At 43.7% G+C, this 124814-nt stretch overlaps 4 protein-coding genes across 4 annotated transcripts; 2 read left to right on the plus strand and 2 right to left on the minus strand.

Moving 5' to 3' along the window:
• Positions 1-17430: 17430 nt before the first annotated feature.
• Positions 17431-20858, minus strand: fbxo4 (F-box protein 4). Its single transcript, XM_036527196.1, has 7 exons — positions 20420-20858; positions 19416-19642; positions 19071-19291; positions 18436-18511; positions 18113-18285; positions 17684-17871; positions 17431-17535 (listed from the first exon to the last, which is right to left on the minus strand). Exons 1-7 carry the CDS (start codon positions 20561-20563, stop codon positions 17452-17454), a joined length of 1113 nt encoding a protein of 370 aa, XP_036383089.1. The 5' UTR covers positions 20564-20858; the 3' UTR covers positions 17431-17451.
• A 724-nt stretch (positions 20859-21582) lies between these two features.
• Positions 21583-28005, minus strand: c4h5orf51 (chromosome 4 C5orf51 homolog). Its single transcript, XM_036527611.1, has 6 exons — positions 27906-28005; positions 26192-26301; positions 23849-23995; positions 23205-23336; positions 22210-22324; positions 21583-22058 (listed from the first exon to the last, which is right to left on the minus strand). Exons 1-6 carry the CDS (start codon positions 27997-27999, stop codon positions 21823-21825), a joined length of 834 nt encoding a protein of 277 aa, XP_036383504.1. The 5' UTR covers positions 28000-28005; the 3' UTR covers positions 21583-21822.
• A 1647-nt stretch (positions 28006-29652) lies between these two features.
• Positions 29653-92668, plus strand: oxct1a (3-oxoacid CoA transferase 1a). The gene is made up of 17 exons (XM_036527849.1): positions 29653-29848; positions 37012-37120; positions 37909-37999; positions 44297-44432; positions 46141-46290; positions 47760-47866; positions 48986-49046; positions 63102-63209; positions 64588-64702; positions 65287-65381; positions 66532-66580; positions 67220-67292; positions 70933-71008; positions 83212-83301; positions 84167-84247; positions 91585-91686; positions 92158-92668. Exons 1-17 carry the CDS (start codon positions 29750-29752, stop codon positions 92191-92193), a joined length of 1578 nt encoding a protein of 525 aa, XP_036383742.1. The 5' UTR covers positions 29653-29749; the 3' UTR covers positions 92194-92668.
• A 1972-nt stretch (positions 92669-94640) lies between these two features.
• plcxd3 (phosphatidylinositol-specific phospholipase C, X domain containing 3) lies at positions 94641-116582 on the plus strand. Its single transcript, XM_036527862.1, has 3 exons — positions 94641-94799; positions 112344-113052; positions 116426-116582. The coding sequence occupies exons 1-3, from the start codon at positions 94697-94699 to the stop codon at positions 116580-116582; spliced, it is 969 nt and encodes a 322-aa protein (XP_036383755.1). The 5' UTR covers positions 94641-94696.
• Positions 116583-124814: the final 8232 nt, after the last annotated feature.

The raw sequence follows: 124814 nt of genomic DNA on the forward strand, positions 1-124814 counted from the left end.
TGGAAAATTGAAGTATGCTGAACTCTATGTCATCATTGAACTAAAACAATTGTTTACAAAAAGAAATCTGTCCTCTTTAATAAAGTCAAATCAAAGTCACACTGTGATATGCAGTAATGTATGTAGATTTACATTTTCTCTCTCCTTCATCTCATCTGGGATAAACAATAATATCAACTAACAATATCTGACATTGTCATTATCATTGTTTTTTTCCACAAGAGGTAGTGGCTAACCAATCTGCATGTGTCGGCAAGATGAACGTTAACAGGGGTCAGATCTGTTTGCTGGCCAGGCGCCACCTCAGAACCAGGCTCCCAGCATGCACCTCTGCTGTAAATCTTCTGCCTGTCAAGCAGATGGAATTGCTCTGCCCGTATGGAGCCCAGCAGACGTTATATTTACACCTCTCTTCTCAGTTTCATAGCTTTGAAGGGCACTGCTTGCTGTGATCTACGATACACAATTCAGCCTGTCGCATAGCTCATCCACTTGAAGAATTGTTGAAGTGGAAGTATTTACCAATAAACCCCTCATGGTATTAGTGCTCCAGACAGCCTGTAAAGAACGCATGCACACACACACACACACACACACACACACACACACACACACACACACACACACATACAAATGAACAAACAAGCAAAAAAAACTGAAGAACATAAGAAGAGAAAGTACACAAGAATGAGGAACCAAGTGCTGCAAAGCTGAACTGAACTAACGGTGGAACGCAAGTGGCTAAGGCCATCTGTTCAGCAAATAAATTATGTAATATTGTACCCTGCAAACTTCTCAAGGGATAGAGGGCTATTGGTTGGATGTATTGGGCACACAATCCACCTTAATCCACCTATATATTTTTTTCTTCAGGTTTATTGTTTTGTTTGGTTCTTAAAGGGGACTCTCATCCTTTGGGATTGCAGCAGAGGTCAAACTCCTTTTAAGTCTTTGCTTTTGTATGACAGTGTTTTACATTGTACTGCATGACCAGTCAATTTTCAGGACACCTATCCACCAGGCACTCTCTGGAGGACAACTATAACTTTCTGCAAGCACAAAAACTCATGTCTGCGCGAAGCATCCGTCACTGGTAATGGGGATCTGATAAGTTTGTGATTTACGATGTTCCACCTCATACTTCCAATATGACTCCATGACCTCAGCCTTATGTGAACCCCAGAACAACACCTTGCTATACTGTGTCTCTTACTGTGTGTGTGTACTGGGGTCTTTTGGTCATACAGTAGTTGCAAGAGAAGAGAATTTGATGAGATTCCAATGGAGTGCTCATTGTAGTGCTCAATGTAATAATTCAGCTACAGTTCCTAACAAAAGTCTGTTCTTGACATTAGGCGTGAAAACAAAACTTTTAGTCTTAGTAGACATTACTTTATTATGAAAGATATTGTCTTTACTTTTCAGAAAATTTTCTCATCTCAATCATAAGTCCTAAAGTTATTATTGTCACATTGCTCTAGTCTAAAAACTAGTGGAACAACAATGCTTTAGGTAACTCTAGGTATCTTCTGGAAAAACATACTTATGTGTATGTTCTCAAGGAGGTTTGTAGACTTTACACATCTATAAACTTTCTTGATATATCTAATGACTGAGCTTTTTTTCTTTCTTTTTTTTTGCGTGGGATATTAAAACCATAAATCTCCAAACAGGAAAAAAGTCATGTTAGGAAGGCATGTTAGCAGCTCTGACTGGTTAACACAGTGCTCTGTTGTTGTTCTACAGCCCTTGCACTCAGCATATGGAGTGCTGTGTACACCAAGAGCTCAGTAAATTACCCTGAGAGCCCTTTAGTGAGGTGCAGTGGGCATTGGCTAATTGTCCCTCCGAAAGTTCTGATTGGATACTCATGCTAACCCAGGAAACATGGCTGGTCAGAAAAAAAGGACAATTGAACAGCTCACCCTACATTACCCCTCCTCCCCCGCCTCTTTACATGCAGATTCAGACAAAAAGGAACCTGACAAATAATTGAATGTAACACGGGAACAATATTCAATATGCTTTGCCTATGTGGCCACCATCCAACTCTGCCCCATGCTACAGAACTGAGAGTCTTGTCTTTTAGAATGATTTACATAGTGGTGTTGGACCAACATTCCATTAATAACAATTATTAAAATAAGTATTGTTTTCTGTTGATGTTCTTATTATTCTTATTGGTTTTGTAGAATATAGCATTTGGAATGGTGCAAAGCTCAATCTGGTGGCTTGTTACAGAAGCCTTCACTGTGTGGGCACTGATCACCACTTTGTACCAGTGTGTCCTTTTGGATTCTGAAGATGAATGTCTTGAGGCAGGGCAGCAGGTGTGGTGGGGATGGCTGTGATAATTTTCTCTCCACAATCATTATGAGATTGTCACAGAAAAACAAATGAGGGTGATTTTGCATTCAAGTCCACCTTTGTTTTTTCCAGCTCGTCCAAATAAGAGGAGACATAGCACCTCCCAGAGGCTGGGGAGGGAATGGTCTGCTTGTATTTTGTGTCATGTGTAAATGTTTATTATGTACTTTGATTACTGCAAGTTTCGAGGGGAGATGCATGTGGGCAGAGGTGCCTTTCTTGGCTTGGTTGGTGGGGGGGGGAGGTCCCCTCTAAACCAGAACTGCCCCCAAACCAAAACTGTAGAATGAGAGTGGTCATTAGTGGTCCAAGATCGCACAGGACATTTATGCAAACTGTTTCTTCTGCAAGAGCAGCAAGTTTTATGAGGTTGGACCACCTTCAAATAATCTCTCCATTCTGTGATTTTGACTGTTTTCCAGATTAAATACTGCTGTTTGACAGGGGAACCAATTGGAAGAGCGCAACTTGCCGTAAGAAAACATCAAAGGATGTCATCTGGTAAATTCTAATCCATTGAGAAAAAAATATACTATTGAAACAAACAGTAACCCACAGTTGACATCATGTTGTTCATTTTGTAAGGGTTCAGGCAGAGAGCACAGTCATTTACCACTGATGTCAGCAGACAGGCCTCAAATGTATTTAGAGCCCATTGAGAGGAGCCTCCACAGCCTGCGGGTATTGGTCAGACAAAGCCATATGTACGATTCACCCTGGTTATAGACAGATAATGCTGTTTGCGTTACTCCAGGTGGTATTTTGGATGAGCGGAGCTGTGTGAGGGGTCAGTGGGGGGTCATGTGTGGGAAGGAAGAGACAGACCACAGATGTCTTTAGCGCTGAACTTTCTCCACCCGTGCATTACTTTTCCTTTTCACTTCCCTCTCTTCCCATCCCTTGTTTTGTTTATCTCTACTCATCTCATACTCTCTCTCCTTCCCTCCTTCTTTTCCTTTGTTCAGGAAAACTGTTGTACTTGCACCAGCTATTCCAAGTGTCTGCCAAAAAATATGATTTTCTGTCATTGTTTTTTGGTCCACCTTATCGTAGAAACTGGTCTTATACATTGCTTTGTTGTGTTTACTAATTCCACTGGGAATACTTTTATGTACTGGTATCTCTCTCACAAACGCACATAGTCTGTTACTTATAATGCCACTAAAGCTGTCTGGGCTCCTGTAGATGGACGTTACAGTAAACTGTAGAAAACCACCTTTTTTTTTTGTTTTTGAGAATTTCAAGGAGCGAGTCAGGAGGTCAGGTTTTCAGATCGTGTGATGACATCACAAAGTCTTCAAAGATTCTATGTTAGCCAAAACATGAAACAATTGTTCAACCTCTGAACACCCCTCCACCTTGGTGACTTGGGGAAGTGTTCAGAAGTTTGAACAATTGTTTAATATTTTTGGTTTCATATATATTCTAGACACCACCTGCTTGTGCAGCTTTGTAAAGTCACCTGTCTTCCAACAAAGCACACCAAGTTCAACACATCAACCAGAGAGGAAAAATGCAGTAGATTTTATAAGCACAAGAGAAAACAGTGAGCTGTGGTGATTACCCATCATCAGAGGAGTAAAACACAGACACACACAGCTCTCAATGCACTGCACAGCTCAGCAAGAGCTGGAGAAATTACTTACCTACAGAGCACTAATGGCAGTAACCTGCTGAACAAATGAGCTGCAATTTATTGCTATAGGAAGTATTTACAATTTCATTGCTATATAAAGGTGTTGAGATTGAGTTAATATTAATCTGGTGCAATGATATGTATATGGCTAATTTTGTCACTGAATTCAAACTACTTATTATATTTACTGTAATTCACTGCCGCATGAACACAAACCGCAAATCTATTTGGTGTCAAAGGTGCAGAATTTTCTCGAGCTCCTGCAGCCATCGGCGTAACAATCTAAAAGAGGCGCTGTGATAATGATGCTGTTTAGATAACCTCCACTGTTGCAAAGGCATAGTCCATCCTCTGATCTGTGATACAATAATGGCATACCTCCACAGTGCCCCTCACCTTCTCTGCTGAGGTGATTTACACATTGTTTGCTCTGTTTACACATTGATTATTCTATTAGATCCGAGAAATTGTGTTTATTGCTGTCAGTACAAGAATGCCACCTCTGTCACTGGCAGAGTTATAGTAGTATTGCCTCCTGCCTCTGCAGCTGGTGTGTCAGCTTTGGACACAGAGGGCATTTACACCTAGAGGGCATTTCATATCACTGTTACTACAGCATAGTACCACCTTTTGTTGTCTGGCACCATTCACGAGCACAGAAAAACACTAGACTCTCCGCTTATGGAGCACCTGGTCCTTTGGTTATTTATTTTTCCTTTCAGGAGGTGTGCATTGTATTTACTTCACAGGGGTAATTGGTCTGCAGCTGATGTGATGTACTTTTTGGAACATACCCAAAAAAAATTATGTTAAAGGGCTTTTATGTACATTCTTAACAAATATGACCATCATTTGTAATGACACAAATATCTGATGGATGTCAAAACCCATCTAAAATTCTAATTCAGAATGAAGTGCTTGGTTTGTCACCAAACGTATATGGAGTAAATGGCCCTTGCAAAACAGTTTGTATGACCGACCAAAAACCTACCTTCAGTTTTACTTCTGTGTCATTTAATTCTGTAACCTGCTGAAGTTTAAAAGTAATGATGATGGGTGTCACTTAAAAAAAAACAGTACAGATTAGTTGTAGCTGCTGCTCAGTCATGACTTCATACATGGAATATAAGGTAACATGTGAATGCATTGGTTACATATGTGTGCCGGGTGTGTGGAAGATATAGCTTTGTAATTGTGGGTATTTGTAAGCTGGTGGGCCTTGATACGGTTATGTGTGGAAACAAAGAAAGCATAGGAATATTCCTCAAAGTCAGAGGAAGTGTATTGGTGCCGATGTTTTGTTTTAAAACTGTAGACCAGCCAACATAGGTCATTTTGGCTTTTAACTGAATTGTCTGTTAATAGTTGTTAACCATACCAGAGGAAAGGAAAGTTACACCCAATCAGAGATGCTGTTTAGCTACACACTGCTCCCGCAAGCTGTCAGGCATAGATCTGGCTGCGAACACATGCCTGGACAAGGGGAATTGATGTTTCAGCTCCAGTGGAAAGCTCAGCCTGGAGCAGGGACTTAGTTTATCTGCCAGCTGTTTGGACAAAGTTACCCCCTCTTCCAGAAGCCTGTATGGAGCTCATCGCATGTGGCTGCAAGTCAACGTGCAGAACGGCAAAATGCAAATATATCAAAAAAGGTGTCAAGCACACTTTTGCCTGTGCATGTGATGCAGTCCTTTCTTCAACCCCACTGAATGGGAAATGGCACCAAGGCAGAATAATACAGAAAAGTTGAAGATTATCTCCAACATTCACCAGGTATTTTTCGAAAAACACAAATGAACTAAATATCCATTTCAGAAAGCACGTGTTCAAATGAAAATTTGTTCCATGAAAAAGTCTGGTGTATGATCTTTAATTGTATTACATATTCCATATAAATGTAGATTCCTGTTTAACATAGAGACAATGTATACAAGCATGATAACTTATTGTTTTTATGAATAAGTCTTGTAAATTCTTTCTTAATTTGTGTAAAATTTCATGCTAAAATGATTTCATTTTGAATCCCTCAACTAACAGTGAAGTTCACTTGGGTGAAAACATGTTACCTCTGTCCAAGGTCATATTGCCATGGGGTAAAAGATGGTCTAACCTGCCTAAGAAATGTCCTAAGGGGTGCCACTGAACACAAATATAACCAGAATTGTGACAAAATGTCCATATATTTCTGTTTTATCAATCAATAAATGGCAGTGACTGTGCTTGTTACATAGCCTAGTTATGTGTTCATGAACATACAACCCGTTTCTGTAGTGTAATGGTGTTAGCAGTTGGCAAGCCGTAGCTTCAGCCTTCTAAGCAAAACTAGGGCGACACATCTGTAGTGACACCCACTCCTCACTAAAAACAGAATGTGAACCTCTGATTGGTTGAAAGGAACACATGCGTTGGAGTCTGGTTGTTTTACGATTTTTTGGCTCTTCCAGCAGAAGGGGGAGGATCTCATTTAGGCCGTATCATAACCAACAGGAACAACAGGAAGGCGGCCGGGATTGGTGCTTTGAGGTAAGGGGGTGGTGTTTTGGCCTTTGGGGTAGCAAAGCATGGAATAACTGAACAACAGGGGCAACATTACGCCTGTGTTTGGATCTCTTACAGTGCAGGAGAGGGATGCAATGGAGTCTCCTGGGTTTGCAGTTTTCGGAACTCATGCCTGTTGCTTGCTAAAAGAAGCTCTCCTGTCTGTGATGACACCAGGGGCACCCCGCAGAAAAGAAGCGGTCTTATTAAAAATCATAGAAACCACACAGTTGACCTGTTCTCCCATCGTATAATTACAGGCAGTACACTCTCACTGAGAGGCACCTGTAGCTGTTTGTCTAATTCATTAGTATTGATGCATCACACCGCTAAAGCTGCCATTAAATTCTATACAGCCACCTCTGCGGGCTGCAGCCAGCCGCTGCGACGACGAGGCTGGAGCCACGCTGATCTGAGGGAGCAAACACAGGGAAGGAATCCTGTCGCTAATGAGGAGGCCGTTTGCAAGCAGGACGACACAGGAAATTGATGCAAAACGCTGAAATCTGTTTCTGCGCATGGACGCACGCTAGCATTGGGTCAGGAACCCCAGGGGTAACGGGGAGGTAATTAGCTCCCCGGCTCGATTAATCATTCGGTGTACCACGCAAATGAAGTGTTTTTAAAGTACGCTTGTTTCCTAATGCTCGTGGTCACAGAAGAATACAAATCAGGATCTTAAACAGAATGACATGCAGAACACTAAGATAGAGAAAGAGTTGATGAGGGATGAGAAGACGCAGAGGGAAAGCAACTGCAAAATTCTGGATACCCTTTTGAATGCCTGTATTTACAATAGCATTTTCAAGTACAATATTACAGGTAGTAATACATTCCGGCCTGTGTCAGGTCAATGATAATTTACTAATACCAACACAGAAAAAAACAGCAAGTAAATCCACAACTCAACAAACACACACACAAACATATAAAAGGTAAGCCACAATTTTTAAACAAAGAAATACAATGATACAATAGACCACTTACATATAATTTACCCACATTTACCCACAATTTCTTGTTCTGCTGGACAAGGATGAACTACTGGTCCACCTTTGAGAACAGTGGTATGTTTCAATTTTACATGCAGCAATTTTTTGTTTGATCTCATCAGCTCTCCTGGAACTATACATTTCTATTCTTTTTCTCATTCTCATTGTTGTTTTTATTGGTTTTTGAAAATCCAGTAGGAGGGGGATGTTTTAAGTCTATCCCTGTGCATTTCTTTGCTGGTTAGTCTGTTGATTTTTTGTCTGTTTCAAAACATGCCAAATGAAAAACTAATGGACTGATTTGAATGAAAGTCTTAGAAATTATTAGAATGGCACTACAGTTTTCTTAAGTTTCTTCTTCTTTCTGTTTGTAATCCTACGTGCACATGGTGCAATGCTCATCATGTCATATACATAAATATTGTCATGCCAGAAGAAAGCATTTGAACTGGACTGAAGTGAAAGAGAGAGAGGGGCTTTGGAGTAGATACAAGGGAGGAGGGGAGGGAGTGAGAGGAGAGGAGAGAAAGACGGAGTGAGAAAAGAGAGAGGCATGGGGGTGAGAGGAGAGAGATGGGGTGAGAGAGGAAAGAGGGATGGGGTGAGAGGGGACAGCGACAAGACGGACAAGGTGCCCCTATGAAAGCAAATAGCTGCATGTGGGGACCAGTTGTGCATTTCAAGCAGCCCTCCTGTAAAGCAAGAGTAGATTAATATTCATGAGGGTGGCCTGGTTCTGCTTCATTGAGGGTTTGGTGAGGTGGGTGGCTGGGGGGGGGGGGGGGGGGGCTTTATTTCTAAAGCAGTGACTGTTCTCAGGGATCTGTAGTACTGCTGTGGTTGTGCTTAATGATTAGATTATTATGATGGTGATGACTTAAAGACAATAATGAAAGGGTAATGATGATGATGATGAGGATGAGGATGAGGATGAGGATGATGATGATGATGATGATGGTGATGATGAAAATGATAAACTAAAAGTTTGAGTCATGCCTGAATGTTATAAAGTTGCATTGACTTACTGCCATGGAAAATAGGATAACATCTCATGCTACAATGAGGCATACAGACCCAACCACAGCTGCAGATCTTTCCAACATAAGAGCTGCAAAATAAATTCTTTGAAATTAGAATTCTATGAAGGACGATTGTTACGCAAGAAAAAGGGTCAAAGATGGCACATTCAATTCATTGACAAAATTCACCTTTACTGATGTTACACAACTGCATGGAACCAAAGGAAAGGTAAAAAAATGAAAGTCAACAGAAGTAAGCGGACTTTGAAGCTGTACTCTGTGTGACTCTGCTCATCCGCGTGTTTGCTGAATGAGAGCTAGAGCCACTGATTTCTGTTTACCCCAAAGAGCAGAACGTTCAACCTTGTTGCAACTTCATCCCTGACCGTCTCACGCCATGGGGGTTACAGGGAATCAATACCAATGTGTGACCTGCGATGTGAATGGTGGCACTGATTATGTAGTTTTGTACTCGTGCAATGTGTTACGTACTCGCTACCTCCCCTGGCTTGTTTTGTCGATATGGCGTTGTGAGAAGCACGAGCGTAACCTGGCGTGTGCAGATGTAGAGGAAAAGGAAACAAACAAAAATAAAATGGCACCAGACGGACCTCGAAAAAGGACGGGGCCTACCTGCTGCCTGGGTCTCCTTGGTGCTTGTTGGGCCAGCCCATCCTCGCCTGCCTCGGCGGCCAGCTCTGTGGTCTCGGGGAGCGTCCCGTATTTTGTTCGTTCAGGTGTTTTTTTTCTTTTTGTATTTTTCTTAAAATATCCCGTGCGTGACACCCGTGTAAGTCCCTCTTCCCATGGACTTGGGGAAGTCGGCGACCAACGCTTCTTTTTTTTTGGTTAGCGTTAGGTGAATGGTTCTGCTGAATTTATTCTGAACCTACATGCGCATAACTCAATTACTTTTCATCATTAGCTATTTCCTTCACTTGCTGCAGCCAGAACCCACAAGGTGATCAGTCTCGCATCATCCTTTCTCTGTGGAGGCAACCAAACGCTCAACTCCTGGTGGCTGTTGCTGTTGCCATTACCCGCCATTTCCCGCCAGTTTTCCACCACCTCCTTTTGATCACCTGGAGCTCCGTATAGCAATGAAATGACAGGCAGCCCCACCTTCCGAGGAACCGTCAGCTGCGTGATGACGTCAGCAGCAGGTGTAAAAAGACAATAAATAAATAAACCCAAAACAGTGTGTTTGTGTGTGAATGGCGGTCACCCACTTGTAACAAATGCAACTGGTTGCATTTATTATGGCATGCCGTGCCCTAGCAATGTGATTGGGTGCATAGATCACTGCTTATTGTATCCCTGAGATGTGATTGGTGCTGTTGATTGTGACATGCTGTACTAATGCCATGTGATTGATTGTGTTTATTGTTGCATGTTAGGCCCCTGTGCCATACTCCTGCAATGTGATTGGGTAGGTTGATCAAAGCATGCCGTACCCCTGCGATATGATTAGAGGCATTGATCACTGTGTGCTGGACCCCTATGATGTTGTGCCTTGATAAAAACCTGCACGTCAAACACGTGTGTCACAAGCGTGTTCCAGGCATGTTCCACTCATGTTCCATGTATGAAGCTGTTTGTCACACTGAGCCATCGACCTAGGGTCACTGACACTACAGGCAGGATCCATATCATGCAGCTCAATAACCCTCTTACCCAGGGAGACTGCAGCTGTTACATTCAGATGCCACCAGCGCTACATGTCTGTAGATGGTGCTAAGAACTCCCTAAAGTACTAGGTCGTTACATTATCATCGGGGTCCACCCCTAACAAACTCCCATCAGTGGTCTAGTAAAGGTTGCCTTTTTAATAGCAGACTAAAACATAGTTTTATATGTATAGTGACCTATTTCATATTAGTCACCCATGCGTTAGTGTGTGTATGTGTGCATGTGGGTGTGTATGGGGCGGGGGGGGGGTTTGTTTACAGAGATGGATTTGCAGATGAAGTTCCCTGAAGGAAATTACATGGAGATCATTAGAAATTGACTTGACTGATGGCACTGTTGATTTCAACACAGAGGGAGAGGGGGAGAGCGGAGGGGGAGAGAGAGGGAGTTGGGGGGGGGGGGGGCATGGACCTGCTTACCAGTGTAAGCAGAAAGAGAAAATGACTGGATGAATGAGGGAAAGAGCAGATGTTCAATGTCCAATATAGACCGTCTCAATTGCTTTTCCAAATAACTATGGCAACCAAGGCAGCCGTACACAGAATGTCCATAATGTGTTGTCACTGCTGCACACCTGAATTGTTTTTTGCTTCAAACTGTGTGAATCTCTGTACCAGCAGGTGAATTGTCATTGGCTGATGCCCTTCCTTATTGCTTTGTCCATGAGTATGGCAGCTACAGGTTTTTCTAGCCTACCTAAAATAACCCCGTTGCATTTTCAATACAAAAACCCAGTGCGGTGTAGTTTGTAAATTACAGAAATTTGTAAATTACAGCCTTGTGTGTGTGCCTGATGAGCCTCACAACTTGTTTTCATGCTTGTCAGGCTAAACATTTCCTTGGGCAGGAGTAGGCAACACCTTTTTGTCATGTTTTTCTCCTCCATCAGCACAACCATACGCCCAGGACTGGTGAGAGCTGTGGGACAGCTCTCAGGTCAAAGACCATGAAACATCACAAACACATCTCTAATCCTCTTCACTCCGAGCCTCTCAGCTCTTCCCAAGCTTTGGCCCCATCCAGAATGGCCTCTTCTGAATGATGTCATATCCTGTCGGCTTTTTTCCACTGTGAGGAAGCATGAATATCCGGACCCCCCACCTGATGTGACCCCTGTCCCAGGCCAGACTCCCCCCTCCACCATCCCCCTCTGTGCCCCCGCCCTCTATGCAGACACAGCGCAGCGCCCAGGCCTGGTTCACATTACATCGCAGCTCAGCTGACAGGCTGAGCTCAGCAACAAAGAATTCCTTGTACAACTTCAGAACACCTGTAGTTCATCGTGGTTCCATGTTTGCATCCACTCACTCACACACACGCGCGTGCGTGCATGCAAGCACCAAATGCAGCAGTTGCATTTGGCCAGAATCTCTCTGTCATTACATTACATTCATTTAGCAGATGCTCTTATCCAGAGTGACTTCCAGTGCAAGAGAACAGAAGTGTATTCATCCAAGTTAAATAAGCAACATTGTTAGACTAGGCTAACAGCACTCCCAGGCCAAACACCATTCAAGCACCACCATAAGTAATTTGTGCCGATCTGAAACTAGACAGCCTAGAAAAATACATTTAGGGAGGTTGTAGACAAGTTGTGCAGCCGCATCCTGAATTAGCTGAAGGGGTTTGATGGCACAGGCAGGAAGACAGGCAAGGAGGGAGTTAGAGTAGTCCAGAATGAGAGGACCAGGGCCTGAGCTAACAGCTGCACAGAATGCACAGTGAGATAGGGGCGGATCCTTTGGATGTTGTGCAACCTGTGACGAGAAGGACAGGTGGTTGTCAAGCTTCTGACAGGTGGAGTGCTATCAGAGAAATAGCTTGTAGAGTCTAAGCTAAGGGAAATGTCTTGAAATGGGAGGCCCTGGAAGGGATGTAAAGCAGTGTCAGAGATCCCCAATGTAGCCAGGGTAGACAGAAGTAGAGTGTGGTCCACTGTATCAAAGGCTGCAGAAGAATCAAGACTGAGGAGTGGGATGATGCTCTAGCTGGTAGGAGAACTTCAATGATGGAGAAAAGGGCAGTGTCTGGACTGAGCAGCCCTGAACTGGAAGGGGTCAAAAGGCTTGTTCAGTGAGAGAAGGCAAGACAGTTGGTTAGCCACTGCACATTCTAGTGTTTTAGAGAGAAAGGGAAGAAGTCAGACTAATTGATAATTCTGGACAGCAAATGAGCTGACAGTGTGAGATGAGTCTCTGTCTCTCTCCTCTTCATTCATGTGTATAGACTGTCATCAGGTCTGTCTCTGATGTGTGCTGTATAGTCTCCTAGGGAAAATAAAACCTTTTGAGAAAAAGGAAATTATATGCATAGGGAACAGCCAGGACAGGAACACAGTAACAAAACGTTATAAAACAGGAGGAGACAGAATGCACCCAAACAGCACTGAAATGCTCCCAAGCGATTACATCACATTCACTTCATTTGCTGACGTGTCTGTTCAAATGGGTCTGGTGCAATGCTGGAGCAAATAGAGGAAGATGTAGATGTAGGTCGAAATGTTGTTTTTTTTGTTTAATTTTGCAATAAATCACATTTCACTGGAAGATTAAAACAGCACACACTGTAATCTTTTCCTCTCTGAGAAATGACGTCCTTTACCTCTGCTGACCTGTTGCAAAATGCATCCGAGTGAATGAGTCCTACCACTGTAAGTGGCCCTGGATAATGGCACCTGACTTACAACCTTGCATGAAAGCACAGAAAAGGAAAAAAAGTATGTTCAATACACACACCTCCCACTCACTACTGAAAGCTGTGCTGGCTGTCGTGACAGCTCCTAAAGCATTTCACTGATGTCACCGCAGTTCTTGGCTGTTAACCTCCAGCTGGAGTATGATCTTTACCTGCTGTGGCCAGGTCACTCTGCATAATGGTGCCTTGCATTTATGCAGTGCAGAGACAACCCGCTCAGCTCCTGCAAGGCTGGCACGCACTTTTGTTCCAACTAATTGCCCTAGCTTAATGAGTCCAATTAGCAATTATCTGCATACTCTTAAACTGATGCATTTCCTAAAACATACAGCTGTTAACTATTTGAGAGCACAGAATGTGCGTATCACTAATGTATTGTTTAGCCGCCAAATGACAAGCGTTAGTGATCGGGGAGGGGGAGTTCAACTGCATTTTCTACACCGTATGGGTCCACTTTGCTGCAGTACCAGAGAACACTTCCCACAGGAGAGCCCAGGATTTGGGTTTACCTGTTACACTACATACCAGACAGAGAGGGTCAGGGAGAGATCTGTTGGAATAGTGAACAAAATTATGGGGAAAGTCCGCAGCCACTGACTGCAGTTGACAGCTGTTGACAGCTGGCTGTATTTGTAGATATACAAATACAGCCATCTGACTTAGGATGTAAACAATTACAATATTTAAAGAAAATGTTCAAATTGAATTTGTTGAGATCCTCTACATCATTTTCGGTATTGGCACAGGTGAGTGAAAGCAGGTATCAACAGAATGTGGGCGTGGCTGAAATTTGGCTGAACTCTGCCTGAGTGACAGTCTATGTTGCACGCTGCTCCTGCACTGGGGGGTGGAATTAGCATGCAACATATAGCAGTGTGAGTCATTGCAACTTTCCCCACTTTACTGCCATTTCCCCCTGGGTGACGTGGATTTAGACATATTGCTCCAGGCCTGTGAGCAGGATCACGCAGTAGTTGCACTAACACATAGATATGTGGGATATATTTGGTCATCCAGCTGGAGCGATTGACTTACCTGCTCCATTACGGCAGCCACTGACAGCGAACGGAAGCTGGGCTGGTCGGCGCAATTTCGCCTTATGTTCACCTTCGCATTTAATGGCCTGAATAGAAACGTCTGTCTGATCTATATTGGTTTTTTTCCGCCTGTTGGCAGGATGAGATGGAAATTCTAAAAGCGATTCCACAGGACCAATGAGAACACCGCGGGCGTACACGGTAATTGCCTGGGTGAAGAGGCTGGGGAGATTTTTTTGTTTGGAAGAGCTGGCTGGAATGAACTAGACAATTTCAGGTCCTCCAAAGGGTACCTCATTCCATTATGGCAAATTTCACTACAGAGAACATTAATTTCTGTTATTCAAATTGCACTTAATGCACCCAAATTGCAGTAATTATGTTTTCACAATGTCTTTCTATGAGGAAGATTACAACCACTTACAGACCTTTTTGCAAAAAAAAAAAAAAAAAAAAAAGTACGCAGGAGACAATTCTAATTTCCATCTCAAAAATCAAACCCTCAACCCTCAAAAATTCTAAATGTAGTCACCTCCATTTAATTGTATTAATGAATCTACACATGTCAGAGGGTAACAAGTTTACCAGCGAAAAAGTTGTGAAAAAGTGTATACCGATTATAAAAGTTCTATTTTCAGGAACAACAAATTGTTTGTATCACCTAAAAAAGTGGCATGCTTTAAGAATCAAACACAGAGAGATAAACTGGGAAAGGATCTTGGATATTTTTTCTTCCAACACAGAAGCAACATTACATTGACAAATGTCTTTTTTGTATGTCTTCCTTTAGTCATATGGACTGCATCCCATCGGCGATCTTTGACCTGAGCAAGGACTGCTGAGAGGACAGTTCTTACCCAAAGCGCCTTGAATCTGTCAAATCATAATTGTGGTCCAAATTTCAGGATAACATTTCACTCACAAGACCAGTGGAACACATACCTGTATGGACAGGTAACAGGTGCCCTAAGAATCATGGAAAAAAGGAACTTGTCTTTCTGGATGTTAAACTGTGGTTTCAACTCAGCGTCCTTAAAGATCTCAGAGCCACTTACCACAAACAGCAGGGGGTTCTTTTGTATCCGGGCCAACTTCTCCCACTCTGCCTGTCGAATCATCCACTCGCTTACCTGGCTATAATAAATCCCTCCCTCCCATCCCATGTGCAGGATGTGATGGGTGCAAAACGACTGCAGTGCACCATCCAGGTGAGGGCCACACCTGAAAGGGCAGAGCATGAGGTGAATCACTAACCTGGAGTTGTTCAATGCTGCTCTAACATCTCTGAAAGGGAATGAAAAGCACTATCTCACTACACACACAATCCATCAGTACATCATTGTCAAAGCCCCAAGCGCAGTTATATGCAGTCTTACCAATGATAAAACAGTAATATGATGTCTACCTATTTGAAATTCAACGTCTTTTAAAAATAGTATTTGTCAGCATTTACCTGACAATGAAACCCCAGGAATAGTGTTTAGTTTATATACCACAACGAGGAACCACCACAGGACAACTCTGAGAATCAATCAAAAACTAGAGTGAGGAATCTGTAAAATACATATTTTTTACATTTGTAATAAACCTGTTTATGTTTACTGTAATTAGCAATTCACTGAAAGTTTTTTCTTGAGAAAAGACAGACAGATACTAAAATAAGTTTTTTCTAAACCATTTCCTGGGCTGGGCCTCACACTGCCACACACCCCACTACTAAGTGACCCTTTTTCTTCTCTGGTTAGTGCAATCTAGACCATTACTGACCCCTGCTGGATGAAAAGGAAACTGCTTTTCTCACAGACATAAAATCACTTCCATGTGTAGATATACAAGACACCTCCCTGGAAAATTAGCAGGCCGAGCCCTGGAGTAACACTCTGTACTTGCTGCTTTGACTGGGAATGTTAAAAGGCCTCTGAGAAGAACACCATTTACTGGCTTTTAAACCATCCCCCAAACTACAACCGCTGCAGAAATCTGCACGACGCCATCGCACACAGGAAGACACAATAAAGGGTAACACCTGAATTTAGGCCCAAGTTACAAATGAAACTTAAAACAAAATCTGGTCTGTACAACCTTTACAGCCTCCCTCTTTAAACATCTGATTCTAAATAGCGTGTTAAAATGTGTACAGTTTGCATATGAAAACAGTGAGTTAATGATTTAATGCACAGGGTAGCCTACTGATAGAAGGTAGTCATTTTTTTCTTTTTACAATTTAATGCTGCAAACATAAGCCAGGCTCGAATTCAAGTCACTCCAGACATTTTAAATCTTGCGCAACTGAAAATCTGGTACAGGCAGGAGAGAAACACATATCACAGTATATAAACTGGTCACTACTGATTTCGTCAAAATATCTCAGTGTAACTACAAGTGCCAAAAAATGCCAGCTTCAAAGAACCCGAAGATTGTTCTCTTAAGAGAAGCAAGATAAAGCAACTGAGGGTAAACGTGCAAATAGTTCCACACTGTGGTTAAGATTAGGAACTACACGCTAATTGGAAAACGATGACGTGAAGACCAAAAAGATGAGTTGTAAACTGGACCTGGTGGGAGATTAATTCCAGTGACGTAATGAGCCTCACAATTTGGTTTGGCCATTGAACTCACCGTGCATCTGTCAAGTTACCACTAGAACAACACTAGAACAAAATGCATCAATGTAATGAGAAGAGCAAATGCTGACGTTCACACGCTATATCCACAATATCCACTCCATTAAACTGTTTAAGATTAAAATATAATTTTGTAAATGCATTACAAATTATTCATAATTCTTATTATTCACATGAACACAGAATAGATTACAGCATGAAAGCCACGGAAAAATGAATTAAAAAGGCATAACAAACTTATTTATAAAAGTCAGGCTCACGTCTGAGCCTTGTCATTTGCTGAGAGTCCACAGAAGCAGAACAAAACTAGTTTCCTTTCCATAGAGGCAGGATGGATTTCATCATCCAGAATTCTGTCTCCCCACCACTTCCACGCCCTCTAGTGGCTACTGAGGTGCCTGCGAGTGGATGATGTCAATGGAGATGTCCCTATGCTTCAGTGGGGAGTTTCTCCACCGCGGTGCACTGTGGCACAGTGTGGCTGAACAAGAGCTTTTAGGAGGAGTGCGGTCCTCTTGCTTCGTTGCTCCTGCACGGGTATGTTGGGTGTAGTGGAAATGCGAGCTTAATGATGGATAGAAAAAAGACAAAAAGGTTGAAAAGGGAAAAAAATCTCATCCAGTGAAATGGATGGGGTTTCTTGGAAAAGACGAACATTTTCATTTTTTTTTTTGTGAGTGAAGCACAGTTTGACACCACAGATTTTGACAATCATACTGAGTCCATTTCTGTTCCATCACAGACCTGCTGGAGCTGGAACGCAGGCTCTTCATACGATTCCATAAATCTTTGATTATAAAAAAGAAATAATGGATTTTTTTTTTAATTGTAGTTTTCCAGTCACTGTTACTGTGGTCACAACCGCACCCCACAGCCTCCCAACAGCCAGCCGACTCCATCCAGAACCCCCATTAATGATTCCGCCACAATGTCCTGGACCTGCAGCAAGAGCACAAATCCCCCTCGTTAGCTAAGCAGGCACCATCCATTCATTTTTCTGTCTGCTGGTTAATTAAGCAAGAACCACCAAATGAAGAGATAGCCGTAATAGCAGGAGACATGTGTGATCAGCAGACATGCGCCTCACCATCCAGGGGTTCTGCAGGTTCTGCAGGTTCAGCTGACGGGCCAGCACCACGCAGGGGGTTCGGGTTCCGGTACTGCCGGGCTCCTCCCTGGACACGCAGGAAAGAACCAGGAGTGGCCGGGAGGAGGGCCCCCACGCTGAGTCCAGCATGGCCTGGAGCTGAGACTCCTCCTCTTCTCGCCTCGCACCTTCCAATGGACGACATATGGGAGTCAAGCGCAGCCAGGGGACGCACACACAGTAAGAGTGGTAGAGGACTGGCCTTCAGACTGATACTGGTGCAAAGCAAGGTAACAAGCTAGGCTGTGGACAAACGTCTTGAGTATAGAGGTGTGTGATCCACCTGTACCCACAAATGGACATTTGCAATGGATTTTGTACAACACACAAAATGTGTGTTCATTATTTCACTGGACTGGGACTCCTCACCTCTCTGGATTTCGGCGTTAGCCACATAGATGAAGCCGTCCACAGCTCGACAGACTTCCTGGATCTGGGGGACGATGCTGTAGGCGGGGCCATCTGCCTGTCCATCTTCCTGCTGGACGAATAGTTTACTGCGGAGGCTCTGCTGATTCACACGTGCTCTCTCCCGCTCCGACCTGCCCAAAACCAACATGTCTGCCAGGGTGATTCCCCCGTGTGTGCCAAATACATGCACGCACACACACACACACACACACACACACACGCATGCACATGCAGGTGTTAAATCAAAATGTGCCATTACCTTCCAGATCGCAGTAACTCACCTGTTGGTTGAGTACAGTGTCAGAATGTTGAATCTGTGCTGATTATTGAACATGAAACTGATTCCAGACCCCACGCCTGTAATAGACAGAAATGGCAGGGTTAATGATCAACAGGTAAAATCAAGAGAAAATAGGTTATGCAAACAGCTGAATGGTTTACGGTTCCTCACAGTTGAGTCCAGCAGTAGGCCAAGGGTAAAAACAAGCAACTGATACAATTTTATTAAAGCTCTAGAACAAATTCAAAATGTTCAGTTAAAAAAAAACATATTCTGTACTGTAATTAAAATGAAAATTCACCATGACCAGAGTTGTTTATTAAGTCAATTGGCTATATTTGTTTAATTGCCAAAGGTGAGAACAAAGGACAGAGCAGTTCAATAGTGACCTTATAAGGTTAGAATGGGACCATTTATAAAAATGAGCAAAAGACTAAACAGAATGTGAGATGGTAGCAGCTACAAATGCAGTATTACAGAATTTAAGACAACTACATAAAAATCGAAAACTGCAGTGTTTCAGTTTAAAGTTTCATAATGTATTATGTATATTTAATACATGGGATAACTTAGGAATCAAAGAGGTGACAGCGCCACCTGTGTCACGGACACAGAAAATCGACGGTGAGCACACACCGTCAATCTGCCGTTGCGGTATCCCGGCAACAGGCAGCACGTGCGGGGAATGCATCAGCTTCGTCATCAGCGAGACCTCCAGCTGCTCCAGACCCGGTCCGAACATGGCGAAGCGGGGCTCGGCAGACAGCAGCAGAGACTGCAGAAAAGATGCCACTGCGCCGTACGCTGGCCTAGGCGGTCGCCATCGCCGCCTACAGGCGGGACAGCTCCTAAGATACCTGCAAGAGCGCTATCAGCCGTCAGATTCGGTATATCTGTAACCACAGCGATACATAACGACAATACCGATTGAATTTTCTATAACGCTTGAGTAAGAAATCATGGTGTGAACACTAGACTCACTCTGCCATGAAGTCCTGGTCGCGATCCTCGTGCAGGGGCGTGTCCAGTGCCCCCAGGTGAGGCATGGAGGTGTGATCGATGGACGGCCAGAGAATCATATCCCGGAACAGAAAATACCGCCAGAGCAAAGGGTCCCGAACCACTGACCTCCAGTACCGACAGGTGCCGCCCAGCCGGCAAAGGTCTTCGGGAGACAGGAACGTCATAATGTGAAACTGTATATCCGCCTGAAGAAACAAAGGGGGGACAGGTGCAGGGTAGTTCAGCCACAGAAAATTATACAGTTGACTACTGACTACTGTCGCTGTAGATTCTACTCTAGATCTGCTGTATTTTTCTTGTTGTCAGTGGGTTGACTAAACAAACATGTCATCACCCCCAAACTAGTTGAAAACTAGTAGCTAGTAGCGTGCTGTTTCTTTCATCTTGGACCAAAGATGAAACTGGACCGTTTTAAGCACTCAATCATGTAATCAACATCAGTAACTTATTAGTTAAACATACCCGTCAGACCAGCGGTATGGCGATAAACAACCTGTAAGCATGTATTTGGCGAGCTATCCATCCCCTTACGACATAGCTACTCTATAGACACTGCCAAACACATTGCTCTCCAGATAATTCCTGAAGTGCCACAACAATTTTCTTAACTGTGATTTAAGGGTACACACCGGTTATTCTGTTAGTCACTCTGGATAATAATGTAGTAATGTAATAATGTAGACTAATGTAACGTGATGTGATCCCAGCTAACACAGTCACGTTGCTCTTACGTTGCTGACCGCGGTCATTTCCGGAAATACTATCTCCGACCAACGGACGACGTCGCGGCAACGTAATCCACGCGACCAAAGGGCAATATTCTCTTAAAAACAATACTGCGACGTCACAAGAACGTTGCCATAAGGTAATGTCGCGGTGACCAAATGAGCACTTACTGGCGACGTTGCTGCAGCGTCGTGTGTTAGCTAGGATGTGATGTGATGTCATGTCCAGTATCTTACCGGTAAACTTTCCAGAAGTCCAAAGGAAGCGTCTTCATCCTCACCCTCTGCGTTTTTACTTGCCGCGTTTCTCGAATTTATAAAGTATTTGTCTCTAAACTGCCTCAAACTTCTTCGAACTGCGGAGTCATTGCCCCACTCCATGTCCTACGTTTCCGGGTTTCGAAGTATCGCAAGCTATTTATTATAATGTCAGTAAAAATATTTACAGCTCTTTCTGACTTCGTAACTATATCGCCAGGTGGTTCTTATATTAGCAAAGGCATCTAAATCTACCCGCATGTCGCTTTTAAAGATCTGACCTCGTAGCTTGGTTCTCAGTAGCTACAATACCTGCTGCTTAGTGCTGAAACTGATGCGACAGATGACCTGTACAGTGTACAGTGCAGAAATCACGACGTTCTGCTATTTAGCGTAGCAAGTTCCACGCGTCAACTTGTCTTCCTCAAACAGCAAATGTCGTCCTCTGATTTGCTAATACATGCGAAGCGTTGCATTGTGGTTGCAGTAGTTTTTCCCTAGTGGATATTTCTGCATATAGCATCCCGGTTTACATACTATATCTACGAACTTTTTTAGTTTTATTATTCGACAAAGTAATTACGTTCTGCAAGTAATTAATTACTATTGCGTGTCTTATTTCAAATCTCCTTGTCTAACAGAAGTGGTTAAACAACATCAATAGTCTTGTTCAGTTCATGCATAGGTATGTTCTTGGTAGGTACTAGGTTCTTGCATTAGTATTAGTCAATACATAATCTATTCACACATTAACTAGCAATGAAACAAAGAAAATCCTGACATTTTTTAAACCAACATATATTTATTTTCAATGAAGACATAAAAAATGAAATGAAATACATTTTTAAAAGAATACCAACACTGAGATTCTCCATTTAGATGTATACTATCAAAATATCAAAGTCCCCATTTCTGGGCGTTACCTCTGGTCAAAGTATGGAAAACGGAACTTTTTTTTAATAAGTGAGAAAGAGCATTTTACCCAGCAGAAACAGAACTGTACATACTGTAAAATAGTCATGAATACTGAAGTCTTCAACATAGATTTCTCTCCCTCCCACTCTTTCACCCTCCATCCCTCCCTTTAATATATATATATATAAATGCAATTAATTAAAAAACAACAAATAAAACAACAAAACAAATAAAAAATAAAAATAATAAATACAAGTAGCTGTTGTGTGATGTTCCATTCCCAGCTGAATTAAGATCTTTTTCCTTTTTTTCATTTTTATTTTTTAAACCACATTCTCAGAGCAAACACATGCCCAGCCAACAGTCTGGAAGATTAAGTGCTTTTGGGGATGAGGAGGGGAAGGGGCTTTTTTTTCCTCTTTCCACTGTGTGAACTTTTTATTTTACAGACACCCCTACCCCTCTGTTTACTGTAAGATGTTGAGGATCTCCTTGGCATTCTCGGTGTTCCAGCCCTGGCCCTGGAGGGGACCCTCGCATACCAGCACGTACTTGTGCAGGATCTGGGTGCCGATGTCCCGGAACTGCAACCTCTCCTCCTTCCTCTCCGTTGTCTCCATGCCACAATCCTCGTACTTGACCGCCCAGAAGCACATCTCCCCTATGTACATCATGGTCAGTAGGTGGGTGTCCGAAAAGATGCCTGTTCAAAAAGAAAAAAGGTAGTATCCAAATGCCTGCTAAAGATACTCGAGAAACCATGACATAACAGAGGAGCACCACAAGACGAGCAGTGGGATCCCCCTAAAGTTTCTTGAGCATACCAGTCAAGTGCACATAAGTGGCGTGTTTACCTTCAGCCAGGAAGTTGGCTGTAGCGGAGTCATGGAACACCACGCCATCGTTGAGCTTCACCGAGTTCCTCACCTGGAGCATCCTCATCAGGTAGCGCACGCCTTCGTGAAGACACTGCAACCAGTCACATCTCCTGTTTTATATTCATTGCCCTTGTGTCAGGTGACTTAACACAGCTTACATTCGATCACATCGGGTTATTTAGTTCAGTACCTTGCTGCACAGTAAAATTGGAAGTTCCTCATGTGGTAATTAAACCTATAACCACTGCTACATGCTGCTGTGCAGAGAACTATACAAAGTGCTCGCTGCGCAGATATGGTTTAGACCAGTGTTTCTCAGTCCTACTCCTGGAGGCCCCCTGTCCTGCGTATCTTCTATCTATCCTTGCTGCTTGATTAAATCAGTTGTGCTCAGCTAATCAAAAGTGCCACTGATGAGTTCAGTCAGGTAGGTAGAGCAGGGAAAGATGGAAAATGCGCAACGCAGGGGGCCTCCAGGAGTAGGATTGATAAACACTGGTTTAGATGACATGAACAGTAATTCTTCCTCTGTTTGTACCAGGGTAAAGACTAATTATGCTACTTATCAAGTCATAAAACTAGACCATTTAAATGGTTTAATGCCACGCTGTTTCAGCTGCAAAGATGACCAGTTTCTATAAACACACAGAAAGTGAGGGTACAGCCATTCTTGAGTTTTGGAAAGGCTCTCAATGAGAGCTGTGCAATAAACAGCAGAGCATTTGCCATCTTGAAGCCAGCCCTTGCTTTGCTATGGCACATTGAAAAATGGGCACTGAGTCTATTTTGAGCCCTCGTGCTGAGTTTCAGGTGGCACCAGAGTGAGACCACTCTCTGAGCTTCAGCAATGCAGAATCTTGTGTTAGCAAAAACCCCAGCGTGGATGGTCCTTGAAAGTGAATTTTACATGGCATCTTTATGCAAAGCTGTGACAGCACTGAAGCGGTGACCTTGAAAGTTAAAATAATGACCTTCAGGAAGGTAGCTTTGTTCTTCTTGATCCATTGCTTCCTCTGGTGCAGGGTGTGGCAGTACATGTACAACAGCGCCCCCCGCCGCCAGTACAGGCATTCCAGCAGCTCTAGCCCCAGCACAGACTGAACCTGACAAAAGGAGGGAGGTATTATATCACACCACAGCACACAACACTGTAAGCCTTGCTGATGTCACACATCAAGGCACTCTGTATGGAGACGGTTATAACGTTGTTTGGCCTTCTGCTCTACGTAACTATATTTTATGCAGGGTGTCCCACACTTTGTCTTTGATACCTTAAGTTACCCTTACAAAAGGCACACATGCCACTGTATAAGGGTGAGAAGGGCAGAAACTTTAGAATAGGACACTGGAATAGAAATGGTATTCTCTCAATTAGGAAATGCTCAGACACTGAACCATGAATTTAGTGGACCAATTTAGAGGATTCATCAGCCAGAGAGGCTATATCAGGATATCACACCCATACATCATATATTACATGACATGACACTTCATATAACATTACAACATGTCATGTCATGTCATGTTGTACAAAGGAGAATGTATACAGAGGAAAAATACCTTTTCTCTCTCTCCCTCCCCCTTTCACACACGCACGCACACACAGTACCAGTACCTCTTGGGCAGGTGCGAGTCTGCCCGCCAGCACCTCGGGCTCGGTCAGGTCCTGCAGCAGCTGCTGGATCTTGTATGGGGAGCAGTCCTCTGGAAACTCCTGGTCCACCAGCTTATTCTCCTCATAGAACGTGATGTCCAGAACCACCTGGGGTGAACGGGGAAAACCAGCCCACACACATCAGACTTTACTTTCAGTTTTTCTCAAGTCTCTTCACACAAATAACACAAAGCCTATGCTGCTTGCTTTAGACCAAAAGGAGATTTAATCTAGTACTCACCTAGGAGCCTTTGCAGAACTCAAAATAGGATACAGACTGTGGGGGATGCAGAGCAGTGCAGAGCCGTCAAGGCTGTGGTACTTTTTCACAAAATCCAATCCTTTGTGTTTTATTTTACAGTAAGTAACATTAAATGTATCACTCATATTCATTACTGAAAGTTGAGAGTTTTTGGAATTGTTTTTCATCCATGCCCTTGGCAGCCTATTTTAGTACGCTATCAAAATGAGTTAGTTTTGATGAGACATTACTTTAAAATGATTTTATGTAAGAATATAATTTATACATGAAATGTCACAGACAAAGAAAAATATATATTTGTGAGTGACGGGAAAACACGGTTTCTTTACGATCCTGGAAAAACCTTGTGTAGTTGACTGAATATCAGTGGGGTGGAAAAACATTTTAAAAATCCATTTGTCTCCTTACAATTGAAAATACTCTGATATTTCTAAGCTCAGAGTCATAGCACTTTATTGTGGTATTAATCTGACTCACTTCGCTGAGTTTCAATCTTCCACTCACTCAGAACCTATTGTTGAATGGAGAAATTTTCAAAGTTGCTTTGAAAATAGTTGCTTGTTAGAGTGAATAAACACCCTAGAGCATTCCAAGCAGTAGCCTGTGGAAATCCTCACTTAGATCAGTGCCTCTCAATCCATTCACCAATATAGGTCACATGACTATCCACAGTGTGGTGCAGTGGTCAAAGAGCTAACCTTGTAGCCAAAGGGTAGGGCTACTCCATGTAAATTGATTCAATGAAATGGACAAGATGTAAAACTGTAGAATATGTTACCCTGAATAATAGTCTGCCAAGCTTATGACCAACAGAATTATACACCTCATCTGTTTAAAAATAAAATAGTGTGCTCCACCTAAAATAGTTTGTAGCTGGTGGATCATCTCCTGAACAATGAAACAGCAGGCTACATTCCCTTCATCTGACCAGCTCTGAATCCAGCGGACATGTGCCTGTGACCTGACTAACTGAGTGACACTAATTAGGCAGGATAAACACCAGCGGTCACTTGACCACATGATGAAAACCAGTCATCTTGACCACGTCATTCTAAGCAATCATATTCAGCTCACAAAGCAAGCCACTTTATAAGGACTGTTTTTTTTTTTTTGTTCTTGTACAGCCATGCCTGCCGGATATTTACTGTTACAATAACATCAAAGAACATCTCTGAATCTATGAAACAGGGGGTCTGTGTGAAAAGTGTGACCAAAGGCAAAACTGTAAGCTCATGGTGGTTTTTATCTGGGACATGTAGGGTATGCTAGAGTCAGCCTCGTGCACACTATTGCACCATAACAGAGTAGCCAGGACTCTGTGAACTTCACAAAGCTTGTGGGTAAAACCACAGGACGTTGACAAGATGGGAGACAGGACAGCAACACACATGGTACTGAGGTCAAAGGTCATGCACACTGGCTAAAGAAACTGATTCCCAGCTGATGAGAGCACAAAAAAGCACAATGATGCTGACATGGAGTGGTGCCACATGTGTTTTTTTTCCAGAATAGAAATCTGTTTCCCTTTAATTTGGATCCACGTCATGAAGGAGGAGGACCCTGCATTTCTTTCTCCCCCAACTTTCAGATGGGGAAATACCTGTGAGATCATATTAAGTCACTGGGAAAAACTGTGACAGATGCAGCTTTGTGTGACAATTATGTCCCTGATGACAGTCCCACAAGAATCATCTCCCCCTTTCCAGACAGATCTGGGTCCCCACCACCCACTTCCAGAGGTGCTTTCTGACCGTTTATTTGCTGTATCAACAGCATCCAAGCCAAATCTCTTTAGCGGAAAAGAAGGAAAAGAAAAACACCTCTCGCTTCAGCCAATCACAAGGCTTGCCTTGGGCAAATTCTCTTATTATGTCATGTGATTCCCCCAAAATTCCACTTGAGTTTGGGGATGCAAAAAAAAAAAAATCCTTTTATTCATGCTCTCAGTTCAGAAGAAGGCCCCATTCTTGAGTGGACCTTTGAAAGTCCCCACACTTCATGATAATATCAGTTTGATTTTTTTATTTCATTAACTGTAATACCTGTGCGTAATCCTGGAGCAGTTTTGGCAGACTGCTACTCTCTCCCCCTTGTCTGTAATAGCTTTTCAACTTGTCTAGTATGGCAGACGCATTCTGTAAATAGTCATCATCTAGGAGAAAATAAAGTGTGTTAATTACTTATTCAAGGTCCAAGACAATAAAGTGCATAATTATGCATAATTACTGGATAATCTGAAACATCAGGTACACATTGTTCCCAAATGTAATGCCGGTCTGTCTACTTTGAACAGGAAAATATGGTCTTTAATTGCAGAAACCCAGCTAATTTGCACAAAAGGTACATTTTGATTTTTCTTTCAAAGGAAGAGAAAACTGGCAAACTGCAAACACGAGTCTGACTCAATAGTAACCAGCTATAAACAATCTTGAAAATTACACCCCATTTAAGATAAAGAGTTTGGTTTTAGGCACAAATTTGACAGTAAGCACACAAAAGTGTTAACAAAAACGGCAACATTTTTCTGGACAATCATTATCATATGTCACGAGAGCCATTAAGAGGTTACAGAAAATTATACTGTTCATAAAGTTTTCATTGTTCTCGACAGTTATTAGTCACAGCTAACTGATAAAAATTTCAAATCAGGCGTCCAAGATATTTAACATAAACAGCGCTGTGCATGGTTAACGTTTTAAAAAGTGAAAGTCCTCGATAAAAAATATGGGTGGTTATCAAAATACCCACTCACGGAGACAGGGTTAGATTAGGCCTACAACATTGCAATGACAGATGCAAACGCGTTTTTCAATAACTGAAATTCTGGGCTCCCAATGAGCTAGCTAGCAGTCAAGAATGCTATTTCTTGAGAAACCTTCTAGGAAACAGTTAAGTCAATTATTAGCTGACACAGCATTTATCTGACGAATGAGTTAGCTAACGCTAACTAGCTAGTCAGTCAATCAGTGAGAACGATAGTGCTACATGTAGCCAGGCACTGTAGCCAGCAGTAGGTAGCCAGTCAGTTATAGCTGACTGCAAGCTTGCTATGAGGCTAGCTGAACGAAATGGCTAATTATAAAGTAACTACGTTAGTCAACAAACAGTACAATGAAAATACATGAAATTGATTATAAGTAGGTAAGCATCTAACGTAACTTCGTAATTTGAAGCCAATTCTTCTGAATAATTGCAAAATAATCACATGAAGTTAACGTTAGCTAAGCAGGCAGCTAACAAGCTAACGTAAACATTAGAAGTGCGACGACTGACGTTAGCCATCTTACGTCACTTAGCTAGCTCAACATCCACATCACACAGCTATACATTAGGATAATTCGTAGTAACCTAGGCAGGTAAACTCCATCCTCGCCAACATTTCATTGTTGTTGTTGTTTATTTACGACTGAAAATGATCAGTCTCGGGTGACCGATCTTATCTGGCAAGGTAGCCAGTGAGTCAATGTTAGCTAGCTACCTGACCGCATTCACATAAAAATAGCTTTCTAGCAAATTGTTTAATTACTTCCGGACATATAACATTTTTTTCACAATATCTACAAAGACAGTCCCTTACACTTAAAATACAGTTGCCTATGTCTCAAGACACCACTGCAGCAAGCCAGTTAGCTAGCTAGCTAGTCTACCTAACTGATCTGTAACGTTAGTCTATTTTGTGGCTACGGCGTAGCTAGCTACCAGCTACCATAGCATAACATTCCGCAAATGGAATCGTTGTAATAAAGTGTACATTACCTTGCTTTTCTATCCGGAGACTGGCGCACTTGTTATCCAACTCAAAAATCCTTCTTTCGAGCTCAAACCCCTGTCTTCTGCAGTCGTCGGCCATGACTGAAAATACAATCACGTGACCCAAATGATTATTCACGTGGTAAAATGTGTTTGTTCATGTGATAACATCGACCTACTGTAGTATGTCCTTTATTAATTCGATCGCAACCCACATTCTACTCGGATTGCATTATATTTGTGTCTTGATGGTATATACCAATCAGACGACAGAGCTTAGTTTTTAGAAAGGAAAAAAAATCACCATTTTGTATCGGCAATAAACCTTGGCGGGGAGGCCGGGCAATAGTGTTAACCATCATCTCCAGATGGGGGCATTAGTTAAATTACCGGTATTTTGACCTCCTTTTCTTAATCACGGTGCGTGATGAAATGATGCAATTAGCAAGTGTTATAGTTAATCCTGGCATACGGCTATGTGGTGGTGTTATTACTCATTGTTAACAATCATATTGAAATACGTTTAAGAAAACATTGTCTGGCAAATGCAGCATAACTGAAAAAGCTTATTTGAGATATTTCCTATACTCATAAGAAATTCATTCAGAATGACAACATTTGTAGGAGACAAACACACGCACGCGCGCACAAATGGGAAATGAACGGACTGATGGCCAGTTATATTTCGATATCTTTATTATTTTTCCATACCTCAGCCATGAACAATGTGTAGTGTCAAGGACAGTAAGAAAAATGTACCACTTTGAGATGACACCCAAGTGGGTGTCAATAAATTCCATTGTTGGACAAGGAACCGCAGACCGGATAGTTATATCAAGATTAAATTAGAAGCGATAGAAAAAAATATATTAGAAGGATTATTCTTCATAATCGTTATCTGTGCAGGAGAGTTGTAAAGCCCTAACAAAACTAACTGGTGCACATTTCTGGTGCTATACAGTTTTATTGAAAGTGTTATCGACAACTTCAATGCATTACACTCAGATGAGACCAGATGCTGAGATACGGATGTTTCATGACACAAACATCTTCAAGAAAATAATATATCCACCACAATCATGTATACACCTTAGCCATGCTTTACCTTCAATACAGTGCTGTAGAGGTAAAGATACTGCAAATTGAAGAAGGCTTTAGCCATGGGTGATTACTGGCAGACATAGGTGCAATTTCAAAGTTCATAGAGATTTTTGTAGACAAAATCTTCTGGATTTATTTATTTGTGTATTTATTTATTCAAGGACTGAGACATTTCAGACGTTTGAACTCCACGAAACTTCACGGAAGTGTAATTCTATCATTTCTCTTCCGGTAACTGGGAGTACAATACATACGTATGATATAGTTGCATTTAGCAACTAATGCATATAGTTCATTTTGATTAGAAATATTTATGGTAAGTATCGTCATAACAATAATTACTTACGATTGTTTTTATTCATACAAAGGTAAAATGTATATGGCCACATCTGTTACAAGCCGTGTTTGTGTTATAAACTGAAGTTATCCTCACACGTGGTGCGACGACACACCTCTTAAAAGGGAAGTCAAATTGTTTTATTTAAAGATACTTTTCCTACAATCTTGTCCTCAAACGACTTTGAATTCGCGCAGACGCTGGAGCTACACAGACTACTGCCCGGCAGGGAAAGGGTGAAATTATAATTAGCCAGCCAAGCCCCTCTCACTCCCTCGTTAAACCCGCCTTCTGTCTCCAAAGCAGTGTGTAATTTGCAGAGGTGGTATACGACATAGGACTGATCACGATTCAAGCACCAGCCCTCCGAAAATTATCATCATATTATAGCACAGAACCAAATCTCGAAAAGATGGCGGCTTTCAAAGTATTGTCAAGAGCGGAAAAAGTCATCTACAGAAATTTAACCTCAGCCTGCAGAACTAACCTCACCGTGCATTATTTGAACAAGGTCGGTACAGAAACTACTCATTTGTTCGCTTCCTTTATTTTCATGATATGATATAACTGGCGAGGTAGCAAGCTACCTTGCACATGAGCTGTAGCTAACTATACTCCATGCATATATTACCGGACGTGGTATTATTCTATCTTTTCAGATTAAGTGATTTAGAATTAATTGGATATTGACCTGCTCTGCAGTGCTTATTATGGAGTTTAAAATCACTGAGCTTTCCAGTTAGCGAACCAGCTCGCAAGATAGTAAGCAAGCTCCCAGCAAATCTGACACATTTTCAAAACCTCGCGACCATTATGCAGCTACGGTACCATGCAGGGTAGTTTTCTGTACCATTGTGATTTATTTTGATTTCGAAAGGATCGTTAAGGTCCATATCCACTTGATAGACATTTTAGTGAACCGAGACAAGGTGGATTTTCATTCGGTCATAATGTTAAATGATAACGGTCAGTTCTCTGTCACTCGTTATTACAATTGATAAGTGCACCGCCTGACCTTGGTACACAGGAGACGACAAGGAGTTTAGGTAAGAAAATAGCGTTGCTAATTTACGACATCATTAAAAGATCTAAAGCACATTGTTAAATAGTTCTCACTGCACACCGCGTTTTTCCATTGTTCTTAGAGCTGTGCTGCGATGGTCTTTGTGTGTCGGAAACTCGGGCTGCGATGTCAAGCTCTCAGTATGTTGCGTGACCCATTTTTAAATAACTTAACCTTATTGAGGTTCATCACCTCCGTTTGTCTGTTGGGCGTCACGATCTGGGTTTAATGCATTCATTAATTAAAGAGTACATGAATAATAAATAAGATAAATTTTACTTTAAATGCTGAAATCAACTACGGTTTCAAAGTGGTGGATGCTCAAGACCGCTACTATGCTTATGAATAGCCATAGATTTTAAACCGAGGTTGTTGACGTAAAGTGATTTGACGTCAGAGAATTGTAAGTATTATTTTCAATTCAAGTCACTACTTCGGAACAAGCTGAAATTGCAATTGTTGGTCTATATATATAGCATAATGCCAATGCACAGACACATGGGAGGCTATGTGAATCAGTCTGATGGCAAAGCAGTTCCCATGTGACCTCTCAATAATGAAATAAGGCGGTAAAAAGCTCATTAGAACTGTAGATAAGCTCTGTGTCCGCTCCGGCATTCTGTCTTTCAGAAGAATGGAAAAGGTGAAGCCTACCAAGAGAATACCTGGTTCTTTTTGTGTCTAGTGGGAGGTCTAGTGGGGGTGTTTGGGAATGGGGGTGCATTCAGTATCCGGGCGTATCACTGAATGTGTAACTGTTAAGGCAGATGCTTAAATCCTGTGGCATGTAGACAGGGATAATGGCTACAAGTGCAAAGTACACTGTAAATCCTAATGTAACTTAAACATGCAATATAATTCAATGTAAAGTGCAGTATAATGTCCATATTACCTTAATGCCTGTGTTTCATTGATGTATTCCATATTACTTGATATGGCACAGTTAAATCTGAAGAACTAGGGTTTGTTTACTGTTGACTACATACATTTTGCATACTTGGTTTAAAACCAAATGTAACACTGTAACAAAAGTAATATTGCTCAAAAGAACATCAGAAAATGATTTACCAGTCTATCAATGCTCAGCAGCATTCTGTAAACTCTTCAGGTTGTGGTTTATTGCTCTGAAGAAATGGACTCACTATTACAGAATGTTTTGGCTTTCTTGCAATGGCCACTAGTGGAGCTGTGCTGAGGATTTTCTCACTTGACTGAGCTGCATGGCTTCCATGCATATGCTGAGTGTCCGTTTCAGCAAGGACATTTCCATTCATTATTCATGAGGTGTTCCATTACATAGATAGAGTTCCAGGCTTACAACCATGAGGAATTCCATCTGGATGGCAACAGTCTTTGACTAGAACCATGAAGGCCTCCGTCACAATGACAAAGCCCCAAACTTCGAACCATGGAGTGTTCCATCTGACACAAACGCTCTCAGAGTGTGAAGCTTCCATCTTACAAGGGGACCTAGGCAGGAGATATTCTATAACAGTGGTTCCAGGCTTATAATGAAGGTATGGCACATCCCAGGCTCGGAACCATGCTGACCAATAATGGCAGAGTTCCAGAAAGAAACAGTGTAGTGCATTGGACAGAGCATGAAACTCTGGTCCCAAATCCTGACCTGTCAGATTAAAATCCTGCATGGGCATTCAATGTTGTGCTTTAGATGATTTACTTCACCTGAATTGCACCAGTAAATACGTAGCTGTAAAGATCAAATACAAAGAAATTCTGTGTTTGCTAAGCAAATGAATTACGCAATACTGTGAGTCTTGCATTTGACCTTGTCCATCAGTCACATGCTTTCATTGTATAAGTAACACATTGACCAACATTTTAAAGCCTTATTAGAAGATGCCAAAATGTGTTCTGGAAATGCCAAGATTCCAGGAAGGTGAAACTGAAAAATGAGGGCTTGTACATTAAAACTCACGTTAAATCACTGCAGCAAGTTTATATTTGAGATTGTGTGTGCCTGCTCATGACTGTATATGGGGTAGGTCTGTGATGCTGGTGTCCCAGGCTGGAGCAAACCACGTGAAATCTGTTATGGGGAATAATAGTAAACAGAGTTAATGATGCTTTGGGACATGAATCTTATGCTGGAGGGCGAAGGCGTCCGTCTCATTAGGGGCTGTTGCTTGTAACATTGAGCTGATGCACCAGGAACTGTTTGAATGAGTCCAGGACTGTTTTTTAAGAAGATGAACTGCTCAAACCATTCATGAAAGCGTGGTTAGGTAATGTGATCTTGAGTTGCAGCCAAAAAGTTAATTGACCTCAGAATTTGCCATTTTGAAGCTTTACTCTGTTTGTGCATTGCAAAACCAGCTAACTGGAATTTTTCAAAATGGATACTGTCATAAAAGTGATTTACAAATCTGTTGCATGTTTTTCCTAAAGGGAGGCTGGCCAATGGCAGCAATTCTATGAAAGAATAACCCTGGACCACATTTGGTTTTCATTTAAACCATAACGCTTAAGTCTTTAATTTTCTTGTGCATTACTGCTTTTGCTGTTCATTTTTTCTCAGCACATTTTTTCATAGTGCTTTAGTATTCTGGTTATTATAGCGCTATGTGATGGACTGACATAGGTTCAGGTGTTGTTTCATGTACGCACTGTTGTTCAAGTGGCCATCTCATATGTCACGTTTGTAGCCTTGCTTTGTAAGCAGTTCTGGATAACAGCAACTGCCAATTGACTAAATGTAAACCAATACTGAATAATTGATACACACATTTGAGCCCCCTGAAATCCACTCATAAGACTGCTGTCTTTCCAACCTATTAAGTCTGTACATCCAGAATTCTAGAACCACGCAAGGACTGGACTGGGAGAACTTCTAACTTCTATGTCTAACATACAGAGAGCATCCAGTGGGGGAGGTACAGTTACAGACCTGTTTGCAAGGTGCAAAACAAACAGATTCTTATCCGTTTTCATTTGATGTTTTGCATAGAAAAAAGTATGTGTTTAATCTGCTATGCAAAAGCCCTTTTTGTTCACCTATTGACCTATCACATTTCATATGTTCTTTTACACATTTAAACAATTCATGTACAGCTTTGGAACGAAGTGATTTTAAGCAGGTGAGTTCAGATTAAAGACCAACCTGGGTGTGTGTGTGCATTTTTTAATCTCAGTCTCTTGTTTCCCATCCATGCTCCCAGAGCACATTCTGAAGGACAGTGTCCATTTCACAGTAGTCCATTATTTTCCTTCCGCCCCTCAGAAGTTCCTGTTGGTTATTATTAGTTACAGTCGAAGAGGTCGATGGGGTTAAAGGATAAACCGGTTCGTTGGATAATGAGTGAAAATGAAAGCAATGATGAGGTTAAATAACTGCTCTTTCCTTAAGCAGGGGGAACACAGAGCTTGGCGACTCTCCCAAGTTCCCGTCTGCCTGCTCTTTCTGGAAGCCGGAGACGGCTAGGTCACTTATCTCATTAGCTAGGCTCTCCATCCATTTGATTTCCTCTACCCTTCACAGATATTTATTTTACTTTTCTGCCAATTGCTGTACTGTAATTTCTCAGTGACAATTTTCCCCCCAAACTTTAATTAGGTTAACTCCACAGTATAGCAGTATAGCTGTGTTGGCGACAACAAGGTGGTTGTTTTTGTGTGAAGTTTTTTTCCTAAATTTCAGAGACAGATTATTCATTAGATTCAGCACTAAACTTTGACCAGCCGTTTTCCACAGATTGCGTGAAGCTGGGGAAGTAGCAGCATTTTTTAAAATGAAACGATTTGTTAATGTAACACTCACAGCTCCTTGTGTGCTCTGTGGCCAGTGTGAGTGGCACTATGCCACCATGTGACCACTGACCTGCGTTTGAAACTGTAAAAGTCACTCATGCGAAGATCATTCTGGCAAAGTGATGCATTTCTCTCGAGCAAAATACAGATGCAGTGTAGACATGCAGCTTTCACTCTTTGCACTGGTGTGCTGTACAGCGAAGGTTGTGTTTAGGCGGCAGCGTAACGTAGTGGTAAGGAGCATGGTTTGGAAGTCAAATGCTGCTGGTTCAATTCCCTGCTGGAGCACTGCTGTTGTACCCTTGGGTGGGGTATGTAACCTACAATTGCCTCAGTAAATATCCAACTGTATAAATGGATAATACGCAAAAACTGTAATCTATATAAGTTGCTCTGGATGAGGGCGTCTGCTAAATGACAAAAAATGTAAATGTAAATGTAGACATACACTGGGTATCAAAAAGCTGCACAAATAGAAATGCATTGATGTCAGTACCCGCTGTATACCTTCCTATAACACCCTCCCCAGCAAAGGACTATTGTATACAGGTGCTGCTAGTGAATTTGCATTTGAAAGGGTGATCTCCCAGGGTGGGGCTGGGTTTGAGGTCCCCTGGTTTCACACTCACAAATGAAGGAAAAATATCCTGCCCTGAGCAGCTTCTTCTTTACATGCTGAGTCAATCACCCTCTTCCCATCTATATGCATAATTCAGTCACAGTGTGTATATTCAACTCAGCAGCCAAGAACATTGGGACACATCTAGCATTTTTCTTTATAGGACTTGCCCCACTCGAGCTCTGCTCAAACACATCATTCTCACCCCTGACCTCTGACCCTTGTCCTCATTGTGTCTGCACCCTTGTGTGTCAGTGCACTGCATCCTATCTTCTCTGGGGAAGGGGGGAGGGGGGCTGGTGGCGGTGGGGGTTGGCAGAGCGGTGTTGGGAAGTTTGACCCGCATTTCTGTCTACCAGTATATTGATCTGTTATTGATCAGGATATTGGCTGTCAGAAAAGGCTCTATTTTTACATTTTATGATGTAGAAATATAGTAACAATGGTGGTGATGAGAACTTTTAAGGGTTCTTCTGTACCTGCTGGGGCTTTTCCAGTCAGAAAAGCCAGATTGCATCTGCCTGCCAGCTCCTCTCAATTGTGTTCAATGATGGAGTGACAGAAAGCCTGCATGGGGGTTGGTTTGGTGGGGGATGCGCCAATAGGGCAATGGGGGATTTGGTGGGGATGGGGGGTATTGGGTGCAGGTGGGGGTTGGGGAGGCCCCTAATCCTATTGATCGCGTGTGGGTGCTGCCTAGGACCTATTGAATGGGGAGCGTCATGTCTGGTGTTGAATGAGGACTCTGTCATGGCTGAAAGGCATGGGGGGTGGGGGTTTGGGGCATCAGACCCTGTTCCTGAAATGGCAATTTTCAAAAAAAAAAAAAAACAGGTCATGACTCAGCAGAATCATTATTTTGTCTCTTTTTGATGGCTCATAGATTTGCCTCTTGTATAATAAAAAGAGGATAAATTTTAAGATAGTGCTAGTAGTTAATGAGTGATCCCCATTGGTTCCATCACAATCCATTACTCCTACAAGCAGTACTGTCACATTGTTTGTGTTAATGAACAATTACTGAAATTTGTAAGGAAATGTTATTTTGGCTGAAAAACAACCCCATGTGCTGTTTAGAGATTGTTACCTGCTCAGTGATGCCTCAATGTCTGAAATCAAAGATGTATCTACAATTGTATGTCATTGCTATAAACAGTTTGCAACATGGACCAGCATGTTGCAAACTGTTGCAAAAAGCACATGGACAGGGAAAAAACAAAAACACCACAGCTAGGGGGGCGGAGCCCTGACAGTAAGAGCTACTAGTCCAATTCTATGCAGCCATTATTGAATCAGTGATGATATCCTTCATTTCCATCTGGTTCGGATCTGCATCTTCGCACTCTAAGTGGAAACTACAGCGCATTGTGCGATGTGCAGAGAAGATTATTGGCCGTCCATCTCACAGATCCCACAATGGAACTGTAAAGTTAGTGCACACATGTACATAACCAAAGAATGCACAGTTTCTTTAATTGTGTTGTATTCTATTGTATGTATTGTATTGTTTTGTATTGTATGGTTCTGTCTGAATTTATGTTTTCAATGTCGACACCTGCACCAAGAGAAATTCCTTGTACATTTGTACTTGGCGAATAAAGTTCTGATTCTGATTCAATCCCTCTAACAAAAAATAAGGAGCAAAAAAGTGTAATTAATTTTCTAAGCAACACAGCAAAACAAGCCAGCCTTGAGCTAAACACAGCTAAATTCAAGGGCGTAACTTTGGGCTGAACATTGGGGGGGGGGTTGAGGTCTCAATGAATATGATTATTTGGGGGGGTTTTATTGGCCGGTTTTGATTATTAGGGGGGTTACAACCCCCCCATCCCCCCGTAATTTACGCCCATAGCTAAATTGCTGAAGACAATGAGCCTTGCCCTCTAGCCACACACTTGCTTTGTTCTTCAGCCACCCACCTGTGTTTAAGAAAAGATTTGGCAGGTGGGGCTAATTAACAAATAGTCGGTTGACAAACAACCACACACAATTAGGAAGACAGTGACAAGCCAGTTTTGAATGAAGTTGATTGAAATGGGCTCAAAAGTTGTAACATGAACAAAAGGACCACGTACACATTGAAACAATCAAACAAACAATCAGTTCTGTGGACAGGTGAAGGCTCTTCCTTTGTGGTATGTCACTATAGAAAGGCATGTTTCTACAGTCGTCATCTTCCGCTTTGATCAGTTGATTGATTGATATTTTCCTTTGTCTTCCTCAGACTTGTGGTTGCTGTTTCTCCACATCCAGCAACAGAAAGGCCACGTTCTACACAGACCCTGCAGAAGCAGTGAAAGATATTCCTAACGGTGCCACCTTGCTTGTTGGAGGTAAACTGTGCCATTTGGCTCATGAGAACACTTATGAACATTTCAATTGCCAGGACAAATGTATTTATTCTGACAGTTCAGGTGTCTGTTTGCTGCAGTCTATTTGCTAAAGGGGAAAATTGGCTTGAAATAGTCCTGGTGACCATGGCACCAAGAGCATATGAACCAAATGGCAGTTCACTTTTGGCAGTGCAACAGGTCAGGCCATAGTTTGACTCCACTGCAGGGCCCAGGACAAGCCAGTAGGCAGGTTCTCATTTCAGCTGGCGGCTGCAGCTGGATTCGTCCTGCGTCACGGCCCCGTCCCCTTTGAAATTCCATAGCTGATAAATATAGCTGCAGCAGCCGTGTCCTTCAGGCGTGACAGAGTCATCTGGAACACTTAGTCACGCAGTCGTAACATTAAAATGTTTCTGTACGGCAAAAGGAGTCACAGAATGAATATAGACATGAGACCAGTCCCAGGGTATGTCTGCCCCACAGTGCATTGTCTCCCAGGCCATCCTTTAACCCGTACAGTATTTCCTATGGTAATGGCACCAGACGTCTACCTGTATATTTTTAATACCAGAGCCCCTTTTTGGTATTTTGACATTATATGTGACATGATGACACGTGATAACAGGTGTGGTGTGGTGACGGTGACTGTGAGTGGCTTCAGATGACTCCAGGTGTGCAGAGTTGGGGCTCAGGTGTAAGGTGGAGTGTGGTGATGGGGAAGGCGCCATGCACAGTGGGAATATGCAGGTGAGGGTCTCTGCTTATGGCTCCCACCTTTTTTAACACAGGGTTTGGGCTTTGTGGCATCCCAGAGAATCTGATCAACGGTTTACTAAAGACTGGCGTGAAGGGACTCACTGCTGTCAGCAACAATGCAGGGTAAGGAAGTGTGTGTTTGTGTGTTTGTGTGTGTGTGCGTGTGTGTGTGGTGTGTCTGTGGCTCACTAACATACAAAACAAAGCAAATTAAGGAAGTATCTGCATGTGTGTTTTTGTTGGTGTTTGTCACTGAGTGCTGACAGCAACAGTGTGTACAGTCTGTATGTCTGTGTCTCATAGCCACCACCATCATCACTGGGACAATTTATCAAAATAGTCTCCATGACAGCAAACAAAAGAAATACCAGAACTTCCCCCATTGCCCTGCTTTATTGTTGCAACAATAGTTTAGAAGAAACCAAAAGTCTCAAGTGACAGGTCTTGTTGAAAATCTATAATGAAAGCTGAAATTGATGCCTACAGTGGATGTTCTGCAGAATCACAGCTGTTGGTTCGGAAAACGATGATTACATTCTCTTGCTTTGCTCAGTCTTAATTAACTTGACATTGTCCTCTTCCAACGTGACCTGCAGAGCTTGCCTTTTGTTTATCAACCAGCTGTACAGTTGGCTATTTACTGAAGCTGTTCTGATTTTTGTGCTGCATGGAGGAAATACCAGTGTTCCCTGTGGGATTCAAGCCTTCAGCCTTGTGGTCACAACTCCAGTTCACTGCTCATTATGTCCTGTGTTCCTTTACTTATTCTGTCCTATCAGTATGTCCCATACTTCATTCACGTCTCCCATTCTGAGTGAGGAGCAAGACATTCTGTGCAGCCGGTTGGCTAGCAGTTGATATCATTTGGGGCGCTGACAATGTCACTGAATGACTTTAACTATGTTGTCCAGTCAGTGTGCTGTAACACAGGGCAATTTACTCATCTGCTTGTTGCTCTCGTGGACTGGCCTGGGTTAATTCTGAAACTGAAATGTACAGCAGTCCCGTCTGTAATCCAAAGCTTGAAGCTTTTTATAGATCTGCTTTCATTTGGTACAGTGCCAGGTTTGCCTGCTCTGAGCCCTTGCTGTTAGAGCACTCCTGGATTGATCCTGTTTTTACGTGTTTATTTATTCATGGGTTATTTGCTGGCACTGGCTGTAGACCAATGTTGGAAGAGAGCTAACCTGGGACTGATTTCAGAAGTGCTTGTTTGAGGAAAATTTATCACAGCTGGAGGAAACTTTGAGAGCTTTGCAGTTTTAAGAGTCAGACTAAGCAACAGAGACAAGATTATGTAAGAGCCTCATTTTAGACGGAGAAACTTACTGACCCTCATTCTCCAAGGTTTCTTATCCGTTGCTTATCTCACAAATGCCTGAAAATCCATTTAACTGGAGGTGGAATTGAGGGAGGGAGAAACAGGAAGAAAAGAAGGGAGTGGCCAGAAAAGGCAATGATGGAACCTGATGCTTTGATTGGTTCGTATGAGTGAGTGATTGAGAGTATGTGGTAGTTCCACCCACCATGGGACCTCACTCTTCCATCGCTAGAGAAAAGAGTCCTGCCAATATGCCTGCAAACATGCATGTCCCGGCTCTGTGCAGCCGGGCTTCGGGCTCTCAGCATGCATGTAGGCGGTGAGGTTCAGCTGGGGAATAGTGAATCCAGACCATGTGATAACCACACATTATATTTCTAGGAACACTGAACAAAGACAAACGTGAAGATGTATATAAAAATGTATAATGTGTATATGTAACACACAATCACATACAAATGTAATGGAAAATGCTGAGTTCAAATGGCACATTCTCCCTTTAAACAGAGAGAAGTGCATTGGATTAGTGAGTTCGGCCTGCTGAGGGGGTCTGTATCCTCTCTGAACACAAACAGCCACCCTCTGTATGTGCTGAAACATGAGGTCCATATCACACCAGTGCACTCATGAAGAAAAGAAAGCTTGTACTATTCTGCTCTTCCTTGGAAGAGTTTAGTGGAGGACAAATTAAATGGAAAAAAACATACAAAAACAAGCAGCCAAGCATTTAAACGCCCATCCAGCCTGTATTATTATTCCAGTTTCAGCTGCCTTTTCACTGTCCTGTGGGGCTCCACTGGACGTAAGCTCAAACTATTAAAAGAAAACAACGTTGTGCCACATGCTGTTCCAGAAGCGCTGCCCTCAAACCCAGAGTCTGTATCAGAAAGCAAAAGTAAAACAATCCGATGTAACTCTGCACCAATGACGGGGTGTGATGTTACTAGTGTAAATGTAGATTTAAGGGCCAGTGGTGAAAGGTAGCGCTAGGCGTGTCTGTGCAGCTCTGGCTTGGAGCAGCATTGAATGTGATAAGATTAGCATTTGCACCTTCTGTATGTGTTCACTGAGAGACCGTTTATGATTTCTGCACGATGCTGAAACGAGTACTTGGTAAACACTGGAAAAAAACAAAAAGCTTTTAGAGTTTAAGGGTCGAAGAGTCTTTTTTGTTGCTTTTCTGTGGTAGTCTAAAAATTTGAGGGTCATTGTGGTAGTACATTGGTCTTGGTGACACCTTTCTCATTGTAGGCCCTACAGATAAGCATGTGCAGGTCAGGTGTGAAACCCATTTAAACTGCAGAGGACAGGTGAATGGAAATGCTCTCAGGGTCTCCTAAGGCTAGAGCTCATGAACATGTTGACCCTTAATCTGTTGCCTGTCTAGATTATGTTTTTTTTTTTTTACATTCAAATTCCAGAGATTACGTAAGCATAACAATATGAGGTGTTAGGTTGTGTAGTTATTGTGGTCAGTGTCATGGGCTTCCCATGGTTTTGGGTGAGCTGCATGACTGTGGCTGTAGAAGTCTGATCCAACAGCTGCCGCTATCATGAAGGATCTTATGAATAGCATGAATGTCTCAGACTCTTTATCTTTGCAGTCAGTCTTATTCTGGACCAAAGCTGTGGCTAGCTTCATATTACTTCCACATGGAAAGCATAAAAGCCCTTTCACCAAAAAAAAAAATTGAACTGAGTCACAGGCCTTCATTACTGCCAAGATTATTTTTAAAATTCAAAGCACACATGACCTCGATAAACATCCTGAAAGAAAGACTAAATTCAAGCACCTTCTTTCTCCCTGTCTCTCCTGTCTCTCTGCTGTAGCCTCCTTTCTGCCATAGGAAAACCTGTGTGTGTAAGTGGAAGTCTGCCTTTTAAGGCAGTGGGACACTCACAACCGGTTGTTCTGCATTAGTTAGGAAACTAGGTCACCATTGCAGAAGTGGTCCATCTCAACGCCTTTGTCCTCGCCACTCTCATTGTCTTGGGAGAGCCTGCCTATGAAAGGCTGTAGAAGTCATCTTTGATTGTCATAATTTTTTATTATCATTTTGTCGTTAAGTAAATGTTGAAATATAGGATAGGAGCGTAATTGACGTGTAATTAAACTAGACTGGATACATTTATGGTCCTCAATAAAGAAAGGCATTCCACAGCTCATACTGACAGACAAGATACAATGGACTTGATTTCCTAACGCCATAACACAAGTACACACAATTGACATAAAAGTACCTTCATCAGTGAAGTGATTGCACACTAACCTTACCATTGTGTTACGCACAACATCCTGCCAATTGGTTATTTATTCAGCAGGTTTATAGCAACCGATCCATGCTGAATCAAGTTTTTTCACAAAGCTAACTGCACCTTTGCTCATAGGGCAGGCTTTCAAAACAGTAATGGATCTGCTGCTGTTATATTATAATAAAATACTAATTCAGCTCCTCTTGCTTTTTGAGCTAACCTTTCACTCCTCCCAGGTCAGTGATGATGGATTTCCCATAGCACATTTGGGCGGTGATCATAATGTGGGGGAAGGGAAGAGGGTGGGGGTAGTGGAGAACAATAGGAAAAAAGCAAAAAATGTGCAGATGCTATTTAGCCATATGCTAAAACAACCCCCCTCCATCTCCTTCACCTCCAGGCGAAACAAAGGCCTGTGATAAACTTTAAACTGAGGTTTTAAATCTGAGTGGATCTTTGTTTTTACAGGACAATGCAGGTTGGTTAATGGTTGGCAGAGGGAGAAAGGGCAGTCTGAATCATGTGCACAACACTATTCCTTCTTCTGGAGGTGTAGCGCATAAGAAACTGTACGTGGCTAAGATGGGCTCCAAATTCAATGGAATATAAAGATTTGTGATTAATAAGGGATAGCCCCGATGTTTGCAAGAGAAGAAAGGAGATTTCACAGCCGGCTGTGGGAACTTCATTATGGTGTGGAGTTTTACAACATATTCATCTGACAATACAGTTGGGTATACAGTTAGATGGTGACTGCAGTCGGGGGAGCAGTGGCACCATTGTGTCAAGCTAAACACCACTATCCTCTCCAGAATGCGGACACCCAGAGCTGTGGTCTCCACCAGTGGTAAAACAAATGGTTTGGGGTCTAAACCATCTAGAAGTTAAAAGTGCAAGATGTGATCTGTGGGCTCTCAGACAAATTGTTGAGTTTTCTCCAAGCAAAATAATCATTTTAATGACACTTTCACAGATGCGCTAGAGCCGCTTGGCTCTGCACAGTGTTGCAGTATGGGTTTGTGGTTCTGGCACTTTCACTGTAGCACTCAGAGATCTGCAGCTCTGGCAGGGACTGCAGAGTCCTCATTTGACCTTGAGTAACACAGCTGCCTTTATACTGATATCATTCGTATCAGTGGGGGTGAGAGAGAAAAGGACCGGGCGAGAGAGGGAAAAGGGAAGACGGAAAGTGAGTTGAAAGAAGAGGGAAGGAGGGAGGTGCATGAGGAGATATTGAAAGCAGAGTAGGAGTGCGGGTGAATGTTGTTTTATTAATGCGCATGGCTGTTTTTTTCTTTGTGCTTTTTTGTTTTGTTCTGAAAGAGGGAAAGGAAGAAGGGTTGGATTCCTGTCTTCATGCCCTTCAATTCTTTGGAAGCATTGCATAACTTCTGTCATGCTAATAAAGCCAGTTTGAGTCCCTGAATTCCTCAACCCAGAGTGGGGGAGCAAGAGAATGAGAGAAGATGGAGGACTGGGCGGGGAAAGATGGAGAGGAATTGAGCAAAGAGACAAATCCCCTCTGTCAGCTGGAGCTTCTCCCGACACACACAGAAGGGTGATGCATGCTGTGTAACACACACAGAAACATCAGAGCAGATTGTAAAAGATGTAAAGAGAGCCTCAGGGGTAGGTGGTGGTGGTGTGTGTGTGTGTGTGTGTGTGTGGGGGGGGGGGGGGGGGGGGGGTGGTTCAGGGACTGAGACAGGCCTTATTAGCATGACTGCTGCTGTCCTGTGGTACAAGAGCATTTAAAACAGGGACAGATAAGATCAACTCACCGCTCTCACCGAGTGAAGGACAGTGCAAATACAATCAAACAACAGGAAAATACAGTGACAAAAAATAAAAGTAAATGTAAGTCAAATATAAATGAATATGAGGAATAAAGAAATAAAACAACAGTAATATTATGCATTTCTGAAATTTACTAACATATTTATTAACAACTTTTATTGATATAAAAGTTTTATTTTCTAAGGTCTGCAGAATATTCCTCACTTTGTGTCAGACAATATTGTGCTGCCAACTCTTACAGATCTTCTTTTCCAAGGAGGATCTGCTAGTTTTTCTTGACTGGAGACTTTGGAGAAGGTTGTGTTTCTTGGTGTAAGGGCTGTAAAAACCTCAGCGTATCATTCCCACAGGGGCGTCACCTTCTAGCCACCACCCCCCTGTCGGTTGCTTGACCTGCTGCTGTGCTGCTGTCCCCTGGGGAGCTTTTCCTGTGACTCTTCTCACATGCCTTTGCATACCTCCCCTCCCACCTTTCTGATTTGTTTAACTTCCACTAAAAGTGTTTCTGCGTGGCAAACTGCTCTGTACCACCTGGCCCTCTGCTCTGTGGCCTGACTGTGCTATCTGGCGCTCACGCCTTCAGCACTCTGCCTTGTGATGCAGAATACCACCAGTCCCCAGTGCAGTTAAACTATTTTTAAATGCCAGGACTGCACACCTGCACCGCATGGGGCCGATCTTAAAGGTTGCCCTGCGCTTTCCAGGAATCCCTGTGCTGGAAAGCACTCTGGCAGATTTGTCTCTGTGATCATGTGACCCCCCCTCTCACCAGCTCTTTGGAGATGCTGTGGTAGATCTTACAAGATTAACAAGACATCTCCTGCCCTCTCTGATGTTTCATTCGTTAACCCCTTTATTAAATCAAGAAGTCGCACTTGAGATCAGAAGTTCCTTCTCAGGGGGAGCTGGAAAGGAAGGGAATAAAGAAAGACAGAACAGGTGCCATAATTACGCAGCCAGTCATAATAAAGGAGCAAAACTGAAAGTGTGGAGATTTGAAAAAATGCTAAACAGGATAATCAAGTGAGTCACTACATGTTTCCCCGCAGGGTGGATAATTTCGGCCTCGGCCTGCTCCTCCAATCCAAGCAGATCAAACGAATGATCTCATCCTACGTGGGCGAGAACGTGGAGTTCGAGAGACAGTACCTGTCCGGGGAGCTGGAGGTGGAGCTCACACCCCAGGTAGGGTGCCTCGGGTCAGGGTGGTGGGTCTTACAGGCAAGCCTTTCCTGTTATCTTCATCCAAGGGTAAAGGGTTGCCCTGCAGGAGAGATGGCTGGCAGTGAGTTCAGCCCCCAGTCGCCATGGTAATCGCTTTCATTACATGCATAACAGGCTCTTCCTGCAGCAGGTTGCAGCACGTGAGACCCCCTGGGGTAGAGTTCTCACGTTTGTCTGCTTCTTTGTCAGTGTGAGGCTGTTAATAAGAACTGAACTGGATCATTTGTTTGGTGGCTACGGGAGTCTCTTTTTTCACAACAGGTTGTGTTTCGCATGTTAAAATCCCTTTTTTTGATTCTGGTGTTAGCAGCAGGCTGGTGGATTCTCACCTTGCACTGTTCACAAATACACAACAGAATTGCCATTTGTTTCAAATGCAGTAAGTGTATAGACACAGTTGTAAGTCATTTTTTTCTGAAAGAAAAGGCAGGAAATGCTACTCAGGAACTTCTTTGTTTCTCTATATATGAGTATTTTGTTTTGCTCATGTTTTCTGGTAAAGGATAAAGAGTGGGAAGCACTTTGTTCGTACTATGTGGAGGTCATTGTTATGGAGATCTACCTTTTGATAGCAGTGATGATAATGCTCCGCCTCAAGCTCCTTTTCCTTTTGAGCAGCTGTGAGCTCAGCTCTGGGGAGACTTCCTTGCCCTCCCCTTTTATAATCGTGTCGAACTGCGATTTTATGAAAGGCGCGAAATGTGCCACAGAACCTGATTACTTGTGGGCAGTCGCCACTATATATGAATAATAGGTGCATTTACAAACACAGGTTATGGTCCCTCCAGGAACAGTAGCTACATGACAGCAGCCATTTGTCTACCAATGCCTGTGGTCCGACTCGTTTTAAGATGCTCCTGATATAACGCAATTCTACTACTGCTGCAGGTGGATGTAAAAGCTCTCTGACAGTCCCTTGCGCAAGTGTCCAACAGCAGCATTTGAATGTCCTGGCAAATTATGAATGCTGCTTCGTGCTAATGGCTGTGTGAAATACTCTGAACGATATTTCACAGGAAATGTCACATTTTTGTTCCCTTTTATTTCAAAATGAGCTGAATGGAAAGGGTTGCACATTAAAGAATTTTTCCTTTGTCTGTTATTGGATAATTCAGTACTTTATGTCCAAGTCACTAAATAGGAGGATGGATCTTAAAGGTCACGCTCACTTGCCCACTGACACTTAAGTTCGAAAGTCCCAAATCATTTTAAAGGAAAGTGCTATTCAAAAAAAAAAACACCGCCACTGACAACAAAAATGCAACAAATTTTGACATCAATTTGACATCAAATTTCAACAATCTACTTTTACCTTAAAATGCCATAGTGGTTTATATAATCCAGGGATTATGCTTTTTTAATAACTGCTGGCCTGGGTGTTTTTTGGGTTGATGTCACAGTTGAATAACACTGCTTAAAGCAGAACATTTTTGTTTGAATCCAAGGTTACTCTTGTTCATGCCTGCACACACATTATAAGTCACGTTATACATCACCAGATGTCACTGATACTGTCCATCTCCTTCACCGTTAGCTTTTGAATTTCTGCAACTGGTTTCTGTTACCGACCTCCTCCTTAATGTTCCATAACCTATCCGTAATGTTATCTTTATGGTCAGCGGTTTCCATGGCGATCCTTGTGGTGAGGGTGTGTTTGTTGCACCTGCAGGGTACCTTGGCGGAGAGAATCCGTGCTGGCGGTGCGGGCGTACCTGCCTTCTTCACTGCCACGGGGTACGGCACGCTCATCCAGGAGGGGGGATCACCCATCAAGTACAACAAAGATGGCACCATCGCCATCGCCAGTGAAAAGAGAGAGGTGAGTCCAATCAGGTGCACCTTTAAACAATGCTCTTTGCTGTGATTGGGCAAATGGTCCTTTTTCTCACTGCAGTTAAGTTTCTGATTAATGAGCTCTTTCGGTGCAGTTGAGTAAATTGTTTTTCTCAGTACAGGCTCATCCCTGATGTGTGCTCTTCCATATGATTGGCTAAATCGTTCTATTTCCTCATCACAGATGAGTTCCCAGTGAATAATCTTCTGTGCAGTCGGGAAAATTGTGATTTTGTTTTCCTCATCGGAGTTGAATGTCTGATGAATGAATTCTATTTAGCTATTTTATCAACACAGTGTCTGATCATCTCTTGTATGTGTGCGGTGTGTGATGTCATCATGACACATGACTGTGCTGCCCAGCACAGCTCTAATGGCGTCATCAAATTTGCAGATGACACGACAGTGGTGGGGCTCATCAGTAACACTGATGAGTCCACATACAGAGCAGAGGTCAGTCGGCTGGTGAACTGGTGTCGAGACTACAATCTGTCTCTTAACGTTGAGAAAACTAAAGAGATGGTTGTTGACTTCAGGAAGAGCCCTGCTATTCACACTCCTTTGAACATCAAAGGCTCTGCCGTGGAGACAGTCAGCAGCGTCAAAGTCATGGCAGTTCAAATAAAAAAAAGGACCTCACCTGGACACTCAACACCACCGCCATAACCAAAAAAGCCCAGCAACGTCTCCACTTCCTGCGGAGGCTGAAGAAAGCCAGCATCTCTCCTCAGATCCTCACCACTTTCTACCGAGGGGATATCCAGAGCATCCTCTTCAGCTGCATCACCATCTTGTTCGGGAATTGTAACATCGCTGACTGCAAGTCCCTACAGCGGATAGTGAGGACAGCTGAGCAGATCATCGGGGTCCCTCTCTCAACCATGAATGAACTCTTCAATAAACGCTGCATCTGGCGTGCAACCTGCATTGCTACAGACCCCTCTAACCCCTCCCGTGGACTGTTCACCACTCTGCCGTCTGGCAGAAGGTACCGGATCATCAATACTGTCACTGCCAGACATTGTAACAGCTTTTTCCCTCAGGCAGTCAGGATCCTCAAATCCCTGCTGCCCCCTGCTCCCCCCTTGCCTGAACAAGAACCTACCCACACCCCCGGGGCACCGCATGTCTCCGTCCACTCCGCTGGACTGAACACCCCAAATTCCACTTTATGGAATGTGTAATTCTGTTTACAATTTACTTGCACATTTCTGTCTGCCACTTTTTCCATTTAATGTCTTTTTATTTTGTTTATTTGTTGTCTTGTGTATTTATTGTACCTATTGTCCTGTTATTTATTGATCTTATGCTATGCACCTTATGTTGTTCACTGTCAGAATGTAGCACCATGGGTCTCAGGGAAACGTTTTTTCAGCCCTACTGTATACTTGTATTTGGATGGGCTGACAATAAAAGCTCTCTTGACTTGGCTTGACTCTTGATCATCGTGCGCAGGTGCAGGAGTTCGGTGGGAGGCATTACATAATGGAGAAGGCGATCACCGGTGACTTCGCTCTGGTCAAGGCTTGGAAAGCTGACCGCCTTGGAAACATCATTTTCAGGTAATTTTTTTTTTCTTTTTGCCTTTGTGTGTCCCACTTAAATCTTTCTCACCTGATCTTGTGTGGCTAATCATTTCAGGCTGTGACCCAGATGTGGATTATTTTATGACTGTAAATATTTACCCTGTCTGATGTGTATGCTGGAGCCTCAGGGTAGGCCTCTGCTTGTCTGCTGATCCTCTGCTGTTTGCACAATAAAGCAGAAAATGCTTTACTTCACTGCGCCGCTCCTGTGCAAAAATGCGACCAGCGCGGGTGCTGCTGCAGATCGGACATCTCTCTGTGACCGCAGCCTGGCACAGGAGCAGCTGGTGTCATTAAGCTCATGTGCAGCAATCAGACGGACAGACTTGGTGACATTACTGTGACATTACTGTGAGATAACAGAAACAGTGAATCGTAGTATATTGGAAAAAGTTAAGTTGCAGTTTCGTAAGTGTTATTATTTTGTGCAAAGGTTGCCTGTGGTCCCACAGTTGAAAGGAAACAAAACGAATACTTTATGGACGTTATGTAAAGCCCACAAGGTGTATTTTAAGACTGCAAAATGGGATGGCAGTGGGTGGATTGTCTTCTCTGTTTTTAGTTTTTCTTTTGACATACCTCCTGCAGCAGTCACCAGGGATTATCTGGAGATCTTTCGGCCAGGATTTTGAGATAGAAAACAATAATCTGCTGTATGTAATCTCTAATCTATCTCTAATGAATCACACACAAACAAATATGTGGCACGTGTCATATGTGCTGCAAATAAATATTTTAATAAACCTGTATCATTTCTCTAGTGTGCATGAAGTCAAGTTACAGGAGATACAGGATAGACAGATACAGGAGCATCAACTCTCAAGATATGAGTGTAATGCCTCTTTTCACCACAAGGGTGCAATCTTTACTTATCTATAAATAAGGACAGTCACTGTTTCACAGACTCAATACTACACTAGCAGCACTATTGAGCTGTCAAATGCTATTTTTATAGGGCATTAATGCCAAGTGGTATTGTACACCTAAGTAATGTTAATGCATTTCAATGCAGATAAGAAAATGAAAAAACTGACTGTCATTATGCCTTTATTCCTCAATGCATTTATTTTTCATTTAAACTTTTTTTTTTTTAAGGAAAACGGCAAGAAACTTCAATCAGCCCATGTGCAAGGCAGCCAAAACCACAATTGTGGAGGTATGTGAGTGTGTCTCTGGTATGTGTGTAGCTTACCTGTTTCTTCCACCTCTTAGCCCCCTGCTGTGTGGTTATGTAGTGGTGAAGCCATTTCATGCTTTAGCTGTTAATGTGGGGAATGGGGTTTCTCTGCATCAGTGGCTGGGTGAAATTCTTGTACAGTTGTTGAAGATTATGACGTATTAAATGAAGAGGCAGAACTAATAGTGCGGGGCAGGAGCTGATGTGCGCCAAGAGCAGAGCGCATTCACATATTTCCATTAGATGCTCTCCTCCTCCTTCTGCTTTATTATCATTGTCATTACTCTAAGGTAGCAATTCAGACCATTTACTGCAGCAGGCAAAGTCTGGGAGAGACGTCCGAGGGTCTCTCCCCGGCGTGTGGATTTCAGGTGATTCCAGAGCAGGAAACAGCTGTTGGCTCACTGTTGTATGTGTATTTAATTCGATAGCAAGCACTGCAGAACATGGTGCTGGATCTGAAACCTGTTTTCAGGCAGTGCAACCCATATTAATTTCCTCTTTTAAAAAGAGAGAATCTAGTGCAGTTTCAAATCCAGTGGACTGTAACCTTTGACCCTCATATTGTGACCAGATTGTTTACTGTACCATTGTATTCACCTGGTTCTGCAGGTGATGAGGTAATGAGGTCACCTGTTTAAAAGAGAGAAACTGTCTGATATCAATCACCTTATGACCCCGAAGTGATTGTTTTTCGTTGTTCGCGATTAAGAGGTGGCCCCCATTCTCCAGACATGGGAGATACATTAGCCTAATAAACAGGATGGCCCTGGAGATCTGGAGATCACTGATCTGATGTGTAGGTGTCTCTCAGCTGTCTATCATGCTCAGGCACTGCACGATTTTAATTCCCTTCGTCTGAGATTCTTCCACCATGTTTTCATATTTCCCTTCTGCTACACCGAGATTAGCACAGCTGAGTGTCATCGGTTCGCTCATATTCTGCAATGTAATTATAAAGATGGATGATTCATGCTGCAATTAAGGTGAAGTACACTGGCATCAATATCTCAGATCCAGAGTTCAAAGCCTCAGCCTTCAAGTGCAAGGTCTGGAACGTGGTCCACCGCTCCCCAACAGAAATGTTCCATCTATGTGCTGTCCTCCTGCACAGAATGACTCTTGGAATGCAGAACGAGGTTTTGTGAACCCCACCATGCGTGGACCTACCACGTGCTGTCAATCACTGAGTCATGCAAACCAAACAGAAAAGCACTGTGATTTTCTCTGTTCTGTAAGCCAGCGAAAACACGTGGTAGCTGCACCTGTTTTTTTGGGTCAAAAAAGCCTCACTCTCCTGTCTCTACTGTCAGGAGCAAGTAGAGTACAGGCGGCTTTTGGGGGGGTGGCTGTCGTGTGGTGATTACACCGTGCGCATAAACAGCATCACGGATTGATGGGATTTGTCCGCCGTTCTCCGAATTTTCCCACCCCCGCCTTATCCCCACTCAGCTCTCCGGGTGCAGCAGACAGGTGATGCAACAGTCGTGGTGGCGACGGCGGCGCCCGCGTCTGGCTCTCGCTGCCGGTCTGTAAAGCCGCCAGGCGGCACAGATAGCCCAACGGGGTTAAATGGAGCAGGAAGCGCCAGTGTCCATAATTGCCGGTGCTCCATCATCGGGCTGTCGCTTTCAACCTTTAAACTTCAGCGCCGTCTGTCCGCCGCGCGTCGGGGTGGGTTGCCGCGGGAGACCTAATGCTGTGCGGCAGGGGCGGCTCCGAGCTCTGACATCTCTCCGTCTCCCGAGGCCTTTAATCATCTGCACTAATGTTCAGAGCTCCTAAACCACGCACTGATTCCGCCAGGTACTTTAATCCTCTTCAGAGCTGCTGTCTGCCTCCTCCCCCTCCAGATTCACTCAAGTTCACAGTGCTTAAGATTGATAAAGAAAAAAAATGTGACGCCCTTACCGAATGTGTCTCCATGCACAATCGCTCTGATACTTGTGGTCCCCAATGTAGTGTTCTGAAAATCATGTTGAGCTGGTGAATTGTTGCTTTAGGCTAGAAAAGGACAACCAAAAGGCTGGCAGCATTACATTAGTTTGTGTCTTTTTTTCATAACACAGATAAAAAAAGGTGGAGGAAGTCTTTCTTCTCAGACTCCATCTCTTAATGAAAGAATTAATAAGGAGAGAGCTTTGTATACTGTAGTGTCCATTTCAGAAGGATTTCCACTGGCACAAAAAAAAAAAACATTCATCAAACTGCACTCAGATATGTAGAAGGAGTCTATTCTCCCTCACATATCCCAGAATGCACTGCAACAATAAAGCGTCCATCTCTATGAGGCAGCATTACCACAGCAACAACAGCGATGTGGAAGATGATGACAACAGTGGAGGTGCCAATGATGATGATGATGATGATGGTTATCCTCTGAAATGAGATTAGCCACAGACCAGGAGCCTTTGTGTCCCTCTCCGTTTGAAAGACGCGCTGCTGGTTTTTACGTGCACCCGACAAAGAGCTGAAGAGACAACATCGAATGGGAACCATTGCAAAAGAACCGTGTCAATTTCATCAAAAATCTTTGAAGTTTTTGTGAGCTGTTCCCATTTTCTTTGCCTGAATTTCCTTTCAAAGCAAGTCTGCATATCAAATAAATGCTTTTATCCTGCCTTTTGTTTAAATGGGTGTGAGGCTGACAAAAGACACATCAAAAGGCATTTTGGGGCGCACTAAAAGAACTCCATTAATTAAAAATGTCTTCCTCGCTTTGTCGTGTGCTGTCCTGGTTCTCCTCACATGTTTGTTGACAGCGCATGTTATCAGTAGACAATCCACCGAATTCAACTGCTGAGTGAATCATCAACCAATATAAAAGGGACTTTTTTGGTTTACAAAAAACTGCAAGGCAGTAAATGTCATATTTCATATTTAAAACTTGAGGACATGAATGTTGCTGGCATGGGTGGTGTGATTAGTCATATTCTGTCTGTTTTGCTAATGTTTTAATCTGAAAATTTGAAAGGAGGCCATGTTTGCAAGATGCTTGGAGACTGTGATTGATGTTTTTGTCCCAGTCAAACCCCATTCAAGCCTTTCCTGTCCTCAGTTTCCTCACCGATGCCCTGCATACTCCGGGCAGGGTACCGCTAACTCTCCCTCTATATATGGAGGCAATACAGCAGTAAAAAACATCATTATCAGGCCATTGATATCCGGCAGAAAGCCAAATACGGATTCACAAAAGGTGGCGCAGTCATAAAACGCAGTTATCACTAAGTAATGTGTAACCGCAAGCAGCTACTGGCTAACCACCACATTAGCAGACTTCTGCTACTGCAGGAACTGGGGGTTGTATTTAGGTTTGAGTGTCGGCCGATGGGGTGTATTTGGGGTAGAGATTTGGGTCAGGGTGAGGAGTAGGGGTGAAGTTAATGACAGAGGTACATAAACCGCTTATCAAGTTCCCACTTGAGTGGGGCAAGGTGAGTGCAAACTGACTTTATTAAATTTCCCACTTAATTGAATGTGGGAAACTTAATTCCCTTCTTTCCTGTTGTTAGAAAAATTTGGATGTACATTACGAACTGCTTAGAATTTAAGCAGTTTTTACTTCAAACTGGAAGTGTGTGTACATGCTTGCAGGGGCTTCTGGATGTGCGTGCATGTGTGGCAGGGTTTTCTGTGTGTGTGTGTGTGTGTGTGTGTGTGTGTGACACTGGTAAATCTGTGTATGTGTGTGTCTGTTTGGTGTTTGGTGTTTGTGTATGTGTGTGTGTGGTGTGCTTGTTTGCTTTCACTTGTAAGCTGAAAACAAGGGTGCTTTCTTGTCACCTCATTCTCTAAAAATAACCATGTTTGGTGCACCAGACACATGAAGGCATTGTAGCCACACAATTAACAGCGTCTGAGAGAAAGATTGTGTTGAGAGCTTTGGCCACCCTTCAGAGAAGTCAGTGAACATCTTTTAAGAGAAAGAGAGAAAAGGAAGCAAGGTTTGCCTCGCTCCACAGAGCCCATCTGGGGCCTGCAGGCTTTTCTGCTTTATTGTTAGGTGGGAATATCAAGCAGTGGGGAGGGCAGTAAATTAGGCTGATATGAGCTGGAACCACTTGGGGCCGACAGCACCGCCTCCCCTAGACATATCACTCCCAGTCCGTGGCTCTGTCCCTGTATTCTCCTGAAGATACGTTTCGCACCGATGCTCAGATTCTGCTTGGTGCCTCAGAGGTTGAGAGGAACGGGACAAAAACGATTGTCTGGAACTCGTGACTGATAGGGTGCAGACTGGGGGTGGGAGTTGGGGGGGGATTCAGTCTAACTGCTGTGTGATTTCTCCTGAATGTTGAGTGATGAATTTTAAGGAGGTTGGTGGTACGGTACATTTTTTATTTTCATTCTTACATAATGATCACAAGCTGGGCGCTTGGTGGTCAGTTAGGTTGACAGTTTATTGTGTGAAAAATGGTGAAAAAAGTCTTTATGTGGGTGGCTATCAAAGGAGATCTATTTAAATCCATGACAGGATAGATAGCAGCTATATATTGAATGCCATCACAATGTAGCAATCAATAAAGCTCATCAATCTTGCTTTCGCAATCGATAAACCCCTCACCTTCTGTTATGGATTGCCTTCGAGCCGGTCTTGGTGACCATGGCGACGGAGGCGTGGGCCTCTTACCTCATTGTTTCCCGGGCAGCCAATCCCATGCGCCGGGCAACAGCGCGTGTGGGTCTGAGAGCAGAGGGCTGCCCGTGTTCCTGCCGAGGTGCTTTGCAATTGTGCACCGTGCCACACGGGAGTGTAGGGCTCGCTCTGACATTCGGCTCCGTCTTACAGCCGTTTTGCATATTAAGGGAACCCATTGTTTGTGTTGCGATGTGCATTAATGTTGTGAATCGACAGCATGATCGTTGATTTCACTTGACTGCTCTGCTCCAGCCCAACACACGTAATTATGAACTATGAATTTATTTGTGCAATCATTTATCACTGTGCAAATCATCTGTTACTCCACCCCCGCCATGCCGCTCCCAGTCAGGTTTTTAGAGCCCCCCCCAGCTTACATAAATGACCTCAAAAAGCACAATGGAGGCGGGGCTGTGACCTCCATGGCTGTAGATGGAGAGCTGGCGCTTCAGGCATGCAGCGTGTTGCTGTACTGCCTGGGATTGGCATGTCCACACTCTCCCTGGCATGACCTCCAATGGGGCCCTGACTCACAGACACGTGCACACGTTACCTGCACTGCTTTGCACATAACACTGGGGGCCCAGCGATGCCTGGCAGGCAGAGGTGAGGCAGGAGAGAAACCCGAGGTTCCCTGGGGTGTTAGCAGTTCATGCAAAGCCAGAGATAGGCTTTAGGCTCTCAGAGAAAGGCCTCCTTGTCATCCAGGTTGCAGAAAAGATGATTGACTTATTTGCTTGGTTGAAAAGTAAGGGAAAAAAGAAAAAGAATGCCACTATTAGCATTCATAGAAGTAGTTCAGATAACAGAAAATGTTCAAATCAACAGGGCTGGCCACTGGGTTGCCAGGCAACGGGACTCGAAGGCACCATAGATCTGTTGCCTTAATTCCTGTTATCATAAGTACAATGTGAGGCCCAGTGCATTGTGGGAAAGGTAGAGGACTGATTCACAGGGAGGTATTTGGCATGGCGCTATTAAAGGCAAGCAGAGCAGCTCACGTCTGCATTGTTGAGATGGTAGCCTGCCGAAATGGGTTTCCAGGCTGCGCTAATTTGGTTTTGATGAAATCCATCTTCAAAGATGTCCTGTCCCCACCTGTTCAATTTCAGAACACAGGTTATTCTTCATTGGGACTGACAAGGCTATTGTTAGGCATATATTTCCATAGTAATGCAGGATCGCAGACACTAACTTACAAAAGGGAAAAGGCACTACCCTCAATAATATCACAGAAATACAAAGAAAATATGACAGCCAATGAGAAAAAAAATATGACCCATGGAAAAAAGCTAAAATCTGCATGCTCATCATGACAGAAAGAATCTCAGTTCTTGGGTATAATCCACTGTTAGGGACACTTCCAGAACCCATGTGTGTAGACAGTACCAGGATATTGGGTGGAAGATATATGACAGATATCCAATCAAATGCTGAGTCTGTCCCTGAGGCGTGCTACAGCGAATGCAATTGGTCAGAGAGTTGCACCACCATCATAGACCAAGAGGACAGTGGCATTACATCACTTGCTCTTCTTTGAAATTTTTTTTTTGAAGAGATAACTTTAGACTACAGTCGGGCATAATTAGGGGTTTGGAGAAATGTAACTGAATTGCAGTAATAAATGTAGTGATATTTGCATAAAAGCCTTTTAATCCCTCTGTTGTGCAATGCCACTTCCTGTTAGAAGAAGGTGTGTGCACTGGGGTGTAATTACATGGCGTGGCAAGAATGGAGAAATGCAGAAACCGCACAACATCTTAATGGGATTGGAGGTGTTTCTGAAAGCTGAATTATGCAAATTTGTACCATTTGTGTGAGTGTTGCTACTTTTTGACCGCGTTTGGATTCCACCTGACAGGTATGTCAGGTTTCTGGCCAGTTGCAAACTCTGAGATGGCAAACTCAGTGTGTGACATCTCCCTTTTTTTCAAAAGTAATAGAAAAGTTATGCTCAAACTCAAGTTTGAACAATAAAAAAACCTTTTGAATAAAGGTGAACACCAACGTGTTGAGAGTACCTTGTCTGACAAGATACATTTTTAAAATATGTATTGTTCATAAGTATAGTTTTGGAAAATCGACACAAAAAAGCATCAGACATAACCCAAGTTCACTGTAAAATAACATTCATATTAAGTATTGCCTTAGCACATACACAGGCACATGTACTTTCACACACACACACACACACACACACACACACACACACACACACACACACACACACACACACACACACAGTGCAAACAGTGGTGTTTCACTTGTGATTTTTACCCACAACCCTCTGCTCACAATCCTTGGCATTTAGTGTTTGACCGCTAGTGAACTACTCCACAGAGACTTAAGGACTGTTTACTTATTTTAGCTTGAGATATGTAATTACGTACGTAGGTTTGGAGTTGTCCAAACATATCTGTACTCTTTGGTCCTTGTTACAGTTTCGCACTTCTTGTAAACAACACGAATGATTGGCCAGTGCAAGTATACTTGTCACCTCCCACCGCTCTTGTCAAATACCTCTGCCCGCAGAGCCAGAATTGAATCTCGCACTGTGAACAATAGGCCCTAACCGTGTTCTCCGCTCTCTTCCAGACACAAAGGCCAATGGGGTTATGATTGAAAGCTTATTGAGGAGCAGAATGCCCTGCCACGGCAGAGTTTCCTTGAGTGGGAATAAAAGAAATAAAAGCTCGTGAAGAGAAGTGTGGCTTTTGGAAATGCTGGGCATGTGGCGCGCGAGCCCGGCGGTCTAAAAATAAAATCAGTAACTAGACTGCAGTGCCACTGTCAGGCTCTGTAGCCTGCAGCCAGTAATCTCAGCCCGTCGGCAGGAGACTGGCGTGCCACCGAGAAATCTGTGAGGAGCAGCACCGCGACAGCATGACTGCTGATTTCAGTAACAACACCACAACCTTAGTGGAGGTCAGAGTAATACCACAACAGCCTTAGTTGAGGTCTGAGTAACACTACTACAACCCTATTGCAGGTCAGAATAACACTACCACATCCTTAGATCAGGTCAGAATAACACTACCACATCCCTAGTTCAATTCAGAATAACGCTACCACAACCTTAGCGCTGGTTAGAGTAACATTACTACAGCCGTATTTAACAGGTTTAGGGTAGTACTGCTGTACTTTGTGATTTATGTTTGTACTTCCTTTGTGCACGTTTGAGTTGTGCTGTTGTAGTCTCTGTGCAGGTTTGAGTGGTGCTGTTGTAGTCTGTGTGCAGGTTTGAGTTGTGCTGTTGTAGTCTCTGTGCAGGTTTAGTATTGCTGCTGTAGTCTGTGTGCAGGTTTGAGTTGTGCTATTGTAGTCTGTGTGCAGGTTTGAGTTGTGCTGTTGTAGTCTCTGTGCAAGTTTAGTATTGCTGCTGTAGTTTGTGTGTAGGTTTGAGTTGTGCTGTTTCAGTCTGTGTGCAGGTTTGAGTATCAGTGCTGTAGTCTGTGTGCAGGTTTGAGTTGTGCTGTTGCAGTCTGTGTGCAGGTTTGAGTATCAGTGCTGTAGTCTCTGTGCAGGTTTGACTAAAGGCGGGTTAGAGTTACAGACTGCATGCTGATTATGTCCTGGGAGAGGAGAGTGTCATTGACACTGAAATGCATGGCTGCTGTCAGGAAAGCGCCACACACTGATTTCTCCTCGAGTGTAAATTTGGCCCTCGCTGGGGGCTTGACAGTTTGGCTCTATCTGCTCATGGACAAAATGACACCTCCAGTCTGGCCTTATATTCTGAACACGCAGCTCTAAATGGATTGTATTCAATTTGTGTGTCTCTTTGCGTGTGTGTGAGAGCATTCTTGTGTGTGTGTGTGTGCGTGCGCGCACATATGCATGCATGTGTACTAGTAAGCACACGCATGTGTGTGTGTGCATGTTTTATCTGTGTGTATGTGTACTTGTGCATGCATGTGCATTCATGTGTACTAGTGTGTGTGTGTGTGTGTGTTTTATTGAGGGCACCACAGAGAGGATACCACCTGTTAATCATGTAGGTGGCAAAGCAGGATTTAAAGCAACATGCCAACATTAATTTCACTCTCCGGTGTCCACTCTCCCTCTCCTTTATTGATTGGCCCTTTTCCTTGCCAATCATTGTTAACCTTCAGCATCTTGCAGGTCTTCTCCCATCAGGGGGGGCAGGGGGTAGCAGCTATTGTTGCTATCTAGTGACCAAACTGTATGCTTCTGCAAGGTAGCATCCGTTAAGTTTTTTCCTTAACTGACATAAGTATGAAATCTCTTTGTTGTAAGACTTGTTTTTTTTGACTGAAATGGATAAGTCCATATAGCCAGTAATGAGTCCCAGTGATCTCCTGCGACATTCTGTTGACCTTACCTGCCATACGTACGCAGTTAAACTGTTCAGAAATTCACTCTAGCCTGAAACTTAATGCTCCCATCAGCAAGTATTAAAATGAACACATTGACTGTCACTCAGATGAGCTTATTCCAGACCGCCTCAACAAATCGACAAGCAATGAGAATCAGAGGCTGGACAAGCATGCAGTATGGTGGTTTCTTCAAGTGAATTGATTTGTTACTTGGCATCATCAAAGCTGGTAGGACGTATGCACATTGACGTGCATTGTAGTTTGCCTATTTTTATGTACTCATGCTGTGCGTGATTGGTATGGTAACACCATACCTTGATGCAACTATTGGCTCCATAAATATCACATAGCACTCGCTCTCAGACACCAGCATGAGTCAGGCCCTCAATCTCTCATTGCAGGTATTATCCAAAAAACATAATCAGCACATTATTCCAGGTGATTCTTAACTCCATGCATCATCACCCACTCAACATTTTGAAAGGCCTTGACAAGATTGGCAATGAAAAAAAGAAATAAACGAACATGCTGATAAAAAATAATCTAATATTCCCAGTGTGATTTTGTGTCTTTGTTTTTTTCTCTTTGCCAGCTGGGGCCTAAGCTCTTTTCTTCTTTTATTTAAATGAAAATGCTGAAATGGAACCCAGAAAAATCAGTCTGTTCTTCCCTCTCTGAGTACCACATATGTGTATATCTATATAATGTTCAACCTCTCCATATCTGCTGGAGTTCAATATAGGTGATTCAGAAGTGGTGCATCGTGCTTCTATCCTTCAGTATAAGATGCTTTCAGGAGGAATCTGGGTCGTGTGTGGCACGCTGGGCAGAGGGCTGGCCTCTTCCTGTGTCCTTGAGCACACTGCTTAACCTGGATTTCTCCTGCAGCGCTCCATCTTTATAAATGAGTTCCAGAATTTGTAAAATTGTACCATTGTGAGTCATCCCGGACGAGTGCCTCGGCTGTGCATGTAAATGTCATTTGTCATGTGCTTGTGTGGCGTGTCTGCCACCTTGCCTTGGGTAAATGGGGCAAGGCAAGTCCACCAGTTATGTGTCTTCCTCAAGAAGCTACCAGCGTCTTCTAGCCTGAACCCTCTGACTGGTTAGCACGGTGATCCCAGGACCTTGTATAGATCTCCTCCTTGTCCTCTCCTCCTCCTCCTGTTCTTTCGGCTTAAGAGCCCGTCAGAGGCAAATTGATTTTGTGCTAGGAGGCGATCTTTAGCTCTTATCAGGAAGTGCGCTTTTCTGCCAAGTATTTTAAGTCCTCACTTTGTTCTCCAAAGACTCCTAAGTCCCTCTCAGCTTACAGCCATCCGTTGAGAGCCATAGGCTCACGGGATGCCGAAAGTAGGACACGAAAACAAAGTAGCAGGGGCATGCAGCAGAATTATGACTTTGCATATGTTTAAAGCACGGCCATAATAAATACGGTGGCAGGCGTGCTGCTGGTTAATCCGATGCCTGTGTCTACCATATCTTCCCTGCAATTAGAGCAAAGCGTTGGCCACTTCACATGGCTTCAGTGGAAGAATGAAAGGCAATGAGAATGACAAAATTTGTCTCATTTGTCGCGGCGCCACTCGCAGGGGCTCTGAGAATGAGGGGGCTCGCTGTGTCTCTCCCTCTCTCTGGCAACGCCGGGGCTCAGGCGAGAAGCAGAGCTGAAACACACAGGAAGGTGTTAAGGTTTTGTTTTCCTTCGTTGCCCTTCCACAGAGATGTGTACGAGCTATGTCTACTCAGGCGGGATGTAAGAACGCAACCGCAGCGCTGCTGTGCGGGGACTGTTTGTGAAGGTCGCATTAGGTGGCAAAATCATCTTTGCATATGAAAGCGCAAGTGCGCGCTACAGCGGGGCAGGGCTCAGATTCAGGTTTGAGAGGTGAAGAGATCTGCGGTGCCAAGAGATGCACCTCATCTGGGATAAAAAAAAGCTGAAAGCTAGGAGGCTTGCAGCAGAAGTAAAGACTCTGACAGATCTAATATTCTTTCTGATGTCAGGACTTTGGAGATGCTGAATCTCAACACATGGAGATTTTGTCAGGCCTGTCACCAGAGGTACAAGTGTTAATGATCCCCTCTCTCCAGCGCTGCTCCCTATCCCGGTTTTGTGAGCGGTGTGTAAGTGGACCGACTGAGCTTTGCACTCGAGGAGGGAGGAGGTCCAGGCTCACATGGCTGCACCTGTGTGTGCACAGACACAGGCACAGGTGAGCTTTGGGAGCATATCCCAGCTGGATTTTTTGTGGAAGCAAAGTGTGTGTTTTTTTTAAAAAAAAAAAAAACAATAAAGGCTTGCGTTGCTAGGTAACAGTGCAGAAGCCAAATTCTGTGATGAGCAGTAATGATGTTCGCCAAGGTGTGAGTGTCCATGGCTCTTTATTCTCTCACCCCGAGTCTGTGCTGGATTACGGGTCATTATCATTTATTCGTCTAGCTGATGCCCCTTAAAGCTGCTCAGTTTGATCGTTTTCCTGGACTGTGCTTTTTTGACTTTGAGTCATCAGCGTGAAGTGGGATTGTTCACCTATGATGTGACTTTGATCTGGGCGTAGTTTCTGATAGACTGGGTCCATCTGCATTGACAGCGTGTGAGTATGGGCCCTCAGGCACTCACTAATGAAGAAGGAGGGCCGGCGCCACGTGGGGTGTTCATTTATTTCTCTCATTTTTTGTTTTCCTAAGAAAGGCAACAGCACCTTTGGGATGAAAAAAAATGATGGTCTGTTGATGGCCTTGCTTGTCTTGTCAGAACACAGCGAAAGTCAAGTCGTCTTTCATCATGTTGGTTTTGTAGAGATGAGCAGAGTTTGAACTGTTTGCTTCCCCATCCTCTCGAGCAAGACCCTTTCTGTCTCATTGCATAGGCATGGGATATCAGGAAGCACAAGCTTAACCCTTTCATTACCATGGAGCACCTGCATATGTGGATATAAAGTACAAGTCAAGGGCCAGTTAGCAAATCTAGTGCAAAGGTGCTGTCTTTATGACTTGTTTGTTAAAATTTGAAATATCCAGTGGTTTTCCCCCCTTTTTCCAGTTTGAATTATATCCCCGGAGTTGTTGCCCATCACTACAATCCTTGCTAACAATCTGGGAGAGCTCAGACAAACACATGGTTTCCTCTGAAATATATGGTGCCAAACAACTCTGCTTCTTTTCACACCTCTGGCCCCATGCCAAGCCTGCACAGACATAGGTCAAGCAAAGACACTTCAGCCGCAATTTCATACAGGCAGACTTGCGGGCACCCAATTGACCAACAGGGGTCGCTGGTGTAAGATGAGATGGACAAACACCAGAGCAACTTACCCACCCCTCTCCCCCAGTGGAATGAATCCAATGTCCTTCTACTGTGGGTTCCTGGTCATTGTCTGCTGAGGACGTGGCCGGGATTGAACCCAGGCTGTAGAGCTTAGCTTTTCAAAGCGAACGCCTTGACCGCTGAGCTGAAACCTGTACCCTAGCACTGAGAGGGAAGAGTTGAAAAGACAGCAGTCCCCGGAGTGCAGGCTCTACGTCTAATTTTACACGCATCTGTCAGTAGCAGCTTTGTTCCTAATTTGCCCTGGATATTAGAAAGCAGCCTGTGGAAAGCATTACTTGATGTCCAAGCAAACAGACCTGGGTTTCTTTTTTTTTTTGTTTCATAAAAGAACCTTAGCTGCCCTTTAATTACCCAAATTCATCATTTGCCTAATTACATTAAACACCTGCCAAAGTTTATGCTGCTCTCAGATCCTGTGTCTGGAATAATTACAGAGAAGGTGACTTCAAAGCACCAAGCCCTGTTTAAATGCAGCCAGTCTGATCAGTCGGACTAGCACACAGCATTCTTATAATGTTGCTGTAATTGTGTGATAATTTTGCTGTAACAATGAGAACATAGTGAGAATGTAATGGGAACGTAGGGTGAATAAAACGGGAACATAATGAGAATGTAATGGGAATGCAGTGTGAATAAAACAGGAACATAGTGAGAATGTAATGGGAATGCAGTGTGAATAAAACAGGAACATAGTGAGAATGTAATGGGAACGTAGTGTGAATATAATGGGAACATAGAATGTAATGGGAACATTGTGAGAATGCAATATGTTCCCTGGGCTACTCCCTGCTCCCAGGTAATGGCTTCTGTAATGTCTAGTTGGTGCTTTGTGCTCTGTAGCTGCAAACAATGAAGCTATAAGTAGGCTGTGTTGCTGTCCAGTTGGGTACTGCCATCTGTCAGAGACAGCTCACAGTGTAACGGCAGGCTCCATCTCTGTATTCAGTTTTAGTTCTTTAGAATCTGTTCTGTCATTTCTGTAACCTGTAGTCAGTTATTGGTTGTGAGACAGTTGTGAGAAGGCTCTGTGGTAGCTGGGCGGTGTTTCGTTCCCCCCCACCCAGTGTCAGAGTGCTCAGTAAGATATGTGGTGGGCTGGCGTTCTTCAACACCACCGAAGCATTTCATTTCTCAGCCTCTGTCACGTTAGATCCCGACAACAAATGAGAGGGATTGGACCGGCCGGGTTCCTCCAGCAGGGCTCATATATTCCTGTCGGTCGTTAAGCCACGAATCTGTCAGGCTGCGACGCAAGCCAGTGTGGCGGTCGCACCGCCGAAACAGAACGCTCTGTCAAACCCAAGTTTCCCACGGGAGGCTTCTCCTCGCAGCTTAATGTTTCGTATCAGTCATCTTTATCTCCCATGAGCCTTTGTGCCTGTGGATTAACGTGGTCACTGTTGGAGGAGCACACCATGGCGTTCTTCTATTTTTGCAGTCGTGCTGTGCTCCAGGATAATGCGCTGAGTGTATTTATTACGTCTTTTTTTACTTGAGTAGCAGGTAAGCTGAAGCGTGTTTCTGCGCCTCTGTGCTTGTTTGTTTTCAAATCCGACATAAGCAGCCCTTAAAAAAAGACAGAATACAAAAATAGACACACCCACCAAAACAATTTGACACCCCCCCCGAGAAAAAACCAAGAAACAGTGAAGACGCATGCTGTGCTAACCTGTGTTTGGTGCTAACCCACAGCGCTCTCTGGGTGTGCCTTTGTGTCTCTGCAGGTGGAAGAAATCGTGGACGTGGGCTCCTTTGCAGCTGAGGACATCCATATCCCCAGCATCTACGTGCATCGCATCATCGAGGGCGACAAATATGAGAAGAGGATAGAGGTGAGCAGGCGAAAGAGGGGCGTGTCTTGCAGGCTTCTTTTTCATTTGTTTTTCTAACCTCCAAATTTACTGAATACAGCCAGAGGGGGACTGTGCCATGGATCCTGCCACAAAGTATCCCTGTTATTCTGACTGGAAAAGGCTACCCTAGAACAGTACCTAAACTTCCCTCGCTCCCACACTCGCTACATCACCTGGGTGATGACTTTAACGGTCAAACCGTGCTTTACTTCAACAGAAGTAAGATTAGTTCCAGAAGCTGTGGAGCTGAGATTCTGCCCCCTGTTTGTGGTGCTTCTGGTACAGCCTATAGTGGCACAAGCTGCTGAATCTCACAAGTAACGTTCAGTTCAGCAGGAAGGCTGCTGATGTGACACGTGAAAGTGGCAGTTAGGAGGTGCATTTCAGCGTAGCAGAAAGGCTTGTTCCAGCCAGGCGCTCTAAACTGTTGCAGCTAATCCCGATATCAGCAGCGTAAAGAGGCTTGGTTTATACAACCATTGGACAGGACACCAGTCAATTGCAGGGCCATTACCCACAAATCATCTCCTTCACTGCTGGGTGACAGACACAGAGGCCGTGGGTACCAATTTTAGTTCTCAGCACAGGGATTGAACTCATAGCTTTCCAGAATGGATGCTGTAACTGTGACATCACCACACCTGTCCTCGTTTCATTAGCGTGTGCACTTTGACATTGTCATTGAAGCACTGGATCACGTTCGCAGTATTCTTTTTAATCACACTGTTCAGGTGTAATGAGCTCTTCTCTGACCAGAGGGATGAAAGTAATTAAGAGTTTGGTGTTTCAGAGTGCTCGTTTTGGGTCAAGGTAATTTGTTCAGGTCTGTGACTCATAGTCTCGAGGAAGACAGCGCAGGCACAGATCAGATTCGAGCTCAGGCTCCTGTTGCCTTCATTTGCCCGGCGGAAATTCTACTCACGGCTCATTTAAAATGTACATGCTAAATAGAGCAACTTGCCATACAATAATAACAACATTAATAATAATAATGATGTAGGTTGAAGTGACAAATGGGTAAACTGCAGATCCCTCTCTGTTTTAACCTTAAGTCTGCAGCAGAATAAGGTGCATGTAAAGAGGAGTGGTAGTGATGTGTTCAGGGAAAGGGTCGCTTGCATACTACTGTTGCTGAAATGGCCAGCTGTTCAATATTCTACAGGGTGGTTTGCATTGGTGGTGATGACATTTGCTTTAATGTCAGATGGAGCAACCTTTGACCTCTTGGGTGATTTGATTTGGAAAGTGTTAACCTCTCTCTCTTTGCCTCTCCCTCTCTCTCCTCCCCCCTTTCCTCTTTCTCCCTCTCTGTCACCCCCATCTCTCTCCCTCTCTTGCTCTCTCTATCTCTGTGCAGAGGCGGACTGTGAAAAAAGGCCAGGCTGAGAAGCCCAAACCGAAAAAAGATTCAGATGTGGTTCGAGAACGGATCATTCGCCGGGCGGCTCTGGAATTTGAGGATGGGATGTACGGTATCCTTGGGAGACTGTTGCCCTGATACTGCCAATCACTGTCACCCTGCAGGCAGGTGGGCAGGGCATCAGCAGCTGAAAACCTCCCATTGTAATTACAAAGACAGGCAGGATGGCACAGTGCTGGTACAGGTTGCTGTTCGCCAGTATTAATACCCATTATAGATTCTAATGCATCTGTGCCTTTAAACTTATTTCCCTCACTATTTGCACTTTGAACTTTTCATTATAATAGAACACAGTGGCACACAAGACGATATGTGCTCGGTGTGATTTCTTGCTGTTAGTGTCTGTTTGTTTGGTGGCTTAAAACAAAGCAAACAACAAGAAAATGTGAGGTATTTGAAAAGGACAAGTGGGGGAGGGGGTATTCACAAGCTGGGGTAGAACAAAGATGACAGTGATTAGAGAACCTGTTGGAACAGGAGAAGGGTTTGTGTTCAAATCCCACTGCTGCTGAACAATTGAGACTAGGCCTAGTTTGGAGAGAGCATATATTTTCACAGAACAGGAAAATTCATTGCAGGGCTGTTCTTTTCCCATGGTGGGGGCTTGTAAACTCCTTAACAGAAATGCTTGTTCAGCCAACCTTGGGATTGGGATCCCCATGCTGGCAAGCAACTTCATCAAGCCGGACATCACTGTTCACCTTCAGAGTGAGAACGGCATTCTGGGACTGGTAAGCTCCACTTGTGCCACTGCACAAATCATTTTCATAAGAGTGAGCATGCAGTTCCTTCTCATGTTTTCAGCACTCCATGGCCTTCATCAAAACTCCTATATCCTTATAAGGAATCAGTTTTTTGGCTACTGATGGTCTGTTGATTCAAGAGGCCTGACTACACTGCAGATCGTGGAAATGTATTTTGTTTTCAAAGCAAACTGCATTTCCACAAAATGAGAACACAATGATCACTGGGGATGGTGGGAATGGTCCTTCCCTGAGGTTTCAGATATACTGGTCTTAAGAGGGAGAGAGAGACAAAGAGAGGGAGAGAGAGGAGACAGACACACTAAGAGAGAGGGAGTGAGGTAGAGAACGGATGAGAGATGGGGAGAGCCCGAAGAAAAGGGAGGGGGAGAGGGAGATGGAGGCAGAGGGGAAGAGAAAGGAAAACATAGGGAGGATGGAGAGAAAGAACAAGGGGTACAAGAGTGATGGAAAAAGATGGAGAGTGAGGCGAAAGGGAGAGAGGATGATGTCCTGAATCAAATCTGATCATGACAAATGAAAGGGAGGAGGAGTAATAGGATTTTATACCATTTAGATCGTAATGATTTTTGGATATAAATAGCTGCTTCGCTGAAAGCCAGCTGGTAGCAGAAAACAGTGATAAACTCCAGGCTTGCGGCTGGAGGTGAGGGGCTCCTGCGTCCACCGCTGCACAAGAGCAATGCTTTCGAAATGTCAGCTCGCCCCTGTGCCACTGTACGTGAAACGGGCCTGCTGAGATTAGGTTCAAGAGATCAGGACAGGGTGGCATGAAACGTGTGATCCAGCAGAGGCAGTACTCTCCAAAGATCACTGCCTTTTACCCCTCAGCCCACAATGTCCAGCAGCGGAGACCAAGAAAAGGCTTTTGTCTCTCACTGTACATTTCGAAGATGGCTGGAATATTACTTTTTTGTTTGTTTTTTTTTTTTTTTTTGGTTGGGTAATAGTGTATAGGCTACATGTGCTTTGAAAACAATGGGTAAAAGCTCATGGAGTACAGGGCATTCTAATAAAGACATATTTTCCCAATGCAATCTTGAGACAGGTTACACCGTAGACTTGCAAACATGACAAAGTAATTCCAGTAAATTTTAATGTGTGTTTCTCTGATTAGGGTCCCTACCCCACAGAGGAAGAGGTGGACGCTGACCTCATCAATGCTGGTGAGTGTGAACTTCTAAAACAATTGGTAGAACCAATAATACCATGCATGGTAGTAGGAACATCCAAACAAAGGAAGTAGGACATGCTGTGAAGGCATATCATTATTGGAAGTAATGCTGGTTTGTGAGCTTGTCATAACTGTCTGGAAAATGTCTGCATGTCCTGAACTGAGAGCAATCAGCAGCCCCTGTGATTGCTCTGTAATGGTATATTATTGGAAATGCGAACAGTAATGAAACCATTGGAGGCAACAAAAACACAGGAAACATGTCAGAGTGGAAGAGGCGTTTAAAATGTGTCTGACAGAGAAATGAGGATGCAGAGATGTGTCTGCTGACCTCAGTCCACCAGCGATGCAGTCTGCATCAAACCCCAGGGCCCACAGCCCCCCTGAAAAACAGGGGACGGCAAAATTGTCGGGGGGGAGGCTCGTTGTCATTGCCACCAGGCAGGCGTGGACTCATAAGACCGGGCTTTTGGAGCTGGGTTCTTGTCTGTCTCTTCTGTCTGCTGCATGGGTAAGGTTCGTGCAATCTCAGGAGAGCTCTTTGAAGGCCATTCCATCGACCTCTAGTGGAGATGGCAAAGAGCTAATGTGTGATCTCTGACCTTTGACAATGCATCCTTTGTCTTTGCAGGGAAAGAAACTGTCACCGTGCTCCCCGGTGCTGCCTACTTCTCCAGTGATGAATCCTTCGCCATGATCAGGGGGTAAGGGCCCAAGGGGGATTCTGGGAAATGTCCAGTTTTCATTTTTTTCTTGCTTTTAACTTCAAACCATGAACACCACTGCTTGACCATTCAATTGTTTAAAGTACTCGAAAACTTAACTATCCTTTTCCCCAAAATGTTGTTCATTTTGTGTTTCCTGTTAATTTTGTTTTGCCACAGTTCTCTTGGCAACATCTGTAGCTGGCTTAAATCAGAGCTGTTTACTCTGCTTCATGAATACAGCCATAAAGAGGCTGGCAAATGCTTTGCTTATGCTCCATTTCATCACAATACTTTTTTGGAAAAGCTCCCCCGGTCCTCATTTAAAGGGGGGGGGCTTTTTTCAATCCTGTGGTGCTTTATCTTTAACTGAGTAACAAATTCAGTGCATAATTCAACTACAATATTATTTCTGTATATGTCCTCCCACACCTTTAGCCAAACAGGAATTCACTTCAAAGAGCCAATTCTATTAAGTAATAACACCAGCCAATTTAACATTTTTGTGTTTTTGTAATCAACTCCACAACAGCTGACACATGGTATAAACCCAGAATGCCTTTCACCACATCTCTCTCTCTCTCTCTCTCTCTCTCTCTCTCTCACACACACACACACACACACACACACACACACACACACACACTATTTGCACTCAATACATTCTGGAAGCTGGAAGCAGAGGAGGGAAGTGTGGCCATTGTCTGTTTAAATTGCAGTCCCATGAAATAACTTCATAAAAATATAAATGGTTAACTGTTCAGTCTCATATTATGATACAAAATGTAGACTTGTTACAGGAAGTCTGAAATCAAGTGTTACTTGATCACTTCTGATTCACAGTAGAGGGGAAATGTTATGTTCAGATGTCACTGCCAGTAAAAACTGAAGAACTGAGAGGGAAAATTCTCTCCCTTTGAGAGTGTTATATGCATCTCATTTCATTTCCAACTTAATTGTGAGATATGAAACAAAAAATACTTCAGCAGTTTAGACTCCCAAACATTTTTTTTCACAAAACATCATTTTTGTTGATTTCAGTGACTGCTGAACTTGAATGTTGTGGAAATGTAACTAGCACTAGCTTACATTTGTTGCTCAAATTTAAAGGCAATTCACAATTTCCCCTCCAGTCTTTTTTCAATATTAGAAATCAGAAAAGTATGAAAGTTAGAGACTCTTATGGTATACCACTGACATCAGTCACTGTACCTACTCACTACACCAGGGCTACTATACTTCTGCAACCCCAGCGATCCAACTGCCTGTCCACCTCTCTGTATACCACTAATATCCACAACTGAAACAATGTGACCAAAAAGAATAACATGTCCAATCATTCGGTTAAGTTGCATAGCGGCTGACAGACGCTGTGGCACTCCAGGGCCCGGGTAAAGTAGTCCTGCAGACACTGTGGCCCTCCAGGGCCAGGGTTCATTTGTCATACTCATATACCACCTGATGCTTGTAGGTGAGGCCCGTAATACCTTTTATTTTCATCCTTTATTCACGAGGCTGAAAGGGAGTTAATGAGCGGCGTGTTTGTTATGTGTTAATGAAGGGCGCTACACACACAGACACACACAGACACGCACACACACCGCAGAGGATGACAGGAATACAAATGAGGTGACCTTGATTATGTGGGCGCCCCGGGCTGCGTTCGCTGACATTTCGGTGCTGTCAGAACAGGTGTGCCTTTTAATTGGAGGCTCGTCTCTCATTCAGCGAGGCGAGACAAGGGAGCCGGCCGCCGCATCGCGCCCAAACGGCATCAAACCAAAGCCGCACTGTGCCGCAGAGTGTCTGCCAGGGCTGGCTGGGCTATCGATAACGCCACTGCATCTGGCTAGGCGATCTTACTCAGTGCTCTCATCCACATCAGCACATGTAATTGGAAGGTGGTATTGTGCATGCAAAAATTGTACTTAAGAGACCTGAAAGACAGTCATTGTCTAAAACAATGTTACAATCAACATACTGCTATTCGTGTAAGCGCCATGGTGGAGAAACGCTCATCTCCATCATAAAGGATGTGGTTCCTTCCTCTCGTTTTGAGTTCTGTCTTTAAGAGGATGCTGGATTAATTGCTGCAGTGCTCTGGCAGTTTGCGCTAGCATCTGATTACAAAAGCACTCTCTCATTCGCCTTATTTAGCCTCTGATTGCCTAACAATCTGCAGCCATGTCCACTGCTTGCCCGAATCAAAATGGAGCACGCTGATTGGTTGAAAATGACAGACATGCTGTGGAGCCTCCCAGAATCTCATCCTTTCCTGGCATGGCCAAACAGAGAGGGCCACCGTCTGTTGTCATGGCAACAGATGTGGAGATTGACACACGCGACATTGTGGCTCTCCTCTACCCGAGTGTAGGTTGAGCTCTGTGGACCAGACCTTGCTCGTTTGAGCCTGGGCTATGTAATCAGCTGACCATGACAAAGACAACACAACTGGGCTGGTACCGCTGGTGTAGGGTGTGCATACATTGGTCAGGATTCCTCATTCCGTTGCTGTGCCGGTACCCCCTGCTGGTTGTCATTGAGTAACAATGCCAACAGAAGCCCTGGACGGAGTTTGGCCAGGGATTGAACTAAAAACCTTCCACCATGGCCCTTTTAGGGTAGAAACTGCCAAATGAAGCACTGCCATTCAGCCAAGCCCAGCTGCTAAGCGGGGAGTTGGTATGCTTGCCAACAGCGGTGAGGGGTGTGTTGTGTAAGAAAAAACTGACTGTAATGGAATGTGACCTTTTTTTTTGAAGCCCAGCAGAAATGAGCCCTCTGTGTGTCATGAATGTCAGCTTCCAGTGTTTGATCTCCCGCTCCTGCTCTTGGGCGTACGCTGAGGTCAGGAGCTACAGCGGGCTCCTGAATGTGAACTTGGGCTGGTTGTTAACGGGGGGCTGTGTCCTTTCCCTGGAACACGGATTTAAACCTACGGCTGTCCTGCATTAGCTGTGTCACTGGTCCATTTGACATAATCTCCTAGAACGTGTTGGCTACAGGTGGAAATGAAAGTAAGGTTTTCATGATTTTTTTCTTCACCTCATGATCTGAATTCTGACATTTCGGGTGACATGAGCTCATTATAATTGGAGCATGTCTGCCTATGTGCGCAGGTCTGAGCACAGCAGCCATTATAATAGGATGCTAATACTGTCACACCAGCTAGCTCACTGTCACCGAGGCAAGGCAAGACAAATGTACACACACACACACACACACATACAGACACAGACACACACACATACACACACACACACACACACAGACACACACACACACACACACACACACACACACACACACACACACACACACTTCTTTCTGCCTAATGAGAGCGTTTTATGGATTTATGTGAGATTAAAGTGACGTTCTCGGACGATGACTATGGTATGTAATTCGGCTGCAGAGATGTGAGAGTAGAGATCCATCACTTCAGTTTGTTGTTTTCTGGTGTAGCATTTTGAGTGTTGGACTCTGGGCTGGAGCGTTGTGGGTTTTAATCTTGGATCGAGGGGAGCTAAATTTGAAATTCTCAAGGTGATGTGTGACATCAAATTTGAAACGTTGCAATGTTGAATATTGACTGATCATTGATTGATTGATTGATTTATCGGTTGTTTCTCACCCTCCCCAGGGGTCACATCAATCTGACGATGCTGGGGGCAATGCAGGTGTCCAAGTACGGGGACCTGGCTAACTGGATGATTCCGGTGAGTGCGTTTCCATGGTCACCGTTACCTCTTACTTTGCACTCTTTCATTTTGGTAGGGTTATCAGGTTATATGAAGGGGAGAGAGTTTTTACTGCATCAGATGAGTTTGGTGGAGTGAATGCCTCCAGGACCAGGGTAGAGTAGCCATGCAGACACTGCAGCTCTCCAGAACTACATAGAACATTTTACACACACACTATAGAAGACATGGGAGAGACAGATTAAAAGGCACTGCAGAATTTACATTAGGTACATTGCATTAGAGGCGTTAGATTCTGGGGAGAATGAGGGTTCCTCTGTGTCAGCCTCAAAGAGGTTGCTGGAAAACCAAATCTATAATTGGAGCTCACATAGTTTTGCTTTCTTCTGTTTGCTTGATTTCAGTTCACCCAATTGCAGTCAGTCAGTTGATTTAAATCCTCATTGTTTTATGGCTCCAGAGAGCTGATGGAGAAATTGAATTTTCCCCTGTGTCTGTGAAAATAATCTCATTACCAAAGCTGAGGGCAGAGCATGACGTGAGAAATTATTTCTGCAAAAGGAATTTTTTTCCCCCAAAATAATTAACATTCAGATTTACATTTAAATGACGAGGTTAAAGGCTATTACAAGTGCTGTTACAACTGATGGGTACTAATCACATACGTGGCAGAAGAAGCTCAACGGTCTTTGACAGGGGAAAGGTATTTCATTAGCATTGTAACAGTTCATGTAGTTTTGTTCCCATATGAAAGAGTATTGCACCTGTTTAAGTTGTGCTGAAGTTACCTTTCTGGCAGTGTGGCTTTGTACCTGACACCTGAGCACTGCTCCACACTACCTCCCATGTCACTTCTCTCCCCTGCCTGTCAGGTTCCAAGGGCATCAATCCTCTGAGCCCCAGGGCATGACAGCACAGTGCTGGTTATTTGTAACCAGACCTCCCTGTCAGTGATGGATGGCTGTAGTGGTTTCTGCCCTCCTGAAAGATGTCAATGTTAACAGCATCAGCGTTTGGGGACAGAGCCCTGACCTGTCCTGATTTAGGGCCATAGCATTGACCCAAAGCTTGGTGGGAGTTTGGAAACTTCGATCCTCTGTGTCACACTAATGTGGGCTTACATGCACATAAATGAATGACTTATTTGCTTGCGTTTCATGTATTACTCATTTATCCAAGTTCTTTGATCAAGGTTGCATCGGGGGTTTGGACTGTACACCGCATTGAATAGATTTCTCAGTGGAATGTTTACAAACTTGTACTTTCTTCAAATTCATGCCATTCTCAGCTCGTATAAGGAATAGAGACATTTGAAGTTAGATTCCACCTGATTCGGTGCTGGCTTACTGTTGAGCTTTCTCGCTTGCCCGCTTGCATTAAAGACCTCATTACTACAGCACTAGCGATCAGATCTTGCTAGTCAGATTTGCGGGTTCTTGATATGACCTTTACTAATTTCGCTAATTGTTTTTTTTCCACTAGCTTCAAAGAAGAGCAAGAGATATAAAACCAAACATGTTTTCGGTGTTGAATAGATAAATGGAAAGTGCAGTTAATTCCACAGACACGCTCTCTCTCTCTCTCTCTCTCTCTCTCTCTCTCTCCCTCCTTCTCCCGTAATCCCTCCTTGCCCTTCCTCACACTCTCCCTCTCTCTCCCCTCCCTTCCCCTCTCCCTTTCTCTCTCTTCCTCCCACCCCCTCTCCTTCTATCTCTCTACCTCTCTCCTGCTCTAGTAATGCATATGTCCGCCCTGTAAAAAAGCAGCTCCCCAGGGCAGTGGAAGGCTGTGCACTGGGGGCAGTGGGAGTGCTTGTGTGTATACCTCTCTTCTCACATGCGGGGCATCTTAGACTGATACCAGGCCGCAGATTCAGACATTGGCGGATTTTATTTTGTTTTACCTTTCCAGTTTAATCCTCTTTGTTCAGCCTTTCAGCTCCTAATGAAGCGAACACTACTGGCAGAGTAATTACAATAATCCTCTAATCACTGATTTTACCCCTTGCCTCCCCCTGAGAGACGCCAAGGTGGTGCATGCTGCGCCCCGCCCGAAATAACCTGCATGAGGAGACGCCGTATCTGCAGTTCACCCCCTCCCACTGGCCGCTCCAACAACCTCATACCACCTTCATGTCTACCCCCCCACCACCTTCATGCCTACCCCCATAACATGTCCACACCTACCATCCTAATACCTCTGCACCTAACCTCCTTATCATCTCCACACCTACCTTCCCTACAACCTCCACACCTAGCCCCACCATCACGCCCACCTCCACGCCACCTCCTGGCCCAGTCCCTCCCATATTTGTTTTATGAAGAAGACAGAGCAGTCACTAGTGCAGACATAAGACATGTGACTGTGTGAGTTAATGGAGCTGGGTATCGAGCCGGTGACGCTCAGTGTTGAGTCGATGGAGCTGGGTGTTGAGCTGATGGCTCTCCGTGTTGAGCAGATGGTGCTGTGTATTAGTTCTATAACTCGTCTTGTTGCTGGAAGGTCACAGGTTTGATTTGCAGGGGTTGCACCTCTGAGCAAGGCTCTGCATCATATGGGGGGGGTTGGCGTGTAGCATAGTGAAAAGGAGCAGGACTTGTAACCAAATGGTTACCAGTTTGATTCCTTCCTGGAGCACTACTGCTGTACCCTAGGGCAAGGTATTTCACCCAACTCAATCTCAGTAAATATCCTGCTGCATAAATGGATAATATTATAAAAATTGTAAGTGGTGTAAGTTGCTCTGGATAAAAGCATCTGCTAAATGCCAGTAATGTAATGTAATGTAATTATAAATATTCATCTTTAAGAATGGATGACATATGATCAGCAAGTGATGTCAGTCTGTCAGGACAAGGTGTCTGCCAAGCCAATAATAATAAGTATTATTGGAAAGTAGTAGGGCTAATAGTAGTAGTAGTTGTTTTACAGTCTACTCCCAAAGTAAAAGAGTGAAATTAGCAGGAAAAGGTCCACAGTGACGGCCGTGCTACCAGCAGAGATTCTTTTTGGAGAGGTGCTGTGTGCCTGCAAGTAGGAAATGGAGATGGGGGGATAAAAAAAGCTGTCAAAGCTGTGAATATGTATTAGCATTTTAATATTCAAATATCACCATCTAAAAATACAGTTCTCAGAGAGAGAGCAGGCGAGCTGAATGATGAGAGCAGTTCAGCTTCAAAGCTGTTTTTTTTTTTATTCTGTTTTATGAAAAGGTATTTGGGAGGAAGCGAACAGGGTGAGTACGGACTGTATAAATGCATGAAATGGCCTAATTGTGGAGAGGGAGTGTGTGTGTTTGTGTTTGTGTGCGTGTGTGTGTGTGTGTATGTGTCGGGGGGGGGGGGGGGGGGGGGTAGAGGTTTTGGGATGAGGAAAGGAAGTAAAGATACTTGAAGTAATTTGTTTTTAGCGCCATCTCTTCAGAAACTCTCTCAACCTTGAATATATCCAGAAGTGTGATAGAGGGTGGACCTATCCTAAAAACTGCAACAGGCAAAAAACAAATGTTAAAATGAATACTTCATGAGCTCTGAAGCAAGCATTGTCACAGTCTTTCAGACTTCTGTTTCACTTTCATGTGATCATTAATGGAAGAAGCTGAAACTGGATGGTCAGTGATTGTTTGAGGTGCATTGTTTGCTGGTGCCTGTTTATGGCTAGTCTTCCATTAGAGCATTTGAAGTGTGTGGTTAAGCGCAGTTCTGAGTTTGGAAGTGCTCTTCATTACTCACAAACACAAACGTGCACACACACGCACGTACACACACACACGTACACACACACACACACACACACACACATGCGCACACACACACGCGCACACACACACACACACACACAGAGTTAAAAGGGTAAGAGGCAGAGGAGAACACATTAAAAACCAGCATGCCCATCAAACAAACCCCTCAGCTGTAAAGTCAACTCTTGAATCTCAGCAACCGAGTGGAAGGAACTGGCAACACTTCCACCCATAGCTCCGCAATCCACTGCCTTGTAACAGGCAGTCGTCCAATCGGAGACCGCCTCTAAACAATTTTGCTACCCAATTCACTACCTGGTGCATATATTTGGCAGCCACTCTTACCAAGAGTGACTTACAAGGCCATTATGGCAGGACTCATTAAATGCTTATCACAGGAGTGACAGCAGCAAGGGCACAGGTGCAAGATGGGAAACCGTGCGTCAGTAAATAAGCTCCGCTTTTTTAGCGTTTGCACAGGGCCTAAACATCAACACAGGACCTCTTTTCACAATGGGTGAAGACTGTAAATATTGTTATTATTACTGCCTTGACAAAGTCCATTATCCTGACTGACACACTACTTTTATGGTTTAAATCTCTCAGGAAGATGTCAAACAAGCTGGAAACATGTTTATTTACTGAGAGAGGGACAGCCATTGTGACCTTATCTATGAAGGGCAGAATGTCACAGCAAAATGTCACTTAGCAACAGGCTGACAGCTTTTGAGTGATTGACAGTTTTCCTGGTCTAAAAATCTCCTATGATCACTTCACAGGACTTGAGTAGGTATTGTTTGTTTTGTTTCCTTTTTTCCTCGAGTGTGCTTTTATTGGTGAAGAACAGCATTAACTCCACTGTGTCTTCAGGGGATCGGTAATTACACATGGTATTGGTAACTGCAGATGGCTATTAAAAAGGCACAGTTCAGTGTCTGGGTAAACACGGAGCTGGACGCAGTTCTTCAGAAAATCGAGGGGCACCAGGTGGTAGCTTAGCTAAACATACCTTTCAGTCACGCTTTTCCAAAACAGAATGATCGTGTCAGTGTCAAGGCCGCCTATCCGGCGTTTCTGTCTGTAAGGCTGGCACAGAAGGCTTTGCAGGCATCCTTGTGCGTGTGTGTGTGTGTGTGTGTGTGTGTGTGTGTGTGTGTGTGTGTGTGTGTGTGTGTGGGCGGGGGGGGGGCGGGGGGGGGCTTAAATCAGGGTGCATCATGATATTCTTCAAAGTGTTACCAAACGTGAGAGCGATTAAAAAGGAAAAATGGCGATGAGAACGAACCCCGCAGCGTCGAGGCAACTCCTCTGATTTATGTTGTTGACAGAGAGGTTTTATGGAGGAAATATTTGATTTGTTGTCATGGAAACGCTCCAGGGCTAAGTGCTGTAATCTGAAGTTGCCCTTTTCCGTGAATCTGGCCATTTTTTTCTTCTTTTTTCTCTTTCCACAGTGGTTTCAGCCACTTCTGAACGGAAGTTGTGTGTGAATAACACAAGCATTTGAAGAGTCGGGGGGTGGGGGTATGGGTCTGAGAGGGTGCTGGATAATGACACAGCTCCCCTGGGGCCTGGGGAGGATACACCGGACCAATGCATTGCCTTAAAAGGGCCACCTGAAACTGGCCCTCGCCCAGTGATGTACCCTTACAGAAATGAAAGAGAGGGACGGGGGAGGGGGTATATAAGCTCTGCCCATCAATATAGTGACTCTCAAACACAGTTGGGAATGGTGCTACCCCAGTGTGTTGTAGGAAGAGAGGGGAGTTGGGTGGTCTACCGCCACACTTAGGCTTGATTTTGGCCACACTAGAGAGAGCGAGAGAGAGAGAGAGAGAAAGAGAATGACAGAGAGAGACGAGGTGTACCTGTCTTTAGTGCAGCGTAACATTAATGTGAAACCTCGTCTACCCAGCTGAGGGCAAGCGAGTGCAAACACACCGAGTATCTTCAGCTGCATCTCAAGAGGGGCACGTGCCGGGCTTCCCCCAAAATCAAGCACCTCTCTCTTACCCCTGCACTGAGAACTCAAGTGGTGTGAAAAGAATCCCTACCTTTTTATATCAAAGGAGAGATTTAATCCCTGAATATCATCACTTTGTCTCATTAATTAGGTATACAAGTTTGTTCAAATTAGTTTAAAAGTCTCTTGGCATAAGCCCTCCCTGCTAATACTGTCAGGATGGTACATCCCCACAGCCTCTGTGATACAGTGAGCTTGAGAGTGAGCTGGTGCGTGTCTCACAGGGGTCAACATTGAATAGACCCAGAGTGCCATGGAGTCACCCTTCCAGGAAGGAGTGCTCAATACCAGCGCCTTTTAATACGTCACTGGGTCAGTCAAACACTGTAAGAGAAGCTACCCCCTGCAGGCAGAACTTACCATCTGAGTGTTCAGTATCACTGTTGTAGTTAATGTATGCAAATTAACAGTGTGTTAGAGACACTAGCGCACGGTTTGTGGTGATGTGAAATATTGTCCATGTTAAATTTCATCCGTATGTTTGACCCTGTTAAATTTGCACGTGAAATAAGTCATCTCTTTCATCAATATTTGCTAATGCATGCGGTCACATGACGTGCTCCCCAAACCCGCTGGCATCGCAGATCGTGTCACTGTAGCGAAACCCTACAGTTCTTTTTTTTTCTACTCTGCCATTTCTGAACATTAAAAAATCCATTACAATTTTGATTCCCATCCTCTCCATTTGTCTCCCCCCCCTCCGCAAACATCATCACAGATACAGAGACGCCTCCATAAAGCTGACATTTACATTTCTGCTTCCATTTCCATTAAAGGCACCTGAGGCTACGATGGCGATATGACAGTAATCATAGAAAGAGCAGAACAGGCCTTAAGATTATTGTTTGATGCCCGAAACACTTTGGCACACAGTCAAGAACAAGGCACAGATGAGCTTTGAATTGTCAATGTGCTCTGTGTGGTTAATTTTAGGAAGGAGGAGAGAGAGGCTAAAACAGATTTATTGGTCAAACACTGTCATGCTTAACAAAATTAATATGGGTTGCAATGTATTAATAGTGTTTTCTGGTACAGTGGCTACAGACACTTGTAGCTGCTTCCAGCAGATTTTATTGCTTTCAGCAATGGCATTCAAAGTTTTTTCCTGTCAAAAAATCTTTTGTGAGATTGTCAGCTTCTGTCAATCATAGATGACAAAACATCTGTTTCGTACCATCCCTTTCATGAAAACTGAACACGGTGAAGTACAAAGAACATCTGTGAGCAGGCAAGGTTAAAACCACTGGGTTTTTCTTGGGAAAAACAGGTGCTGGTCATAGTGTCACAGTGAGGGGGGCCATGGAAGGTATTTCCAGTAAATCTCAGTAAATCACAGAGATGTCTGGAGATGCTGTTGCAGGGTCTCGTGGTTCATGTGTCAGGAGATCAGATGTTCCGGAATGTTTCTGCCATAGCCGGTCCTCCACAGAGGAATCCCTGCTCGAGTTCAACTTCGTGGCAACGTCTCGGCTCCGCGTCCTTAGAAGTCCTCGTTCAGAGCGATACGCCACCTCCCTAAAATCCCAAGCTGCCCTCGCGCTCAAGCGAAGAACCGACAGAAATAGAGCAGGGACTGTACGATGGAACCACATGGGGTGCAGAACAAATGGTGCCATCATTGGATTTCTGCCAGACCTCAACATACACTCCTCATGAAGCTGTCACCTAGCTTAAGCGAGCTGAATTGCTGTATTATGCACCATTTTACTCAGGTGTTGTATGATGTTACAATCATACCAAGAATAAATAATACTTAACGCATATGTACTATGCAGTTTATCAAAGGCAATCCAGGTTAGGCAACATCTGTGGGTAACATTGCAGTTTTTCACATAGAAGTTTCAAACTTGCAACCTCCCGGTCGGCAGTGCAGTGCTCTGACCTGTCCTTCACACCTGGTCCTCTCTATACACCATGCCTGAGGGAGGAACAGGTCTATGCTCTCCCTTTCTCACTGTCTGGGAAGTGGGACAGCAGTACAGCAAAGTCATTAGTCTCTCAAGAGCCTTCGGCACTGGTTTCAGCCACAGGTGATCCAGGCACCCGTCTCCTAGCAACGGCGCTTTCTCAGCAAGAGGCCAAAAATGTACACAAGGCAGGATTCTGTGTCACTCCAAAACAAACGAGATTAAATTGAAAAGGGCCAATGGGAGTTAACGCTGAATTAGGACGGACAATCCCAGCCAAGACAAGGACTCTAGAGTGAGGCTTTGGAGGGTTTAGCTCTCTGCTGACTTCATACACAAATACAAACGTTCAACACACTCTCATATATAAACAAGCATCTACGTGCGCACACACACACACACAAATAAATAAGAATGCACATAGACAAAAAGTACACATACACACATAACCAAGCACATGTGCATACACACACACACACACACACAAACAAAAAGGCACACAAGTTCACACAAGGTTCACACACACACACACACACTCACAAGTCCTCACAAGGTTCACACACACACACACACACACACACACAATTTGCCATGCACAGCTAAATAAACCAAGGAAACAGACACACAGGCACATGCACACATATTCAACAATCTAAACCATGCCATGCACTCTACTATTTCCATACTAGCTTTATATTACACATTTGCACACAATAATTGTATTTCAGGTTTACTGTTTGTCTGCAGTCATATTTATATAGCTGCACCTGTTATGGATTATTACATGGCTTTGAAAAATTGTCCTCTCATCAGCTTAAAGCCAAGCCAAGTGATTAGTGTTGTAAATTCTGCTGTGTTCTCCTTGGGGTCGGAAAAGTATGACGGCTGCTTTCAGAGACAGAATGAATTGTTGTTGCTGACATCACAAATGGTCTGCTGTCCCTTTTTACGATTTGCTCCAATGACGTTAGGAGGTTAATCGGAGACAGAGACAGAGAGGGGTGGGGTCATACAGTCAATGTGATTCAGCTGGACAGCGACAAAGGGGGAGAATTAGGATCTCTCCCTCTCTCTCTGTCTGTCTCCTCCGTCCTCTCTCTGTCTGTTTATCTCTTTCCATTCTGCCTTTCTCTCACTCTGTTTCCTCCTCCCTCCCTCACTGTATCTTCCTTCCACTCTCTCCGTCTGTCTCTCTCTCTTTTTCCATTCTTTGTCTCTTGCTGTCTCTTCCTCCTTTCCTCTCTGTTTCCTCCTCTCTCTGTCTCTCTTTCTATTCCCTCTTTTTCTTGATGTGTCTCTCCCTTCCTTCTTCTCTATTTTTCTTTCACTCACCCACCTTTCTGAATAAGTTGTAATGTAACTGTAGAAATGTTTGTTGTATTTTTATCTCTACCAATCTCCATGTTTCTCTGTGCCTCTGTGTGTGTATATATACAAATGAGGAGGGGTGCAGCTAATTTAATTGACAAAATATTTGTTGAGCTTGTGCAGCAAGATTTTCCAAACTGTGAGCTTAATTATGATGATGTCTGAATCAGGCAGGCCAATTAAACAGCTATGTTCCTGCCCCGGTTTCAAAAGATGCGCTTATTTGCATTTATAGTGTTTGATGAGATCTCTTTAAAAAATAAGCTTCCGTAAAGAGTGCGCCATGTAATCGGAGAGTGAAACTGGGTCTCACTGCTTTACTTGCTTACTGAAGCGAGGGCAGTAGAGAAGTGCAGTTTGGCCCGGTGGCTTCCAGAATGCTGCGGGTTCAGATCCTGGGTAGGGAGCTTCTCCTGTTAGATGAGCATGGCAGATAACCAGAACTGCTTGCAGTAAATAATATCCAGCTGTATAAATGGGAAAAGGTGAAATGTAAGAAATGTAAAACTGGGTACAGGTGAATAGGGAGATTAAGCATACCAATAATAAAAGATTAGCACTTCCTCTCCAGCAGTGCAACAAAAACCCCAGCTCCATAAAGGTCTAAAAGAACGGGATAGATGTGTGTTGCCATGGATAAGCCAGTCTGCTAGGCAAATGAATTATACATTATTTCCTAAACTGGGGTGACTATAAGCCAGTGCTTATAATTTTAACCTCTTCATTTTTACAGTTAGAATTTCTACGGCAGCAATTGAGATAAATTGCTGTGTGCCAGTGTACAAGAAGAGTTACCACTGCTTAAGAAACCACCAAACCACCTTGAGAAGTCAGTAAGCAGGATAATCCAGTGTGAGGTGTCAAGGCAGTATAGTTAGCCACATACCTCTTGAGCAGTTTAACTGATTTCTACACAGCTGTTTGTGCAGCTATATGCAAGTGCAAAAGAGTCTCTGCTAGTGATCTGTCAGTTCCAGAGAATCTTGTTTGCATGAGATGCTTTGCTTTAACTTTGAACAGGCAGCATAACAATGTAATTACTGTGTAATTAGACCTGCCTAGTTCATTACATGGTTACATATATGTAAGTACAAATTAACTAATGTGTCACAGGAATTTGTGTACGCAATCTTTCTTAACCCTTCCACTCCCCTGTAGTATGAACATTATCACAGCCCTTAGCCTAACTCAAAGCCCGAAACTAAGTCTTAATGCACTTCCCAGGTGTGTAGCTACAAGCACATCATTACATTTGCAATTACTGGCACAATTGCAGTGCACCTACTGTTAATTTTAATCTAAAACTTGGGTTGGTAGATCACTTTTTTTGTTTTTTATTCAGTGTTACCAAGGGTTATTGAATATGAGACAAAAGAAAAAAAGCTTTTTGGCACAGACATTTTTTACCCCTTTGTCTCAAGTGTGTCCATCAGCGCATTCTCATGAATGAAGCCAGGTGTGTTTTGACAGAGAGAAATCGGAAAGCACCGTCCAAGTTTTCCCAAAAAAACTGTAACAAAAGGGAGCCCAAAATTGCTTTTGATTGCACGTCTGCATACTAATGCAAACTTCTTGCACAGTGTGCTGCTAAAGAGTAAAGCAAATGGGAGACTAGCTTGCCTCTGACAGTTAGTGGAGGTGGCAGAATGATGGAATGGTGCTGTTTGATGTTCCTGTACATGGAGTTTGATGTTAATGTTCCAGTCTGAGCTGCTGAACCATCCATGAATTTACAGTGTGAGCTGCTCGCCACCCATCAAAGCGCATGCTGACGAGGCAGGAAAGACCGGCAGAGCACAGCGCTCATGGTCAAGATTTATTCTGCTGTGCCCACCGCTTAGACAGGAGAAGGAACAAGAGCAAGTTCAGAGTATTAGGTATAGAAGGGCAGGGGTGAGGGTACGAGGGATGGGTGGGTATATAAGCAGGGATGAGTGGGTGTGTACGTCAGGATGGGTGGGTATATAAGCAGGTATGAGTGGGTGTGTACATCAGGATGGGTGGGTATATAAGCAGGGATGAGTGGGTGTGTACATCAGGATGGGTGGGTATATAAGCAGGTATGAGTGGGTGTGTACGTCAGGATGGGTGGGTATATAAGCAGGTATGAGTGGGTATATACAGTATGTCAGGATGGGTGGGTATATACAGTATGTCAGGATGGGTGGGTATATAAGCAGGGATGGGTGGGTATCTAAGCAAAGATGCGTCAATAGATAAAGCGGGATGGGGGCCTGTAATGGTCATGGATACTGTAGAAAGAGGTGTTTAGTGTGGGCATGTGTGTGTATATGTGTGCACATTTGCATGCATATGTGTATGTGTGTTTGTATGCATATGTGTGGGTTTGTGTGCATGTGTGTGTGTGTGTGTGTGCACACATATGCGTGTGTGTTTGTGTGCGTATACGTGTCTTTGTGCTTGCATGTGTGCATGCATGTGTGTGTGTGTATGTGTGTGTGTGTGTGAGAGTGAGTGTGTGTCTCCTACCACATTTCCTCTTGTCTCATTATGCAGTGCCAGGCCTCTCCACAGTGCTGCTTTAATGTCTGCATGAGGGAGTCCAGTGCTCCTGCATGCTGGCAGTAAACAGGTCCCCATAGGGAAACAGCAGTAAGCACTACACAGGACAGCATTTCTCTTAGTGTTCAGAGAATACTGTCTACACAAGGAGGAAGATTCTGTCGCTGAATGCAGACCCTGATTGTCTGTTCTGTAAGCTGTCCTGCACTACACATCAGACAAGCCCACCAGACCTCTGGTTGGAAACTGAAATTCTCCTCCCTCGACGTCACTACTTGTATGATCTTCAAGGTCACCAGCACAGACACAGACTCTGGACTGGGACCTGGGTTGACCTCCCTGTGATACATCACATGTTGCCATGGCCACCAAGTGCGAATGACATAACTCCAATCAACGGTCTGATGCCTGACTCTGGTTGAACTTTGCAAAGTGCCTCTTGACTGTATGTCATAAATGATGTAATGTAATGTAATGTGACAAACATTGTCCACTCTTAAAAAGGTGGTGCCAATATCAGCTGTGCCCCGATTGGTCTGCTTCAGTGACTGACTGCTGACAGATGCAATCCCTACACTGCGCTGTCCCTACAGTTCACTGTTCCTCTGCCAGCATGTGTAGTGTGCCCTGCTCATGGTGTGTGTGTGTGTGTCGTCTACAGGGTAAGATGGTCAAAGGCATGGGTGGAGCCATGGACCTGGTTGCCAGCGCTGGAACCAAAGTAGTTGTCACCATGGAACACTCAGCCAAGGTAACACAGCTTCGATTTTTATTTGTCCGCTCCATCATGATGCAATTGGGTTTATCCCCTCCATTGGCCCATGCATGTGCGCACCATATGCTTGTGTATCCAATTGCCTTTTTTTCTCCCACATATTTCATTTGTGAGGGTCCTGCATATTTCCTTTGTGGAGTAAATTGGCCACTAAAACCTTACGGTTTATTTGAGCTGGCTCCAAGGCAGTAAGCAGCATCCCTCTGGTATTAGCCTTATCGGCAGCTAACTGCGCAGCTTCTTCCTCATGATGGATCTTTAATTACTGCGGGACAGTGAGCCTTTCCTGCTCCAATGACTCACCAAACGAGGTCCCTCCATTAACGAGGGAGGGTCGTTAAGGTAACGATAATCATGTAGAGCGAATGTAAGGTACTGGTTGTGGTTCAGGATGCCACAATGTTTTTCCCCATTTTTCTCATTTCTGGACTAATTTTCAATCAGTGCTTGGTTGTGGGTTTTTAGCTGTGTCCAGATCTCACACACCCTCTGGATTTATTCATAAATATCTATTTTAAAATGGCAGTTTGATGACTAATGTCTTTCTTGATCTCTCTTGATATCTTAGAAACATGGAATGCATCATTACTTGGGCCGCATTTGAGCTTTTGCCCCAGACACACCTCCTGGTGGGGAGCAAGTGAGGTATCAGTGATTGGCTGATCTGAACCAACAGCACAGTTTTGGTGTGGAGAGAGGTCTTTCAGTTGGTTCAGGCAGACGGTTGCTCCACCCATTATGGGATTCATGAAGCCTCACTTGTCCATCACTTGATCAGCAGTGGCAGGGCTCTTCTGATGTTGGGGTGATCCGTATGTGACCTCTGACCCTTTGCTTTCAGGGAGGGGGACACAAAATCCTGGAGAAATGCAACCTGCCGCTGACGGGGAAGCAGTGTGTGGATCGGATCATTACAGAAAAGGTGACCCCCGACATACAGGTCTTCCATACAGACAGACGGTACTGCTCTTAGCAGGTCAAATTGACTTGGCTCTGCAGGTCTTACAGCAATAGCGAAGCTAACTCCAGCGGTATATTCTGTATTTCTCTCATCATTGTTTCCACCGGGCATCCATGGGTCTTCTGGTCCTCATTATAGCTCAGGTCTTTATTGCTTAATTGCAGTGTTTAATTGGATGAGAACTTGAGTGGCCTGCTGGTGTCTGCTGTTTAAATGTTTCCCTTAGAAACCCTCAGCATGATGGACCTGAAGGACTGGGACTGGTCCTTTGTGGTTTTCCATGTTACAGAACATTCCCTTCATTAACACTATAATGTTACGCAGTGCGTCCTTTTTGTTTGATGGTGTCTAATAATGCTACTCTGAGCGTGCAAATGTTTCCATGCAACCCTTTGGCAATCTGTGTCCATTATCAGACAACAAAAAAAAAAGCGTCTGTCTCCACGGTGACAGGCCACTTTAGTATTTTTACAGATCCATTTCTTCTTTATAGCCTCAGCAAGGGGTTTAGTGGGGCAGACTCATGCATATGATATAATCAGTTTGACCCCTGAGTCATGCTTTTAGAGCATCTGCATGACACAGGGAGTAAATCACAGATATTCCTCCCAGGCAGAAGTAAGGAGCTGATCAATTATTTTGGTGCCGCGTTAGGACAAGAGGGGACTGGGAAAGATCTGATTTGTGTGACCATAATTTAATCAGCACGTCTCTCCGTGGTCGTTGCATATTGATTTCATTTTGCAAATGAAGGACTTTATGAAGACATATTTTAACAGTGTTAGCGTACAGGCCACAGGGTGCACAGGGCCCAGCGCACATTTCAGCTCCTTACTGCCTTTCTGAGAGATCCTCTCGTGGGCAAGCCGGTTACTCCGCCAACATAAAACACGCTCATAAAACGGAACAGTACCACAAAACTGCAAGAAGGCTGGGCAGCCTGCAGGAATGGTGACTATCTATCCCATTAAATGCCTTGAAATAAACAACAATCATCTGTAGCCCTTTCTGTTCTACCTTGTTTATATGCCCCGCCCTTGTCCTGCCTAGTGGTGCTGATTGACTGGACATTGGCTGAACACATTGTCACACTGTTCAAAACAAAAAAGTAAATTTGGTTTGCAGAGTCTGCAAGATGGAGGAGTTGTGCTACATGACGCCATCTGAAAAAAAAATATAGGTGGAAAAGAAGCAAATGAAGGACAATTTGTAACACACTGGCTGGTTCATTACAGGAAGAAGTCACCCGTTTGGATATTTGTGTTTTTAATAACATGGCAGTTAATTAACAAAATAATTCTAATTAAAAACAACCTTTTTAGTACCTCATCTGTTTTTCTGGAATAATCCTGAGTTGCAAGGGGCCTTCCCCAGCTCACAGGAACAACAGGAATTAAACCCAATGCTTTGTGACAAAGACTTGGCGGGACACGATGGGACCCCAAAACACAAAACTAATGACATCTGTGGACTGCAAGCTTGTGCCTCCCATCTGTTTTCGGGATGGAAGCAACCTGTTTGTCCTCAGCGGTGGTTGCTATAGAAATCCAGACGAGCCAGAGGCGGGAGCTGGCAGTTTCGCTCGGCTGGGTTGTACCTGTTCGGTAGACAGATTGCGCAACATGCTTTGCGGTGAATCTATCCTGTCAACATTTATAAAGGTTACCCCCTCCCCCCACAGCCTCTCCCCTCCCGTCCCCCCACCGCTCAACGCCAGCTTGAATCCTGTACCAGCACATTGTCGGATGGGTTATTACCTTCAGTACTGTGAGTTCCTGGCCTCCCCCCCACCTCCCAGTTTCCTGAAAAAGATATTATTGGGCATTGTGCTCAACCCAGCAATTTTCCCTGCCCGTCATGCTCTGTGCTCCTGTTCTGCAAAGTCACCTGTTGTGTAGCTTTACAGAGTGCATGCACTGTACCTGCCTGCTCTTTCCTCCCCGCTTACCAGGGAAAGGCGGTGATTCGGGAGCTGAGCTGGATTCCTTTTTATTCTGTCACTGCACTAAATGTGCCTTAGATCCGTCACTTTTGGCCTTATCAAGCACTTATCGGTCTGTCAAAAATAGCGTTCCATTGTGTAAGCCACAAGCGTGCAAGAAACCGTTGTATAAAGGGAAGGGGGTGGGGGGGGGGATGGTGGAAGTGTCTGCGATCGTATGTGAAACTCTGCACCTCTTCCACTGGGAGGATAATACCGGCAGATGTGTGCTGGGGCGTTTAGACAAGCAAGCATGCATATTCGATGGGGCTGTGTGCTGCTTAAAATGTATAAAACCCGTGAAATGAGGAACGCGGGCATGAATAAGGCTGCGTGTCACAAAGTGCCGCTGTCGAGGCGGCCCGCTCTGTCTACAGCCACTCTCGGGGTCCCTTTTCTCCGGGCGATATCGGCGCCGGCGGCGCACGTCTGACTGGAGAGGAGCGTTTATCTGAAACTCAGCCTCTCCGTGGCAGCGAGCACACCAGGTTTTGTTGCACGTTATTATCTTTTCCTGGCCACGGGAAAGCGGAGAACGAAAGAACGGATTTGCAATTCTAATGTGCGGCGGATGAAACTGATATCTACAAAGAACCGCTAATCTGCCGTAGCACAGAGCAGAACCAGTAGATACCGTCGGAAATCTACTGTGCTCTTGAGGTAGGCCTCCGAAGTCCATGACATTTCCAAATTCTGCTCTTGTTTCTCCAATTAGCAGTTTGCCCCTCCTGCGTGATTTAACCAGAAGGTCATAAGCACACACAAATCTCCTTATTAAACGTGTTACATTTTGGACACAAAGCAAAACATTTCATAGCCAACACATGTATCCATTTTGTTAAGATATATAGCTATTGCATTATACATTTGCATAAAACTCCTGTATACATGTATACACCCCTACAGACATTTTATCCACTGACCAGATATTCAGCTCCTGCTTTCCTTCAGTCGTCTGTGCTCCCTTGTCTAGGAGATAACATTTTGTAACAGAGTTTCTGGTGCTGTCTTTGTTTCTGCGCTAGCAATTGAGGTTACTACCCTCGACCACACCTCTTCATGAGCATTCATAATGGATCACCACCAAGTCACAAAACCTTCACCTTAAACAGTGGCAGAGGTAGAACTTGTCAAGCATATGCAGCTGAATATCCAGCCAGCACGTAGAATGTCTGTGCTGATTCTGGAAGGAGTGGAGGCCAGGCTTTCTGCAGCCGATGTCTGGCTCTGGACAGTGGGCACTGAAGGGGTTCGTTAGCCGACCGTTTTGCCCGACTGGGCTAACTGCTCAGGCCTCATCAGGGGGCCGACCACAGCCTGCAGCAACAGAGGCAGGTGTAATAACGCCCCGATCTCTCTGAAGGGCAGCGTGAGAACAGCCAAGCACAATCACAGAAGTATAGACTGAAAATGGGGCCGCCAGTGACCTTGCTCAAATTGTAAAAAAAAAAAAAAAAAAGTTGTATTCATCAAGCAAAACTTGATCATTCTAGGTCTCACAAAGAAGATAATCCCTCTTTACAATCCTGAACAGCCAACGAAAGAGGAGCATGCAAAAACGAGGTTGGCAAAATCAAAGTGGGATTATGAGAGAAGCAGGTGTGAGGTTTGACAAACCTTTTGCTGTGTGTTAAACAGGAAATGCGTGTGAAATCTGCAGGGGCAAAGAGAAATCAGCAATCATTCTTAATGCATAGCAGTGGGATTCTGATTGTTCGGGAAATAATGACTGCAACTGAAAACAAACCTCCATCCAGAACAAAAACATGCCATACTGAACTGCACCTTTGAAGTATGACTTGGTTTGAATTAATGTCGGACTGTTCAAATTGAAGAATAACCAAAATGGTGCAAGGCACCGATTGTTTTTTATGCTTTATGCAACCCCATTTTGGAATTGGCAGTTTTACTAGCCTCCTGTCACTGCAACAACCTCATGCAGCACTTTCACCAGATGCACTGAGACCAGGTGAATGCAGTCCTCTGATACACTTGCATGCGCCCAATGGCTGTTTATTGGCTAAGTCATAGAGCATACCTCAGTGGAGTGAGCGCTCATTGGAGGATGGGCACTACTCCGCTGACATCATCTGATGATGGCGTCATCATCATCTGACACCCACCGATATCCCTGCTAAGCAAAATCAATTTGATCTGCCACTGTGGGCTCCCGGTCACTGTCGGCTGGTGACACAGCAGGGATCAAACCCAGGCCACAGAGGTCGCTTTGCGCTCAAGGCAAAATGAAATGAGTTAATTGTTGAAAGAGTGAGGAGAAGCAAAATTTCATATTACAGATATTTTAGTTTGTGTATTGTTATAATTTATTTATGTATTTATTTATTATAAATGCATTCCTTCCGTGTACATCCCACAGAATGGTTGTTTGAATTCTCATTTTGAATATTAAAAATTGACTGCAGGAGCTTAATGAAAGCTCTATTCTCTGTAGACAGAAACTGAGTAAAGGAGGGGGAAACTGTCCCGTCGGATCTGCTATCAGAACACCACGCTCACTGGGAGAGGGGAGTGCACTCCTGTAGGGCATCACCTTAGGGTTCTGTTTTTAATAAGACACTCCTCTGAATATTAATAATTCTCCAGAATGTTGTGTCTCCTGAATGACAGCATGAGGCCCACGTGGTAGAACAAGGTTAATGAACCTTTTTTATTTTTATTAATGTCATTTGAAATTTGAGGGGTGGAGGGTGATGGAAGCAGTTGTGGCCCACTTGAGCTTTGGTGGCTGCCCCTTTTTTTTTCATTTCTGATGAAGTTAAGGGTTTAGCGTTAATTTTTCGCCCCTCTTTTTCTCTATCTCTCTCTATTTTAATCACAAAATTCAGCAGCAGACATTGTGTTCCGCTGCAGCAGAACACTAAGCCCTGGAACGGAATCACACTTGAGAGTGTGGAGAGAAATAACCAGAGAGATTGGGGTGATTGATAATTTCATTTGCATTCGCAGAGAGATGGCTTGTTCTTCTCCCTCTCTGTAAAATATGAAATTGGAAACAACGTTAACAGTGTTATGTTTCAAGCCCCCCCCCCCCCCCCCCCCCCCAAGTCACCACAGCCCCCGCATGGCAAAATCGAGTTATTATTTTCAATATGTCTTCTGCCTGCCCATCCCAATGGGTCACAAGCAACAATCAGATGTAAATGTACATAAACACACAATTTAGCTACATGGGAGCAATGAAAGCAGAGTAAGCCGAGTGAAATCTCCTCAAATTGATAAAGTCTGACTATCCAGGAATAATTCAATCCGTGCGCACCGTTAATGCGCATCATTAATCATTAAAAGCCTGGTTTCCAGGAAGTGTAATCCTTTAAAAAAAAAAAAGGCGCCAAAGCAGATCTTTATCTCCGCTTTAATCCAGAAATAAATGGGTAAATGTTAGGGAAATGATTATGAGCGCATTTGGAAAATCATATTTTAAGACTTGGGGAATTGTGTTTTCTCTCATCAAAAGCTGTGCCCCAGCATATTGCCCTATCTGCTAGCAGGGATTTATCTGGAGTGAAGGAAACCCTTTGGTTTTAATGCAGAGGTTCTGTAGCCATGTGGGAACTGACGGGGCAGTGGATAGAGATCGCCCTGATGCTCGTAGCTGGAAAGGGCAGGAAGGCAGTTGTACGACAGAGCAAGGCACTTAACCTGAATCACTTCAGTAAATATCCAACTGCATAAACGGATAATGTGCAAAAATATTAAGCTTTCTAAGTGGCCCAGGGGAATGCTGCCTGCTAAGAGAATGAATAATGGGATCTAATGACATAGAAAGCTACCCCATGGCTTCTTTGTTTCCCAGAGAGCATGTAGGAGGAGGAGTTATCGGCCTGGTTTCTGCTGTAGCTGTGTTGGCCGTTCCAGCGGGACCCAAGCGTGGTGGTTTGACTGAGCTCTGCCTGGTGCTCAAACGCTGCTGATTGCCAGGACGACCTCAGAGCTGGACTTTTCTGTTACCACCATCAACTGATTATAAATAAATGAATGAGGTCGCTTTCTGGAATTTGTGCATTTGCTAGCTTGTATGATGCTGATTATTTTGACCCAGTGTACCACGTGGGAGAAATAATATTAGTTTATCTTCTAACATGATGTATGGATTACATGAGGGCAGGGTTACGCTACCTAATGAAGACTGCACGGAGGAATTTCCAGATATGATATTACCCTTACACCTTCTGACGTCTTGCATCCCACCTCACTAGAAATCTCACCCTTCAAAACCTCCCCCCATTACTCTGCCTTTTACAGTTGATAGTTCTAGCAGTCGTTACAGGATCTGTAACAAGGTAGCAACTCCAGTAACAGCAGACTGTCGTGGAAAAAGCTGGGAGATTTAAAAATGTCCCCCTCTCTCTCCATCCTGCTGACGCCAGGGCAGACAAACAGACCAACAGAGCAGAACAGGCCCAGGTTCCTGGTGCTGGTTCAGGTCAGACCAGAGCCAGAAAAAAGACAGAAAAATGAGGTGTCATGGTAACTGTAATATTCAAATTATGAAGGAAAATGAGAGCTTTGGCTACTGCAGATATAGTTAAAACACATTTGTGTTCCTGTCCCACATGCTCCTGTTAAATTCAGTTCAATTTCAGTCTTTCAAAATGTATTCCGTCTAGTGCATATTCGCAATTGTATTTCGTCAGTTCTGTGATACTGCGATTTATTTCATTACCTTGGCTTAGCAGATGCTCTTTTCCAGAGAGAAAACCTTTTAGGTTCCAGGCCCTGCTTCTCAACCACTACGTGACACCACTGCCGTATATCCTAACAGCAATGCTCTAAGCGTGATCAGCTGTCATTACAGCCTCTAGCATACCCTGTCACATGAACACATTCTTGAGAGGAACGAAAACGGACCAATGTGAAAACCCATGTGTTTAAGTAGCTCTTCACTTTTCCCCTTCTTGGCGTCTCACATGCGATTCACGAAGATGTGTTTGAAAGGTACCTGATCAAGAGCAAAGCAAGTGTGAAGAGGGTAGAATGAATATGTGAGGTGAACCCATCCCCTGGGTTTAACTCTGTCAGAGACATAATGCTGGTGCTGTGCACTTGCACAGCCATTTAGTTAGCCATCGCTTCACAATACATTATTCATTCCTCTCATTCATTTTCCACTTAGAGTGGCTGTGGTTTTAGATCTTACACAGTCTAAAGTTTTATGTGTCCTTTTCACTCTAGTTGTGCTCGAGATGGAAACAGCATTGAACCTCTCAAAGGATTCATACCCATAAGTCACTGCGTCCCCAGGAGCCATTCTGTAACCACTTGTTGTATTAACACACACCCGCTTATTCTCTTACAGGCTGTCTTTGATGTGGACAAGAGCAAAGGCCTCACCCTGATCGAAGTGTGGGAGGGACTGACGCCAGATGACATCAGGAAATGCACTGGCACAGACTTTGCTGTGAGTTTGAAAGATACTTTCCTGTTTCTACTGTGGAGCTGGAACCAGTCTGGCTCATTATACGACTTTCCCACTGTAGAGCTGAATCCAAGCTGGCATATTACACCCCTTTCCCACTGTAGAGCTGGAACCAGGCTGGCTCATTATTCATCTTTTCCCCTTTAAATCTAGAACTGGGCTGGCCCTACAGTTTGAAAGGGGAATGATATACACCAGTGTTCTTGAGATTCAGTTTATAAGAGTCTAATGTATTTTAGCACCTCTGTGTAAATGTATGAAATGTTTTCATGTATAATTATGTATTAGAACTAACCTGTTGTACCCTTCTAGAAAGAGTAGGGCTGTTCTGTTATGCCCTGTTTTGAATTTAAGTGATTTAAGTGCTGTTGCTGGTCTTGGACAAGAGTTATGATGTTTAAAACTGTTATAACATAACTCTAACTCTGTTTTCCTTTTTTGGTTTTCAAACAGGTTTCTCCAAACTTAAGACCAATGCAGCAGATTTAAAATTCAATGGCTATACAGACTTTATTTAACACCAAACCTCTATCAGCAAAACATGAGATGAACAAATAAGAACATTTCAAGTGACTGCTTCCATCTCTTAATTTACTTCCATGAATGTAAAGTGTCAAATACAAACAAGATTGCTCAGCTAGCGTACTCAAGAAAAGAACTGATTTTAGATGAGACGAGAGGCTTTGGAGAAGACTGACAATGCCTCTGGGGTAAGATATGTATTACGTTTTAATCTACAATGTTATGTATGTGTTGAAATGGAAAGATTCCTGCCTGCTCTGCTGTGTAATGCTGAAATGAAAATGCATCTGTGACCTTTGAGCCAAACATTTTACTGTGATGTAATTTAGTTTGTTTTTAGTTTGGAACTGACAAGGAGAAGGTTGTGTTTTAAGGATCACACATGCACACCAGTGCAAACACTTCAATGCAATAAACTGAAGCCTTAGGTTTTTCTATTCAAATTCTTACCCTGTTCTTTCTTTGTAAATAAAATTTGATCAGTTTGCTTCTTTAATCAAAATGTGTCTTTGCATTTCCCTTTATTATGATCAAAACCTGGACACAGAAGTCAGCTTATTCGAACAATATAAATATTTACATTTTGAGATATAGTTCTCTTTACAGTAGACATCCTGCTTGTGTTTTGTAGCAGTGCACTGTGTTGCAGAAATATGTCATGTTTCAGCAGTTAAAGTGACTATAAGGACCAGAAAGTCAAAAATGGTGCTTTCAAACAAAGTGGAATTTCAACCCACTCTGTTTGATGCCAGAGTGAAGACAATCTGCTAAATGTGTAGTAGTATCTTCGCTCTCAATTATGGTGCTGTTTTATAAAATAGTAAATGTTTACATGTTTCTCTGCTTATTCAGCCAGTTTTACTGGTCATATTGCACACCATTAGTTGTTTATGCTGGATGGAACCCAACCAGGGGCATAGGGCATGCTTTTATTTTTATTACTTAGTCTTCTGTGGCAATTTTCTGTCATTTTGACAGAAGTATTTAGTATACAGCCATATAACAATATGTATATTCTACTGTAAAGTATTGTCATTAAAACAAAATCCTTTCAGTGAAATATTTTGGATGGAAATAATGCACAAAAGCATCTTTCCTGGGATTCACACGAGTAGCTTCCTTCTTCTCAAAACTCTGTTTGCCCATGAGATGACCAATTTGCTACAGCTGTTCAGATATTCGCTGTGGCGATTAAAGTAAAGTCCCCAACTCAGGGAGGGAGGACCCCAAGCAGGCGCAAGCCCAACATTTGTTCAGTGTTCAGGATACTCAGTGTTCAGGGACAGCATAAGTCATGATAGCAATTCTAATGCCAGGTATAGCAGATGCCGAAGTCTCCATCTGGTCATAAATCTGTCATGATGAGCCACGCCTGAAAGCTGCATGCAGGACATGCGCTAAAAAATGTATAGTGTAGGGCAGAGCTACCCGTTCGAAATTCGCAGAAGCAGATGTGTTTGTGCTTTTTCCATCTCAAGTGAAGACAAATGCAAAGAGAAGCAAGAAATCACCAGTGTTATGCAGATAACTGCAGGCAGATATCAATTATATAAAGACGTAACAGGTGGATAGAACACACTTGTGCACATGGACGTGCATGCTAATAATGCACTTTAATCTTTACAACTCATATATAACCCACTGATAGCGTCAACCGGTGAAACACGGCCTAGAACGGAAGGCTAAGAGTTCATTTCCCAAGTAGGGTTACCGCAGCTGTACCCACGAGGTGCTTAGCATGAATTGCTTGGAGAGAAGGGTGCCTGTTGACTCAGTTTCTGTGATTGTATTAGAAGTGTGGAGCTCGGAATATAATGAACCCTTCATCCAGCCAAGAGCCATGTTTGCTACAAAATACCAACGAAAATGAATCGCGAAATACTGGCGAGAATAATTTCAGCACCACCGGCGTGAACAGCACCAATAGCGCACAAGACCGAAGAGCACCGTGGAGGCGCAGACACCCTCGTGTTTCTCGCGCCGTATCGTTTGCAGCATGAATTGGGTCATGGTGCGCTTAGACTAACATTGAAACGAGCAACTGGACAAGGGCCAGTTGCCAATTACTCGAAGAAAATAATATATGGCAAAAATGTAGAGACAGGAAGTCCGCTCATAAACACTGGTTTCGCCAATCGAATTTAATCACACATGGAAAGCGTCCTAGAAATTAACCCTGTGCATGCAAGTCTCGCACCGGGAATGTTTGATGGTTAGACCATTCCTCAACTATATGAAACCATAAAGGGCTATCAGTGTCAACGTAAAGCACGCTGCAAAGCTTGTGAAGTCCCGTACAACCTCAAGATAACACATTAAAAATATGTAGCATGTGTGCGCGCCGTCCTGGGGGTGTGGCCCTGAGCGTGGTGTGAACTCGCTCTCTGTCTGTCTGAGTGTGAGCTGGAGCGAGCGTTACACAGAACACACGGCGCTGGCAGAAGGAGCGAGGCACCAGGAAAGCGGTACGATGGCTTCATCTCATGGGAGAAACGAACTCCGATTCGCGGACTGGATGGCAAGTTTACCGGAGAACATTCACAGCATTCCTCTCACAAATCTTGCGATACCTGGTAAGTGTTTTCCACTTTGCCTCTTTGTAAGTTAAAGATTATTCATATTCGGAATGGTGTTACTGCACATCGTAGCGTTTGCCTCGCAGTGAAACGCATGGGTTTGTCCAATATTTCCATTGTCGGAGGGCTGGTTATCGTAGCAGATGTAGCTAAAACATTCGCAGTTTGTTTAAACATTACATTTCAAAATAACACGTAAACACGAAAACTGCCATCTTCCCAGTCGTAGTATTAGTCCGATAATTCGGACTAAGAATAATATTCACAAATTCCCGTAAACGTTGGATCCCAATCTCAGAAAATAGTGTTCACCTTTACCGATTTTACCGTCTTACAGTGACAGCAAGTGACACTTGTTGCGCTACCGAGGGATGTGAAAGGTGTGGAATATAAATGTCTGTATTTTCGGGAATCTGTTGATAAATCCTCAACCATCAAGTACCGGGTATAGACAAATAGGCAAACTCGGGTGTGGCGGGTCTGCTTTCCGAGTTTAACGCCAACAATTATGCGCTACCTTAATGATGCGCTGCAAGTGCAAAGTGAGATACCGAACCGCCTGTTAGCCAGTCCAATCTAGCCTTGAAGTGCATTCACGGCAATATGATGGCACTTGGCGAAACAACTTGAAACAAACCCCAAGTTCTTTTCCTAATTTTCATTTACTTTTGTCGGACGGACTGGGTTCGATGCAGTGACTGTCGCTGTACTGAACTAACCAGCCGCACAGAAATACCACCTGTACGACGTTTGAACCTAACATCGCATCACAGATCACCGAAGAGCAAGTCATGTGGACTCTCCGACGGCTGTAGGATATCTCTGAAGAGGGGGGCACAGCCCTTCATTTGAGCCCTACATAATATGATTTGCATGCAAATAATTAACTGTCACAAGTGATTAATATTCTTACCTGTAATAACTGCATAACTCCTTTGCTGATATTAGATATTACTATAATCTGTCGCCATAGGCGACTGCTAGTGCACAGTATGTGCCCCTTTGCCCTTGTGTGCTGTGTGTTCTAACTGGAACAAAACTAACCAGAATGCAAACCTTTTAAAAGATATGTCTTGAAAAGCAATGCGACCTTTCCACCAGAGGAACGCGACGTTTCCTGCCTTCCTGGGACTTGAGATTTGGCTTTGTTTGCAGCGGCACGAGCACCAGCTGCGTGGCCGTCAGGGACAATCAGCTTGCGAAGATTCCAAGGACCCGCCACTGATTACAGACCATGATTAACGCCCGTGTCACTGTCCCCTCGATTTAACTCCTACGATGGAATGGCTAATTAGTCGCTAATGAATTCTGCGCCAGTCGGTCATACATTAACTTGTTAGTGAAGTCAAGGTAGGGCGGCTGGGCGCTTGCTGGAACTGTGTCAACTGAAGTAGCAGGTCGGTATTGCAGCGCCTCCATTACGTGCGCGTTCACTCGTACGCACGCAAGTATACACCAGCCATCTCTGCGCACACACTCGCGCAAGGCTGACCCAGGGACTGTTGTTGATAATGTCGGTCATAGAAGGACACCGGTGTCATGGGAATTCTATTCAGAGCGCAGCACACGGAGGAGGGGATCGACAACAGGAGCCTCGTTATCTCATCGTTGCTCATAAACAGATGTGCCTGGCTCCGGGCCAGCACCTGCCACAGAAATGTACAGTGTATCACACCCCTTTGACCTAAACACTTCCTCTCTCCTAGGACATCCTTCCTTCATGTCAAAGCACTTACCCTCATCTCCAAACTGGAGTATTTTGATGGGCAGATATAGGCCTACTGGATGCTTGAGGGCTGAAGGGAACCAGTGTGCCATGATTATTAAGAAGAAACTTTGAGGTAGCTTAATTTCTAGGCCATCAGACATTTGTTTTCACTGGCAGACCAGGTTGGCATACTAGTATACTAGGAGTTTCCATGGTGAATCTGAGAAATATAACTCCTGGAGCCATTGTGATAAAACAGTTTTATTTTTAGTGGAACAGTTTTTCATGGACTGATTCTTTGGTAAATTATGTGGTCATTGGTCAAATCATTTACTCAATCAGTTACAACTTAAAACTTTCAAAAAAGGAATAATGGTGTTGATTTTCATATCATTTTAATCCCTACGTGCAATGAACCTCACTGCTACTGTACCTCACAGGGTACCAAAATGTGCATCTGCACAAATATTCAGTGTAATCTGAAGCACAATATATCAGATGCAAGGGAACTCAAAGTCCCAGCATGCAACACTAACTTGTGACTTCATACAATTGTGTAGCACCAACCTGGATGATGCACAGACATTTTATATAACATTGCATTCTTTTGCACCAGAACTTTTACTGTGCAGCTAATTAACTATTTTGGTCAATTACTATAGAGGATAATTAGATGGCTAGACTGAAAGAGCTACATTAGGTGGCAGACAACAGCCCTGCTGTTTGTGATATGTACATAAAACCTGTAATGAGGCAGGACCATGCTTTAACATCTCACCTGAAAAATGGCATTTGCTGGAGTACAGCATCCCTATCCCTGCCCTGGGGCAATGGTTTACTGTTTGGTGCAGAGGGAAGATTGCCCCCTACTGGCCTACTTTTGCTGTAGCTTGGTTTTCTCAGAAGGTCTTCCATCCAATTACTAACCAAGCCAGAAGAAGACTATGGATTGCGGTGGCTGCTGGCCATTGTATTGAGCTGAAATAAATACACAACTATTTACTTGGATGGGAGAGAATAATGGCTGATGCTCAAAAAAAAAAAACAACAAAATTTGTAATGTCTCAGCAACAGATGGGCACTATAGCACTTCCTTCTCTAGCTGAATGGAAGCCTGTTTCGTATGACTTCCAATAAAGCCCCTTCTTTTTTGTAAATTGTCAGGGTAGTTTCCAATTGATTTATTATGAAACATTGACAGGCCCCCTGTGAACATGGGAGGAAGTTTAACCATGGGAGCTCTTGTCCAGATTCAGAAAGCTCCTGTTACACCACTGAAAACATGCTGTGAGACCAGAACTTTCCTGCGAGTCCAGGCTTTGATGAAAGACCTGGAAATGATGCCTCCTGTCCCTGGGAGATCCTAATTGACCCAGTAGAGCACAGTATCTCAAGGTTCGTTCCAGCAGCGCGCTGGCTCTGTCGACAGGCTTTTCAAAGCCTTGCCTCCCCTCCTCCCCAACCCCAACTCCCGGAGGAAAATTTGCCTAAAAAAAAAAAAAAAAAAAGAAAAAAAATCATCCTGCTATTGATTTTTCTCCCCTGGTGGCTGTTCTTCTGTGTGTGTGTCGCCAGGAGCAAATTAGCTCAACACGCTGTCAAATCCCCAGCATTTTTTTTTTTTCTGACGCAGCTGTGGCGGGTTTGAAGGTTCTCGGCATGGCGTTCTGGAAGGGTCAGCGGAGCCTTTCATTTTGCAGAGTAGAGTCCATCAGCTGAAGAGGTGGCTTGTTTTAACAGGGGAGTGAACATCCTCTGTTTCGCACTGCAGCTCTGGGAGTTGGGGGCGGGGTGGGGGTGGGGGGGGGGGGGCGGTGTCAGCACACTCTCATCTGCTTTACTGGATTAAGCCCAGCGTGGTCCTCCTTTTATTCTCCTAGGGAGGCTACACCCATTGCAACCAGAAGTCAGCTGATCAAATTGAAAAAAAGAAAAACAGTAACAAAGCCAGCAAGCCAGTGGAGCATTTATTCCAGTGTATCTCAGTGACGATGTCCAGACAACACTATCACAGATACTCTATAAATGGACCAGATAGTCAACTCAGTGTGCTTCACACTGACAGTTCTGTCTCTCCCATTGTTGTGACTATGAGTGTTCCGATTTGTGGGCTCCTCAGGAATGTTAATGAGGAGGTGTGGTCTAAAGAGAAAAAAAACTATAGCTAGCAGCTAGCATAGTAAGGTAGTAATGTAGACAGAACAGGAAACTCAAACTGCCAGCTAGAGCCTTCTACAATGGAGAGTGTTGAGGGTGGAAGGAACACAGGATCCAAATAGATATGATGAGACTGTGTACGATACACCACCGTACGCTAAAAGTGAAGGAGCTGCATCCCTTTTAATTGAGGAGATGCAGGGTTTAATTGTCTGGCCTTTAGCATCCAAAGCCATGCTTAATAAAGATGTAATTTAGGTCGATAAACAACACTTCCCAGAGAGACCCATTGTGGACACAGATCTACTGTGCACTAGTACATAGGGGGCAATGCCATGTGGTGCATCATGGGAAATATGTACATGTTTAGATATTAGTGTAGTGGCCGAAAATATAAAAGGTGCAGACACATGAAATATTGCTCTTTCCACAGGTGAATATGCTTATGTTGTACAATAGTGGCACTATACTTAAAGGTAACTTTGTGAGTTTCATGAATGCTACCCAAGTCTGTACAATTGTGGACATGAGCATTCACAGACAGCTATTACAGCTAATAAACTGTCACAGATCACAGCCCGGTGTTATTTTTTGCTGTGTGCGCTTATGAATAATGTGTGGCTAGTAAAGCATGAAAATTTTATTTCCATCCATTATTTAATAGCATGCCTGATCACCCAGCTAGCACCTCATCAACACACGATCAAAACCAAAATGTGCCGTTTCAGCAGCCAGGGATGCACACAAGTCCCCGGGTTCAGCTTGTTGCCCAGTGGGAGTGGGGGGGCTGAATATTAATAGACAGATAAAGCTTAGGGCGCAGGCGAGGTTGGCAGAATCATGCACTGATCTGGTTCGGCTCAGTCTTTAATTATTTAGACCCGTGAAGACCTCTCATCCAAATGTGCAATTTTGGCCCACTGTACACTTCTGCTGGTAGCATATGTTGTAATTTCCTTGAGAGATTAGCGGCTAATTGCTGCAGCTGGCGGTGGCCATTCTGTGTGTTATGAGTGTGAGCGCTGTCATTACCCAGTGGGTGAGAGACCACTGCCCAATGTGACCCCCACATGCTGTGCCCCCCACTCCCCTCAAAATCCCCACAAGCCCCCCTAACGTCTTACATCACCCTTTCTTCTGTCGCTGCTCTGCCCATTCCTCTCTGGGTATTTTAACAGCGGATCTAGGATCAGCTTGCCTGTTTCCCTGGGTGTATCTTCAAACATTAAGTGTCAAATTTTGAATCTGATTCAGGATCAGCTGTTCGGGATAAAAATCTCTGATACTCTGATTAAAGGTAAGTACTGATACTTACCTTTAATAGCTTTCATTGTTCCTTTGTTTATCTATATATGCATTGGCCTAGTATGCAATATTTAACACTTTTGTAAAATTTGATACATTATACCAGAGTAAGCCCCATTGGCTAACAGGTTATTTTCATCTGCAGCTTCAGGGTGGGTCTTAGTAATAATCAGCATGCGATAACAACAGAGCATCACCGAACACACTCCATTCATCGTGCCTCACACCTGCAGCTACAGGAGAACTGGCTATTGCATTGCATTTAAGGTCTAAGGCTATGTCCTTTAATAAACACCTAAGCATAATGAGCAGAAATGGGAAGCTCATATGCAGATATGCAGAAGTGATGGTGTATCTTGGTGCAGTTCTACACTATGCATCTGTACCAGCAGTAGGAGGTTCTTTGGCGATGCATGCAGTCCCAGTGGGCAACGGTGTATTCAAAGATGTCACAAGGTAAATTTTAGCCAAAGTACCATGGGATTGAACCTAGTAAGTATGTGCTCATACAAGGCCTAAGATTCCATCCATTCCAATATATTTGGAATTTCATGGCAAATATGCATTGTAGTACAAAGCATTTAAATGCTTTTTCAAGTGCAATTTAACGGATTCTCAAAATAATAAACTCATTCTTGAACACTTCAAAATTGCAAAAGCCCCTCCAAGACACACCACACACACACACACACACACACATGCACGCACGCACGCACGCATGCACACACACACACCATTTCATATGTTGCTTGTGACATCACAAGTGCTGCATTGTTTCATATTCTGTGGAATGGGGAGAGGGGCCTTGACCAATCAGAAACTGAGAAAATGCCCCAAGGTGTCCTCATCCATTTATTTATTTTTCTATTTATATAATTGCTTGACATTGATGCTTACTGTAGACAAGGTTACACTCATTTTTGCATACATGTATGTGTGTGTTTGGGGGGGAGAGCAGGGCATCTGCCCGCTATCAGTCACCCGCTGGTGAACAGCTGTGTCCAAGGAAGTACTAGGAAATTGAAGGGCGTAGAGAGCATGGTTTTGGAGGGGGCGCAATGTACCAAAATGAAAAAGCACAGAGGGAAAAAGTAAAAGCATGATGGGTAGATAAATAAAATCCTGTTGATACTCTGGCTTTTCTCTGCTCTGTTTTAGTTTGCCTTGCTCTTGACTTGAACAGCAGACGCCTCCATTCACTCTCATGAAGAGATGCCAGGGTTGTCATCTGCTCGCAATTAAACACGCTGACTCAGCTACAGGGCAAAAGGCTAATAGTCATTCAGTCTACTTCTATGCTGGTACAAATTTTACAAAAATACTAAAAACGCATACCAAAATAATTACCTATAATCATTAAATTACATATTAAATTGCATATACATAAATTGCATATACAATTCGAAACCAATCGAAAACTGTGAAATGCACTTGAAAGGCGTGATCCCAGTTCAGTTCAAAGTACAAGAATATTAGTGGGGTGCAAAATAGCTGACAGAATAGCTGTTAAACAAGCAAAACAGGGCTGGTTCTATTCAATGAGAAAAAGAATTGCGATTTGTCATTTTGTTGGAAGCACCTTATTTCATATGAATAACTGTTTCCCTGTAAATAGCCCTTCCATCCGTCAGTTGACTCATTAGACATACCGTCAGACCTTGCGCTTGACGAGGGCGAAGACTGACACTGGAGACGCAGTTCGACATGTTTGTTTCCTTTATGTGGAGGGGCATATCTGGAATGGGCCCCGTAGCACTGCAAATACGCGTTGACTTCTCAATCTGTCACTGTAATTTTTCCTTCTCCCAGCCAGAGAGAGAATAAAAACAGGCTCGGCATCGCACCGCCGTCGATCTAGCTTTTCTGGCCGTTCTTTTGGGCCTCCCCTGCTGACATCTTCACGACGGGCAGGGAGCCAGAGTACCCATGATGCACCTCACATTGCCAACACTGTTTTTTTAATCTCCAAATGCACATAATTCACTTGTTATGATTATGACTGTGATTTTAGTACAGTTGGCCAAACTGGCATACAAGCTCGTGAAGCACTATCCGTATTATTATTATTTTTTTTTATGTAAGATTTAATTATTTCCTTGCAGCTTTTTACCTTGCAATAAATATTTCCTTCCGTCTGTGGATTGGTAATGCATTGAGACTCTGGCTTTTAGTCTGTCTCACGATTTTGTTAGGTGTAATGCTTGAGGAGATAATCATTGCTATTCAAAGAAAACTGTTCAGGCATTTGTGAAAATAACATACAAGGTTGGAGCGACAGAAGAACCGACCTTGCCTTATTTGTTAACTGGGAGCTTTTCCTGTTCTTGAAAAGAAATCAAAGCTCTTATCAGAAGATGGACAGAGACACAAGGGATGAGATGAATCCAGTGCTGAAGTGGGTGGTATTTGCATGCTACAGACTAGAGCTGCAGAGATCTACTTTTGATTTATCAAGCAGCTAGGTCAGTGTTGCCATGGAATGCAATCATGCCGTTAAATTAAAACAAATTGCGGCCCTTCGATTTGGGTGCTCCTGGGTAATGCAGCATACAATGGAGGAGAATGTTCCGGAAAAGCCACCTCGATGTTTAAAAAGGTTAATTGCTCTGAATTTTCTGCATAAAAGAAAAGTGGAAATAGAACTGGAAACAATGGAGAACACAAAAAGCCATTATACAGCTTGTGAATGCTGTGTGGAATAAGAATGTAGCATCCTTTAAGGCTTTTTCAGCTCATCTGGTTTGCTGGAATTTAAATAGACTTTTGCTCATGAGCATAAGAAATTTGTCCATGACAGATCTAGTTAGTTCTGGTACTGGAGGGCCACAGTGTCTGCTCTGGTTCTGGACTGCCACATTGTCTGCAGGGCTACTCCGCCTTGGTCCTGAGGGCTGCAGTGACTGCATGGCTACTCTACCCTGGTCCTGGAGGGCTGGAGTGTCTGCAGGGCTACTCTGCCCTCATCTTGGACCGGGATTTAGCTGTCATCAGTTAAGGTGTCATTAGGTTATCTGCATGTGCAGTGAGTTTGGCCTGCTTGTCTCACATCTCAGTCTTTGTCTACTTGCTCCCCATGGATAATGGATGGCCAGGAGGAGGAGCGCAAATGGCTCCAACCTGTTTTTTTATGTTACATATAACTACCTTTATATCAGGTAGTTAATAGGTAGGTAAGAACATGTGTATTTGGCTGTACCAACCATCATTCAGTATTTTGTCCAAGTAATGTAGACATTCTAGAAATGGCCACACATGTTCAAAGCCTATGGGGAGGTGTAACAAAAGAGTCAGAAGACCCAATTGCAGAGCTCCAGTACTTTTAATAGAGTCCACAAATCCAAAACAGAAATCTTCAAGAATGGTCCAAACACAAGCCAGGGTCAAAGAACGTGGAGGGCAAACAGTAACACCAAACAACCAATCCAAACTGCCAGACAATAAGCAGGGTCAAAAAACAGGCAAACAGGTCAAACCAGGAACAGAGCAAAGCATAACCACCAAGACACCGGTTCAGCATGAAGGTGCAATACCTCACAAAGTGGTGCCTGAATTGCAGTCCTTAAATCCACTGTGGTGTTAAAATGAATTTGCTGCAGGTGTGGTCAAAACTCAGGCGACTCAGAGCGTGGGCGTGGCTGAACAGGCAGTTGGCTGGAGGCGGGTCTGACAGGAGGGCTCAGAACAACCTGAGAAAACCCAATGTCTTTATGCATTCTGCAGAGGGGGCTTTTACTCTGTAAGGTAAGTTGAGTTTCAGCAGTGTCTTCTGGCCAGTTTCGGGTTGGGTCAAGATGAATTAGCAATGTATCAAAGCCAGAAAAACAAATACAACCATGGTCAAATTCCTACCGAAAACATTTTCCCTCTGCAAATGAGGGGCAGAACGTCACTGCATGAGTGATGAACAGCAGGAATAAAAGATGAGAGAACAACTGTCTACAGGTGTAGATGATAAGACATGGGATGGTAGAGTGGATGAGTGTAATTATCCAATAAACATTTTTTGTAAAAAAAAACAAAAAAAAAACCTATTGGCTATTCACCCATCTTTCCATCCTGCACTGCCCTGAATGAGGGAAGATTTGCCGTCTCTGATGTCTCAATAAACAAGATAAATGGAAGGGATTAGGTGGCCAGAACACCAAATTGTTAAGTTACCAGAAAAGACAGAGAGAGTGGAGGCCAGCAGGAGAGATGGAAAGATAGAGGGGGAAGGGCTGAGTGAGAGAAGAGAGATGGAGGGAGTGACAGGGGGAGGGGATATTGGGATTGGAAAAGAGAGAGATAGAAAAATGAGAGAGGAGAGAGGGAAAGAGATGGAGTGAGAGGGTGATGTATAGAGAGACTGTTTTCCTGTAATAATGATTTTTCTTGGAGGCATCCCGGGTCTGCTGGGATATGATTGACAGCACGTTTTTGGTCCTTAGCATCTGTGCAGCTCCTCTATCCGCAGGTGCCCTCAGGGGAGGGAAAGCCAGGCTCTGGGTGCAGCAGCTCTTCCGTCAGGCAATATGCGTCCTGCTCACCCAGGCAAGCCGGGATCTGCGCACATCATATCATCCTGTCACGCTGTGGCCTGTTACTCGGCCAGCGACTAAACAGAGCTGATGTAGGGCAGCATCATTTGCTGGAATTGCACTGTATATTCACTCCACCGGTTTGGCTGTATTTGGCTAGCTTTTCAAATTGTAAGGGCATCGTTATCCGTGAACTCAAAGGGTTTTGCAGGTTTGCTCCCGATTGTGTGTCATATTGCAATTCAGCAATTTCTGTCAGGCTGCAGTGTCATTGGAACACTGTTGTTTTAACTCGGTCTCTTCACAGCAGAGCGATCAAAGCAGCGGAGGCTTGGCGCTCAGATTTGTGTGTTTCTGGCCATGCGGTTTTCACATGACCCAGAAAGCATGTTTCGAATCTCCTTTTTTGACATCACTTCCAGAAGATCGGGAGTGGTGCTCTGTCTGTCCGAGGAGGTGACACAGATCCAAGGCCACGTGGGCGGCGTTGTGTGATCACTGGCTCGGCTGAGCGGCCGGTTGCGTGAGGCCGGCAGCGGGAGGCTGAGAACGGTTCATTTAACCCATCTTCACCCTCAATGCTCCGGCTATGCATGGCAGCCAACGCCTACCAAGAGAAGCAGAGAACATGTCTGCCTGCAGGGAGGATTCCATGAGTTAATTGATCTGAATTGCATCAGACATGTTTATGGTGTTGTGTAGGCCCCTAATGCATTGTTGTGTTGCGGCGCTGAGCTGGAAGAGGATTGGGTTTCGTAGATTCATTTCTGACAGTGTTCAGCTCCTAAACACAAGGACCTAGAAGGTGTGGCCAATCTGAAAACAGGAATTCTGCGGTCAATAGCGGCTGGAAGGAAGCTACCTTTCCCAACAGCTAACCCTAACTAGTGCCTATTCTTCCTCAGAGAGCACCAACAAATCGCAGAATCAATAACTCAAGATTCCATCTCTTGCTCTCTTCCTTGACTCCTTGTCCTTCACCCTTTCCTTCTGTTTTCCTCTCTTTCTGTCTGCCGCTCTCTCTCTCTGCATACCTCCAACTCTGTCAACGTCTCTGCTACAGCTGTTGGCACTATAAGCACTACTAGTATCTACAAATATACGAAGGAAGCTGCAGTGTTTAGCCTGAAGAGAGCCATTATTCAGCTGACTTTCATTAAAAATATTCATTTAGCTTCTAAAAGACCACTTTAATTGTACTCAAGATTCTGAAAATGGAAAAATTTTCCATATTCTTTTCTTCCCAGGGAAATTACATGACACATTTTCCACTCCATCAAATCATCCATTACTCAGTCACCTCCCCTGATAGAGAGAGAAAGAATAATTTGATTAGTATGTCAGTGCCAAACGCATCCACTGTAATTTAGGAGCAGGTAAAGGGGGATAAATCATTTGTTTGTTTGTGAGGCACACAGTGTTGTAATCGTCCCTGCTGAGCTTCCCATGGGCGGGAGGAGTAAAATGGAGTGTAATTGCTTTGTTAAGTCTTCTGTTTGCCGTCTGCCCCAGCTCTGCAGTTACCTCACTCTTTCACACCAGTTGTGCTGCAAAGTAGGGTGTGGTGCCAAGGGGAGTTGTAAGGACATGGATTTGGAGTAAAACCCTGCAGTCTGACCTGAAACACATTGGGTCCAGGCCAGTTCAGGCCTACAATTGTGCTATGAGTTTGGGTTCAGTGATTGGGCATTTATAGATGTCAGATGTATAGACTTCAGTCTAAAATCTATTTTTGAATAAATGGCATATACACAAAGGGAATTAACTTTTTAAGGCCACTGAACATACCCCTGAATGGAGGAATAATTTATTTATTTGCTTATCTGGACAGGAAGAACTTATTTCAGCCTAAGTGGCATCCTTTTCCCAAAAAGGACTGCTCGTTTTGGTGAAGTGTTGAGAGGAATTCCCCCGTTTTTATTTGTTTACTTCTATGGACTTACTGCTGTCCCAAAAAGGATGGACTGTATTATATTCACTTGTTAAACTGCTGAATGCTACATGCTGTGGGAGTTATTTATTTTTTTAATGGACCTTTATTTACTGAGTGCAGTGTGTTTTACTGAAAAGGAGATGTTTGAAATATTTATAATAATTTTTATGTAAGCTGCTGAACATGATTCTGATTTCATTTCATTTCATTATTACCAGTTGCCGATTTGGTAATCAGTAGTGTTGTCACACGAGCAGGCCAGGTTTGAGTGGGGTCAGGTAACTGATATATTAATTGTCTCAGTTCAGTTCAAGTATTAAAGTGCACGGATTGGGTCAACCTAGGGTTTCAGATTCAGGCCTGTGCAGACCCTTGATTTGGAGACAGTACAAACGGGGTGAATGAGATGCAAAAATGACACAAGGTTGTAGTCACTGATTTGGTTTGATATGACCCCTCCCCCCTCAAATACACTGCCATACAAGAGATCAGTGCAACACAACACAATGCAATATGACTGTTCATCTAATGAAGAGCAATATTGCTTTGAGCTATGAGAGAGAGAGAGAGAGAGAGAGAGAGAGAGAGAGAGAGTTTATATACATGCACAGTGGCACACATGCATACATGCACCACAAAATACACCCACTTGAATGCAATCACACTCATGCCTGTGACATTGATTAAAGGTGGAGGATGGAGAAGAAGGAAACATGGAAATGTTACGTAAGGGGATTATTGCTGTAAGGATACTCTGTGGAGATCAGGAATGGAGGGCTGAGGTGATGTAGTCACACTGCCTCCTGGGCAAAGGAGACTTTCCCTCTGTTTGCTCTGGGGTTTCACACTCAGGCCACAGAGTGTGTGTAAAACAGAGTCAGCCTTCCTGGGAAACAGACATTTGCACACGGCTGGCCAATCTCTTTGTGAGGCATGCATTTCCAGGATGATTTTAAAGTCATTTTTCTTGGATCAGCCTATTCTCATCAGTTCAGTAACAAACTGGTTTATGGCTTTGTAAAACTCAAAAGAAAACACATGCTTAATCATCTTAAAAAGTGAGTTAATTCCTTGGCTGATTAATCAATGGATTAAATAAATGTTAAATCAAACAAGTTAATGATTTTCAATCTGCGGAGTGGTCTGATGTTAATATTGCAGCAACACATCTTATCTTCAATGTGTATTATACCATCTTAAACTCTTAAACCCAAACATAATCTATTACCTGTAATCTCTGAAGGAACATAATAATGAATTTGGAATTCAATCATCTCTTAATGAAAACCTTTGGTTTCAAATAATAAAAGCAGTCAAAGTGTTTAGGGCCACATGATCTTATGACTAAGGAAGAGACTCTTTTCATAGATATGTGGTAAATGGTTGAAACTCAATTAATTTTAATTTGACACGTGTTCAAAGTTCATAGAACTGGGATAATCCCAAGCATATTTCAATTAACACATTACTATAATGAAAAAGCGTCTGAAAGAATAAACTCTGGCATTGACTGTGGTCAAGAGAAAAGCAGACATTAGACTTTTATAAAAAAAACTCACAGTGGAACAGAAGGTTCAAACAGAGATACTCTATTTATTCTGACCAAACAGTACGCTCTGTGCGCCTCACAGTGAAAGTCGTGTCTATGCCATTGTTGAAGCTTTAAGTGTTTTGATTTGCTTCTAAAAGAGAATATCCACAGCTAGCACAGGACCGCAGAGACCACAGCACCACCAGATCCACCGCTGATGGATGGAATGCGGGAGCTAATTATGTGGTCATAATAAATGGAATCTGTGGTTCAAATTAGAAAGACTTCCTTTGTTTCCATCTCTTCCTTCCTGTCGGACTGCAAAGGAAATTCAAGGTGTTGCTAGGGCTTACCAGGTCAGCATAGATACACACCTGTGACATCACAAAAGGACTGCACAACCACTCACGGCTCAATTTGCCAACACCGGCTCCTCAGTGGTTTAATACAATTCTGGTTTTATTGGTATCTGGGCTTCAGCATGTCCATCTCCAAAAGCACAGCTAATGTAATTTTCAGTATCAGTAATGACTCGATTTGCAGTCTGAGGTGTGTACTGTAGATCGTGGGGATCAACAGGCCTTTAAACATGTCCTCTAGGCAGTGGCTTATTGACATGGAACACCTGGTGGCTCATGGACTCTAACCAATCAGACACCTCGAGTAGAATATAGGAGTGCAGAAGGCTAAAGGCTTCAGAGTTACCCAATCCAGATGTTGCTGTCTTGCCACATAATGTAAGCAGGGCAGTCTGAATGCATTATACCCTTGAGTAAAATACCCCAAAATACATTAGTGAACCTTCAGGTGCATAAATGTGCACAATATATCTGAAATTGTCTGCAATGTAAAATGAAAAAAGATGAATAAAATTAATTGATTTGCCCCCATCTGTGGCCACAAAAAACAAGGTTATACACATCATACACACAATCTATTAGCTATTCTGCAACTGAGAAATAGAGGTAAAGCCAGGATTAAACCCAGCAACCCTCAGTTCCAGACTGCAGTGCTGCATCCTCTGTTCTGCACCACAGCTCACACTGCATGATGGGAATTTATCTGATTGTGGCTTACATCTTGCTTTGTGGAGAGACGAGACCCTCCGTCATGGCTAGAGGACTGGGATAATGTTGTTGTATCATTGTCACGGCAACGGCTAGAGGACTGATCTTTTTTTTTTAGCAAAGATGGCAAATCCCAGATGGCGGGATGCCGATGCTGTGGCAGACAGTGGCTTTTCCATCACCATCCTTTCACCACTGTACCCAGAGGACCGTGCACTCCTTTAAATAACTCACCTGGGAGGCGGAAATGAAATATGAATTCCATCCCTGTTTTTTTCAAGGGTATCTTCTGGCCCTCCTTCAGCTTTATCTCAAGGCCAAATTTGTCCCAGTTCCAAATGCTCTGTTTTTGCATTCTTGAAGGAAAATTCCAACCTGGCATGAGACATATCTGGGTGATTTACATTTACATTGCATTTGCATTTGTAATTTGGAACAACTTACAGTGAAAGAACACAAAATGCATCAAATAAAATCACAAGACGGTATATACAGGACACAACGGACCAGATCCAAACACATGTCAGCCCCCTACACAACGCTCTGATAATTGGTGCACACATGAATAATGAGTGCATACATTCTAGAATACATTCTCTGCCAACACTGTGTGCTGGTGTGGAATGTAATCTCCAGGTACAAGTGAGTCTAGCATGCAGTCATTAGGGATACTGTGTGTGTATGCGCATTTACTGTATGTGCATGTGTGCATGTACACATGTGTATATGTCTGTCAGAACCTTTTTTCTTGGCAGTCTTGGCAAAGCTCTCAATAGCATGAGTGATGCCATCCTCAGTCAATAACGTCTGTGCTGAAGCTGCTGGCCCTGAAGCAATCCTGGCATGAGCCTTGCCCTCATTGATTAAACGTTCGCCTTGCGGTTGGGGTGGGAGCCAGCGGTCGCCCCCGTGAGAGGATGGATGGAGGCTGAAGGTCGCACCCGGGGCGAGCAGAGAGGGGAGACATGTGGTGGCTTCTGCTATCGAACCAGCTTTGCCCTCTCAAAGCCCAGAGAGGCTGAGGATAGAGTTCAGATTTCAATTGTGCTTTGATTCCTCAAACAGGTTTGTGCAAAACCTCGCAGTACGTCTTTCCGTGACTTAAACAACCTTGGTCTGTTGCCATCGCTGTTGCTCATCTCAGATTAAAGCACAATTTAAAAATATCTTTTAAGTCAGTATAAAACAAACTACAGTTTGGATATGTCATTCAGTCATGACCAGAGCCCAAAAGGGGACATCTGATTTCGGATGTAAGGCAAAATTTGGGTTGAGGAAGTGGCTACTGCAGTTGAGGGGCATCCTAGATCACCTGCGTGTTTATAATGTACCAGACCACAGTAGAGTGAGTAACAAGGTTAGCGCTTGCTACAGAGGTTGACATCACCCCTTAAGAAGCCGAAGCTAGTTACAATTAACGCACATGCCTGAGGGCCTTGGCTCTTAGCTGTGTGTACAATATCTCTTCGTTTGGCATGCGGGTGTTGTTTGAAACCCGCTGCTAAGTCACAATGGTGTTATTTAGAATGTTTAGAGGCAGAGTGTGCAGTGGGGGTCAGTTGTTTGAGCTGATGTCATCTTCAGGAGCCAGAACGCAAGTGTCATTGACTAGAGGAAAGCTGATGTCATCTCTCAGAGCCAAAATGTGAGTTTCCTCGTTTAGAGGAAACCTGATGTCATCTCCCAGAGTTGGATGTGATGTGAGTTTCCCTGGCTGGGTCTCAAAGGTGAGCTGATTTACAAGGTGTGATATGTCACACTGTCAGCAAGGCCATGGTTGAAAAACCCGCAGCTGATCCACTTCTGTAACACCTCTGTGTTCTGTCTGTCATCTGTAGAGTTGAAAAATGTGATAATCCACATTCTTCTGGATTCATTTGCAGATCTACTTGCATGGTACTGCTTCTTCTACTTACTATAAGTAACACAATCAAGGGTACCACTGTAGTGTCCAACCTGGGGGTCGAACTGACAACCGTTTGGTTACAGATGCAGTTCCTTATTGCTACACCACACTGGCACCAAGGGGTACCAATTTTCATAGTTCTCCCTGTTTTACAAGTAAAGAAACCTGTGACATCACTGAACCATAATATGAGTGTGTGTCATTTCCTCTTGTCCTGGGACGCTGTTGTCACCTCAACCACCGCCTTGACAAAAAATGAAATCACCATCAAGAGTGCCCCGTCCAATTTTTTTTCTCACACCTGTTGGTGCCGCATCGGATAGGTTCACCCATGTGAATTAAACCTATTTCACCCGTAAAACCTTCTCCTCTCACCCCATGAGCATATTAAAAAGTTAGAAATGCTAAAAATAAATTGAGGCACAAAAACAGACTGTTCAAAGATTGATAGGGCCAATATGGGTGAGTTGGCAGGAGGGGCAGAGAGGTCAGAGACAAGAGATTAAAGTCCATGAAAGAAAATTACGGGGGGGAGTTCACGGATCAGGGAGTTGAATTTACGCTTTTCATTTGCGGTGGTGGAATATATGGCTGGTGTCAAGCTCAAGGCTGTGGCACTATAGGAGGCTGTGTCCTCCCTGTGACCCGGGTCAAAGCCTTATTACAGGGGATGCGAAACGCCCTGGTCCCGCACAAGGACTCTTACGCTGCGACCTCATCAGCCGGGAGTTCACTGGGTCTCAGGACGCCAAGAGGTGATAAATGACCTGTAATGAGTCTGTAATCTGGGGAAGGAGACTCCAAGCTCTAAACCCTCTCATGGGGCTTTACTTTAGCAATATAATTGTAAAAAAAGATTAAATATAAAATATTTGATATCACTTGCATTGTGTAACGTGTATCTTTCATGCATGCAAACATACAGTAATGCATATCCATACACATAAGATAGAATACAAACTTTATGGCACCATGCAAATTTAATTGGAAGGTAAAAATACTACGGATTTTTATGAAGCTCTAATGTGCACACAAGCATTATGTTAGCATGTTGCTCATCATGATAACATGAATTATGATGGTGTGCTAGATTTTGTTATGTGCACCTTGCTCGTTCTCTGTGTTCCTGGCTGCTGTGTACCTGCTATTCTGGTTGCTCCTGAGATATACATTTGATGGAACTTACTGTGGTGGCCTTGTACATCTCTCTGGATAGAAGCATCTGCAAAATAAATAAATAATCTAAAAATGCAACAGGGAAAAAAATGCAACATGTGGATTAACACATTACTTGCTGGCCCTCTGCTTTTTTTGAATTATGGCTTTTGACATTCTTTAATAATCACATTTCTTAACTTATTCTTATGTAGTTGCAGGGTGTTTGTTCTGTTTCACTAGCGAGGCTTCTGTCCCACAGGGTCACATGATTCCTTCAGCTTCTATATCGACGAGGCGTCACCCGTTGGCCCCGAGCAGCCGGAAACAGTGCAGAACTTCGTCTCCGTGTTCGGCACCGTGGCCAAGAAGCTGATGCGGAAGTGGCTGGCCACCCAGACCATGAACTTCTCCAGCCAGCTGGAAGCCGGGATCCGCTTCTTCGACTTGCGCATCTCCACAAAGCCCCGCGACCCGGACAACGAGCTCTACTTCGCCCACGGCCTCTTCAGCGCCAAGGTGAGGGAGGGCCTGGAGCAGATCAGCGCCTTCCTGGCCTCGCACGCCCGCGAGGTCGTCTTCCTAGACTTCAACCATTTCTACGGCGTGCAGAACCTCCACCATGAGAAGCTGGTGCGCATGCTGCGGGAGGTGTTCGGGGACCGCCTCTGCCCTGCCCTCTTCGCCCAGGAGGTGACGCTCAAGTACCTGTGGGAGAAGGAGTACCAGGTGCTGGTGTTCTACCACAACCCCATAGCCCTGGAGGTGCCCTTCCTCTGGCCTGGCCAGATGATGCCCGCCCCCTGGGCCAACACCACCGACCCGGAGAAGCTGATCCAGTTCCTGCAGGCGTCGGTGTCCGACCGCCGGCGCAAGGGCACCTTCTTCGTCTCGCAGGTGGTCCTCACGCCCAAGGCTAGCACGGTCATGAAGGGTGTGGCCAGCGGCCTGAGGGAGACCATCACTGAAAGGTATGTTGGAGCGCTCCCTAGCGTTGTAGAAAAGCATACCTCTCAGTTCATCAGAGTACTCCTCAATGCAGTCTGCTGAGGTTTGCTCAGGTGTGTGAACCACAAATATAATTCACAGCTTGCTTTCAAATGCAATACTCACTAGGCAACAATACCTTAAAGTAGTTTAGTGCTGATGTTCTTTTCTGTCTCAGAATCACAGAGCAAAGCAGACATGTGAGCAGAGTGTACACTAGCCTGTATAATCCTAGCCATCCATGACAGATGACTAGAATTGCACAGGCACGGTAGTGTTCCACATCTTCAGCCATAAATTAAAGTCCCATCGTCTGTGTAACAAATGTGTAACAGGTGGGATATAACAGCAAAACTGATTTTGTGTAGTTGCCATTACATACATGACATTCTGCGTTCTTCCAAATTCAGCAGAGATGCCTCCAAAGGTATCGTTATGGCCAAATATTTGGCTCCCTTGTTCTGGACATGCTGGTTGTTAAAAGGTTCCCTTGCCATCTGTGGTACTATGCTAGCTGATGTTCTGTTTCTTCCCCTGTCAGTAACATCCATAACGAAGCAGCAAATTCGCACACACACAGTTTCAGCGCCTTTCAGTGTGACGTACACAGGGGCTGACAATCTGGTCAATATGCAGAATATCTGCGATATCACCTTCATACATGTATAAGTGCCGTTTTCACATATGAGCAGTCACGCATTAGCGTGTTTCAGTCGTGTGTTAGTGTGTTATTTATGTGAAATGTAACTGGGACATTGACTGGGGGGCAGCCTTAACACCCTGAGTCATCATGGCATTTAAAGCAGAACCGTGGAACTGGTCGTAGTCGGTACAGAATCCGAGCGTCCGCCCGCCAGCCAATCCACCAGGAAGTTCGCTGTAGGGAGGTGTGTGGAGTTATATTTAGCCGCTTTTAAAGTATCGCGTACCAAGCCGCTGCGTTTCAGATTTGTGTTCTTTCCGTCCGCAGCTTTTTCTATTTAAAATTTCCGTTTGACACAACAGTTCACACTAACTGAGAGTGTCTTATTTTGAATTGCTGAAAATAAGCTGCACCAACTGAGACAGCTGGCACGAATCATGTAACAAAAATGCCAGATGGAGTTAAAAAATAACTGTAGGTTGTGCATGGAATTTGAAAGGTACAAAATACAATATACTTGTAATGTTCTTCATGTTGAAACTTACTGGACAACTTGCTTAATGTGTCTTCCAACACACCTGTGTGATCCATATAAAACAATTATATCCAGAAAATACATTTAGTTTGTTGTTAAACAAAATCAGCGAACTGTGATGACTGCACATATCTACATCGGTGATAAGGAGAAGAGACGATGACTCTTGCCCGGCGCCCAGAGGTCTGCTAAGTGGCAGGCAACACAAGGAGCTGGAGTCGCAACAGCCGCCCACCCGGTCGTCACAGCTCCGCTCAGCTCAGAGAGAGACGGCGCTTCTTTTTCAGGTCAACTTCAAAGCTTGCGCTGCGCTGAGTCACCATCGTCCGTGTTGCTGAAAACGAGCAGGCACAAAACGTCGCTCTCTGAGTCATCCCAGGCCCACTCTAACCCTGTCGTTGTCGGGTACCGGCCGCTCTCCTGTACCCCCACTCGGAGCAGACACTCGACTGTGCGCACTGGATCCGCCATTCTCTTCGGAGATACAGGGGCCAAGGAGGATAGCGCTAACACTACCTTTTAATTCTCTGAGTGCACTTTAGATTGTTCTCTTCACAAATCACTTATGGCAAATGGTTTTTAACCAAACATTTTGCCCAGGATTCATTTTCAAATACTTCTTCACTCCCGCATACCAGTCTCAAAAATAAAGAGTGCTCCAGACACCGCTGTATTTTTTAAAACTGTATTGATTTACTGTGAGGGCCATTACAAAACAGAGGTAAGGGTGGAGAACTTGAATCAATAACTGCTATTTTTATGATTCTAAAGTCGTATTTCAGTGAACCAAGTTTTCTGTGAGAATGCACAGGGCTTTTTGATATATAGCTGTATTCACATAAATGGATCTGCTGATATACACAGCAAATCCATTTACAGAATATGAGAGGGTTTGTACAGGGAAGAGGGACCTGAACTAGCAACACAGTGCCACTGAAGGCTGAACAGGGCCAACTTCTACTTAAATGGTCGGGAAACTTCATTCATGACAGTATTGATGTAGCTAATTACAATATACTAAACCACTGAAGGAGAAGATTTAACAGCATTTCAAAACGGCCTGTCATACTACACTCAAATGCTAATTACATGTAATTTCACGGCAGATGTCTTTTTGAGCAGAGTCATTGAAAATTGTAGCAGATACTCATCTGAGGGTCATGCAAAGATGATGCAGACAGTCTTATAATTGCTTCATCTCCTTTAGGTTCCTTGATACCTTAATTTTTAACCATAATTTGGATAGGATGTGATTGCCAAAACAAAACAAAACAAAAAAGTCTGAGATATGCAAACACTTCATGCTGTACTAAAGCTGGAGTGTTGGGTGCAAAGTGCAGGCAGGTGACCTCTTACATAGCTGAATGGATCTGGCATGCAGTATACCACAAAAAAGCACACCAACATTCTGCATGGCTCAGAGCAGGATTGGTGTGGGCCAGCTGAACGGAGAATCAGTCCCCTTTTAGGTTGTTTCGATTACATTGACCTGTAAGTCGATGGCCATGGACTTGGGTCTGGCTAAAATATATGCTGCCAGACGTTGCTGGTTCGATTCCCTGCTGGGGCACTCCTGCTGTTGTACTCTTGGTCAAGGTACCTAACTCAAAACACTCTCAGTAAACATCCAGCTGTATAAATGTATAATATGTAAGAACTGAAACCTGTGTAAACTGCTCTAGATAAGAGCAGCAGTGAATGTGATGATCTCAAAATACACATGTTCATAAACCGATCAGTAACCACTTTTGCTTCATACCTTTTCTCATTAACAATCCCATTCCAGTTGCGACTAAATGTACATGTAACATCCCTTTTCCTCCCAGCCTTTCTGATAGGTGGTAAATGATGAGCAACCGGGCAGCACACTGGTGAGATTGCAAGCTACCAACATGGTACCCTATCAGTTCTATTTGTGGGAGACCACACAGTTTAGTCAGGGCCAGGCAATGTCCTACTTTCTCACTTCCACAAACTCACCTACACCTGCCAAACACAGTGTAGCCATGTCCTGCCCAAATTGAGTGTCTGGTAGCCAGCCGTACATGAAGTGACTTTCAACCACGCCTTGACCGTACCTCAGCTACAGCTGGCTCTGAGTGGAAATGCTGGAATTTTTAGAGATAAGAGAGAGGCTCTGACGGTGTCTGTCTGTGGGTTCTGGCTCCCTACCTGACAGGGCACTCCCCGGCATGATGCAGTGGATCCGCTCACAGCGTCCCGGCGAGAGTGGCGTCAACATCATCACCGCCGACTTCGTGGAGCTGGGGGATTTCATCAGCGCCGTCATCGCGCTCAACTACCTGCTGGACGAAGAGGAGGAGAACGCAACCTGATCGGGTGCCGGGGTGGCGGGGTGGAGGGGTGGGGTGGGCAGGGAGGCGGTGGTGGCGGGAGGGTGCCAAACCCATTCAGATATCATGCCCCGCCCCATCTCGGCCTGTCTGCTTCTTGTTTTTATTTCTTGAAGAGCCAGTGTTCTTCTGATCTTTTAGGGCTAAGAGTGTTAGAGAGGGGGAGGGGGTGGGGGAGGGGGAGGGGGAGGGCGCCGCAGAGGTCCGAGTGATTAATGCTTCTTATTTCCTGAGCTGTAAATGGAATACAAGTGAATTTGTTTTATCGTTTGGGAAAAAAGGGCCGATGATGTGACTGTGCTTTGCTTCTCGTCAGTTGCATCGGTAAACGTTCGTCTCGTTCAGCACTTTCTGCGTCGTGTTTGGGTTTCCGCTCTGCAGCCCTCAACCCGAGCAAAACCGAGGGCCAAACAAACGCCTTTCAGTGCGTGTGCGGTCAGTGTGGTACATGTAACACTCTCTTCACAGTGCAGTACACCATTGTAAATCTCACCGTCTGTGTTTTGTACTAAAAAAACAAAGAAAAAAAAAGTGGAACATGCATTCAATAACTGTGGAAATGCAAAGTATGTTATTTTTATATTTCTGTTGCTTATTTGAGTCTACAATGTAATAAGCAAATGTAGTATTATATAAATTATGAAAAAAAATCACCAATGGGTGGTCTCTCTTCTGCCTCTGTAACATTCTCACTATCGGGGGGAAAAATTCACAACATGAGATCCCTTTATCCACGCACACTTGCAGTTTAAGGACAAAGTTGCCCATATGTAAAGTCAGTGTTCTCAAATGTGACTTCCCAGTATTGAACTGGCTTCTTGTAATGAATATGACCTTGGCCATTGGTGGCACATTTACACTTTTACACTGTCAAAACAGTAAAAAAATCCCATGCTATTACGTGAAAATTGGAACATTGTATGACTATTTATAATGAGCTAAGAAGCGTACACGAGATTAATAGTACTATGTCACCTGTTGCAAGTATAAATATCTCATTTTATTAAGTATACTAAAAGATTATAGAATGCTATTGTTCCATATTTTTTTCTCTCAGAGAACATTTGGTGAGGTAGGAGGTAACCTCTAAAGAATCTGGAGCTACATGAGGGTATTTGTCTTAGAATGTGATACAAATACTTGCAATAAATGACATGGCTAACTTATCTTATGCAATCCGACTTAAAGATGAAATATAACTCCTGTATATGTGAGCATTTCCTTATGGACTAATGAACACCCTGTGCCATGTACATATGTCCCTAAGGTATCTGCATCCATCATGACCAAGTGGTAAAGTCACAGCCTTTACACATCTCATTTTGTTAATAGAAAAGGGTTGTTGAAACAGGTGTGCCAGACCAAACCATGTGTAAACAGGTGTTGGTGCATTTTACAGGTATGTAGTTTTCTGTCTGAGCGAGGCCAAGCAGATCTCAGCTTTATTTGACAGAGTGCAATTTCCCCTCCCTGCGGTGGTCATTTGATCTGCTGATGTACTTGTGGCTAGCAGCTGTCGGTCCCATGCCCTTATTATCAGGGACACGATTGAGGAAAAGAAAGAAAAATTCACTGACTTACACTGAGACTTTAGATGAAAATTACATCGATTGTTTCATCAAACCCTTTAAAGTGCATTCATTACTAATGGTATGCACTTAATGGATTCTATTGAAAATGACATTGCAGACTCTTTACAAGAGTATGGAAATGTGGTCATTGTTAAATTTGATTAAACAGAACGGGACACTCCCTCAGCAGATAAGTAGTGCAGATGAGCATGTGGTATGCGCTTTTTAAGGGGGAATGATTTCTGGAATAATCTGCTTGGTCAGTATTACGTATACTAAATAGCTAATGCACTTATGTAACTATGCTTTGGGTACACACTGAGTAATAGTGAGAAAGTTCTGTGTAACTACTTTACAGTTACACAGTGTAACATAACCTCTGTAATATAAGGAGAGGATTGAGCTGAGGTTTAAGAGCAGGGTTTGGGGTGTGGGCTAGGATAGGTTGACAGGTAGGGTTACTAAACTGTAAAATACAGTTGGTGATGCTACACAGACCTCAAACTGAAGTTCTGTAGGGGGTAGCTGGTCAAGACTATGTATGTGGACAGCAGATGCACAGCTCTCACAGAATATGTAATTCCATGGGTTTCATTACCCAGTATAAAAACCAGTAATGTAAAAACATTATCATTGTAATGCCTACTCCACACTCCAGTTTCTGGGAATGAATTTATTCCAGTTCCACATATTCAAAAATTCCTAGTCAAAATTATGTTAGAACTGATCACACATCAATACAGGAATGATTATTCCTCAGTAATAGCCTCTCTTACTTTTGACAGAATAATGCTGCATCATTGTTTTATGGGATATCATATGCTCAACAATAATATTATATTTATAAAAAATTCATAACTACAGTCTTGATATCAAATGATGGCAGTGAAATTATGAATATGTTCAGTCATATAATGTTACAGTTCTGTGAAACTGATCAGGGACAAATGTAATTTAATGAGAACATTCGCCATCTTTCTAATCACAAAAGCCTCACCAGATTCAGTTTACAGATTTTCAAGGGCACCCTAAGGCTGCACCCTGAGTGAAACCCAACGAAAGTGTTTGGCTTGACATTCATCAGCCTGCCTTTTGAAGGCCATCCGCCCACATAGTGCTCTTCTCCACTCTTGACTTCCATTAATATCACTGATCACAGATCAGCACTCGGCTCCCTGACCCTCAAATCCCCACGGCAAAACTGATCTCTGATCAGTGCTCCTGAGCAAGTGGTGTGGAACATGAACCCAGCTGTGCCCTCACTAATTTCAAGTAGATATGACTTCTCAGGGTTTGGTTTTCAGAAACGTTCTTTTCCCCGAGGGAGCTTGTAATGTTTCCAGGCTTCATTAGAGCTGACCCAGGGCAAAGTTTCGATCGTTTCTCAGAAAACTGCCCTACTTAGGTGCCCTGTTTCTGCTGTCTCTGCATGCATGTGAAAAGTCAAAGGGCATCCTGTTGAAAAGCTCTGCCCGACAGATGGGTGACGTAGCTTCATTTTAAACATTTCGATTTGAAGAAGGATGTCAATTAAAACCCGCTGAGCGCCTTTCACTCTCGCTGACCTCATCCAAATGTGCGTTTCATCCCTGAAACTGATTGGGTCCGACCCGTGTCTTTGAAAGTGTAGCTTTGAGTTTCATTATTTTAATCATGCCATGCCAAAAAATGAGAAATTAGAGATTTTAGCATTTCATCAAACATATATTAGCACCTCATTGCCATGGTGAAATAATATTAGTTCAAACTTAAGTTTCGCATATTAAGAATAATTGTTGATATAATTTCTTTTTCAAAGTGTCAGATGTTCAATATTTGTGACACTACACTTAAATAACATGGTGGCATTGCTCAGCATTGCTGTGTTGCTGCCTGTTGGAGAATGTGATCTATGGGGAAACTGTAATACTGTATTAACACAATCATTGTGCACCAAAAACATACCAGTGATACAATTCAATACATACTGAACAAACTTATGTCTCTCTTGAAGTGTGGTATTTGAATTATGTTTTTTTGTGAGAGTGTGTGTATGTGTGCAAGTACTGTGTAAAAATAAACAGCAAACAAGTACAAGAAAATTACCATCTGCTGAGAACTTTTCCAGTAATTCCACACTTATTTTTGGAATTTCTGCATTGTGTCCAAATCTTGGATAATTAAGTAAGCAAATGTTCTTGCTTGGTGAATTTTAAGCTCGGTCAGTCAGTCAACTGAATTTGATTTGTCTTGGTGTTGTTTTGGTGCTGTGTTTTATTGCGAATGATGTAATTACGATTCAGTGATATTTACATACCAGGTCCAATTTCAGTATACCAGTTCAGCCTCATTCAACCTGGGGAAACATTCCAAAAATAATTACTACAGAGCACTTGATATTGTAATGACAAGTGTTGCTAGATGTTCTTCAACAAAACTGACCCCTGACTGAGAGTGAGAGTTAATAAAAACATTATTATGAATTAATTAAAATTATCATTTTGAGGAATGTTTTCTATCCATAACAGAAAGTGGTAGAGATAGCTTGATTCTTTTCGTAGATAACTGGAACAAGATTCAACTTTAATGATGTTCACATTTATTTAATTTATTTTAATAGGATTTCTGTAAAAATACATTTTTTTAAAAATCAGCTCACGTGTTGCATGAGGCAAACGTAATTATCAGAGATAATCCAAAAATAAATTAATAAAAATCCAATTCCACTCTCTCTCAGTATCCTAAATGTTTGTGTTAAATTCCTGCCACTGTATTTACCTGGGTAATCAACATGTGAAATGATTACATTTTTGATTCCCCCTTCTGTGTGTGTGTGAGTTGGTATACCTGTGTATGTGTGTGTATGGATGAAAGAGGTCTCCTGCTGTGAAACTGTTGTAAAAATTGTATTGTGTGTAAAACAGGGGCTTTATTTGTTGTAAGTGGGAAAAGAGGAACCGAATAAAAGCTTTTTTGTCTGTATCTGAAACAGGCTTGTTTGAGTCTCACACTGTCTCTCTATATATATATGTTATATAGCATCTGATAGCAGGTTGGACAGATTAGATTACCCTCCCCAGTGCCTAAGCATCAGACCTGAACTCACCCCAGATTACCTGGCTTCTTTTCCTACCTGTACCTCCTCCTCTGATCTGATCTGATTTCTTCTGATAATTTTTTTCTCAGTGCCTAAGTGAGTGGGATTCTGCAAATGCTGTAGTTTGATTGGTCCAGGGAGTGGGCAGTATGATTTCATCGACTCATGGGCTGTACCTCACCTACAGTATGATCACCTGGGGAGTCAACAGATGGGTTGCTGGATTTTGAGCACATGATTGGAGTGTGAGGCTTCATGAGACTCCATGAAGCCCGTAGTTGGCGGATGTCATGTTTCTGTCCTTGTCTGGATTGTCTGGATTGTTTCTCTCCAGGACCAGCAGACAGACTGCCCCAATGATTTTTTTTTTGTGGTTTTTAATCTGGCTGTTGCCACGGCAGCAGAGTGGGAAGAGAGTCCTAACCTTGAGGAGGTCACATGATCTCACTAATCTCACCTCTGATGTTTGTGAGGCACAGCTATAACCACTGATGAGTATTTTCTGCAACACAGATTATTGAAAGAATAAAAAGACAAAAAGGACTCTGCTTTCCTCCTGCGACTTGTGTTGACTCTGAATCCAGCTCCATGAGAGGCCATGGAAGTTAAAGGGGACTGAATGCCTCGCGCAGAAATACTGTATGACCTAAATGTGCATATTACTCTGACAGTAAGAGAGCACATTTTGATATAATTGAACATGAAACGTAATCTGTCTGTGACAGTGAAGTACCACTAGGAAGGACAGATGTGTGCCTCGGCTTTGCATCGGTTTAGCAATGACACTACTGGTACACTGTGTCCTCTCCCAGGACAACGTCGGCGACAGAGTCATTGAAATCAATGAGCTGTCTGGTCGCTCCAGTTTTCACGGATGTCAGCAGTAATCCAAGAACTCAATCATAGGTAATCTGTATATTGGCGATCCCCAGGTGTGTCACAGATAATCTGCTGCAAGCACTTCAGATGAAGACTTTCCCCACTTTGTGCTAAGGGAGTCCAGACTAAGATAGAGTGAGTTGAGCGAAGCCATTGGGGTGGGTGGAGTCATGGGGTGAGGATTGTGACATCATAACTAGTTTGTGTGACGGTCTTTAATGATTTTTGCCTATCTTTACATTCAGAAAGTCAAATTACGTCATAATCTGTATCCAGTCACCTCTCAGATCTTGGAGTACAGAAGTGATGCTGTGCCCATGCAACAGCCACATACGTCACAAGCAGTCACAAATGATCAATCAATCAAATTGGGCATGCAAGACGTACATGCCCAATTGAGTAGCAAATTTGCTTTAATGCTCAAAATGTATTGCACTTTGCTTTCTCTGGTTCTATTCCTCACACACGTTTTACAGTGCAATCACACAAGTGCGAGCAACAGGCAATGCAGATGGACCTATTTGTCATCCCAAAAAAGCTATTTGAATTTGAATGAGAGGGAGAGAGAAAGGAGGGGCAAAATAAAAGGTTGTGACAGTTGCGACAAGCTTGGCACTGCAGTGAGATGAATTAGCCGTATGGTTTGCTAATGACAGCCTACAAAATTAAAGGGAACCTCTCTGGGGTACCAAATTACCTATTAATTACTCAAACGCGTTTTTCATTAAGACCGGTTATGTCACCTTAATGTGCTTTGAGAACGCAACGAATATGCTTATCGGCCAGCGATCCAGAGAAAACCGCTTGTCTGCAAACTGCAAAAGCAATCAACCACTTGCACCAGCGGCGGGAACAGAACACGTCGAGACACGGCTTTTAACGCGGAAACGGGGCCGTCGAAGAACTTTCCGTCCGTGTAATGACAAAGAAATTGAATATCAATATATTCTGAGCGGATTTCAGTTCTTTCGCCTTTCACGCGTTCATACTCCATCCATTCCAATGACACAGATGGAGTGACAGCGTTTGTATAAGTTTTTGTGTGTGTGTGTGTCTTTTGTTTTGTTTTGTTGTGATTGCCATTGACAACCGAGCCGGGTGCAATTCAGTGCAAACGGTGGTCTGTCAAAATGGCGCTATGTCTCCCCCTTGTGTCTGTCACACTCACTGGCCCACACCACCAGAACCTTTCCTTCAAGTGCTGTACCAAGTTAGGTGGAAAACCTAGGGTTTTGTTTCTGTCTTCTCTTTAGCCTTGTTTAGACTGCCTGTTAAAATTCCCATTTTTTGTCATATTTGATGCATAAAAGATATTTTACTAATACGAAAGCAGCAACAAAAATACATGGTATCGAAAGGCAGTATCTTGGCCTCAGAGACCACTGATGTTAGAATACAGCTGGAAAGTGTCACTCTAACATCTGCAGTCATTTTAGACAGCAGCCACAATAAATGCAGAGTAAGAGCCGTGTCTCTGTGAAACCATTACTGGAAGTGTTGTTCTCTGCCTCCCTCTGCCCTAATGCGTGAAACTAATCTTGACCTGGTCCTGGTTTTATCTAGCCTTAAACACCATCACAGCAGACAGGCTTATCACACTGGCCATTCCCTTTGCTCCGTGTGCAGTGTTTCCAGTTAGCGCCTCCCCCACAGAGAGATTTTGCTCAGAGAGTGTGAGAGAGGGATGGAGGAAGGCTGGATCATGCATCTCTTTCTCACCCTTTGTCCCTCCCTCTTTCCCACTTTCACAGCAGCTGATTCTTCTCCAGGACACTGTGGCAGGGTCTTCAGATGAGCAGTATTTTTGTCTTATTTTGGAAAAGCATTTCTCTAGAAATTCTTAGTCTGAACTTTGACATCTGCCCCCCCCCCCCCCCCCCCCAAAAAAAAAAAGACTCCATACTTGCACATTTCACTTTTGTTTTCCCTCCTTGTTTAAATTTAAAGTGTATTGTTTTTGTCCAGTTTTGTTGATGATGAAATGATAGCTACATCAATGGATAAAACATCGAGCATTTTGTGGTCAATTAGTCAATATATTTCCATTTGCAGATGTGGAAAACCCTGTCTTCAGAAAGTAAAAGTCCAGCCACATATTTGTTCCACCCATGCACTACACCCGCTGAATTTAATTAGCACAACTCTTCAGCCAGAGGAGCTAATTAGTGAAATCACCTTGTTTAGTGAATAACTAGAACAAATACATGGTACGACTTTTACTCTCTGAAGCTGGGGTTTCCCACCTCTGTCCATTTGCAATACCTCCATTCATTTTTATCCACCTCAATGGACTTACTGTAACCATATTTATATATATATACAGAAAATGCTGCATGGATATAAGCAACAGGTCTGCAGTGGCTCTCCCAGTTGCAGACAGTGGGATCAATCTGTCTATTTGCTGTTTACCACAGATACAGCTTCCAATAGATATTGTTAGATACTTGGTTTGCATTTCAAAGGGGGAACATTGTGAATATGATACTGTATAATTTATAAAGACATATCCACATATGAAAAAGATTTTTCCCCCAACACAAAATAACTACATTTTGATCTGTAATGTGGAGAGTAAATGTAAGAGAGTATGGGCTTGCAACATAGCTGAGAGTGGTGCTGCGGACAAAGAATGTTGCCTGCCCTGAATATTCCAAACTGAGAAAAACAAATCCACAAATGCTGATGTCC

The sequence above is a fragment of the Megalops cyprinoides genome, chromosome 4, assembly GCF_013368585.1.
Source record: "Megalops cyprinoides isolate fMegCyp1 chromosome 4, fMegCyp1.pri, whole genome shotgun sequence".
NCBI lineage: Eukaryota > Metazoa > Chordata > Actinopteri > Elopiformes > Megalopidae > Megalops > Megalops cyprinoides.

Excerpts from the sequence above, each read along its gene's own strand:
- c4h5orf51 (XM_036527611.1), bottom strand. The coding sequence starts at position 27,999 with ATGGCCGACGACTGCAGAAGACAGGGGTTTGAGCTCGAAAGAAGGATT. Across the intron at positions 23,996-26,191 it reads TGCTCCAGGATTACGCACAG|GTGGTTCTGGACATCACGTT; the intron begins GTATTACAGTTA and ends CGTTCACCCCAG. Across the intron at positions 22,059-22,209 it reads AGCCAACTTCCTGGCTGAAG|GCATCTTTTCGGACACCCAC; the intron begins GTAAACACGCCA and ends CTTTTTGAACAG.
- oxct1a (XM_036527849.1), top strand. The coding sequence starts at position 29,750 with ATGGCGGCTTTCAAAGTATTGTCAAGAGCGGAAAAAGTCATCTACAGA. Across the intron at positions 66,581-67,219 it reads CGCTGACCTCATCAATGCTG|GGAAAGAAACTGTCACCGTG; the intron begins GTGAGTGTGAAC and ends TTGTCTTTGCAG. Across the intron at positions 67,293-70,932 it reads TCCTTCGCCATGATCAGGGG|GGGTCACATCAATCTGACGA; the intron begins GTAAGGGCCCAA and ends CACCCTCCCCAG.
- fbxo4 (XM_036527196.1), bottom strand. The coding sequence starts at position 20,563 with ATGGAGTGGGGCAATGACTCCGCAGTTCGAAGAAGTTTGAGGCAGTTT. Across the intron at positions 19,643-20,419 it reads GACTTCTGGAAAGTTTACCG|GCGGATATACAGTTTCACAT; the intron begins GTAAGATACTGG and ends TTGTTTCTTCAG. Across the intron at positions 18,512-19,070 it reads ACCGCAACGGCAGATTGACG|GCGTGGGGTCTGGAATCAGT; the intron begins GTGTGTGCTCAC and ends TGTCTATTACAG.
- plcxd3 (XM_036527862.1), top strand. The coding sequence starts at position 94,697 with ATGGCTTCATCTCATGGGAGAAACGAACTCCGATTCGCGGACTGGATG. Across the intron at positions 94,800-112,343 it reads CACAAATCTTGCGATACCTG|GGTCACATGATTCCTTCAGC; the intron begins GTAAGTGTTTTC and ends TCTGTCCCACAG. Across the intron at positions 113,053-116,425 it reads AGGGAGACCATCACTGAAAG|GGCACTCCCCGGCATGATGC; the intron begins GTATGTTGGAGC and ends CCTACCTGACAG.